General features: G+C 44.1%; 4 protein-coding genes and 1 long non-coding RNA gene across 15 annotated transcripts in view; 2 read left to right on the top strand and 3 right to left on the bottom strand.

The window, feature by feature from the left end:
• The window catches only part of LOC143523130 (uncharacterized), a 9,719-nt gene extending 6,039 nt beyond the window's left edge, over window positions 1-3,680 (bottom strand). For all 3 annotated transcript variants that reach the window (XR_013133230.1, XR_013133231.1, XR_013133232.1), the window contains exon 1: window positions 3,287-3,680. This is a non-coding gene — a long non-coding RNA (uncharacterized LOC143523130). The remainder of the gene's footprint in view (window positions 1-3,286) is intronic.
• A 46,497-nt stretch (window positions 3,681-50,177) lies between these two features.
• On the bottom strand, window positions 50,178-59,376 carry nmbr (neuromedin B receptor). The gene is made up of 4 exons (XM_077016097.1): window positions 58,920-59,376; window positions 54,521-54,866; window positions 51,906-52,302; window positions 50,178-50,188 (listed from the first exon to the last, which is right to left on the bottom strand). The coding sequence occupies exons 1-4, from the start codon at window positions 59,318-59,320 to the stop codon at window positions 50,178-50,180; spliced, it is 1,155 nt and encodes a 384-aa protein (XP_076872212.1). The 5' UTR covers window positions 59,321-59,376.
• A 2,317-nt stretch (window positions 59,377-61,693) lies between these two features.
• vta1 (vesicle (multivesicular body) trafficking 1) lies at window positions 61,694-83,916 on the top strand. Of its 2 annotated transcripts, XM_077017329.1 has the most exons (8): window positions 61,694-61,898; window positions 68,906-69,000; window positions 72,435-72,562; window positions 74,363-74,438; window positions 75,491-75,602; window positions 80,255-80,437; window positions 81,709-81,786; window positions 83,293-83,916. In XM_077017329.1, the coding sequence occupies exons 1-8, from the start codon at window positions 61,808-61,810 to the stop codon at window positions 83,436-83,438; spliced, it is 909 nt and encodes a 302-aa protein (XP_076873444.1). In that variant the 5' UTR covers window positions 61,694-61,807; the 3' UTR covers window positions 83,439-83,916. The 2 variants fall into 2 exon arrangements, with proteins under 2 accessions (XP_076873444.1, XP_076873445.1); XM_077017330.1 differs by lacking the exons at window positions 61,694-61,898; window positions 68,906-69,000 and adding an exon at window positions 70,867-71,171.
• A 1,455-nt stretch (window positions 83,917-85,371) lies between these two features.
• On the top strand, window positions 85,372-134,909 carry adgrg6 (adhesion G protein-coupled receptor G6). 8 transcript variants are annotated; one of them, XM_077017320.1, is made up of 28 exons: window positions 85,372-85,748; window positions 90,737-90,825; window positions 97,796-98,152; window positions 99,679-100,284; window positions 102,332-102,379; window positions 107,622-107,672; window positions 108,722-108,790; window positions 110,119-110,178; window positions 119,860-119,930; window positions 120,168-120,220; window positions 120,309-120,344; window positions 120,489-120,622; window positions 120,949-121,063; window positions 121,244-121,332; window positions 121,431-121,632; window positions 122,042-122,207; window positions 123,060-123,200; window positions 123,389-123,406; window positions 124,336-124,455; window positions 125,175-125,220; window positions 125,351-125,457; window positions 125,828-125,955; window positions 127,764-128,032; window positions 128,172-128,274; window positions 128,515-128,798; window positions 129,331-129,432; window positions 131,456-131,611; window positions 133,660-134,909. In XM_077017320.1, coding segments are annotated over exons 1-28 (3,816 nt in total). In that variant the 5' UTR covers window positions 85,372-85,746; the 3' UTR covers window positions 133,854-134,909. The 8 variants fall into 8 exon arrangements, with proteins under 8 accessions (XP_076873435.1, XP_076873438.1, XP_076873437.1 ...); XM_077017323.1 differs by lacking the exon at window positions 108,722-108,790 and having other exon boundaries at window positions 85,374-85,748; XM_077017322.1 differs by lacking the exon at window positions 110,119-110,178 and having other exon boundaries at window positions 85,374-85,748; window positions 108,725-108,790.
• Window positions 134,910-136,362: 1,453 nt separating this feature from the next.
• LOC143522492 (uncharacterized) lies at window positions 136,363-143,395 on the bottom strand. The gene is made up of 4 exons (XM_077016214.1): window positions 143,134-143,395; window positions 137,654-137,855; window positions 136,806-136,928; window positions 136,363-136,617 (listed from the first exon to the last, which is right to left on the bottom strand). Exons 1-4 carry the CDS (start codon window positions 143,189-143,191, stop codon window positions 136,515-136,517), a joined length of 486 nt encoding a protein of 161 aa, XP_076872329.1. The 5' UTR covers window positions 143,192-143,395; the 3' UTR covers window positions 136,363-136,514.
• Between the last annotated feature and the right edge of the window lie 784 nt (window positions 143,396-144,179).

Here is a 144,179-nt window from a genome sequence, read left to right as displayed (position 1 = left end):
ACATGTGCCCTACAGCCTTCAGTATTGTTATGTGCCCTACAGCCTTTACATTTACATTTGGCAGACACCCTTATCCAGAGCGACTTACATTTTTCTCTCATTTTTTTTTATACAAGTGAGCAATTGAGGGTTAAGGGCCTTGCTCAGGGGCACCTCAGTCATGGCCTCAGGTCTGGGAATCGAACCCAAGACCCTCTGGTCACAAGACCAGTTCAATAACCACCAGGCCATGACTGCCTTCAGTACTGATATGTGCCCTACAGCCTTCAGTACTGATATGTGCCCTACAGCCTTCAGTACTGATATGTACCCTATAGCCTTCAGAATATATATGTGCTTTATAGCCTTCAGTACTGATATGTGCCCTACAACCTTCAGTACTGATATGTGCCCTACAGCCTTCAGTACTGATATGTGCCCTACAGCCTTCAGTACTGATATGTGCCCTACAGCCTTCAGTACTGATATGTGCCCTACAGCCTTCACTGCTCCATGACCCATGTGGAGATGCAGCCATGCAGAATTGTGCAGTAGTGCCTGCTCCTCTGCCCTTCAGGCAGGTGTGATGTTTTCCGGATTGACAGGCCTCAGCCCGACACCTGAGATGGGCTGAAGAAGCTTTCCCAGGTTTGGAAAGTGGGGTTGATGGTCCTTCTCTTTCACTGCCGCGAAGTTGTGGAATTTTCTGAGCAAAGAATTTGGGACTTCAATGCTCGCGGAAGCCACTGATGTGAGTGAGTGTCACGAACACGCTATTCGATTTCAGGGTGAGTTTTCAGGTGGAGAACATTAACATTAAACAATCTGTAGGCCAGTAATAATACCTTAAAGTCAACTCTGTAGTTCACTGGTGGTCAGTGTAAGGACTTAAAAATGGGTTTGATATGTCCTGTTCAGAAGCTATTACAATAAGCAGCTCTGCTAGAGATAGAGGCTTGTCTTTTAGTTAACAAAATGATGGTTTAGTAACTGTTGTAACTTTGATAACTCATCTAATAGTAATTAGTCATTGGTTTTCCAAATTGTGCTATAAATACCACTTTTTGGGTCTTAGCTACTGCAAAAAACGGTAATACACAACCTAACACACAACCTCATACACAACATAACACTCAATCTAACAACCTCATACACAACAATATACACAACCTAACACACAACAAAATACACAACATAACACACAACCTAACACACAACATAACACACAACCTAACACACAACATAACACACAACCTCATACACAACATAATGAGCATAGAAATGAGGAATAGATGAAATGAGGAATAGAAAGATAGCAAACCAAAAAGCATGTGGGTTGCCATGGGAGACTGGGATGCCAGGGACGGATCAACTGTGACACCATGTTAAACATTCCCTGGAATTTAATCTGGAGATTAGGTTCTGTGGAGCAGCTGTGTTGACTGCAGTCTTTTCAGTTCATTACAATGTTTTAACAAATGTATTTATTATCAGTACATTAAAAGACACCTGTAACGTGTGCCATAAATGATTTTTTTTTAGCTTTCTATTTCAAATAATTCATCTTCTTTTTGATAATGATGTGGTAATAGGGATGCTTTATATTATGATGTTACAAACTATGAAACAATTGGAATTCACACATCAACTGAACCGCCAGCGGTGTCAGCATCACTGAAATGAAACTAAATACTCAGTATACAAAACTGAAGTGCAGAACATGTGGCAGAATAATGGGGGACAGTTTGTAGCCATGTAGCCTACAGCTGTGGAAATCATTCCTTGGATTTAGTTTGGGGCTAAAGTACCACAGTCATGATAGCAGACAGTGATAGTGATACCAGAGAGTGCAGAGCAAGATGTATTACATCACAGCTAATCTGGCCTAATCTACATCACAGCTAATTGGCCTAATCTACATCACAGATAGACTGGCCTAATCTAGATCACAGCTAATTAGCCTAATCTACATCACTGATGGACAGGGGTGTAGTGGGGGGGGTCCGCGGGGGGACGCTGGCCCCCCACTTATTTTAACAGAGGGGACGTGTCCCCCCCAGTGGTGTAGTGGGAGTGTGTAGCGGGGGAACACCATCCCCCCACTTATTTTAACTGGATGTTGCTCTTGCTGAGACTGTTACGTCAAACGCTAGGTTTATACATGATGCGTTAGCATCCCCCCGCTCAACAATTTAGAATCGCTACACCGCCACACCAAAAACGACCCCCCACTTATTTTTTTAGGACTACACCACTGCTGATAGACTAGCCTAATCTATATCACAGCTAATCTGGCCTAATCTACATCACCGTTAGACTGGCCTAATCTATATCACAGCTAATCTGGCCTAATCTACATCACTGTTAGACTGGCCTAATCTATATCACAGCTAATCTGGCCTAATCTACATTCATAGCTAGGCTAACCTAATCTAGTTTGACTTAATCTACATCTCAGCAAGCAAATGGTTGATATACAAGCTTCATGTATTTTGGCAGCCACTTTGTGTCCACCACTAGGTGTTCATGATACTCGGGGTTGTTATTTTCCCTCAGGAAAACCAGGACTTTGGTGAGACTGTTTCCAATTGCAAGTTTATTGCAAGTTTACATTCAGTCAGCATTTGTAAGAGCCTTGTGGCCTTTGGATATAACAGTTCTCATATATAAACCCCACACAGCTGGCAGCTGGCAGTCCGCATTTCATTTATGCTTTCAACAGATGAAATGTGTGATTTACCTCCTCATTTTACACATCAGATTGTTAAAGTATTTCAAATGCTCTTTGTGGATTTAATAATAATAATAATAATAATAATAATAATAATAATAATACACTCGTTGTAATACACTCGTCGTAATACACTCGTCGTACTATATATATATATATATATATATATATATATATATATATATATATATATATATATATATATATATATATATATATGTCAGGGCTGGCTCGGATGCCACACCTTCTACCTCCAGAAGAGGCACCCGAGTCAGTCCTAGACTAGCTGGGCGCAATCAGCGCTGATCCGTTTCAGCCGTTTCTAAGGCTTCTTAAGGAAGCTTGGTGAAGCGGATCACTGCTGATTCGTTTTGGTGTCTTGCCGTCACGGTCTCAGCCTTCTCTCTCTCTCTCTCTCTCTCTCTCTCTCTCTCTCTCTCTCTCTCTCTCTCTCTCTCTCTCTCTCTCTCTCTCTCTCTCTCTCTCTCTCTCTCTCTCTCTCTCTCTCGTCTCTTCTCTTCTCTAGTGTTGCGTGTCGTTACAAGGTGTCTCATCACCTTTATCTCTCTTACTTACCTGTCACTTATTCGAGTATCTACCTCCTGCGCCACTTCTGGCCCTTCTCAAGTTTTCCTCCAGCTTTATCTCTTCCTGTCAGTTACTCTTTTATTTTTGGGAAAGGTTTTGTTTTGTTGCGGCGTTTGCCTGTGTCCAGTCTTCCCCTGGAGTCCTTTGTTACGTTTTCACGCGTTGTAATACTTCCGCGTTATTTCGGTTGCCTTGGTTATTTATTCCTCCCGTGCCTAGACGGTTGAGTTTCGTTTACGCGTTGAGTTTTCCGCGTCTATTTTAGTTTCGTTTTGCTTCGGTGTGTGTGTGTGTTTTTATGTGCATGCAGATTGGTTTTCATACGGCATTTGGGTTCACGTTCCCCTTCGTTTCATAACGCAGTGTGTACCGATCTGTACGCCCTGCGTTACAATATATATATGTTGCTTGTATGTATATATAGGGGGAAGAGGGAAATGAAACATAAACTGAAGATAAAGCAGAAAAAATATAAGACCAGTATCACAGATATTACTCCAGGACCCAGAACCTCCTCAGCAAGTTTCGGGTTTAAAGCATGAAAGATTTCAGCAGATGAACAGTTTGAAATGCCTCTAAATGAAGGTTTGCAAATAAAGACCCTGTTCATCCCTCTAGGTCTGCAAATGGTGGGTCTGCAAATGGTCAATGGGCTGCTTTGCTCATAATCATCGACAGACTTGCTAATAAAGTGAAGGCGTCAGCAGGGGCGACATCTGTAAAGAAGTTGTAGCTATGACACAATGACTGCTGAAATGAAGTGCCCGAAGTGACCTGATTTCGTGCACCCTCCGTGGAACTGTAGATGGGCTCGCCGCGTGTTCCTTCAGCCGCAATCCACTCTCATCTCTGCCACGCTGGAGCCCTTTTCACTAGACGTGCTCCCGGAGGAGCCGGTGGAGACGGGCCAGCGGGTTTCTGATGAGTGCTCACTTCTCGGCCAGGGTGGATGATCAATACATTGTGAGGGAAGTTAACCCTGCTGACCTGATTTGGAGGCTCTTGGTGAGACTCTTTTTGTGTGCAGTGAGACTGAAGCTGTCGCAGTCGGGGCTGAAAAACCTCGACCTCGAGCACTGGTGGAGGCTAACGTGCAGAGTTTGGTTTGTTGCTGTACCTCTAGAATATCCTTGAGGATCAATAAAGTAAACAAGTATCTCTCCATCCATTGACCGATTTCTCTAAGGAGGGTATATTGTTTGAGGAAGAATCTGTTCATCACTGGTTTGTGTCTGACTATGGCATGATTACTTCCTGTTGGATGGAACACCATTCTCAGCACAGCATTAACACTGGAGTGCAATAACACTGATGTGCATTAACACTGATGTACCTTAACAATGGAGTACATTAACACTGATGTGCATTAACACTGATGTACCTTAACAATGGAGTACATTAACACTGATGTGCATTAACACTGATTTACCTTAACAATGGAGTACATTAACACTGATGTGCATTAACGCTCATGTGCATTAACACTGAAGTGCAATATCGCTGACGTGCATTAACATTGACGTGCATTAACACTGGCATGCATGAGTTCTTACCAGAGCACTAACTCAGCTGATACCACTTGCTGTTGTTCTTAAATTGTATGTCTGTCTATGGTTATTTGTGCTTCTTGGCAAAATGTCTAACTTGCAAAACACTAGGTAATGACATTGACTCCTGTAGTTTAGTAGTAGTCTGACTCAATGGTGTCTTGAATTCTGGCCTATCTGTACTATTTCCTAGGATGAATTCTGTGATCAGATGCAAAGCATTTTGTAAGCCGCTCTGGATAAGAGCGTCTGGTAAATGCCGTAAATGTAAATGCATTAAGGCTGACGTGCATTAACACTGAAGTGCATTAACATTGCCGTTCACTAGCACATGTACATTAACACTAGAATAGTCGCATATGACTGTGGGTGTTAAAGTGCTGTAGGTACTGTACTGGTATTGGGCACATTATTGCTGAGATGTTTTATGTCAGCAGCACAGCTGCATTAACATTTGGTTTGCCATTGAAATCCGTCCAGCCAGTAGACCTGTGATCAACACCTGAGAGGTTTGCATAAACAGTGCCTTCCAACAGACTGGCCATAGTCTCTGACAAGGTTAGTGCAGAGTACAGACATCATGTGAATGTGCAGTTCAGGGAGGGCCAAGCTGGAGAACAGCGGGACAGAAACTGCCTCGTATTCTGTCAGACTGAGGATAATACTCTTGATTTGATGAGGTTCTGGAAACATAAGAAAAGCCTTTTGTAACATGGTAAAGGCCCTGGTGTAGGCTGGTCACCTGTGCAGTGCTAGTCTGCTACTAAATGAACCTCAATTTTATAGAACAGCTCACTGAAGGACTGCTGCTGTTTTCGGTCAGTATCGTGGTATTTATGAGTGAGTGAAATGTCTTTCTTTGCTGCGTGCAAAATCACGTGATTCTGTTACCTGTCTGTGGAAATGTATAACATATGTATGTGGGATATTATATATATAACATGTATATATATATATGCAGTGTGGTTGTAAATGTGGTGTGGTCATATATGAAGTGTGATTATAAATGTGGTGTGGTCATATATGCAGTGTGGTTATAAATGTGTGGTCATATATGCAGTGTGGTTGTAAATGTGGTGTGGTCATATATGCAGTGTGGTTATAATTGTGTGGTCATATATGAAGTGTGGTTACAAATGTGGTGTGGTCATATGGTGTCAGAAGCCCCTCGAGATCATTACACCTGTACATCTGCATATTGTTCATTTTAATCACATTTTTCACATTTTCGTGTCACCTGTCCCTTGTTTTTCATGCGTATTTAAGTATGTATCTCATTGTCATTTGTTGTCAGTTGTTCGTTTGTTTTGACTCGTGTGTTTCGTATATGTTTAAGTTCTAATGTGTTAACAAGCTAGCTAATAAAGACATGCTGCATGCTGCTCTCACCCCAGCGTCCTGTCTTCCGCACCTCGACGTTACAAACAAAGTATTAAACAAAACATGTCACGGTGACAGCTCCGGACCCTTCCCTGTGGGCGATGTCGTCTGCGTGCTGTTATGTCCATGTTTGTACTTCCGTGGGTGTGGGTTGTTTGTGAGCGTGTTCGTTTGTTACACCTGTGCCTTGTCTCGAGGTCACGTGGGTCTGTGTAACCCACCTATTTTATGTGCGTTCGCGCAGTGTCGTGTGCTCGTCTTTGTCTAAAGTTCCTGCCCGTGTAAGCACTAGCGTCAGCGTGCTTACACCGTTTGTGCTGGGCTTTGCATTGTGTGGATGCAATAAATGTTCTGTGTGCACCGTAAGACGCTGGTAGTGTCTCCTTCTTCCTCCGTCACCACAGCGTCACAGAAAGACGAGCCTAATAAACGAAAGCATGCCTGGATATGCCACCAGGGCGCCCAAGGGACGGAGAAAGAGCCGACGGCACCACGGATCTTCCCCAGCCCGGCGTTCCGAAGCCCCCGTCTCCGAGCAGGAGCTGATGCAGAGCCCCATCTGCGCTTACATGCTCTGCGCCGCTCGGAGTACGGAAGACACTGAGATGGCCGAACACCTCCGCCAGTCCGCGGTGCGTATATGGGTGGAACAACACCCCACCGCGTCCCTAGAGCCGCCACACAGGGCTGTGGGCGGTTGTGTTTCGGGGGTGGAGAGAACCATGCCCCGACACGCGTCCTCTCCCGAGCGGGTGCCAGAGAGCGCCGAGGAGAGGAGAGAGGAGGTGTTCCTCCAGGCGGCGTGGAGAGAGGGGCTCCGCGCTATGACGTGCGAAACCAACCCCACTGCCAAAACCAGAGAGGGTACGGAAGACCCGCTGGTCATGTACGCGGGGATGGTGAGCGTCAACCCTCCAGAGGACGAGTCCAGGAGTGAGGACTCGGAGGAGGAAGAGAAGGAGGGTGGAGCCGGCTACTCACCTTCAGTCTACTCCGCGCCGACTGTGTACTACGGCGAGGAGAAGGAAGACACCAGCCCTCCGCCGTCAGAGTGGTCCGATTACACCGAGCACTCCGATGAAGAGAAGGATTACACCAGCCCTTTGCCGTCGGAGTGGTCAGAGATCACTAAACACTCTGACGAAGAGGAAACGGAGGTCATCAGCCCCCCTCCGTCGTGGTACTCAGCCCCGTCGGGAGACGACGAGCAGGGCGAGGAGAGCGACGAGGAAAGTCTCCGGTCAGTGAGTTCGCTCCTGACCGTCTATAAAGGGGGTGGGAGCGGACCGAACAGTCCGCCCGCATCGGAGAGTGGGGACTCCGGTGAAGAGGAGCCCATGGAGCACTCGCTGTGTGAGACCCCCGCTCGGTCCATGGACTGGAGCGTAGCCGAGGAGGAGGAGCCGGCGATGGACACCACCCCCGATACCGGAGCCAGGGGAGGCTGGCCTGGCCCCAGAGGGGCCTCCTACGGGGGGTTCCCAGAGAGGGGGGAATGGGCGCCGGCAGGCTTATGGGGCGGCAAGCCCTTACGGCAATCCCAGAGGAGGGAGCCGCGGACCTGAGAGGAAGGTTGCCGCGAGTCGCGCTGCCTCCAAACGGGAGAAGGGTCGAGCTGCACCTCGCGCCTCCACCGATAGTGCTGCCACCAGGCGGACCACCGGTCGCGCTGCACCTCGCGCGTCCGCCAGAGGGACTGCCCCCAAGCGGTCGACCAGTCGCGCTGCACCTCGCGCGTCCACAGGAGGGACTGCCCCCAAGCGGTCGGCCAGTTGCGCTAAACCCAGCGCGTCCGCTGTCCGTACGGCACCTGGCGGTGAGTGGGCGGAACAGGCGGGAGGAGTACCGCCTTCTGCAGCGTCTCCAGCTCCCGGAGCATTCGCGCCGCTACAGGTGTTGCCTCAGGCGGGATGCCTGGCTCTGGTTGTGAATGTCTGTGTACCCGTGTTTGTGTCAGTTCCCGTGTCTCCCTAATTTCCTTTCCCTGTTCGTGCCTCTAGTGTTTCATGTTCCAGTGTGCGTGTTTGTGACTGTGCCATTGTTTAATGTTTTCTCCCCTGTCTTCCCAGGGAGGGTGTGCTAGGGCTGTTCGCGGCGGTTCCCGCGGTCAGGGATGACGGCTCTCGGAGGCTCGTGATCCCAGCGGCTCCGGACCTGCCCCGTCGGTGTCGGTTCGGGGCTTTCCAGCTGCGCGGGACGCTCCGGGAGTAGCGAGCCCCTGGCGGAGGGTTTTGTCACGGTGACAGCTCCGGACCCTTCCCTGTGGGCGTGTCATGATGTCGTCTGCATGCTGTTATGTCCATGTTTGTACTTCCGTGGGTGTGGGTTGTTTGTGAGCGTGTTCGTGTGTTACACCTGTGCCTTGTCTCGAAGTCACGTGGGTCTGTGTAACCCACCTATTTAATGTGCGTTTGCGCAGTGTCGTGTGCTCGTCTTTATCTAAAGTTCATGCCCGTGTAAGCACTAGCGTCAGCGTGCTTACACTGTTTGTGCTGGGCTTTGCGTCACAAAACAACTCTCTTAAAAGCACATTTCCACTTATTTTTAACTAGATTGTCCTAATATCATACTTATTATCAATTGATTATTAAATAAATAATTCAGTTGATTTGACCATGAAACCATAACTAGAAATGAAATATAATTGTGTATTAGAAAAACAATATGCTGAAGTGTGAGTCACTTATCTAGACCCTGTTTGAATGTGTGAGACACTATCTAGACCCTGTTTGAATGTGTGAGACACTACACTGTCTCACCAACTAAAAAAATCTTAGTGACCCGTTGCACCTAATTTTTTTAGTTGGTCTAATTTATGCTCTGCAAATTGCAAATTTTAAGTTCTGCTGACAACTACAGAATTCAGTCTAATTAAAGAAAATAAGTTGAGCCAACAAAATGTTATATATTAACCAAATACACCTAGTGAGTCCAACAAAATGTTTTATGTTGTTCCAGCTACAATTGTTTAGTTCATGTAATTATTCATTAGTATCCAAGTTGTCTGAACTATACATTTTATGCTTTATGAAGTAAATTCAAAATATAAAGAATATAATTAAGTAATTGTGCATTTTATTTGCAAGTCAAAAAGTAAACATAAAATATTACCAAACAGGCATATGAGAGCTGCTTTATATATGTAATAAAAATTGAAACGTCGTCGAGTCAGGAGGACAAGAATGAGCCATGACACAAACGTTAGCTCAATGCACTAACACGCATACAACACACATCCAGGGAAACGGGAGAACTGACCGCGGAGCTGTATGTGGTTGGAAAAAGTATCTAAAAAAGTACTTAATTAGAAATCGATTGGGCTTCAGCAAATGCTTAATTACTACGCAGATCTAGCTAGCTAGGTAGCTAACGTTAGTCCGCATGCTAACAGTTTGCCGACGTGAGGTAAAGTTAAATTCCAAACGGACAGTTAACGCGTACCGTTAATCGGTAGCTTGTCCTTGCCAACCACAACAGTATTAACACTAACATTACTAAACTCATAGCAAAGTTAAAACACTGAAAAACAACTTGTTGGCTTAGCTCTAGTTTTGATAACTATACGTTTGAAAAATATGTTGAAATACGACCTAGTTCAAAATTCAAACTCAACAAACACCACCAAGTTAGTTGTGTTAGCTTAGTAAAGATCCACATTAACTTCACTCAGTGAACGTTTGAAGTCCTCTAGATAAATGGTGAAACGCTGGGTCTTCATTTTAGTTTTGGTGCAGAAGGCGCCAAGAAAATCGTCTCTCTTGAGCATGCGCATTAGTTTCACCACTACCACTATTGCTCGCCCAACACAGTTTTTTACTTTTTTTTTTTTTTTGGACTTGACATGTTGACTGAGAACCATAATGCTCATTCACTGAACACAAAATATTAAGTTGAATGGTAAAAATGCAGCAGCTGATGGCACAACTCGTTTTTTGTTTTTGGAGTAACTATTTTTATGTTTCATGCTTTGCCCACATAAATTTTTATATTCACAGAACATAAGCAAACAAAGATTTTTTACAGTGTATCTAGACCCTGTTTGAATGTGTGAGTGTGATGGGCAGGGTGAGCGAAATAAAATGGAAGCGATCACGCCGAGTCTCAGGGAAAAAGGATGGTTTACTGAAGAAAGTGCGCAAAACAAAAACCCGTGACTTAGATCCAAATTAAGGATATAATGACCAGCGGTCAACTGGTACAAAGACAAGACATGTATAGACGAACAAACGACCCTCAGGTGAGACGGATCACGGGCTCCGCCCACCTGAGGGACGAACACAATGCCCACAACAACAGGACAACTGCTGCTGTATACAGGGGCGACCAGTAGGGGGCCCGCCGTACCGTGATGGTGAGACACTTATGTAGACCCTGTTTGAATGTATGTCACTTATCTAGACCCTGTTTGAATGTGAGACACTTTGTCTCTTTCATTAGAGACATTTCTCCATTGTCTTTTTTGTTCAACAGTAATTTCTTGATTGTCTTTTTCATTAGAGACATTTCTCCATTGTTTTTGTTGTTTGACAGGCATTTCTCCATTGTCTCTTTCATTAGAGACATTTTTCTCCATGGCATTAGCTGCTTATGCTCTCCTTATGTTTCAGAGAGTTCATCTGGACTGCCTGAGAGACTCTCTTGGTTTTCTCCTCAATAAATGATCATAGTGTGTGTGTGTGTGTGTGTGTGTGTGTGTGTGTGTGTGTGTGTGTATGTGTGTGTGTGTGTAAGGGTGAGTCTGTAAGAGAGTGTGTGAGAGAGAGAGAGTATGCATGTGTGTGTGTGTGTGTAAGGGTGAGTCTGTAAGAGAGAGTGTGTGTGTGTGTGTGTGTGTGTGTGTGTGTGTGTGTGTGTGTGTGTGTGTGTGTAAAGGTGAGTCTGTAAGAAGAGAGAGAGAGAAAGAGAGAGAGAGAGAGAGTGTGTGTGTGTGTGTGTGTGTGTGTGTGTGTGTGTGTGTGTGTGTGTGTGTGTGTGTGTGTGTGAGGGAGTAATAATCTGATCTGTCTACAAACACATCCAGCTTTTCTCCATCTTTATCTCATCACCATGACGGGAAATGACCAGAATCTTTTGTTGATAATTTGAACAAAAGAAGAAGTGGCAAATGAGCTTTATAGATGGATGTTTGGAAACCCCAGAACTGAAGACAGTGGTAATTATCTGAGTCAGCAGGTCTGATTATAGACTGGAAGACAAATGGGTAAATGGTAATCTGAAATCCATGACACACTCCAGTAGCCTTAAAGCTCTTTACACATGCTCCTGAGACATAATAGTGGTGAGGTTTAGTGTCTCAGTCAGTCATGTACACTGTAAGGTTCTGTTCTGTTTGTAGTTCATTCAGATATATTGATTATGCCAGCCTGTTAACTCCCTCTGTCTTCAAGAAGGAGCTGAGCCTCTGTTCTGAATGCTTGTCCAGATTCAGGTCTATGCACCTCTGAAAATACAATTTCTGTTGTTTTACTATTTGAACTTTAGAATATACAGTATGAAGAACATACATAAACAGTATATATTTATATATGCATGTATATGTGTTTAACTGATATAACTATAATTATTGTTGCTGTTCACCATATTAAAACACAGAATGTGCATAAAACAAAAAGGAAAACCCTTGGAAAATTTCGGAGACAGATGAATGGACTCACTTAAACTATAACTGGACCCACAGTATGTGTACTCTGTATCTGTATCTAGATTCACTGTATCTGTACTTAAACTTTGTATCTGTATCTGGTCTCACGGTGTCTGTCCTTAAACTCTGTATATGTATCTAGATTCACTGTATCTGCACTTAATCTCAGGTCAACACCAGATGGTAAACTAATAACACAAAATCAATAAAACAACACAAAACACCTCCTCTGTCTGTCTGTTCTGGTATTCCATGTGCTCATGTTTTGGTTTTCCCATGTGTTCTCCTGCCACACTCCTGTCATTTATAAATCCTCACTCTTGTGGTTGTTTTCAGCAGTGTCTTCTTTAGTTCCCTGTTTAGTCACGTGTTTAAACCCTGTGTTTTGTCTTCCTGGTTGTGGTTCATTATTTATGGTCTCTGTTGTTCTTGCTCTGGAAATCTTCCAAGTTTGGTATTGTATGTTTAGCCAGTTTGGTCACTAGCATTGTTTTGTTTCATTATCCCTTGTCTCTGTCACATTTTAGTTTTCTCTGTAGTGTCTGGTGTTTCCTTTGTTCATGTCTCTTTGGTTTTTGTTCTTTGATCTGATTGTCATGCTGATGTGACGCCGGACTGTTTGAATCAATCTGGGCTGTGGAGATCCACTGAGGAGAACCACTATGTGGAGAACCACTAAGGACAACCACTCTGAGGACAACCACTCTGTGGAGAACCACTGAGGACAACCACTCTGAGGACAACCACTGAGGACAACCACTCTGTGGACAACCACTGAGGACAACCACTCTGTGGACAACCACTGAGGAGAACCACTTTGTGGAGAACCACTGAGGAGAACCACAGAGGAGAACCACTCTGTGGAGAACCACTCTGTGGAGAACCACTCTGAGGAGAAACACTCTGAGGAGAACCACTGAGGACAACCACTCTGTGGACAACCACTGAAGACAACCACTCTGTGGACAACCACTGAGGAGAACCACTCTGAGAACAACCACTGAGGACAACCACTCTGTGGATAACCACTGAGGAGAACCACTCTGTGGATAACCACTGAGGACAACCACTCTGTGGATAACCTTTGAGGACAACCACTGAGGAGAACCACTCTGAGAACAACCACTGAGGACAACCACTCTGTGGATAACCACTGAGGACAACCACTCTGAGGACAACCACTCTGCTTAAAGATTTATCCATAATAATCTCGCTCTTCACAGCTACTGCATCCACCTACTTATCGCTCAATGTTTCTGCCGTTACAGTTATAAGAATTGTGAGTTAGCAGAACTACTGAAACAAGCAGTAGACACAAAAGTAACATAATCATTAGGCAGTTTTCAGATTGATCACAACCAATGAACAGTTCAAGTCTCAGTGCTGAGTTTAAATCACAGGAATCATTGGAGGAGTGTACAGCAGCAGAGCAGAGGGAGGCCATAGTGCCCTGTTCAGTCATCTCCATGACACCCAGGGATGTCATCTTCATGACATACTTTTTTGCTATATGATTACATCATACTACCCTAACATGAGTTAAACAAGATCGGTCTCATTGGTGGCCCACATGAGGTGAGGTGATGTGGTGTGGTATCACCCCTCCCCTGCCAAGGCCTCCTTGTTCCTCTGGTCCGCCAGATATTCCATTCTGATGCCAGGCGCCCTTATCTACACACCCGAGACCTTCAGGACTGTCTGCCTTCAACTCACAAGGAGTGCTCTCAAATACACAATTTACTACTAGAGATAGAGAGAGAGAGAGCCTACAAGCCTACTTAAGATGTACAATGGTCAACATGTACTAGGCCTAACATATGTTCAATATACCTTAATAAAGTGATTTCTATTTTACTTATTACTAAGAGTGGTCAATACAGATATGAATACTGATGAATATGATTACAGAGAGACCAAATATGACTTTTGCCCTGACAGTATCAGCAATGTATCAAGGTACCAGCTGACGTGACATAAGTGGCCTAATAATTACTGCATGTAGCTGACTGTATTATTGTTCAGAGGATCCATTGCTCTCTTGGTAAAATCTACAGTTCTACAGCTGCACATTCTGTGCCCCCACACAAAATGCCTGCATTCATATCTACGTACCATGCCGTCCAAAAATAGATCTACTTCAGATTCTTATTACTCTGAGAAGGCACTTGTTATGTGGAAGAAAAATTTATCTGGCAGCATTAGAGAAGATCTGAGTTCCTCTCTCCTGTCTCTTTCATTGCTCCTGTCTCTCCCACCCCTTTTGTCCCTCCCATCCCTCCTGTCCCTCCTGTCTCTCCTTCTCTCCTATCCCTCCTGTCTCACATTTCTCCTGCCCATACCTCCTGTCTCTCCCATCCCACCTGTCCCTCCTGTCTGTCCTGTCTGTCCTGTCCCTCCTGTCTGTCCTGTCTCTCCTGTCCCTCCTGTCTTTCCTGAGCTGGTAGTTCCACATTTGCTCTCTGCCCCCAGCACTTTTCTCAGCACTTGCCACTCAAACCTGTTTTGTAATGTTGCACAATTCTGATGTTCATGCTGAATGTTCATTCTGAATGTTCATGCTGAATGGTAATTCTGATTCTTCAAAGCTTATAATGCAGAGGTTTCTCTTACAGGATAATGGCACTAAACATGTGATGGGGTTCCACAAGGTTCACTCATTTTACTGGTTCTGTTTACACTCTACACAGACAAAAGTTCACACCCAGAGATCATATATATTAAGTACTTAGATAACATATTGGAGAATATAAGTGCAATGTTAATGAGTTTTAACTGAGCTCGTAAGTCAGTCAACTCGTATATCAAACAAATTTCTCCCATTTAAAATTCCAGGCTTGTGAAACATCACCAAACCACCCTAAATTATTCGACTTAATACTGGAAACAAAATTAAGTATTTGAACTTGAACTACCAATAAAAGGAAAACAACATCCCCTTCAGCCAGAGACGCCTGAGGCCTCCAAAAGTGCTGACGCTGCGCGGGTTATGTCCCAACGTTCCTGCCAACTGACTCCACACATCACACACCTCAGGCCTCTAAACCGTTTTGCCCAAACAACAAATTATGGTCACCCTAAAATGGAAAGTACTCTGCATATATAAGGAGGATTGTGATTCCTCCGTGGTTCCCCTAGGCGTAAATGCCCTCATACTGAAGCTGCCATTCTGGACTGATCTCATTCTCTTTCTTTCAACTGTAGTTTGTACAGATTCAGAGCCTTTTCGGCGTTTCATCGTTGATGTGGCGATGACATGATGACATGATAACTGAAAATCTCTGCAGGCTCCGATGTTCATGAAAGCAGGTTTCCACCAGAGCTAAATACATAAGTCAAAGGTGCTTTTGTTGGGGTATCTCAGAAAGGTCTTTTTTTGAATGTATGAAAGGCCATGGAGACATTCTCATTTTTGTGAATCTATAAAGTCTTTGAAGAGTACAAATAACTTCTAATCTAATCTAATTCCGCCTCTTCTCAGCTCTCCTACTGACGCAGAGCAGAGTCAACTCAACTGAAGCTGGTCTTCACTCAAGGGCCATCTCAATAATGTCAAATATACAGTGTCTCTTTGTTAGAAGCACTGCTAATCAAGAGTTTTTTTATCACTGCAAATATTTTACATGGCAGCTAAACCCTTGTAAATAATTCAACTAAATATCTGATCAAAAGACTGTGAAGCACTAACATACAGTAACATACAGTAAGGCATTTTGGAACCCCACAGTTCCACTGTGTGTGTTTCACAGTGGAGAGACAGGAAGAGCGGAAGATGCATAGAGCCCTTGAATCTTGAGCTGTTTCTCTTGCAGTGGCGACTGCGTTTCCGGCGTAAGTGCTGACTGTTCTGCAGGATGTTGCTACCACACCCCCATCACCGTGTGCTCCTAGCACGTCAGTTTGTCGCTCTTATTTACAGAACCATGATCACTGCAGACCCATCAGACTAACAAACTGGATTCATGTCTCAGACGTTTCAGACATCCGTAAACAAGAGCTGAATGGTTCAGTGTGCTGGCAGTTGCTGCCGCAAGATGAGGTTGGGTTATTAGCCTGAACAAGAATAATGGATCACTTCAGGCAAGAACAACAGTGAGAAACGTAAATGACATATGGCATACTGAATGAGTTGTGAAAATGAGTCTCTGCAACTTGGTGCTTGGTTTGTTAAAAATTAAAACCCTAACTAAAATTGAATAAATGCTGAACGTTTATCATGTCTAGTACTGTGTCGGTATCAGAGAAACACAACTAGGAGCTGACTCAATTGCAGTCAGGACCACTTATGTATACATGTGTGTGTGATTGTGTGTGATTGTGTGTGTGTGTGTGTGTGTGTGTGTGTGTGGGGGGGGGGTTTGTGTGTGTGTACACAGCCTCCAGCTGAGATGCAGGTTTGAGCCACATGCTGCAATATTCTTGTTGTGTTTCTTGTTGTGTTTCACTGCCATGTGCAGGCTGACTTTAAACACAACAGATGTTTCTTCAGAAGTTTGTACAAGCTGATGTACCTGTCACTAAACCTCTAATGCTGCTGTTGAATGATGTGTTTGAAAATAAGGGATGTCCATGTTTTTTGCAGGCGCTAAGACCCAATTTCTGAAACGATGGCTCTTTGTAGAAACTTAACACACAGCAGCCAATCCTACACACACAACAGGCAAAACATCTCACACAGAGCACACACTTCAACCAAAACTCTTGTAACTCTTGCCAAAACCATATTTATGCATCTAAATGCTACACAGAAATATCAGATGATTAGCCTTTCATATATGTGACTACACACTGATGTGACAAATCAACAGTGGAAAACACTACAACCATGTGTTTGAGTGTTTAGTTTGCAGTCTGCTGTGAAGGTCTGTCAGAGGTCTCACATATACATAAATATTCACAAATATTGATGTTATTTCTGCATATTCAGTACATTTACACCATAAAGTAAAATGCCATTACAAGGGGAGGGTTTTTTTGTTTTGCATGAACACTACAGCAACACATGCTGTATACTGTAAACACATGAACAATGAAATAGAAAAAAAGACAAAATAACCTCAAGCTTCCTCCATCGCCTGCTGAATTTGCATGGGGGGGGGGGTTGGCGACTACCTCCATGCCAAAAATAACTCAGCAATGAAGAGTTTGGTGGAGGTGAATCACAACAAATCATGGCTGTTCAGTGAACCAGTTTGTATATGAGCAGCCCGGTGCAAACTTATGTTGTCCCAAACAACAACAAACCTGGACTGTTCTGGTTGATCCCTCTGGTGATAGAGAATGAGTATGTTGTGTTCTGTGTTCAAGAAGGTGATGATGTGTTGTAGGAACCAAGAGTGACATGATGATGAGTGGCAAATTCATAGTGCAGTTGTTTTACACTGTTACTGGCCCAGTCCAGATAGACTCACTGAATGGATGTTGCTGATGGTGACGTTGTCAGGATTGATGTGCTGTTGAAGTTGTCGGAAACGTATACGGTTGTTTGCTCTGATCATATTGATGATGGTCTCTTTCTGTTCTGAGGTGGATAGCCACCCACCAAGGGGTAGACTAGTACATGATGTAGTATGTATAGAGGATAGGTCTACTTATCTATTCTCATTTTGAATAGTCTGTTTTGAATGTTGTGTCTTATGTGAATAACTGTGTTTAAAGTTTTGCAAAAAGTGTGTTTTAGAATTTCTAAATGAGTGTAAGGCAGAGAATGTGCTTAAGGTTTAGCGCACCCGGTCTATATACAGGCTGCATGGGTTAGTTGTTTTAGAAATTGTGCTATAAGGACCACTTTTTGTGTCTTAGCAGCTGCAAAAAACTGTAACAGATGAGAGAAGACAGACTCATGATAAACAGCGCTAACCCTAACCCTATCAAAGCTAACATGACAAAAGATTAGAGATTTAGAGATCACATAATAGAAGACTCGTAATGCAGGCAGAGCTGCCACCTACAGTCTGTTCATGGAACTGCAGAACCACATGCCTGTTTGCATGTTAACTTCTGGTCTATCATATTCATCTTGCAAAATCTTATTTTTCAATAACCTGTGCTTTTTTAATTTATGAAAAATGCTTGCATATAATTGTATGTCTGTCTGTAGCAAGGATGGGTGTCTTATCTGCAAATGGCCCATGTGAGGGTGGAGTTATGGTTAGGTAATGAGGGCAGGGTTAGGGAGTGAGGGTGGGATTAGGGTTAGTTAGTGAGGGCAAGGTTAGGGAGTGAAGGTGGGGTTAGGGTAAAGGAGTGAGGGTGGGATTAGGATTAGGGAGTGAGGGTGGGGTTAGGGTTAAGGCAGACATGGGCAAACTATGGCCCACGGGCCACATTAGGCGTTTTAAACTGGCCCGCAGAACTTGTCCAAATTATAGTAAAAACCTCATACATTTCCCCTTTTCACCCTTTCCCCTGCAATACAGGGTTAGTGTAAGTTAGTGAGGGTGGGACAAGGGTTATTTAGTGTGGGCAGAGTTAGGGAGTGAGAGTGGGATTAGGGTTAGGGAGTGAGGGCAGGATTAGAGAGTGAGGGTAGGGTTAGGTAGTGAGGGCAGGGTTAGGGTTAGGTTTAGGGTTAGTCATGGCCTGGTGGTAGGGAACTGGTCTTGTGACCGGAGGGTCGTGGGTTTGATTCCCAGGCCTGAGGCCATGACTGGGGTGCTTTTGAGCAAGGCACCTAACCCCAACTGCTCCCCGGGCGCCGGGCTAGGCCTGCCCACCGCTCTGGGCACGTGTGATCCACAGCCCCCTAATTTAATCACTAGGGTGTGTGTTCTAACTTCACAGGTGGGTAAAAAGCAGAGGACAAATTTCAATTGCAGTGAAAAATCACCATTGACAAAATATGGCACATTTACATTTACATTTAGGGAGTGAGGGTAGGGTTAGGGTTACGGAGTCAGGGCAAGGTTAGCGTAAGTTAGTGAGGGTGGAATAAGGGTTATTTAGTGTGAGTGGAGTTAGGGAGTGAGAGTAGGGTTAGGGTTAGGGAGTGAGAGTGGGGTTAGGGTTAGGGAGTGAGGGCAGGATTAGGGTTAGGGCAGACATGGGCAAACTATGGCCCACGGTCTACATTAGGCGTTTTAAACCGGCCCGCAGAACTTGTCCAAATTATAGTAAAAACCTCATACATTTCCCCTTTTCACCCTTTCCTCTGCAATACTAGTCCAGACACATCGACCTCCGTTGGAGTGTAAGTTTCCCGCTGCCGCTTTTGCCCTTCGGTAAAAATGAGAGGACCAAAGAAAAGTGGACACGGAGTGCCAAGTGTTTAAAAAGGAGTGGACAACAAAATATTTTTTCACTGAAGACCGATCAACGGCTGCATGTCTGATATGGCAAGAAACGGTTGCAGTTTTCAAAGAATACAATATCAGCCGCCACTTTGCTACGAAGCAAGCAACAAAAGGATGAGCAGCTACTGTTCAGAGGTCGGCTGTGTTATGAAAAAAATTCATATGGAAAGTTTGGAGGCGCGTCTTTTAATTAAGCGTAATGTGCGCCTTTACGCACAGCAGGGGTACAGTAGCTTAATTAACATGCCACATATCGCTCTCAATTTAAAGACACCTTACTAGTTTCTGCTGCAGGCAGGATATTTAATGCAGTCTGTCTCTCAGGACAATCCTTTCATGATTTTGCGGGGTTTAAAGCAATTAGAAATTATTGAGCTTTAGTATTTCATAGGGTAATAATATGTTTTGAAAGTGTTCCATTGATCCTTTTTAAGTAAATGTTGATTTCATTAACTTAAGTTAAATTGCGTGTCCAAATGCTCCTGACCCCACCCATTGTGGCCCGCAAGTCAAAAAGTTTGCCCACCCCTGGGTTAGGGAGTGAGGGTGGTGTTAGGGAGTGAGGGCGGGGATAGGGTTAGGGAGTCAGGGAAGGGTTAGTGTAAGTTTGTGAGGGTGGGATAAGGGTTATTTAGTGTAGGCAGAGTTGGGGAGTGAGAGTGGAGTTAGGGTTAGGGAGTGAGGGCTGAGATAAGGAGTGAGGGTGGGGTTAGGGTTAGGGAGTGAGGGCTGAGATAAGGAGTGAGGGTAGGGTTAGGGTTAGGGAGTGAGGGCTGAGATAAGGAGTGAGGGTAGGGTTAGGGTTAGGGAGTGAGGGTGGGTCATTGATCCTCATACTGAAGCTGCCATTCTGGACTGATCTCATGCTCTTTCTTTTAACTGCAGTTTGTATTGATTCAGAGCCTTTTCAGCATTACATCATTGATGTGATGTGATTGATACTCAATCTTTCAGTCCCTATAAAACAAATAGGTAACCAAAAGCCAGTCCAAATAAGTGATGTTTTATCTTAGATTAAAAAAATATTCAGTGTTGGAGATTTTATAACCTCCTCTGACAGCTGCTAGCTGCTTCCATTTAGAAACAGCATAATAGCTAAATTGTTCCTTTCCATGCTTAGTTCTTACCTTGGGCAGGACTAACTGATTAGTTCCTAGTGACCTAAGATTCCTGCCCGGCTCATGGTTCTGCAGCAAATTACTGTAGATAGATACTACAGTCCTACACCATTTAAGTGATTTATAGACCAGTGATAATGCCATGAAGTCTATCCTGTATTGTACTGGTAGACAGTTTAAGAACGTAAGAATGGAGGTGATGTGATCACTTCGTTTGCTACTAGTGAGAACTCTAGCAGCTGCATTTTGGATCAGCTGTAGCTGCTTGATCGTCCTTTTTGGGAGTCCTGTTAGGAGGCCATTACGGTAATCAACCCTGTTGGAGACAAAAGTATGGCCAAGTTTCACACACACACACACACACACACACACACACACACACACACACACACACACACACACACACCAATTGATCTCTCACACACTACTGCTGAAATCTGGGAGACCTCAACGTGAGTTTTTTTTTGTGTGTATGTGTGTGTGTGTGTGTGTGTGTGTGTGTGTGTGTGTGTGTGTGTGTGTGTGTGTGTGTGTGTGTGTATGTGTGTGCTTGTGGATGTGTCTGTACATTGTTTTGTGTGTGTATGCATATGTGTAGGGGGTGTGTGCATATGTGGGTGTGTGTGCTTTTCTGTAAGCAGTTTGACAAGGTGAAAAATGCCACACTCTCAACAAACCATGAAGTGCAATCATTTTATGCTGTGATCTGCTGTGAAGATCATTTCCTGTCAGATCCCATGTTTGACTGTCACATTGAGCTCCCTGTGTTTGCATGGCTGGTACAGAGAATATCTACTTCCCAACAGTCCACAACACTTCAGCTGCATTTCATTTCTTTGTGCTTTGTTGTCATTCATTCATTTCCAAACTTGACCATAGCATTGCTAGTACACATCTCCCCTCCTGCTGGGTGGAGATAGGCTGCTGTTCATCTCCTGTGGTTGGGGTTGTGGAACACCATCCTCCCCAGCCGGGTTGGTGTAGAGTGATGGGGCAGTAGAGACCTGGTAGAGATGCATTATTATTTCTGCCCCAGATTGTTTTGGGCCAGCATAAACCAGAGGTCATGTTAAGTTAAAAGTCCTTCAGACCATTCTATTAATTATTTGTCCTAAGTTTAAATTAAAGCATGATGATGGATTCTAGCTTGTCTTTAAGATTACCTAAATGGAAATTGATATGTTAATGAAAATAATAAACCAACGATTTAATCACGCTTCAGTTCCATAATCATACATCAATTCCATAGTACAGTATGCTGATATCGCCACCTTCACGGGCCTGATTTACATTATGAGATGAGATGAGATGAGCACACAGAACAGAGCTTGTATGCTGGTGCTTGAAGAATAACCTCCTTCTCAAAGTCTGCAAGACTACAGAGCTGCTCATAGACTTCAGGAGGTGGGATGCCACACACAGTCCATCCTCACAGAGTGAGCAGGACATGGCTACAGAAGTGCTGGAGGAGGTGACTCCCACAATGCTGGACCTTAATTATCACGCCATCCCAGTAGCAGTAGCCAATCAGTGATCAGCTGGATCTACATCAAAATCACTACATGAAACATCTTCTATTGTTATGTTGTTTGTAAAGTATGAAGTTGTTCTGTTAGCTTTTATAACATTGAATGTTTTTTTTTTATTTCAGCACAACAATGCACTTCTGTTTCTTTGGGTAATAAAATTTATACTTTAAAAATAAAATTAATACATTTTACTACTGTGTTAGTAATTCAGTTTAGTAATAATCATGTTTAATAGTAACCCCATACAGTAATAACAGCTTTACAGAACAGTTACACAGTTCATTATGAGTTCAGAATATGAGTTTAGAGATACAACTCAGCTGCAGTCCAGAATAACCTCTTCAGCTCTTCAGCTCTTCAGTTAAGCAAATCAAAACTGTAGTATGCATGTCTGCAGTAGAACTTAAGAGCACAGGAATATGTGTCTTTAGACTGTGAGGTCTGGGACACGAGTGTAGGGTGTAGGGATGTTCTGCTGTTGAACTTATGTGTGTGTGCATGTGCGTGCATGTGTGTGTGTGTGTGTGTGTGTGTGCGTGTGTGTGTGTGTGTGTGTGTGTGTGTGTATGTGTGTGTGTGTGTGTGTGTGTGTGTGCGTGGGTGCATGTGCGTGTATGTGTGTGTGTGTGTGCGTGTGTGTGTGTGTGTGTGTGTGTGTGTGTGTGTGTGTGTGCGTGTGCGTGTGCGTGTGTGTGTGTGAATCTTTCACGTGGCACCATTTCGTACAGGCAGGTGGTTCTTTTTGCAGTGCACTACTGCTGACCTTGCCCACTGTGCGCTGTGATCCATGTTAATGTGCTGGGGTGAATCCACAGATCCCAGATCAGTCACGAACAGTCCAGAGAGGGCTCGCATGTCTGCAGAGCGCTTGTTAAAAAACTCTGAAGTAAAGACGAAGAAAACCAAGGTGGTGCCATGAAGGTATGAAAGTTTGAACAAGTTTCACGAAATGTTTTGTGTATACTGCAGACAGTACAGTCAGAATCTCTTTTTTCGGTGGATATATAAATGTAAAGATCAACACTGTGGCAGGGTGGCCTGGTTTATGCCCTATTAAAGAGTTCAAACAGAAGACAGTAAAGAATTATCCACATTCCTCAAAGTGATGTCCATCTAACAACATCTAACAACATCTACAACAAAGGATTCCAATATCAGCAAAGGAGTGAGGAAGACAGATAGAGAGACAGACAGAGCACCTGCAGCTCTACAGAAACATGCTTGCCAGTGAATATTCTAAACTTGTAACCCAATCCAGAAACAGCTTTGGGAAGTACATATGAGAGGAGGGAATGAACAAAGCAGATATACGGCTCATATTTGGCTCATATACGGCTCATATATGGCTCATGTCCTTGTTATACAATTTTATTAAAGCTAAAAAAGACCTTAATTAAAGTCACAAGAAAGGACTTCAGAACACTGACAATGAATGTTAAATATATTCTACATTTTGCTGTAACATTAAAAGAACAAATCCACTCAATGTTATTATATTGTATTTTTGTGGTTCACACGAATATGATTTAAATACTACATCCACGCTCAGGCTTTCTCCACTGAAGTGGAACAACACAGGATGTTAACTGAGTTATTGTTCTTTCAAAAACAGACACAGATGAAAATAATTTTAGGTGAAATTTTGTGTATCCAAATTCAGTGTTGTTAATATTAAAGTAATAAATCCTTCAGATAATAAAGTCAAATGTTCATTAAATCTACAATTTCACATTCCTAACAGGATTACACACTCTGTGATTGTTACGAATTGACCAGGCAGAGAGGGATCCAAATGCGGAAGAACACCGCTTTTATTGAAATGAGAAGCTGGTACAGAAACAGGCAGGGGAATCACGAGTACTAGGATAAGTAACAGCGTGTTCTTGGCGTGGTCAGGACGGTCCAGGGTCATACCGGGGGAGCAGAAGTCAGGAGGTACAGAGGGATCAGGCAGGAGACAAGGTCGGGGACGTAAGCGAGGGTCAGAACACAGGAAAGCAGACAGGTAATAGAACGGCTTGGTATGCGGCATGAGTCGGCAATACTTCGCGACTGAGACGTGCTGGGGAAGGTGTATAAGTGTGACTGAAAAGGGGGCGTGGTAATGAGGGGCAGGTGAGGCTGGTTAGGGAAGATCAGGTGGCATTCCTTACAGTACCCCCCCTCAAAGGAGCGGCACCTGACGCTCCACGACGTGCCGGGGGGCGACCGCGACGCCGGGGGGCAGGAAAGTTGGGGTGCGTTGCATGGAAATCAGCGATCATAGTGGGGCAGAGAACATCCCTCGCTGGAATCCAGGCCCGTTCCTCGGGCCCATATCCTTCCCAATCCACCAGATATTGGAGACCACCTCGCCGGCGTCGGGACTCCAAGAGCTCTCGGACGATGTACGCCGGACGACCGTCGATCTCCAGAGGGTCAGGAGGTTTAGCAGACACTGGGGGTACGGTGAACGGGCTGTAGTGAACCGGCTTCAGGAGAGAGACGTGGAAGACAGGGTTAATACGGTAATGTGATGGTAAAAGGAGTTTATAGGTAACTGCATTAACTCTGCTGAGGACTTTGAATGGACCAATATATCGTGGACTAAGTTTTTTGCTCCGTTGCTTTAGGTTGAGATTCTGTGCCGACAGCCATACTCTTTGTCCTGGGTGGTAAATCAACGCTGGGAGACGACGACGGTTCGCGTTGAGCCTGCGTGTATGTAGAGCGCGTCGCAAATGTACATGTGCTAGTTCCCAGGTGCGGGCACTGTGTTTAAACCACTCGTCTAGGGCTGGGACATCAGCTGGTGTTTTGTCCCACGGGAAAAACGCAGGTTGGTAACCATATACACATTGAAAGGGCGTGAGTTTGGTAGCAGTGTGTACAATAGAATTCCGAGCATACTCTGCCCACGGGAGGTATTTGTGCCAGTCGTGCTGAGAAACGCAATATTGTCGGAGAAACCTCCCTAACTCCTGATTGTAACGCTCAACCTCTCCGTTAGACTGGGGGTGGTAGCCTGACGTCAGGCTGACAGTAATACCAAGAAGTTTGCAGAATTGTTTCCAAACCCGAGATGTAAACTGCGTCCCCCTATCGGAGACGATTTCTTCGGGCAAGCCGTAAATCCGGAATACGTACTGGAAGAGGTCAAGAGCTGTCTCCATGGCAGTGGGTAGCTTGGGGCGAGGAATGAGACGGCACATTTTCGAGAACCGATCCACTATTACTGTAACAACAGTATTCCCTCCAGATGTGGGCAAATCCGTGACGAAGTCGATCGCGAGGTGCGTCCATGGCCGAAGAGGAACAGGTAAGGGAAGGAGCTCTCCTGCTGGTAGCGTCCGGGGAGTACGTGACTGGGCACAAACGGAACATGCTAGAACATAATCACGAATATCGTCCTCCCAGGATGGCCACCAGTAACGTTGCGAAACGAGATGTCGTGTGCGTGTAATACCGGGGTGGCCTGTACCCGCTGTGTCGTGTGCAAGCTGTAGGATACGCCCCCGAAGGGATACGGGTACGTATTGTTTCCCCTCCGGGCATTCTACCGGACTGGGATCGTTGAGCAAAGCCTCGTCCAATTCTTTTTGTACGTCCCATCGGATAGCCGCGAGGAAGCAGGACTCCGGCAGAATATGTCCAGGTTCGTGGGTTGCTTCGTCCTTTTCGTGGATCCGTGATAGGGCATCGGCTTTGATGTTCTTTGACCCGGGTCTGTAAGAGACAGTGAAACGAAACCGGGAGAAAAACAGTGCCCATCTGGCTTGTCGCGGGTTCAGGCGTCTGGCTGACTTCAGGTATTCGAGGTTCTTGTGATCGGTATATACAATGAATGGGTGCTCCGCTCCCTCCAACCAATGACGCCACTGCTCGAGCGCAAGTTTGATGGCCAGGAGTTCCCGATCTCCGACGTCATAGTTCATTTCAGCGGTTGTCAGTTTTTTGGAGAAGTAGGCACAGGGATACAGTTTCGGCGGGTTTCCCTGCCTCTGAGAAAGAACAGCGCCCACTCCCACCTCCGAAGCGTCGACCTCTACGATGAACTGGAGTTGGGGGTCAGGAAGGTGTAGTACGGGGGCCGACGTGAATGCTTTCTTAAGGAGTGAGAACGCTCGTTCCTCTTCAGCGGTCCAGGCGAATTTCCGAGTCCTCCCTCCCTTTAGGAGATTAGTGAGAGGGGTAGCCAACTCACCGAAGCCTCGGATGAAACGGCGACAGAAGTTGGCGAATCCCAGGAATCGCTGCAGCTCCTTTGTGGAACGAGGGGTCGGCCAGTTCGTGACTGCTTCCACCTTCTGCGTATCCATGGAGATCTGGCCAGGGGACAGCGTACATCCCAGAAATGTCACCGAGGAGCGATGAAATTCACACTTTTCCGCCTTCACATAAAGACTATGCTCCCGAAGGCGCTGTAACACAGCAGAGACGTGTTTGACGTGTTCTGAAACGGACGGGGAATAAACCAGGATATCATCAATGTAAACGAATACGAAATCATCTATCAGATCACGGAAAATGTCATCCATAAATGCTTGGAATACGGCGGGGCTATTAGTTAGTCCATATGGCATGACAAGGTACTCATAGTGCCCTCTGGCGGTAACAAAGGCAGTTTTCCACTCATCGCCCTCCCGAATACGGACCAAGTTGTAAGCGCTGCGTAAATCTAGCTTGGTGAAGATGTGCGCTCCCATCAAGCGCTCTTGCGAAGCAGTGATAAAGGGGAGAGGGTAGGCATATTTCGATGTGACTGCATTTAGGGCACGATAGTCTATACAAGGGCGTAATCCCCCATCCTTTTTCTCTACGAAGAAGAAACCAGCAGCAACCGGCGAGGTGGATGGTCGAATGAACCCCTTCTGCAGAGCCTCGGTGACGTAGGACTCCATCGCCAGATCTTCAGGGCGTGATAGAGGGTAAGGTTTCGTTTTTCGAGGTAAGGGGGCTCCAGGCAGGAGGTCGATTGCGCAATCACAGGGACGATGAGGAGGCAGACGACAGGCACTGTCCTTGTTGAAGACGTCCGCAAATGCACGATACTGAGTGGGGATGACGTCAGAGAGAGGTGTGTCTGGGCTTTCCACCGAGGATGACCGGAGTGGTAGGTGAATGCACTTGCTCAGACAACTGTCCTTCCACCGTACGAGTTCTCGTTTTTTCCAGGAGATTTCAGGGTCGTGCATGGACAGCCATGGAAACCCGAGTATGATGGGGTCTCGGGGCGTGGATATGAGGAAGAAATCTCTCATTTCACTGTGGAACAGACCTACACGTAGCTCCACGGGGCAGGTACGGAGTGTAATCACACCCTCTCCTATAGGCTGCCCATTCAGAGAATTTATTCTTAAGGGAGGATCTACAGGTACAGTGGGGAGGTGTAAGTGGTTGGCGAGGTCCTGATCTATGAAATCGCCTGCTGCTCCCGAATCCACTAAAGCAGACAGGTTTGTATCTATGCCGCCCCAAGATATTAGTACGGGTAAGCTAACTTGACTGTATCTTTTAATAGGCAGGAATGGCTGACATGTTAGTGGGGACCTGCCAAGCTGTACAAACTCGTCTGTCGTCTGAAGACTCGGATCACGTACATGGGAAGGTGGCGCACAGGACGCAATGACAGGGACGTCGGTATTACTGGAGCGGTAGGTCAATAACAATTTGTCAACGTTAATGGACGCTTGAATGAACTCAGACAAGGTGAGGGCTTCACTTCGGCAAGCGAGTTCAACCTGAATGTCATTTCGCAGACCGCGGCGGAACACTGTTTTCAAGGCCGAGTCACTCCAACCGCTTCCTGCAGCCAGCGTACGAAACTCTCTCGCATACTCGGCAGCACTACGTTGTTCCTGTTTAATCTCGTAGAGCCGGTCTCCCACATCACGTCCGTCTGCGGGATGATCGAAAACAGCCCTGAGTACTGCGGTGAACTGACTCTCCGACTGGAGGGCAGGGTCTTGGCTTTCCCACAACGCTGTACCCCAGGCACCTGCTACTCCCGTGAGGAACGAAAGGATAAAGTGGACTCTCTGTAACTCGGCCTGGAACCGGGCTGGATGATGCGTGAAGTATATGGAACATTGCATGAGGAAATTTCGACAGCGATCAGGAGATCCATCGTAGCGCTCAGGTTCTGCCGCTGGAACACTCACGGAGGTAGAAGCAGAGGTTGTGACCAGGCGGACAGCTTCCTGGAGGGCAGCGATGTTGATTCCTTGACTCCGTATGATATCCGTGAGCTGGCGGACCGTTTCGGTGAGAGTCGCGATTGTTGCTTCTGCTGGATCCATGTTGAGGCGAAGTATTTCTGTTACGAATTGACCAGGCAGAGAGGGATCCAAATGCGGAAGAACACCGCTTTTATTGAAATGAGAAGCTGGTACAGAAACAGGCAGGGGAATCACGAGTACTAGGATAAGTAACAGCGTGTTCTTGGCGTGGTCAGGACGGTCCAGGGTCATACCGGGGGAGCAGAAGTCAGGAGGTACAGAGGGATCAGGCAGGAGACAAGGTCGGGGACGTAAGCGAGGGTCAGAACACAGGAAAGCAGACAGGTAATAGAACGGCTTGGTATGCGGCATGAGTCGGCAATACTTCGCGACTGAGACGTGCTGGGGAAGGTGTATAAGTGTGACTGAAAAGGGGGCGTGGTAATGAGGGGCAGGTGAGGCTGGTTAGGGAAGATCAGGTGGCATTCCTTACAGTGATTCAAATTTGCATTTTAATGTAACAACCAACATAGCAGATGGGTTGTTTCTAAGCCTTTGACTATTTATAACAAATTTATAAATCTATAAATCCAGCGCTTTGAACAAAGTAGCATGTTGTTCTGGATGGGGACAACACTGTAGAAAGAAGACTAATAAAAGGTGGGGGGGCTACATAGGAATGTTTATTTTCCTCTTTATTTACCCCCCTGGAAGGCATGAGCTCAGCGTGGGGTTACAGCGTGGGGTGTTTGTTTCTTCTCGTCACCCTGGACGTCTCTTCATTTGTACTTCGTAGTGTCAAGGAATGTTTGTCAGCGAACAGAATTCGAATTATGTGTAGTCTCATTGAGGTAAACACCTCATTAGTGAACAGTGCCAGTCATAACATACTGGGATCATATCTCTCTTACTTGTGTATTGCTGATATAGGGACAGTGGTACCACTTAGACCATACTAATAATCACAGTACTATAAAGAGGGAGATGCTGATTCTGGATCAGCATTCTGAGACATTTGACAAACACAGACCTTTGTTTGGGAATATTTTAGTGTATGTACATCTATTCTCTTGCATTTCATATTGTTAGAAAACATTCCCCTCAGTGGACTATGACACTAGTGTAATAAAGTCAGTTGGAGAGAGAGAGGGGGGGGGATGTGTGAAAACATGGCTGACTGACATGTGCATGGACCACCTTCGACAGCCACGTTCCTCTCATAAGACCACGGCTGAAAATGCATTTATTTTGGTATGAGTTGTCAGTTTCTACCATACATCCTAAACTATACTGTGTATCCATTTAATTATATATTTTTACATTTGAGTACATGTTTGTTTTACAAAGTGGTTCTAAGTGTCTAGGTGACATACCTACAGGGTATACTGGATGAGGAGTTAGAGAGTGCACCTTATTAGTGTTAAAGGTCAGAAGGTTTTGTTCACATGCTCTGGACACCGAAGAGCAGAGACAGAAAGGTGTGTAGCTCATTTCAATATGCAGGATTATCTGAACGAATTGTACAATCGTAGCACGTTTAAGACAATTAATTCTGAGGCACTGAAATGCTTCATTTTAAATAGCAAATGGCTCCCTCATGATCAGGGTGATTTGAGAGATTAGAGAGGTACTTTTCTTGTGGATATAATCATTAGACTTTACTCCTAGCAGGACGACTAGCTCATGTTGATGTGAGCTGTTCTTTTATAGCATCCCTCCAGGAAACAGCACGTAAGAGGAAGGTAAGATCTGAGATTTGAAGAGCACTTTGTGCACTGTGGAATTACAGGCGACTAAAAACATGGGCACCCAATTAGTAACTATATTTTATTACAATTAAATTAATCAATAATTATTCAAAAATACATATTTAACACCAAATGAAAATAATCTAGGTGACTTGCAGCCCTTGTACATGCTATGTATTTAAATATATAAGGAAACCAAAATAAACCTATATGTAATTACTGTTAACGTAGCAGGGGTTTGTCCACATAGATCCCACACATGGGGAAACACAGTGGTGGGTTTTACAAAGTTAGAACATGGACAGACCCGTTTATATTCTTGTTTCCTTTGAACATTATTAGCATACATTAGTTCATTCATATTCATCACATTTATTTTTAATAAGCAAGCGTCCAAAACCAGTTCACTTCTGTCATTCACATCATTTCATAGGGAGAAAGTCACCCATGCACTGGATTTAAATTATTTGAGGTTTTATCTTTGTTTGGGGAATCACTTTGACAATTTATATCAATCACTTTGACATAAATACAGTATATTATACTGACATTCTCTCCTGAGGTTCTTTATGGAGACATAGACTTATAATATTCTCCTGAGATTATTTATGGAGACATATACATATAATACTCTCCTGAGGTTCTTCATGTATACATAGACATATGATTCTCTCCTGAGGTTAGTTATGGAGACACTTAGTGGCTGTGATATGTGGTTGGCTGTGGTATGGGGTTGGCTGTGGTATGCGGTTGGCTGATATACATGGTTGGCTGTGATATGTGGTTGGCTGTGATATGTGCCTCTGATGGATAATGAGGCTTATCAGTGTCCTGGCTCTCTGCTGTTCAGTTTGCAGGTAATTTTGGCCTTTGGCCCTTTAGATTCCTTTGCCTACACTGTATATGGAAGCTTTCAACTCAATAATTCAATATGATGTTGTAATGCTGTGATGCTTTAATGCACCTTAAACTGTCAGTATAACAAGATGTTTGAAGTGAATCTAGGGTCACTACTCTGGAGGTGAAGAACCTGGTGTTGCAGACCCTCTGAATTTAAATGAATTTCAAAACCTCGTCCACTATTTGAACTTGGTGGATATGCAAGGATTTTTCTACAGAACATCAATGTAATGTATGGCCCCTCCCCCAGCTATCAGGTCCTTGTTTTCATTCACCTTGTGCTTTGTTGTTTTGGTTTCAGTTGTCACGCCTCCTGGTTAAGTTCTCCACCCCTTGTTATTGTACTCACCTGTTTCTACTTTGTTGCCTTCATAGTCTGTGTATTTAAACCCCATGTTTCTACAGCCCATGTTATTTTCCTACTCCCATCTGATTAGCCACTGTGTTGTGTTTCTAACCCACCATTGTACATAGCCTTGATTGTTTCTAGAGCCTCGTTTGTACAGTAACTCTGTGTCTACGTAGCCTGTCGTTTGGACTTTACCTTCAGTAAGTCTGTTGTGTTTTGTAACGCTGGGTGCGGGCGGAATGACGAGGCACAAAGTCTGACGCAAACAGTTGTTACTTTATTTGGACTGATAATTGCACAGACAGCGCACATATAACAAAAAACTTACGTGCAAGACCGATGAACACACGCCCCAAGGGGAGGGGTCCGGGCTGTAGCGTGACAGAGCCCCCCACCAAAGGCACTACCCATCCCGCTGTGCCAGCATAGATTGAACGCCCCAGACCCACACCGATAGGCAGGTCCGGAGCCGCCGATCATGCGTCCGGGAAAAGTCCGCCCTCTGTGGAGAGTCCACCATGAACCACTTAGAACACCTTCCCTGGTAAGACAGAGGGAAAAGACATTAGACACACATAACAGCACATTCACAAAGACACAGACAGGAACATTAATTAACAAGGGCACATAAGGAAAAGGGGATTTGGGAAAAACACAGGGATAGACACAAACACCGGTACTGGCAGACACAGGAACATATTTATCATGGTCAGGAGGGCTGCCAAGGGGGAAAACCCTCCCTGGCCTGGAGGCACTGCAGTGGGTGGTTCTCCTGTCTTTGGAGCGAATCCTCCACCGCGTGTGGTGAATGCCCTTGCAGCCCTCTCGGTTGGCGCACAACCAGTTTCCTTGGAAGCCGTCGGTGAACACGGCACAGGGTAAGCCTGCCGCTGTTCTTTCTCCTCCCTCCAAACTTTGGCAGTTCTAGATTGCACGGAGGCACACCCTCCGCCCGACGCCTCTTCTCCCTCACGATCTCCCCAGAGTGTTCTGATGGAGGTGGGCTCTCCGCCTCCCTCACCGCACAGGACTCGCCCTCTGAGTACTCGGCTGAAGGAGGGCTTGGTTCCTCCCCGCAGTACTCAGTTGAGACTGAGCACTCAGACAGAGGGGGGCTCGCGTCATTCCCGTAGTCTTCAGCAGAGACTGAGCACTCAGACGGAGGGGGGCTCGCGTCATTCCCGTAGTCTTCAGCAGAGACTGAGCACTCAGACAGAGGGGGGCTCGCGTCATTCCCGTAGTCTTCAACAGAGACTGAGCACTCAGACGGAGGGGGGCTCGCGTTATCCCCGTAGTATTCCGTGGGGGCAGAGCACTACGACGAAGAGGGGCTCACATCATCCCCGTAGTACTCCGTGGGGGCAGAGTACACGGATGGGGAGTAGCTGGCTCCTCAGTCCGTCTCCTCCTCTTCTGACTCCCCACTCCCGAACTCGCACTCGTGAGGGGTCATGCCCACCATTCCTGCATATACTACTAACGGGTCTTCAGGGGGGGCGTGGAAACATCATCGAGGGGAACTCCCCGCCTGCCAGCTGCCAAGGCAGAGCAGTCCCTCAGAACAGTCCCTGCAGTTACTACACAGTCCCTGTAGTTACTACACAGTCCCTGCAGTTACTACACAGTCCCTGCAGTTACTACACAGCCCCTGCAGTTACTACACAGTGACTGCAGTTATTACACAGGCCCTGCAGTTACTGTGCAGCCCCTGCAGTTACTACACAGTCCCTGCAGTTAAATGAGACAGTCTAGTCTTCGCAAGACGTATGTTTGCGTGACCACGCTCTGCCCCGTTACATACTGTAATAATTAACTTTAATGCCAGAGTTGCTGCCACACTCCAGAAATGTTTAAAATTTAATCTGTCCCGCATATGACCTCATATAGAGCTAATTTCCTCTGTTTTATTTTCTCCACATGGCTGCCTGCCTACTCGAGGAACACTGAGATGAGGAGAGACAAACCTTTCCCGAGATCCATCCTGGGCCGGCCACCTCCTGCCTAACCAGATATGATGAAGGATCAACCCATTGCCCTGACTAACCAGTGTGGATGAAGGATAAACCCACTACTCTGGGCCCTCTCACTGCCCCAAATCCTCCTCTGCTATGACTAACATTACCAACCATCAAGAGGTTTAGGACTGAACAGGAATTACATAAAGAACTAATGTATATAAATACACACCAAGATGGAATTTATTTATCCCTCACATCTTTTCTTTGTTTTTCTCTCTTTAAGTTGTTGCCATGGTGACCGGCGTCAGCCAGAGGAGGATCGGTTCCCCCCCTGAGTCTTGGTTCCTCTCAAGGTTTCTTCCTCATGCCCTTAGGGAGTTTTTTCTTGCCCCTTTCTCCCTTGGCTTGCTCACTGGGGGCTTGGACTTGGACATTTGTAAAGCTGCTTTGTGACAACAATAAAATTTGATTGATTGATTGACAAGGAACAGCTGTTACGAAGAGCAATGATGAACACACACACCCCAAAACACACACATAAACACATGGTCCACACACATGGACACAGACAAACATAAATGCACACAGACATGCCGACTGAGGCTGACACTGATTACTGATGAGGTTCCTGGAACTGAGATAACTGTAAAAATTGTTTTCAGAGCGAGTGAATGTAATATTCTGCCCCAGAACCTGTATTTTTCCCTCTGTGCTTTATTTACAGTAACAAGGACTTGTTGTAACAAGTGCAGTGTAGTAAGGCAAGACCTGAACATGCATGTCTACCTGTGAACATGTATGACTACATGTATTTCTATCCGTGAAGGTAGAATGCTTCTGAGCATGTTGGACATGACCACAGGAGAGAAGGAGAGAGATGGTGAGGCCCAGAGGTTCACTGCCTGCCAACCTGTACAGACTATCAGCCATGACTTGTTGTTGTCAACAACGCTGATGATGCAAGGTATGGTGGGTGAGCCATGCTCTAAACCAGATTTGCTGCAAGAATTTCTGTCCCAACCATGTTAAAGTGAAACTCATCAGCCTTAAACTGATTTCTGCGTTCCCACAACAGGTTGAAATTGTTTATAACATTGTCTTTGTGAACAGCACAGGGGTGAAGCAGTTACTACACAGTCCCTGCAGTTACTACACAGTTCCTGCAGTTACTACACAGGCCCTGCAGTTACTACGCAGTCCCTGCAGTTACTACACAGGCCCTGTATTTACTACACAGCCCCTGCAGTTACTACACAGTCCCTGCAGTTACTGTGCAGTCCCTGCAGTTACTACGCAGTCCTGGCAGTTACTACACAGTCCCTGCAGTTACTACACAGGCCCTGCAGTTATTACACAGTCCCTGCAGTTACTGTGCAGCCCCTGCAGTTACTACACAGTCCCTGCAGTTACTACACAGTCCCTGCAGTTACTACGCAGTCCCTGCAGTTACTACACAGTCCCTGCAGTTACTACACAGGCCCTGCAGTTACTACACAGCCCCTGCAGTTATTACACAGGCCCTGCAGTTACTGTGCAGCCCCTGCAGTTACTACACAGTCCCTGCAGTTACTACACAGTTCCTGCAGTTACTACACAGGCCCTGCAGTTACTACGCAGTCCCTGCAGTTACTACACAGGCCCTGTATTTACTACACAGCCCCTGCAGTTACTACACAGTTCCTGCAGTTACTACACAGGCCCTGCAGTTACTACGCAGTCCCTGCAGTTACTACACAGGCCCTGTATTTACTACACAGCCCCTGCAGTTACTACACAGTCCCTGCAGTTACTGTGCAGTCCCTGCAGTTACTACGCAGTCCTGGCAGTTACTACACAGTCCCTGCAGTTACTACACAGGCCCTGCAGTTATTACACAGTCCCTGCAGTTACTGTGCAGCCCCTGCAGTTACTACACAGTCCCTGCAGTTACTACACAGTCCCTGCAGTTACTACGCAGTCCCTGCAGTTACTACACAGTCCCTGCAGTTACTACACAGGCCCTGCAGTTACTACACAGCCCCTGCAGTTATTACACAGGCCCTGCAGTTACTGTGCAGCCCCTGCAGTTACTACACAGTCCCTGCAGTTACTACACAGTTCCTGCAGTTACTACACAGGCCCTGCAGTTACTACGCAGTCCCTGCAGTTACTACACAGGCCCTGTATTTACTACACAGCCCCTGCAGTTACTACACAGTCCCTGCAGTTACTACACAGTCCCTGCAGTTACTACACAGTCCCTGCAGCTACTACACAGTCCCTGCAGTTACTACACAGGCCCTGCAGTTACTACACAGTCCATGCAGTTACCACACAGTCCCTGCAGTTACTACACAGTCCCTGTAGTTACTACACAGTCCCTGCAGTTACTACACAGTGACTGCAGTTACTACACAGCCCCTGCAGTTACTACACAGTCCCTGTAGTTACTACACAGCCCCTGCAGTTATTACACAGTCCCTGCAGTTACTGTGCAGCTCCTGCAGTTACTACACAGCCTCTGCAGTTACAACACAGGCCTTGCAGTTACTATGCAGCCCCTGCAGTTACTACACAGTACCTGCAGTTACTACACAGGCCCTGCAGTTACTACACAGTCCCTGCAGATACTACTCAGTGCCTGCAGTTACCACACAGTCCCTGCAGTTACTACACAGTCCCTGTAGTTACTACACAGTCCCTGCAGTTACTACACAGTCCCTGCAGTTACTACACAGCCCCTGCAGTTACTACACAGTGACTGCAGTTATTACACAGGCCCTGCAGTTACTGTGCAGCCCCTGCAGTTACTACACAGTCCCTGCAGTTACTGCACAGTCCCTGCAGTTACTACACAGTCCCTGCAGTTACTACGCAGTCTCTGCAGTTACTACACAGTCCCTGCAGTTACTGCACAGTCCCTGCAGTTACTACACAGTCCCTGCAGTTACTACGCAGTCCCTGCAGTTACTACACAGTCCCTGCAGTTACTACACAGGCCCTGCGGTTATTACACAGGCCCTGCAGTTATTACACAGTCCCTGTAGTTACTGTGCAGCTCCTGCAGTTACTACACAGCCTCTGCAATTACAACACAGGCCTTGCAGTTACTACACAGTCCCTGCAGTTACTACACAGTCCCTGCAGTTACTACACAGGCCCTGCAGTTACTACACAGTCCCTGCAGTTACCACACAGTCCCTGCAGTTACTACACAGTCCCTGTAGTTACTACACAGTCCCTGCAGTTACTACACAGCCCCTGCAGTTACTACACAGTGACTGCAGTTACTACACAGCCCCTGCAGTTTCTACACAGTCCCTGTAGTTACTACACAGGCCCTGCAGTTATTACACAGTCCCTGCAGTTACTGTGGAGCTCCTGCAGTTACTACACAGCCTCTGCAGTTACAACACAGGCCTTGCAGTTACTATGCAGCCCCTGCAGTTACTACACAGTCCCTGCAGTTACTACACAGGCCCTGCAGATACTACACAGTGCCTGCAGTTACCACACAGTCCCTGCAGTTACTACACAGTCCCTGCAGTTACTACACAGTGACTGCAGTTACTACACAGCCCCTGCAGTTACTACACAGTCCCTGTAGTTACTACACAGGCCCTGCAGTTATTACACAGTCCCTGCAGTTACTGTGCAGCTCCTGCAGTTACTACACAGCCTCTGCAGTTACAACACAGGCCTTGCAGTTACTACACAGTCCCTGCAGTTACTACACAGTCCCTGCAGTTACTACACAGTCCCTGAAGAGACTACACAGTGCCTGCAGTTACCACACAGTCCCTGCAGTTACTACACAGTCCCTGTAGTTAATACACAGTCCCTGCAGTTACTACACAGCCCCTGCAGTTACTACACAGTGACTGCAGTTACTACACAGTCCCTGCAGTTATTACACAGTCCCTGCAGTTACTGTGGAGCTCCTGCAGTTACTACACAGCCTCTGCAGTTACAACACAGGCCTTGCAGTTACTATGCAGCCCCTGCAGTTACTACACAGTCCCTGCAGTTACTACACAGGCCCTGCAGTTACTACACAGTCCCTGCAGATACTACACAGTGCCTGCAGTTACCACACAGTCCCTGCAGTTACTACACAGTCCCTGCAGTTACTACACAGTGACTGCAGTTACTACACAGCCCCTGCAGTTACTACACAGTCCCTGTAGTTACTACACAGGCCCTGCAGTTATTACACAGTCCCTGCAGTTACTGTGCAGCTCCTGCAGTTACTACACAGCTTCTGCAGTTACAACACAGGCCTTGCAGTTACTACACAGGCCCTGCAGTTACTACGCAGTCCCTGCAGTTACTACACAGGCCCTGTATTTACTACACAGCCCCTGCAGTTACTACACAGTCCCTGCAGTTACTACACAGTCCCTGCAGCTACTACACAGTCCCTGCAGTTACTACACAGGCACTGCAGTTACTACACAGTCCATGCAGTTACCACACAGTCCCTGCAGTTACTACACAGTCCCTGTAGTTACTACACAGTCCCTGCAGTTACTACACAGTGACTGCAGTTACTACACAGCCCCTGCAGTTACTACACAGTCCCTGTAGTTACTACACAGCCCCTGCAGTTATTACACAGTCCCTGCAGTTACTGTGCAGCTCCTGCAGTTACTACACAGCCTCTGCAGTTACAACACAGGCCTTGCAGTTACTATGCAGCCCCTGCAGTTACTACACAGTACCTGCAGTTACTACACAGGCCCTGCAGTTACTACACAGTCCCTGCAGATACTACTCAGTGCCTGCAGTTACCACACAGTCCCTGCAGTTACTACACAGTCCCTGTAGTTACTACACAGTCCCTGCAGTTACTACACAGTCCCTGCAGTTACTACACAGCCCCTGCAGTTACTACACAGTGACTGCAGTTATTACACAGGCCCTGCAGTTACTGTGCAGCCCCTGCAGTTACTACACAGTCCCTGCAGTTACTGCACAGTCCCTGCAGTTACTACACAGTCCCTGCAGTTACTACGCAGTCTCTGCAGTTACTACACAGTCCCTGCAGTTACTGCACAGTCCCTGCAGTTACTACACAGTCCCTGCAGTTACTACGCAGTCCCTGCAGTTACTACACAGTCCCTGCAGTTACTACACAGGCCCTGCGGTTATTACACAGGCCCTGCAGTTATTACACAGTCCCTGTAGTTACTGTGCAGCTCCTGCAGTTACTACACAGCCTCTGCAATTACAACACAGGCCTTGCAGTTACTACACAGTCCCTGCAGTTACTACACAGTCCCTGCAGTTACTACACAGGCCCTGCAGTTACTACACAGTCCCTGCAGTTACCACACAGTCCCTGCAGTTACTACACAGTCCCTGTAGTTACTACACAGTCCCTGCAGTTACTACACAGCCCCTGCAGTTACTACACAGTGACTGCAGTTACTACACAGCCCCTGCAGTTTCTACACAGTCCCTGTAGTTACTACACAGGCCCTGCAGTTATTACACAGTCCCTGCAGTTACTGTGGAGCTCCTGCAGTTACTACACAGCCTCTGCAGTTACAACACAGGCCTTGCAGTTACTATGCAGCCCCTGCAGTTACTACACAGTCCCTGCAGTTACTACACAGGCCCTGCAGTTACTACACAGTCCCTGCAGATACTACACAGTGCCTGCAGTTACCACACAGTCCCTGCAGTTACTACACAGTCCCTGCAGTTACTACACAGTGACTGCAGTTACTACACAGCCCCTGCAGTTACTACACAGTCCCTGTAGTTACTACACAGGCCCTGCAGTTATTACACAGTCCCTGCAGTTACTGTGCAGCTCCTGCAGTTACTACACAGCCTCTGCAGTTACAACACAGGCCTTGCAGTTACTACACAGTCCCTGCAGTTACTACACAGTCCCTGCAGTTACTACACAGTCCCTGAAGAGACTACACAGTGCCTGCAGTTACCACACAGTCCCTGCAGTTACTACACAGTCCCTGTAGTTAATACACAGTCCCTGCAGTTACTACACAGCCCCTGCAGTTACTACACAGTGACTGCAGTTACTACACAGTCCCTGCAGTTATTACACAGTCCCTGCAGTTACTGTGGAGCTCCTGCAGTTACTACACAGCCTCTGCAGTTACAACACAGGCCTTGCAGTTACTATGCAGCCCCTGCAGTTACTACACAGTCCCTGCAGTTACTACACAGGCCCTGCAGTTACTACACAGTCCCTGCAGATACTACACAGTGCCTGCAGTTACCACACAGTCCCTGCAGTTACTACACAGTCCCTGCAGTTACTACACAGTGACTGCAGTTACTACACAGCCCCTGCAGTTACTACACAGTCCCTGTAGTTACTACACAGGCCCTGCAGTTATTACACAGTCCCTGCAGTTACTGTGCAGCTCCTGCAGTTACTACACAGCTTCTGCAGTTACAACACAGGCCTTGCAGTTACTACACAGGCCCTGCAGTTACTACGCAGTCCCTGCAGTTACTACACAGGCCCTGCAGATACTACACAGTGCCTGCAGTTACCACACAGTCCCTGCAGTTACTACACAGTCCCTGCAGTTACTACACAGTGACTGCAGTTACTACACAGCCCCTGCAGTTACTACACAGTCCCTGTAGTTACTACACAGGCCCTGCAGTTATTACACAGTCCCTGCAGTTACTGTGCAGCTCCTGCAGTTACTACACAGCTTCTGCAGTTACAACACAGGCCTTGCAGTTACTACACAGTCCCTGCAGTTACTACACAGTCCCTGAAGAGACTACACAGTGCCTGCAGTTACCACACAGTCCCTGCAGTTACTACACAGTCCCTGTAGTTAATACACAGTCCCTGCAGTTACTACACAGCCCCTGCAGTTACTACACAGTGACTGCAGTTACTACACAGCCCCTGCAGTTACTATACAGTCCCTGTAGTTACTACACAGTCCCTGCAGTTACTACACAGTGACTGCAGTTACTACACAGTCCCTACAGTTACTACACAGTCCCTACAGTTACTACACAGTTCCTGCAGTGCCACTGACACTTCTACACTTGGGCATGTGAGGAAGGAGCTCAGAGCTGGAGGAGGAAGTTTAGTGATGACTGTAAGTGTGGCATAGACAAAGTGGGTGTAGATAAATTGCTAGTTAAATAAATAATTGTAATGTTTGAATTATAGTTACTAGGGATTAAATTTCATTTTTGTTGATTAGTCATATGAAATAATTTTATGCAATTCTATTTCCAACATACTCCACACCTGTCAATAGAGAGACTAAGACTCACAAAAGAATAACAGACTCACAGAAGAATAACAGACTCACAGACGAATCACAGACTCACAGAAGAATCACATTTACTGGACCATCTCTCTGGATCTCTCATTGGTATAGCTGCATAATGCCCAGTACACATTGAGCAATGATGCAACAGTACCACTGTTCAGGATCCAGACTGGCGTGAGATCTAAAGACAAGTGAGAGGACAGACAAGTGAGAGGACAGATCGATTAGAAGACAGACAGGTCAGAGGGCAGACAGTGTAGAGGACCAGATTGATGGAAGGGAATGAGAAGCAGCTTGGGTAAACACGTCTTGCAGGTTTATGTCAGGAAAACACCTGTGATAGGTTGGAAAGTTTGTGTCAGGAAAACACCTGTGTTAGGTTTGAAGGTTTGTGTTAGGCTGTTTTCTTCAGCTGTGTTCTAGTGAGGGCTGGCCTTATTTTTAGCCTCTGAATGACCATGAAGACCTCGTCAAAGATGACCATGAAGAACTCATCAATGTAGGTTCACAGTGTTTGAGCACTAGGGTTTTACTGCATGACTGTAGGGTCAGACTGCATTATTTTGAGTGACTTTGTTATTATGTGTGACTCCAGGACTGCATTACTGTACATCTGTAGGACTATATGACTATATTATTGTACACCTCTGTAGGACTGTATTATTGCATAACTATAGGACTATATTACTGTATAACTATAGCACTGTATAACTACATCTATAACGCCATATTACTGTACCACTATGAATATATTACTGTATGACTATAGTACCATATGACTGTACCACCATATGACTGTTACTGCATACTAACATACTGCATAACACAATGTGGCAATGTGTGGAGTGCAAAGCTGTCACTTGTTTGTGTGTAGGGTTTTGTGTACATGTGCATGTGTATGCATGTTTCCACTGCCTCAGGAGAAGTGATTTTTACTAACCCGTAAATAATTGCTTGCTGCAACACAAGTTGATATTCAGAAGTCAGACATGATCATTCATTGTAATGTTCACTGAAAAGTAATGATTGTTGATGGTTTTTTTAGATTACAGGCTGATAATAATTCTATTAAACTATCTGTTGTCACGGTGAGGCGGCCCCCTACCGGCCGCCTCCGTCCACAGCGGCTGTTGTTGTTGTTGTCTGGTGACGTCATGTGCGTCCCTCAGGTGGGCGGAGCCCGTGATCCGTCTCACCTGAGGGTCGTTTGTTTGCCTATATATGTCTTGTCTTTGTACCAGTTGACCGCTGGTCATTATATCCTTAATTTGGAGATATTGCACGGGTTTTAGGTATGCACACTTTCTATTAAACCATCCTTTTTCCCTGAGACTTGGCGTGATCGCTTCCTTTTCGTTGCTCACCCCTGCCCGTCACATCTGTTAATCTATCTATAAATCTATATATAGTTCTGTCTATTAATCTATCAATTAATTATATTAATCTATTCTATTTGATCAACCTTATCTATTAATTATATTAATCTAAGTAATGAACTTCCACTTCTTTGTCCAGGTCGCATAATTCTTGCAGTAGTATTATTTCACTTTTAGTGCCTGTTCTGTGCTGATTACTCTGAAATTATCCATAAATTTGTTTTCATATGTTGTCATGTGTACAAATATATCTTCTGATTGTAAAACCTCTACAGATTATCCTGGGTGATTCACTTCATAGATTATAGCTAGTCTGTAAAATCCTGTCATTCATTACACTATCTCACTATTCACATTATCACCACACTCAGCAGACACGGAGTGAAATTGGACCATCAGCTGGAAGATAATGTAAACAAAAAAAAAATTGGAAATTTGAGGAAAGTTTCTAGATGAGTCAGTCTTCAGGGCACTGCTCTCTCCAGACCCAAGAGAGTGCTTTAATCATTCGTTCATTAGGAGCACCAAAAGGCATTTCCTGGATTTGTTACTCAGCCGTTTGCGCGCCAGAGAGGAGCTGTGTGCACCAAAGGGCTGGTTCCAATCAAGAGTCCGAATCGACAGTAATCGAATTAAGATGCTTGTCTTTTTTAGCAAACAAAAATGTAATTACACAAAGGCTGTTCTCCACTCATATTCACAGCTCATAATAGAGTAAGGAACGCTCCTGTCCCTGCCTGGTGCTTGACACCAGCACAATAAGGAGACTGACGGAGGCTTTTCTGCTGCTCCATCATGCATGGCCCTTTCCTTCCACAAAGAAATTGTCAGCCTTTCATCTTCACCGCACAGCTCCGAAACACAACAACTCGCACGTCACTAAAGGAACGATCACTTCTCAGGACAATGGAATTGTGATATGGGCTGTTCCTGTTGATGTGAGGGCCACGGGGCTCTGTGTCCAGCTACAGACCTGTAGAACGAGTCTTCTTAAGCCGTCTCATTAAATGATGTATTATGCAAGTCTTCAAAGATTGTCCTATTCTTACCGTGAGGATATGGGTCGTTAAATTGGTGATTTTCACAATGAATGGCAATTTAGCAGAGATGGGCTACAATGTTATTACAGTTTAGCACATTCTTTATAAAAAATAAAATGAATTCTGGAGATACCTTCACATTTTACGTAGACAGACAGAAAGACAGATGGCCTTCCGTCCCTGTGACTTGCTTTACTGTGTCAATCCCAGTGAGGATTATAGCTGTCCATGTCTCCAGTCCCAGCATGGATTATAGCTGTCCGTGTGTCTTTCCTAGCATACTAAGCCTTTGTTCTATATCTTGTTTGTATTCCAATGTTGACTCTTTTTTTCCCTTTATCTTCTGTTCTTTGAGTTTACGTTGTATACTTTCTGTGGTCTTCTGTGGTCACGTCCTCATTGGTGGTCCTGTGGTCACACCCTCATTGGTGGTCCTATGGTTAAACCCTCATTAGTGGTCCTGTGTTCAAATGCTCATTGTTAGTTCTGAACCTTGGTGTACTCTAAAGCACATCACAGTCCATTGAACCTCATATCAAGTCACTGGATATAAATGCCTTCTTCCACCTCTGCGGTTCTGCTAGACTTCGGCGCTTGCTCACCAGACATGACGCTGAAACTCTGGCTCGTGCCATCATCACGTCCCATGGTAATTACTGCAACTCTCTCCTAATTGGCATCCCAAACAAAACCATCCACTCACTGCAGTATGTCCAACATTCAACTGCCAGAATTCTTACATGCTAGAAAATCTGCCCACATCGCTCCAAGTCTGCATGAGTTACTCTGGCTGCCTGTCCTGCTATGTGTTCAGTTTAAACTCCTGCTCACGCACACATCTCTGCACGGTCTCGCACCCCCTTATTTAGATGAACTTCTGCACCCTCACTGCCCTCCCCATCCACTGGGTCCTCTGAGTCTGCTCTTCTCTTCATCACTACATTCAGACTGATCTCTGCAGGGGGCAGATCTTTCAGTGTCATGGCCCTTAAGATCCACGGAGCACATCATCTCTGCTCTTCACTTTCCTCCTGTAAAGCTGAACGTAAAATAGACCTTTCCTCTCAGTATTTTCATCACTGTCCTCCTGTAAAGGTTTCTTTCTTCTTGTTGTAAAGTGACCTTGAGTATCAGAAAGGTGCTATTTAAATTAAACTTATTATTATTGTTGTTGTTGTTGTTGCTGTCCTAAAGAGGAAAGTGGCTCTGTATAGTGAATGTACTGTATAGTGAATATACTGTATAGTAAATGTGTTGTATAGTGAACATACTAAATAGAGAATATACTGTATAGTGAATTTCTTGTATAGTGAACATTAATGTACAGATAATATATTGTAAACATACCGTATAGTGAATATTTTGTATAGTAACATACTGTATAGTCAATATGTATGTTGAACAAATAGTGAACAAATAGCAGGACTGTTTGTGTCCTATTAGGTTCTGAAATGCCTCTTCAGAATTCAGCATCAGTATATAGGAACATGCCTGTAATCACAATAGAATTAATGTAAAATATATTTAATAGAATATAATATATTTAAGGCAAAAGCTTCATCTGTCATCATTAGGATTGGCTGATTTCCTATATGCTGTTTCAGCTAATTATACATTTACCCCTATTCACTGATAATAAGCAGTTTAGTGGTGAGTAATAAGATGGACCAGTTCCCCTTAAAGTCACGTGAACAGAAATTGTCACGTGAGCAGAAATTGTATAGCCATAATGCTGTGTGCGCTGTGAACCCTGCAGAGAATCATGTCAGCCACAGCATTAATGCAGATTTTACAAACTGGTTCAAGAGACACATGAAATGATTATAAAAACACCACCCACAATGCTAAAAGATCTTATTCAAATTTGAATTTTATCTTTTGGAGGATAATTGAATAGAAAATGTGTATCAGTACAGTTAAAAATAAGATAATGTCTTATCTGTGACACCCTTTTTAAGGACTGTTGTTGTAATTAGAGAAGAAATTGAATGCTGCTTCTCACTGTGTAAACCAGGATGTAAAACCATCTACTGAATGTAAAGTGCCCTTGGGTTCAGTGAAAGGTGCTATATACATATAAATACATCAATTAATTAATTCATTTATTCATTCGTATATAGCACCAAGCATCTGAGATTCTCTCTGCACTCACTAGAGTCTCTGCACTCACTACAGTCTCTGCCTTGCTGAACAACAGTTGTGAGGTTTTGTGATGCATTACAGTGTTTCAGTATCATATAATATGCAATACAGTATTACTTTCAATACATTTGATGTTACATTTTGTGTAATCCATTGTAATTGTCAAACAAGGCTGTAGAAGAAAAATTGATATTTTGCTGAAAGATATTACTATTGATCTGTCTTCAATATTACATTACCGCTCCCAGAATTGGCTGTTCATCATGACTATAGTGTTACAGTTTTAAGAATTTCAAGAGCTTGGTCTTATGTCATCTGGAGTAGCAGGGTGTGAGCAGGAGAACTTCGAAGGGGAGGTGTGAAGCAGACAGACCCTGGGGGGTTGGAGAGAGAGATCAGTCTTCCATGCACATTAACAGGTGAATGAGAGTTAAAAGTTCACAATATGTCATTTTTTGTCTTAGATATTGCACCTACATATTTAAGTTATTTATCACAAAAAGATCACAATGAAGAGGTAGATGTAGGGGTAGAGTTAGAGGTAGAGGTAGTGGTAGTGGTAGTGGTAGAGGTAGAGGTAGTGGTAGAGGTAGTGGTAGAGGTAGTGGTAGAGGTAAGCGTAGAGGTAGTGGTAGAGATAGTGGTAGAGGTAGAGGTAGTGGTAGAGATAGTGGTAGAGGTAGAGGTAGTGGTAGAGGTAGTGGTAGTGGTAGGTGTAGAGGTAGGCGTAGAGGTAGTGGTAGTGGTAGAGGTAGTGGTAGAGGTAGAGGTAGTGGTAGTAGTAGAGGTAGTGGTAGAGGTAAAGGTAGTGGTAGTGGTAGAGGTAGTGGTAGAGGTAGAGGTAGTGGTAGAGGTACTGTTAGAGGTAGAGGTAGTGGTAGAGGTAGTGGTAGTGGTAGAGGTAGGTGTAGAGGTAGAGGTAGTGGTAGAGGTAGTGGTAGAGGTAGTGGTAGAGGTACTGTTAGAGGTAGAGGTAGAGGTAGTGGTAGAGGTAGTGGTAGTGGTAGAGGTAGGTGTAGAGGTAGAGGTAGTGGTAGAGGTAGTGGTAAAGATAGGGATAGAGGTAGGTGTAGAGGTAGAGGTAGTGGTAGAGGTAGTGGTAGAGATAGGGATAGAGGTAGGGGTAGAGGTAGAGATAGTGGTAGAGGTAGTGGAAGAGGTAGGCATAGAGGTAGTGGTAGTGGTAGAGATAGTGGTAGAGGTAGATGTAGAGGTAGTGGTAGTGGTAGAGGTAGAGGTAGAGGTAGTGGTAGAGATAGTGGTAGAGATAGGGATAGAGGTAGGGGTAGAGGTAGAGGTAGTGGTAGAGGTAGTGGTAGAGGTAGTGGAAGAGGTAGGCGTAGAGGTAGTGGTAGAGGTAGGCGTAGAGGTAGTGGTAGAGATAGTGGTAGAGGTAGAGGTAGTGGTAGAGATAGTGGTAGAGGTAGAGGTAGTGGTAGAGGTAGGCGTAGAGGTTGTGGTAGTGGTAGAGGTAGAGGTAGTGGTAAGGGTAGATGTAGCTGGGTAGACGTAATAACCTGAAGGTTCTTTCTCCTATTTCATTTGGTTTAACAGACTTTTGTATGACAAACATTTCAAGCAAACAAGAATGAATGTGGCATCTCTGTGAGACAGAGATAAATGTTTAGTCATAAAGGACTTTAGTCATAAAGGCTCTCTCTGTGTGTTGTTATCTGTGCATTGTGTGTCTGACTCGTCTGAGTTGAGATAAAAACGATCAGTTTGCTATGAGAGCCCACTGTATTCTGCAGCCTTTAAAAGATGCACAAAACATTAATAGAAAGCTGGGTGAATTCCATCTTGTGTGACAGGTGAAGTGAATCAATAAAGTTGTTTTCTGTTTAAGAAGCCTGCTTTTAATTTCTGATTTTCAAAGCCTGATTTCCCATTTCTATTCTAAAAACTTGTTAAGATAGAGATTTCTTCATTTTTTAAATTATATTTATATATTTATTAAACAGGTAATATTTTATACATCTTGAAACAAAAGTCTGAAATAACAAATGTTTCACAAATAATAACAAAAAAATAACTTTTACCATAAAATAACTTTTACAATAAAATCTTCTGCACAGTTTTTTGCACACATTGCACATTTCGGATGTGAACATATGGGAAAATACATATTTCATATACTTTTGCATTTAAATAATTTTTGTGCGAAGTAATACATACATGTAATTATCATATCCATGTTTTCACAACAGAAATGTCATATTTAGTGATTTAACTATACTTTAAGTCATTTTACAGAAAATATATCAATGTCTATACATTACCACAGTAACACATACAGCAGGCGTACTCAACTAAATTTGTCGTCTGGCCAAGATCGACACACCGCAAACAGGCCCACGTAACACTCATGACGGAGTGTTTTTTCAATAGCCCTGAAATAAATGCTACGGTTTTGTTTTGGTCCGTATCCAGTTAATCAGGAATGAGATTGGGTCCGGACAGGATCGCGTTCGGGTCCGGATCCGGACCGCGGTCCGCCAGTTGAGTACCCCTGACATACAGTGTTGAATTAACAGCTACAATGTTGAGCAACATATTTGAGTGTGTCACACCTCCAGCCAGCAGGAACTACACCACCGTTTAGCTTGTCCTTTCATTACATTTCCACTGTCACAGAAGTCACATAGTGCACATTACTGACAGGCTGGCAAAAACATTTTTAGTGTTTTCACTTTCATTGCTTTGCAGAATAACAACTGCAAAAATGGCTATTCTTTCAAAATTGCCGAAGAGAGAGAGAGAGAGAGAGAGAGAGAGAGAGAGAGAGAAAGAGAGAGAGAGAGGGAGAGAGAGAGAGAGAGAGAGAGAGAGAGTATTGAGCTCACTACATCTCAAAAAGAAAAAAAAAGGAGGAGCTTGTAAACTACAACATGCACACACACCAAACAGAAATTCCATATTGTTTAGAAATAAAGCAAGAAACATGGCAGGATGTGTTCTTATCAGACCTTCCCTTATCACACCTCCCCTTATCAGACATGCTCTTATCAGACCGTTTGTGGAGCTCAGATATAACAATTTGTGGAGCACGGACTATAACAGCAGACATTTCCACAAGAGTCATTACCCACAACCCCAGTCGGTGGAACATGATCACGATGACCAATGACTCCTTCACACCGTGTAGATAAACTCCAGTCTGTATTGAGACAGAACGGGATCACAGATTTCCATCATGTTTTCAAAGATAGCACCTTTATTTCTTTTGACAATCCGTTCTGGAATTCCAGTGTAGGGAGAGACCACAACACCAAGTCTAAAATTAATATTACCATCATTGGCATCTGCACAAACTAACAACAACTAAATTAACCAACGGTAAGAAATTATCAACATTCTAAATTCCAGCAGCCACCATCGAATACTGTGGAAATAATAAAGTAACCAGCCAGCACAGGTGAGAAGTTCACTCACACTTTCACATCTTTCAGGCATGACACACATGTAACTCCCCTGCTCCACTTTCACAAACAACTCTGTTTATACGTCTGAAACGTGTCTCACATACGTCTCACATACGCCTCGCACGTCTAAAATACATACAGAACCATACAAAGAAGCAGCTCACATGGGACAAGCAAACTACTCAAACCCTTAAACAAGACCCTCACATGTCAAAGTCAAAGTCAAATTTATTTATATAGCGTTTTTTACAACACATGTTTTCACAAAGCAGCTTTACAATTGTATGGGTCCAGATTCCTAATGAGCAAGCCAAAGGTGACAGTGGCAAGGAAAAACTCCCTAAGATGGTGGGGATTAGGAAGAAACCTCAAGAGGACTCAAAAGGGAACCCATCCTCCATTGGGCGGCCCATTGGCACAAGTCCGTATTTATGGACAAAAGGTGGTTCTACAGTTATAGTCCTAAATGGCTGTGATCCCACGGCTCGATTCTGTAACACTACTTCACGTCTCACATAATAATGTGCATCTTACTGGCTCTCAGCTCTCCTGGTGACTGTTTCCACCCTCTGTGGACCTGCGTGCCCCCACCCCACACACACACAGCAATTTTACCCCTCACAGACACTTCCCACCCTGGGCTACAGCCCCCTGCTGTTCCCTCACTCGGCCTGCTGGGACACCCACATCCACTACACTGCCTCCACACTCCCTGTCTGGTCCACTGTCATGATAATCATCAGGATGTTGAGGGATTTCAGAAATATTCTACACTGGAAAACCTCCTCTTAGCACTCAGATCACTGGAAACATCAGTTGCTACAGAAAAGGATCAAATGGCAATCATTTTAGTAGTAATATATATGTATTTTATATTAAAAACATTAATCATTTTAACTTTTCCATCTTCTCAGAGCCTGTTAGTCAATATCCCTATTATAGCAAATAAAATAGCAAATAAAACTAAAACACCAAAACACTTACATTATTCATCATATACATAATGTACACAGACCAAGCTGTACCTGGTTTAGGCATTATATACAGAACATATACACATGTGTACATACACAAATGGACACACACACACACACACACACCTGCACTGGCCACGCAATGTTTTAATTCAGTAAGTTATTGTTAGTGTTGACTATACTAAATATAAGTTTGGGTTAGGGTTAGGTTAGTTCAGGGTTATAGGTTAGGGTTAGGGTTATGGGTTAGGGTTATGGGTTATGGGTTAGGGTTAGCTATCTTCAATGGTTATAAGTTGTCATCCAATGAGAAGGTGGTGGCAAGCCAAAAAAAAAAAAAAAAACGAATAGTGCTAATGTGCAGCCTGGAGGATTATGGGAATGTTAGCCACTTCTGACTCAGGGTTTAATAACCATATGTGGACACTGTGAGACCAAAGAGACATCTCAGGCTTTAATTAGAGTTAATGCCTTCTGACTATAGAGTCCCACTTTTGCTCCTAAAACATTTCTTTATGAACAGACACTGTATTCAGGTAGAGGACACTGTATTAGCTCTCTTGGCTGAATTCAGGCGAAGTAACGATTGTTCATTTCCGAGTTCATTTCCCTTCGTGCTGTGTCCAGAGGGCTTGTGCTGGTTGTGGGTGGACACCATGAGGGGAGTGCGGAGGAAGCACAGGACGCCCCTGCCTCTCCCTGCACACGTCCTCTCTAATGTCCTTACAGGCCATTAAATACACACTCGACAGCATGGTGGAACAAACCAGCTCCAACTCCAATTCTGAAACTGGCACCTCAGGGGGCAGTGAAGGGGAAGGACCCTGATGACCAGTAAAGGTGAAGGATCGCTTGCATGGCTGATAGGCAGTTTGACAGCAGGTTAACTGGTAAACCAGCAAACAGGTTAACAGGATAACTGGTTTAGTGGTTAACAGGTTAAGTGGTCAATTGGTTAAGTGGTTAACAGGTTAACTGGTTAACAGTTTCTTTTCGTACAATCTACTTTCTTATTCTGTCTCTGAAAAGAAACCACAGGCACATATGAGCCACAGCTTAGGAAACATGCCATTTAATGCCACGCCTTGTGATGCCACGCCTTGTGATGCCATGCCTTGTGATGCCATGCCTTTCAATATCACACCTTGAATTACTGGTACACAAATATACATTAATATAACAATCAGTCCTCAGATGAATAATGAAAACTAGAGACTTCCACATTTTAAAGCAAAGCAATATTTACAATTTCTACTTACAATTTATAAGTGTTAAGATTATACTTATAAAGCAGCAGATCATAAATCAAGCTAAGGTCTTGGCCTTTTCAAGGTTTTCGTGGTTCAAGGAGAAGTTAGTATTAGGTTAGGGTTAGAGTTTGGTTTAGGTTAGGGTTAGATAACATACTTCTAGGTAATTACCCAAATGCAGTCACACTGTTGTCTGATTTATTAGTTGTTTTGTTACAATTATTACTGCAAATTCTTCCCGCCAAAAGGATTGGCAGAAGCATTATGTCATTAACACATCCAGAGCTGAAGTTTCTGTTTATCAGTCTAAGGTAATTCAGCGGAAGAACAGTAGCAGGATGGAAGATGAATGTTCAGCTTCCTGTGATATCATCAGAGCGGCCGGGTGTGATTGAGCTGTTGTGCTGAGCGAATCTTTTGTGAATATGATGATTAGAGAATCTCAGGTTTGTTAATTAAATCAAATACAGTTTGGGTCTGACATTCACTGAGGTTTGTGAAATTGAAATGCCCTTTTATTCATTCCTCTCTCTCTCTCTCTCTCTCTCTCTCTCTCTCTCTCTCTCTCTCTCTCTCTCTCTCTTTCTCCCTGTGAATGTAAGTACCATCACTTGAAATTAACCAGTCAGGCGGGAGAAACTCTGACTTGAGCTTAAAGACATCTGTCTGCTTTGATTTGCACAGAATGTTTTGTAGATGCTGTCCATTATATTATCAGATATATGCTAATTTTATGTTGACAGATTTAATATTCCCAGTGGCTGTGCCTTCAATGGCTGAAATGCGTGCTGAATTTGTGAAAGCACAACAAAGCCCTGAAAACTATTCATGCCCTAAACTGAATGTTTCCTGACTCAGTAGTCAGTAGTCTCACTAGTCTGTCCTTGGCACATGATGATTCTGATTCTATATATTGTCCAAATTTCCTTAACCGTATGATATTAACAGTTACACTGTCCTTGCTTTGTCTACTCTGAGCAATTCAGTCAATGCATTCAGTGAACTTGACATGATGGGAAACCAAGAACCCCCACACACACTGAAGTGTGGATACTCTAGGTCATGAATAAAAATAATTATTAGTCAAATGACTATTTACCATTTGGACAAACTCAAAATAAAGATATGCTATTACTATGCTATTACTGAGGAAGAAACAGGGGTGTAAAATTTACAGAAATGCTTCTCCCATATTTTTCTGCCATCATCTCAACCCTCCATCCCCAACACAGCTGCATTGCTAAACCCCCAAACTATTATCCCCCACTCCTTGAACCAACTGCACCTACGTTTGCTTCTCTGCTAGATCTAAAATCAGTGCAGGTCAAGCCAATAACCTTCTCTCCAAATATCTTCCAGTCTGACACTAGATGTGCACTGCAAGCTTGTGGGTGGGAGCACTCTGGGCAGGGCCAGTGTGGGCGGGGTCTGTGTGTGTGGGGCCAGTGTGGGCGGGGCCTGTGTGTGTGGGGCCTGTGTGGGTGGGGCCTGTGTGGGTGGGGCCAGTGTGGGTGGGGCCAGTGTGGGCGGGGCCATTGGCCAGGGCGGGGTTGCTCTTCTTTATGGAGGTCATGCGCATGGCGGAGGTGCTCCTCAGGTAGCTGGAGCCTCGTTCCTGCGGCCGCTGTCGCCGGCACGCCAACTGGCTGTCGAAGTGGCGGCGGAAGCTGTCGCTCAGCAAGTAGAGGGCGAAGGGGTTCACGCAGGAGCTGGAGAAGCTCAGCACACGTGCCAGCAGCGTGAGGAGCAGGTGGAGGAGCGAGGAGTCCACCTGCCGGTAGTGGAAGGACCGGTACATGTAGAGCACGTGGTTAGGGAACCAGCACACCGCAAACAGGCCCACGAACACCAGCACGATCTTGGCCAGACGCTTCCTGGTCTCCATCTCGGGAAGAGAAGGTGAGAGAAACGCGTGAGACGGAACACTCCCGGTGCCGGTGTGCCCCTGCCGCCAGAACTCATCTGCACAAATGAGATGAGAACTGAAGGAGGGAGAAAAGCCCGTGGGTGGATGTGTGTCTGGGGCCGCTGCACAGAATGAAAATTAAAATATCTAGTGGATGAATCTGCAGCTTGATTGCTCATGTGTGCTCTGAGATGTGTTTATATTTTATTCTCTGTTAGACTGCTTACAATCCAATGGAGGGGGATTTGTTCTTTATATTGATGTGAACTGAATAGGACTTAAATCATTGCTACTGGGACAATCATTGCTGTTTGGATGAGGCACGTGGCTGAGCTGTTAAGGTACTGGATGAGGAATTGGGCCACCATTGGCCCCTGAGCAAAGCCCTTTACCCTCAATTGTTCATGATGTATTCAATCACAGTTGTAGGTTGCTTTGGATAAAAATGTGTACTAAATGCTATAAATGTAAGCTTCACTGTGCAGGTAACATAAGTCTCATCATCTGATCAATCTGAAAACATATTTAACAGGTAACAAACAGATAGATTTAAGTCATCACCACTCATCAGTTTACCGTGGTCCAGACACCTACATGCAGAGGGATTTTTGTCAAACAAAGATGATTTGGTTATTTTTGTATTTCATTATATAATACTATTTTATTTACCATTTAATAATCGTATTATAGCTAAAACTATTGTCTTTGGTGCTACCTTGTGGTTTTTGATGAATTAATACAATTAAACCAGCTGTCCTGTTTCTCTGTCCTTGTCTCTCTTTCTCTTTCACACTCTATTTCTCTATCTCTTTCTCTCTCACATACTCTTTCTCTCTCCCCCCTTGTCTCCATTGATCTCTCACTCTTTTTCTCTGTCTCACATTCTTATTATTTCTCTCTCTTGTCTCTCTCACTCTCTTTCTCTTTCCCCCTCCCCTTCTCTCTCTCTCTATCTGTGTGTCTCTGTATTTCTATTTGTTAAGCTCCTCGCCCTCCTGCCCTTTATTTCTTACAACACTTTTCTAGACACTTTTTCAGTGACTGGGTCTGTTCCGAATACGTTATTCCTGCTGTTTGCCTCGCGTGTGAATCATACGGCCCCCCCACTGCAGGCTCTTCCTGGGCGCTGACGCAGGTCTACACACTCATCACTCCCCAGTGGATTTTAACACATCCTGCTCTGCTTTATGTCTGTATTCATCTTTTTGTGTTCATGATTTATAGGGTTAAATGCTACAAGCATAAAACTTGGTTTGAGGAATACATTATATATTTATATTCCTCGCCAAGTGGTTTGTATGTTTATTTATTAAACATCAAAAACAATGTATGCATTTTTATACGTATTTATACCTTTAAATATTAAGATATTAACATGCAAATTGTATTTTAAATATTTAAAAAATGTTGTCATTTTCCAGGCAGTGTGACAGTGTTGGCTGTTTTGCTCTAGTTCAACCTCTTCAATGAAAGAAATTATTCATGTATTCATGTACAGGCCCTCTTAGCCAGAGTGACTTACATATATTTATCAGTCTCACAATGTCTGTGGTCTTTGGGAATAAAAGTCATGACCTGGGTGTTGCTAGTTCCTTGGTTTGCTGCGTAGTTAACTATACATAAAAACTCCCTATTAACTACACAGCAAGAATCCCAACATTAATACTGTTTTTGCATTGTATTTAATGAGTTTTTGCTGTGTAGTTAATGTTTTGTTTTTTGTACCCAGCACTTACTTACTATTATTCTATTATTCTATTATACTATTAAACTATTATACTATTATACTATTATACTATTATACTATTACACTATTAAACTATTATACTATTATACTATTAAACTATTATACTATTAAACTATTAAATTATTAAACTATTATACTATTATACTATTAAACTATTATACTGTTATACTATTAAACTATAAGCACATAATTTCAGGGTACTGCTTATGGAACCTCATGATTGTGAGTATTTAAATCTGGACTTATCATGGCACCTCATTAATTTAATAGAAAGTTAACAGTACATTAACAGTACTTAATAGAACATTTACAGTACTTAATAGAAAGTTAACATTTTACATTTTATTCAAAAGAAGATGTCAGATAGTCTGAACTGCATAAGTGTTCGGTTAAGGTGTTTTACCTGGTGTTCATATATTGCTTAACCTGATGTTTTACCTGGTGTCTTACCTGGCGTTTGGTGTGCTCGCTGACCTCACCAGGAATATCATGAGCACTCTGGATCAGCGTCCTGGCGATGTGATAGTAGTAGATGGAGATGATGCTCAAGGGAACGAGGAAATACACCAGAAAGATCAGAACCGAGTGGATTTTGGGATGCAGCTCGTTTGATAGGGGATAGGGCACACAGGCTGTGAAGGTTATGTTCCCATCAGACATGTGGACCACCTGGGAGAAGATGGCTTCAGGTACTGCCAGTAGCACGGAGAGCACCCAGATGGAGATTGCCTTCAGGCAGGTCCAGAAAACAGCACTGGACGCCTGGATGTCCATGGGATTCACAATGGCTTTATGCCTGTGAGGGGAGAGTGTGAGTGAGGTTAGCTTTTTAACCTAAGAGAGGTGTCTGGTTTGATTTGTCATCTCATGTCTTGAAGAGAGGCATGTTGGCTTATTATCTGCATCTATGAATTGAGTTCACCTCCAGAACACATCAGGCTTCACTAGGGAGAAATTTGGACTAGATGGAAATCAGGACCCGTGGATTTGAAATTTGTAGTCTTGATCTACAAATTGTACCCATGGATTTGTAAACCAAACCAATTTTGTAATCTGTGCCCATGGAATTGAAAGCTGTAGTTTCAGTGGGTACAGATTATCGAGAGCTGTGGGAACAGATTTTAAATTGAGAGTGTGGATTTCTAGTGTGTGGAGACCTAAATCTAAACCATGGGTACAGATTTCCCTTGTGCTCAGATATTTCTTCTCAGTGAACCGTGACTTTCCTTAGGGGTTTGGGATCTTCTAAAAGCATTGCTTCATAATAGGTTTCAGGGTATTTTACAGGATACGTCACAATTATGAATGTTTACATTCTGGAATTTGCAGTAATTTCATAAGTTTAAAGATCATGACCTAAAATGAACTTAAACAAGAGCATAATGAACATTTAATTAGCATTCATTTTATGTTGGTGTCTTTCACCCTTTCAGTTCAACTTCAGAACCATTTCAAATTAATCATATCAAGCCAGCAGCTGTCACGAAGCTCTGCTATTGGCCTACTGAATAAACCTATTATCCAATTATCTTTCAGCACTTCGCTTATTCCTGCAACAATGTTCATCTCTTCAGAAGTGTGTTGTTGGCTGTAAAACCATTCACATAGATCAAGTTTAGATTAATTGGAGATTATATTATTATATAACTATTATTATATTATGGTTCAAATTCTTGGATCAGCCACAGTTACGCATTCTGTGAATGTCTCACAGTAACATTAGAAACAATACTGTAGCTTTGGTAACAACAGGACTTTGTGTGCACTGCTAAACTCAATAGTAAATGTGAATGTAAGTGCAATGTACATCAGATGTAAATATCCGATGTAAATGACTGTCCTGTAGAAAGCACTTTGTTTATGGTCATGTTTGCTCTTCCACACCTAGTGGAGAATAGCTGAAGCTGAAAACAGTAGTACTATGCTGTATAATGTACACAGCAGGTGGTGAGCTGAGCACAAACCCCAGTGAGAGCCCAGGGTGGGGTTTAACATCAGTCTCCCCCAGGCCCAACATGGTCAATGAGTCAAACACATACTTTTCTGCTCAACTGGAAAAGAAATATATAGATTGTTCTTGTGCTGACATTTTCTCAGATATTCTCCTGATAATGCCGAACCAGTGTAAGCAACATTCATTCCTCAAAAAAGCCTTTCACTGGCTTCATTTTATGATTGTATTACATAGAAAATTAAAAAAACTTTCTTCTGATATAAATCTGTTTAGATATACTTATGATTATTATTATGATTATACAGATGACTCCAGCTGATCTGTGATGTCTTGTTTGGCCGCAGGTCTACACTGGGGTCTCACTGTCCTCTGCAGGGCCTGAACCGGCCTGCGTGGGGCGCTGTAGGGCATGGGGATGCAGCAGCGGGGCTGCACATCTCAGTGGGATAAACACCTCTGGGCTGGATGTGTGGTTTGAGTGTGACAATACAAATGGACTTGATTGTGATTCATGTGTGGATGTAAGGGCCAGAGTAAGTGGTAATAGGATTCTCTCTGTGGCTTTAAAGGCATCTGCAGGGTTGGCATACAAATAACTAATTTCCCATCTGGCTCCCACCCAGAAACACAGACCCAGGTGCTGTCCCTCCCACATAAGTGGCTGAAGCCTGTATGAATCCAGATGTTTGACAAGTGGGGAAAAGGATCTTTTTGTCATGATATTGGTTATGGAATATATATCCACAAGTATCCCCTTGCTACTGAACAACATGGACTTTGGAAAGTTGTTTTGCTACTTTCCAGTTCTGATAGGGAGAACTAATAAAACAGACCGCAGATCAATCTTTCTAACTATGAGAAATAAATTTCTAATTTATTTTAATCTAAAATCTCACCTACCTCTGCTTCTCCTTTCTGTTTTATATTGTAGTTCTGTAGAGTGTTTAAAACTCACACACACTAAAACACAGGACTGTGCTCGTCAACTTGACATTAATGAATGTTTAACTACTGGAACAGCAACAGGCGAAAAGGAAGGCGGGTGGGTAGAAGGGAGAGGAAACTAGAGAAGGTGACTAGCTTCTGCCAGTGTGCAGGTCTGGAGGCTGGAGAAGGTGACTAGCTTCAGCCAGTGAGCAGGTCTGGAGACTGGAGATGGTATAGCTTTAACCAGTGAGCAGGTCTGAAGAAGGTAGCTAGCTTCATCCAGCGAGCAGGTCTGGAGACTGGAGAAGTTAGCTAGCTTTATCCAGTGAGCAGGTCTGGAGAAGGTAGCTAGCTTCATCCAGTGAACATGTCTGGAGACTGGTTGAATGTAGCTAGCTACAGCCAGTGAGCAGGTCTGGTGAAGCCAGTGAGCAGGTCTGGAGAAGGTAGCTAGCTTCAGCCAGTGAGCAGGTATGGAGACTGGAGATGGTAGCTAGCTTTAACCAGTGAGCAGGTCTGGAGAAGGTAGCTATCTTCAGCCAGTGAGCAGGTCTGGAGACTGGAGAAGGTAGCTAGCTTCATCCAGTGAGCAGGTCTGGAGAAGGTAGCTAGCTTCATCCAGTGAGCATGTATGGAGACTGGAGAAGGTAGCAAGTTTCATCCAGTGAGCATGTCTGGAGAAGCCAGTGAACAGGTCTGGAGACTGGAGAAGGTAGCTAGTTTCATCCAGTCAGCATGTCTGGAGAAGGTGGGTAGCTTCAGCCTGTGAGCAGGTCAGGAGAAGGTGGATAGCTTCAGCCAGTGAGCAGGTCTGGAGATTGGAGAAAGTAGCTAGTTTCATCCAGTGAGCATGTCTGGAGAAGGTGGGTAGCTTCAGCCTGTGAGCAGGTCAGGAGAAGGTGGATAGCTTCAGCCAGTGTGCAGGTTCTTGATAAGGTAGCTAGTTTCTTCCAGTGAGCAGGTCTGGAGACTGGTTGAATTGAGTTAACTTCAGCCAGTGAGCAGGTCTGGGTGGTGTGAAAGCGTGCTGAGTGTGCACTTCCATGATGAATATGCTGGTTCATTCCATGGAGATGAAGTGTCTACAGACTCAGGACTTGGAAATAAATGCAGTCATTCAATACATGTGAATGAAGCTGAGTTGGGAACAGGCCAAAACCTCTTATTCACGTGTTCTAAAGATATTTTTGATATCATGAGAAAGGTTGTTATGATTGATGCAAATAATGTCCCTGATATTATTGCTCAAAGCCATTCAATAACACACAGATGAACAGATCTTCCCAATAAAACAGGCTTTTTGTTCTGTACACATTTGTGCCATTATAAACAAATTAATCTTATAATTTATTGCAGTACTCGCAAAGTCTAATAATGAGAATAAGAATGCTACCCGAATTGTGATGCATATTCACAAAACTCAAATTAGACATGAAAACGCGAACATGTTCCCTTATAGATTAATTACATCCACAGTTGAATTTCTTTGGCATTCAAATCCATGCGCATCTCATTATCTGGTCACGTGTACAATAGGGTTTTAAGTCAAAGAAGCATGCTTGCTGCTGGAAGAGTGTCTGAATACAACAGTATATTCTGAGGACTAGCACAGATGCTGAGCGCATGGTTCCAAAGCATCGGAAACAAACATTTCCGAACCAATATAGTCTGGAATAAAATAACCTGTGATACATTTTAGGTGCATGTGAATTAATAAACCGCATTCAACGAAATAAAAACAATCAACAACCTCTCGCAATTACTTTGATTTGCGTCAATGCACCATTTTAAATGTCGCGCGACAATGAGCACAAATATTTCACTTGTTTTTGAGGTTTATTTAGTTCTCGTTGCTACTATGCATGCGCGTTTTCGTGATGCATCTGTTTGGATAGTGATGTGAAGTTAGAGCAAAACTGTGGAAGACTTTCGTAGTGACTGTAATGGTGCATACAAAATCCACCTTACCTGTCGGCGCTTAGCGCCGTGAGTGTGAATACGGAGACCCCGACCGAGGTGAGCTGGATAACCGGTATTAGCTTACAAGCTACGGTACCAAAAATCCACTCCTCGAAGAAATAACGGATGGCGTCCACGGGCACACAAGTGACCAAAAGCAAAAGGTCTCCAACGGCCAAACTGGAGATGAATATGTTGGGCACACTCCGCATGGCGCTGGTAGTGATAAATATCTTTACAAGAGTGATGTTGCCTAACAAACCAATTGTAATTATAAGTATATATACTGATGGTATGACGCAGCGAATAATGAAATTAAGTGTTTCCCTTTCATCGGATATCCACTCGTCGGTTAGGTTATTATAGTCGGAAGTGTCCTTAGATAAGGATGTATTTAAGGTGTTATCCATTTTAGATTAATTGTTTCAGTTAGCGAGTTTACGTTATTGTGGTAGAAGAGCGATAAAAGCGCGAGCGCTGTTCTTTAAAGTTGGTGCTGAAATGCGCGCGCCGTTCTCCGTCAGGTGTCTCAAGTTGCCCGCGCGCATAGTGAAGCACATGGACGTGAAGGGGGAGTCACCACTCCAGCACCCACACTGTAGGGGCGGGGGGGAGGGGGGGGTGTATTCAAACACACGTAAAATTACCTGCGGTTTGATTTTTTTTTTTTTAAAAATCTATTTAAAATGTAACAATCAGAACAGGTCAATGTAAATGTATTTATTTATAGTAGTATTTAGGCTATTTATTTAATGTATCTATTCGTGAAACATTTACAGTAATTCACCACATTGTAAAAGCAGCTTTATTAAGTCACAAATGCATTTTGTGTTTTGTTTTGGGAACAAAAGCGAATGAAGATACTGAGGTGTTTGATAAACTGGCTGTGACTCCGCCTCTGCAGAGCGAACCGCGTTTTTCGTGGCTTGGCAAGTATTGCTTTGTCCGCGTTGTAATCAGAGCGGGTCTGTTCCTGTTGTCTCTTTCTCGTCGTTTTCTGGATGGCAAGGCGAAGTGAATGAAAAGAAAATCCGATAAATACGTAATCAAAGAAGCAGTCGCGTCTGAGGCGAGGAAGAACAGGTACCCAATCTGAGCAAAATAAAAGGAAAAATAACGAAACATTCATTTTATGTCTTAGCACACCAGAACGTGAGACGTAATTCAGTGAGCTTTAGAGAACCCTTGCGTGATTAAGATGGATGTACATGACATAAGAAAGTCCCATATATCTTCTCAATCAAAACTACTCCAGACTGAGCTTTATCACTAGACAGCATTACTACCAAGCTTTCCCATCACCGTGGGAATGTGTAGCGTACAAATGCGTACGGATGCTGCTGTGGTAAAATCAGTCTAACCATCACAATTAGCAGCCGAGTGGGAACATGAGGAGCACGCGGGACCCTTCAGGCCCCTGTGTAAGATTAGTGACACCTACTGGCAAGTAGTAGATATGACATAGCGTGCGATTAGCGATTACACAGGTAGATTGACATTATCGCCTCAGAAAAGCAGTGGGGATCAGGCTTCTTTATATATATATATATATATATATATATATATATATATATATATATATATATATATATATATATATATATATATATATATATATATATATATATATTATAGGCCTATAACAGACCTATAAATATATATATTTATAGGCCTGTTATAGGCCTGATATGCCTGAATCCTCTCATCCAGAACAACGGTATGAGTGGCTACAGACTCAGGAGCAGATCAAGCTGTATGCCAAGACAGGGACATTGCCTCAGCGTGGTCAGTAGATGGTAATAAGAGGACAGGTGATCAGGACAGAGGGCACTGAACTTCCACAAGGCCATTCAATAGACCGGAAGGACACCTGCAAATACCGTGACCTGGACATTCTGCAATCACAGAGGAGCCAGGAGGCAACATCAGGGTAAGACAAGGTCTTGAGAGTCAGCTGAATGGGAAAAATAAGATCAAAGCCATGAACACATGGTCCTGCCAGTCATCAGATACCCAGATGACACAATACACTTCTCTTCAAGTGAAGAGCTGTAGCTGTCAATATCAAGAAACAGAAGAAACGTATTACTCACAATCTGACAGTATTTAAATTTGAGATCAATAACCAGACAGATTCACTCAGCATGGAAGAAACATGGGTACTCTACCATAGTAATAACAGACACAAAACTGTTGCATGATTAAACTGGGTAGAATGCAGGAAGCAGCTATATTGGTGGGTGACACAGAAGTAACTGAAATCATTAATGTAATTACATAGTGTAACACGTAATCAGGAAAATTAGTGAAGTAATACCTTGGTGACTTATACCTCAACAACTACTCTGGTGCACTACAATTGGTCCATTAACATTATAGATTAACATATATATAATGTCAGTTGTCTAGTGCATTAATCACTAAGTGTGCAACTTTTCAGAAAAGCCAAACAAACAAACAAGGGAGAGGGTATTTTGTGACCCCTGTGTGTTAAAGGTTATGGTGTAAAGCTCGGTTTTCAGAGCTTCTTGTGATGGTGATTTATGGCACTCTTTCAATTTAAATAGCTCAGCCGAGAAAGATTTCTTGTACACTCGAGCTGTCTGCGAAATCACATAAAATTATGTTAATAGTAAGCGAGTGATTTGTATAAAGACCTTTCTGGTTTCACTTTTGTAAGTCGCTCTGGATAAGAGCGTCTGCTAAATGCCATAAATGTAAATGTTAATTAACGTGCCCGTTAGAATATCCAGAAATGCCGACAGTGTCACGTTGACTGGGAGGGATCGACTGCGCAGATGCGGAAGAAGCTTCGCTTGTCATCTTTGTTGTTGTTCTGTGTTTTTTGTTAGGTTTAGTTTTGTAAATAGGAACTTATAGGAGAAGAGTATACGACGATGGCTGTACCGCAGCAGCTAAAGGCTGTTCAGCACCATTTACGAACTGCGCAGGAGCATGAGAAAAGAGACCCCGTTGTAGCCTATTACTGTGAGTTTGCAATTTCTCACATTCATACAGTAGCTAGCTTGCCAGCTAACGTTAGCCTCTTGAAGGGCTATACAGGCGGGCCCAACACTAGCGCCCTGGACATGTCTTAGCTAAGTATCTAAATATTGGCAAAGTTATCCAGTTCAGTCCTCTGCTCAGTTGTCTCGTAAAAAGTTTGACGTTAAATAATTATTTTAACATTTAATGTAATCGCAGTTGTTCCTACCCTGATGATGTAGCTAACAGGCTAACTTACCCTGCCTGTATAGTAACTATAGGCAACACTAAGAGTCTGATGTGTGAGATCAGACAGTCTGAGTTAGGCTAGCTAATCTAGGTTAACTAAGTTAACCTAGCTAACTTAGACAGTTTGTGAGATAGCGTTAGATAACCGAGTAAACTTGTGTTTTAAAACTAGTGTTGTAAGGCAAAACAAATATATACCCATGATGTTCTTATATATTGCGTCTGATTCTGTCAAATTCATCCAGAACTTTAATCTATGTTACCTTTAAGCTTAGTAGCTTGTTGTATGGCTAACTAAGTTACACCCACAAGGTCTGCGCTAATGAAGTCTTACCCAGTCTTCCTGGTAGGGTGGGTTTGTGTGTGTGTGTGTGTGTGTGTGTTTCATCCAGTCTTTCAGGTAGGGTGGGTTTAGTTTACGTGTGTGTGTGTGTGTGTGTGTGTGTGTGTGTGTGTGTGTGTGTGTTTTATCCAGTCTTTCAGGTAGTTTACAGGGTGTGTGGCACAATTCATCAGATGATGATAACCTAGGCTTTTTGAGGTATAAGCAATAACTATAAAATAGCATTTAAATTTCCATTGTCTGCCTGTAGATGTAGCTATACATTTATTATAACAGGGCGCCTATATTTAATAAAGGCATACCAGCATGTAGTCATGGCCATGAGGCACTTTTGTAATGAGTCTTCCTCTTAATTTTGTATTTGAAATTATTCAGAATAAAAGGTCTTTCTAACTATGTAACACACTATGTACATTAGCATGGTTAGCTGATATATTTGTTGGATAGGTAAGTCTCTCTCGGGCAGCAAACAGTTTTACGTTTGCTTTGAAAAGAATCTGATAGAAATTGTAGCAATGTGTTACGTAAAGTGTTCGTTTAGTGCACTGCATCTGTTCTTTAGCTTTTACTCTTTCCAGGTTGGCACAAGTCCTCAGTAACCTCTTCACATTCACTGGGGTTAAGGGACACAGGACCCCTGAGATACTGGAAAAAATGATATATCTGTATCTCCTAAAATCTGAATAATTAATACTGTTGGCCATAAAAACAAACTTTGTGGCATCTCTATTGCAAGTTGTCCACAGGTCTTTAGGTCCTAAAATATTACTATGCATTATATTAATAATACTAAAATAGTAAACATACAATTTTGAATAAAATGGATTTTAATAAAATATATTTATACTTTTTTTTAGTATTCTTTAAAATCATTTATTTATGCATGGCAAATCGTATTTGCAAAAATAGGCTAGATGTTCTCTATCAAATTATTTAATAATGATTACTTTTTGTCAGTAATCATTAATTATTATTTGAAGGAATGGTGTGGTGCTTTTTACAGGTTCATGTTGACCTGGTCTGGCCTACAGAATGACCATGGTAATGTTAAGGGACTGTGGGAGATGTGAATGTAAAGTTTCTGAAGATGTCCTTCCACTCTGATCTGCTCCAGGGGTCAGTGTTGTCCTCCCAGTGTTGTCTGTTCATACTGCATTTTGCCCAATATGTCTTTTGAATCCCATCATGTTGGCTTTAGTTGGTGTGTCTGTAAGTTAAATATGTAAATGATTTCTGGTTTTTGGAGGCTGCCCAGAGTTAGATTTCCTGTACTGATTTCCTGTTCATTATGATATTGGTATTTCTTTGCTTTGTTTGAGTAGTAGGCTAGAGTCCATTTTTTGTAATGTAATATCATTCTATATAATATACAAAACGCTATTCTATATTATATGATATTAATTATTCTATAAATATAATATACTTCTATATACTATTATTCAAAATTGTATTCAAAACACTATACTATAAAATAATGTAATATACAAAACATTATTCTATATAATAGGGTATACCAATGAAAATATGTGATAATATACATAAACATACAGTCTCTAACATACAGTGAAGGGTGAGTTCAGGATAAGTTCAGGTTCAGATTCAGCATTAAAGGGACTGTTAGGTCTGCTTATTTTTAGATGGGAAGCAGCGTAATGTTTACATTTTGTTGCCTGGTGTAGTCTGTTTATCTCATTCGCCTAATGTCTGGCTAACACAGTCATAGCTCTTCAGTTTATATTACCATATTGTAATGACTAAAACATTTGATGATGGTTTTCACATAATTTAAACATTGTAACAAGTGTCTTAACAGATGATAAAGGGGTGAAGAACAGATGTGAATATCAGGCGTGCATCGTTGTTATTGGTCGGTCATCTGGTCAAAAGAATGAAAAACAATCTGGTGTGGGGAACACACCATGGGAAACACCACCATGTATCTGTCCTGCTCTGTGGAGAATGATAGCCTTCCAGTATATCACACAGTCTTTGTGGACTGTTCAGTTAGGAATCTTAAAGCATATCAGATTAAATGTTGGGCCTGGGCATTTTCATTATTAAATAGTGAAATGAATTATTGTCTGCAAATGAGGTGTTCAAAGCTAGTAATCCCTGGGAGGTTGTCTATCATGTGAACTGCTCATCTCTCACCTAGACTGAGATCTCTAACCTAGACTAATTTCAAATGGTCTTGGCTGTTCACTATGGAGGATAATTTCAAATGGTCTGGGCTGTTCACTACAGATTATCATTTCAAATGGTCTGGGCTGTTCACTATGGAGGATCATTTCAAGTGTCTTCTGCGTTAAGCGATGGCGAGTGCGGGGAGTGCCAGTGGAGGTCAGCACCCCCCTGTCTGTGTGCCGTTGGCTCTTGTTAGAATGGCCGCTGGGGTCGCAGCTGTTTGCTTTACTTCAGAACTGCAGTGGCCTGAAGGAGCTGTAGTCTCCTTCACATTCTTTTTCATTAAAATCTGTGTTATTGGGGAATCTGAAATATAAACAAGGTATGTTAGGAGTTGCCTCTCTCTTTTTTTCAGCCTCACACAGATGAAATGTTTAGGGATGAGCTGTCATATTGGACAAAAGAAACGCATTGTCTTGTGATTTCTTTCAAGGCAGCACACTAGGGAGTCACTGAAGTGCTTTTGTACATTGACAGCATCATTATCTGTTATGCTCTATACTGCATTATAATTGTGAGTACTGGACAAATGACTTATTGTTGATTGATCTGTTAATACTAGATTAGCGAACATGTCCTGTTTTCAGTGACAGATGTGAATGTTCACAGTGCAGAGGGTGAATAGCCATCGGTGGTGTGTTCAGAGCTGTTTTGTCCTGCCTCTGAGTGGCCAGACTGATACTGTGCTGCTAACCTATGGAAAGGCCAGTCGTTGACATGGTTCCCTTTCTGCTTCCCGGACTTCATCCAGTCCTGGAGCCGAGCTGCAGAGGCATAATGAGGTCGTTGTAGTAGGCTGAAGGACTGCGAGGGCTGGCATTCCTGAATATACAATTCTGTCCTTACTGCAGATGTCGGTGAAAATACTCATGCTCGTCCCCACAAGACGTCCGTCAAACGTCAAGCTTACGCTGAAGATTATTTTGCCAAGGTTCACAGGAGACCACTCGGCTTTTGCCGCCAGCTCGAATTACAGCGGTGATGGTTAGCCGCTACCTTGTAGTAAACCACTGTTATGTTATAAACACACAAGTCATAATTTAGTTAAGTTAAAATTACAGTGGAGAACATCAATTTCACTGGCTGCTGCATTCTGCCGTGGTCTGGATGCTTCAGTTTTCCCAGGACAGTGGAAAGCTATTTAATAACAACCAATATTTAAATGTGTGTGTTCATCTCCAAGCTATGGCTGTCCAACTAGGCAAAAGCCAAGACGTAGTGGCCCTTGATCAAGCACCCTTGTCAAAGATTCTCCTACTCAAATGTCCTTCATAAACAGATGACCCTAAACAGAGCTGAAGTGAATTATGTTTTTTTTTTATATGTTCATGGCCGTGCGTCCTGAAAGGCCCCAGTGTTGCTTTGTCTCAGTTCAGGAACGCTGGACGTTGAGCTGTATGGGTTTTATGACATCACAATGAAGAGCTTTGTTCCTGTACACTGTGATGCACATCAGACCTCTCCAGACTGGTCCCCATGGTGACGGAAGTGGGCTATTCTTGAAGAAATTAAATGGACAGGCGTACAGTTTGCCATCTTGTTGCATCGTTTACTGATGGAGCGTATTGACCTTCATACGCACCTCCTCCTGCAGGCCTGCAGACTCTATACCAGCACACCTGGTAGTTCACAACTCGGACGTGTTTGGATATTCAGTACAAATTTCTGTTGAAGAAACGTGTCGTAGAAAACACAGGCTGTCATACAGTTTCCAGCAGTTTGATTGCTGCTGAATCTCTCATACAGAAGGTTGGGTGAGTCAGTGTCAGAGTTTGTCCATACAGTTGAGTCTTCCAACCAAGACCGGAGAATCTCCTCTTCACTGAGAGTACCTGAATCTGCTCTTAAAAATAAGCAATTGTTTGTCTTCTCACTAGCACTGATTTTCTGCTTGACTCTACCCCAGCACCGCTCTCGTAAGGATGTGCTTTTGATGGGGACTACAAAGCACCCAAGTGGCTCCACACAACAGCTTCTGCCAAGTGCCGTAAATCTAAATGTAAACGAGTCCAACCATCCAGTCAACCAGCTGTCAGGCAGCAGCACAGACCGTATCCCCCTTTATTAACTGGAAAAGTATGGCATTGCGCTAACCAACTCATTAAGAGTTTTTTTGTTTATGTTGTTCAATGGCTTGGCCTCAGAGTGGGAACATTGAAGCGTTTACATCCTGTAACAGAGTGTAATGGGAATTCTCCCAAATCACTGCTACCCCTGAAAAGGCACACACCCTTGCTAATGCTGCAGTTCAATCCAAAAGTTGTTCCAGTGCTACTTGTAGGAAAAGATAGCATGATTTTTTCATGAATATTTAAATTTGACATGGTGTAATGAATATTTAAATTCACCCTTGCAGTTACAACAGTTTTGTTTGTATGATAAACTTATGCATTCTCTTTTTACAATATCTGTATTTTTAAAATGTTAAGGATGTTAGGATGTATATGTTCTTATGTATTTGATTATATTGTAGTTTTTTAATACTTGGAGAGGCAGATATCTTCCCAGGACGATATTGATTCAGTCTAATAATGCCTACTGAGTCAATTAAAGAGTCAAGTTTGTGAAACCAACAATAATTCATGCTGAACATATTACATCTTTAACAATGGTTCCAAGATCTGACTTGTATCAGGCTGCAGGCATTTGACGTAATCTAAGTGGTATCAGTCATGGAGTCAATCAATGACCTTAGCCTGAGTGCATCCCGCACTGTATTTTGAGTCCTCAATGTAGCTCAGGATATGGCTGCACTGATGGAACAGACGTGCAGTGCTGTCTGACTTTGTCCTGCAGTGAGTCTCAGCTGTTGTGTATGGTTAATGTAGATGGAGAGACTGAGCATTGGAAAAGCAAAGAAAGATTGTGCATCAGAAATTTAAAACAAGCATATCTGAAGCACCTCAAACATATTACTATACATGTGACTCGGACATCAGGGCACAGACACCTTCACGAGCACAGACTCCTCTGCGTGGCACAGACACCTTTATGAGCACAGACTCCCCTGTGTGGCACAGACACCTTTACGAGCACCAGCAGGCCAGTTGCTGCTGCTCCAGACACAGTCACCCTGGGTGCCAGTGGTTGTTTTTTCACTCTTCCTTCAGGAAGTTGTAATTACCAGTTCGGTGTGTTTTGCTGTGGAACGGCTGTAAAATGGGAGCTGCATTGGTGACTTTAAGTTGAACCTTTTTTTTCATGTGGCATTCAAAGCTGAAATCAGGACAAATGTTGCTGTTGCTGTGAATTGAGTGTTGGCACATCAGCAGTGCCCTTGACAGGAAACCCTGCCACATATTCACCTCTAACAGGCTGGACGAAGGAGCAGAAGGAACTATATGGGCAGCATTATTTAACAGACATTTTCCACTTTATTTTTAACAGTGTGACATGGAATATTAACATTTGACTATTGCCCGTTTCTATGAACTGTGTTATACATGCAGATACATACTGCATTAATTAATATAGTGGTATATAAGAGTTGCCTGGTCAGACATCAAGGTCAGGTTAGTTAATACCTCAATGCTTTAATTTCCTTAGGGAGAGATTGTAATTGTGTGTGGACAGGAGGGAGATGTGGGGGATGTCTCCGAGGGTGCAGACCGAGGCCTTTCCACACACTTAATGGCTTACATCGACTGCTCCAGCAATCACTGTTTGTCTTCTTTCCTTCCCGACAGCTTATAATTAAGACCTTGCCTGCCGGCCACCTGGATTTGTAATGAACAACCACTTCTCATGTTCATCGTTTAGGGCTGTGCAGCAGGAGTCTTTGAGGTTTCGCTGGTTTATTGAAGTCTGCTGAGTGAAGACCTCTCGGAGTGCTCACGAGGCTGTTCGTGCACTGTGCTTGTGAAATGCACTAACCCTTGTGTTACATACGCATACGCAGCCGTGTTGAGCAGCTGCGTGTCTGGCACTATTCAGCACGCTCTTGCTGCTTAACACTTCCTGTGCCTGTGCCCTCTGACCCCTGTGCATGTTTTCACCCATGAAAAAGTGTGAGAGAACTGGACAGTGGTCTGTAGTGTGTAGTTGTTGTCTTGAACAGTTTCAGGCTGCTGCTAATAATAATATATAATCATATACAATATTGTATTATTAGTTTTATTTTAAATGTATTAATTATTTTTTTATTCATTATGCTGCACTGTAGATGCATTACAATGCTGGATTTTATTTGTTTTGCTTCAGAAGTTTAACGGTTCCTGTCCTCGTTGTGTTTTAGGTCGTCTTTACGCCATGCAGACAGGAATGAAACTGGACAGTAAAACCCCAGAATGTCGAAAGTTTCTAATGAAACTAATGGACCAGCTGGAGACGGTAACATTTACCTTTGATCTCACCTCTGATCACCAGAAACTTGCTTATTACCAGGATGAGGTTGAATAATCAGTTCATGTATCTCATTTCAAAACATAATTTTTATATGAAATAATTAACATAAACCTAATGGTGCCTTGAAGCATGTTTATTATCAGTTATTGATGATGCTGTCCCCCCATGCTGAGTAGTGTCTCCATTCTCACAATATAGTGAAAAAGGACTGCACTGGACTAGTAGTCTCCATGCGTCAGCGCAGAATGCTATTTGGCATTTATTCTGAGAGACAGAAGCAAGTTCTCCCATCAGGCCAGAAAGGGGAGCTGTTTGGGAGGCCTGGCTCTATTGTTGTTTTGGTGCTGTTTGTTAAATGTCACAGCAAAAGAAAACAACAGCCACAAAGGCTCCATCCAACAGCCACTAAGGCTCCACCCGGCCTTGCGGGCACAGCAGACTCTCTGGGCTGGGGTTTGTTTTGTTTAACCATGGATTTTAATTAGTGACATCTCTTGGCATAACTTGGCATTAAATATCATCAGATAGTAAAACATAGGGGACACTGCTACATCTATTACTGTACTAGGTTTAGAAAAGTCTGAACAGTTTTCCTTTTGATGGAAGTCCTAGAATTTACTAATCATCTTATCTGGGCATTTGTTTGTTTATTTTGTTTTGTTGGAATGATTTGGATGAAGTCCTATATAAGATTTAATCACCTTTCAAAAGAATGCTCACTTGCTAGAATTGTCCGACAAGACGTTTAAAACACAGTAAGATGTAGGGGAAGACCTGCAGGGTTCTCTTCCTGTGGCAGCACCGCTGTAAACTGCTGTGGAAATGAGCACAAATTCCTTTTATGGGTGAACATACGTGGCCAGTAAAGCCCGACTGACTCTGACTCTCACTCTGACTCTGAGTTATCTAATCTCAAAAAGATTAGATGTGCTTATCACATGTGTAATTAAATGTGCCAAATTTAGTCAATTGTGATTTTTCACCGTAATCGAAATTTGTCCTCCGCCTTTTACCCATCTGTGCAGTCACAACACACACACACTAGTGATTACTAGGGGGCTGTGGATCACACGTCCCTAGAGCGGTGGGCAGCCCTAGCGTGGCGCCCGGGGAGCAGTTGGGGTTAGGTGCCTTGCTCAAGGGCACCTCAGTCATGGCCTCAGGTCTGGGAATCAAACCCACGACCCTCCGGTCACAAGACCAGTTCCCTACCACCAAACCATGACTGCCCTAATTGAGCTATTATCTAAAGCCTTGTTAGGGAAAATAATAATTTAAGAATACTTTAGAATAATAATAAGAATAATTTTTAATCGTTCCCCACTAATGCAGTTAAAGTGCAGTATTAACAGATGTTCTGTGGAGAAACACTGTGTAGTAGGGGAGGGGAAATCCTGCAATTCTGACCATGATCATCCGTCCAATATGGAGAAAGGCAGCTCTACACACATGTCGGTTATCTCTGGGGATGTGTTCAGTGCTGATATCTCTGGGGATGTGTTCAGTTCTAATATCTCTGGGAGTGTGTTCAGTTCTAATATCTCTGGGGATGTGTTCAGTGCTAATATCTCTGGGGATGTGTTCGGTGCTAATATCTCTGGGGATGTGTTCAGTGCTGATATCTCTGGGGATATATTCCGTGCTGATATCTCTGGGGATGTGTTCAGTGCTGATATCTCTGGGGATATATTCCGTGCTGATATCTCTGGGGATGTGTTCAGTGCTGATATCTCTGGGGATGTATTCCGTGCTGATATCTCTGGGGATGTATTCCGTGCTGATATCTCTGGGGATGTGTTCCATGCTGACATCTCTGGGGATATATTCCGTGCTGATATCTCTGGGGATGTGTTCAGTGCTGATATCTCTGGGGATGTATTCCGTGCTGATATCTCTGGGGATGTATTCCGTGCTGATATCTCTGGGGATGTGTTCCATGCTGACATCTCTGGGGATGTGTTCCATGCTGACATCTCTGGGGATGTGTTCAGTGCTGATATCTCTGGGATGTGTTCAGTGCTGATATCTCTGTATGTTCTTCCGTCCTTGAGGGACTTCGAGGATCCCATATCCATCTGTCCTGGACACCTTCAGAGACGTGTTGAGCTGTTCTTGCTCAGCGTTTGTTTCCGTGTTGCTCTGCTCTCTCAGCCCAGGTACAGCGAGATGGGGAAACCTGCACATGCCTGGACTCCACCTGCTCAAACAGAACCACTGTGACTTGCTTTACAGATTTATAGGGAAACTCGAGACTCTCTAATGGACCATAATGTCTCACAGGGGAAACTACAGGCATTGGCTGATAGCCATTACAAACTACAGCACAGACTTGAACACTCAAATTATTATTCAATTTTTTATATATATATATATATATATATATATATATATATATATATATATATATATATATATATATATATATATATATATATATAATTTGTGTGTGTGCTTAATTCAGCTTCACAAAGTAATGTCCCTCATTTATAGTTCATTAGTAATAAAACGCATAAAATCCAATCAAAACATGTACACAACATATCAAAACAATGTGTGTTTGTTGCATATAATTTTAGACATTACACAAGTTGCTGAAAGCAAGTGGAGTTAATGGTGACTGTGGAAATTGGTGTCAGGTCCAGACCTGGGGCTGCAGTGATTCTCATCAGTATCACACCATAAATCATCACTCTGGGCTGTACTCTCACTGAGCTAAAGAGCCCCTGTGTGTGTGAGTCCAGGGCAGTGTGTGAGTCCAGGGCAGTGTGTGTGTGTGTGAGTCCAGGGCAGTGTGTGTGTGTGTGTGTATGAGTCCAGGGCAGTGTGTGTGTGTGTGTGAGTCCAGGGCAGTGTGTGAGTCCAGGGCAGTGTGTGAGTGTGTGAGTCCAGGGCTGTGTGTGTGTGTGTGTGTGTGTGTGTGTGTGTGTGTGTGTGTGTGTGTGTGTGTGTGTGTGTGTGTGTGTGTGTGTGTGTGTGTGTGTGTGTGTGTGTGTGAGAGAGACAGAGAGTCCGGAGCAGTGTGTGAGTCCGGGGCAGTGTGTGTGTGTCCAGGGCAGTGTGTGAGTCCAGTGTGTGGCACCTCCCTGCCCTGCTCCTCTTCACTACACTTCACTACACTGCTGGACATCACTCAAAGTGGCCGATGCTCCCAGGAATCGATGAGTCATGGAAACGCAGGCTTCTGAGAATAGCCTTCGCTTTGAGCGTGACCCACAGTAGAGGCACACAGGCCCTCTTTATGGCATTACACATCTGAAACCTGTTAAAGGCAACCTCACTGAGAGTGGAGCTTCAAAGCTCAGAGCATGATGTATGATGTGGGCGTTCCCACTGAACACTGTTTGTGTTGTGTTTTACGTACTTGTCAGTTCTGTTTGTCAGTGTCTGGAACTTCTGGTGTTTTGTGGTGTTTGTTGCAGATGAAGAAGGAACTTGGCGACAATGAATCCATCTCTCAGGAGATCGTTGGCAACGCCCACATCGAAAACTATGCCTTAAAAATGTTCCTCTACGCTGACAACGAAGATCGTTCAGGCCGCTTCCACAAGTAGGAGCCCTGTCCTTCCCACTGAGGAATTTTTATTTATTTATTTTTTATTTATATTCCCCCTCTCCACCCCCCAATCTTTCCTCCCACTGAACCGTGACACCGAATATTCCCACCATCGACAAGGTGCATTGTGGGACTGAGCAGAAGGGCTAAAATTAGCAACAAAGGCTGGTTGTGTGCAGGGCTTTGGCGGGGGGCGAACTTGAGTGGATTAGTTAGGTATACCATTACAGCGCTTGCTGGCATAATGAGGCTGTTGTAGGCTGGACTGCAGGGGTTGAGGGGAGCAAGGAAGCTGAAGGCCTGGCAGAGGGCCAAGCCTCTAGGGTCCCACTGAAGGGGGCAGGCCCCTAGGGTCCCTCTGAAGTGGGTAGGCCTCTAGGGTCCTACTGAAGGGGGCAGGCCTCAAGGTTCCCTCCGAAGATTGCAGACCTCTAGGGTCTCACCGAAAGGGCCAGGCCTCTACGGTCCCACCGAAAGGTCCAGACCTCTAGGGTCCCACCGAAAGGTCCAGACCTCTAGGGTCCCACCAAAAGAGGCAGGCCTCTAGGTTCCCTCCAAAGAGCACAGGCCTCTAGGTTCTCACCGAAGGGACAGACCTCTAGGGTCCCACTGAATGGAGCAGACCTATAGGTTCTCACCGAGAGCAAAGACCTGCTGGTTTGCCTACACTCCAATTAGCAGGACTTTGTTCCGCCTCAGTCTATCCTCAGCCAATCAGCAGCTGAATGTTTCAGGGATCTTAAAGTTGGAGCTGAAGAAGGCGTGAGTATCGCCCCCAGATAGGCCAGGGCGGGCCAGGGAGAGAAGGCGGGCTTTGCCTCTGTTTGTGCATCGCCACTCTGGAACTGCCCAAAGGAAATTAAAAACACAAAAAAAAACATGTTGAATAATTGATGTTTAAACACAAAACAAGCTCTGGGTGAGTGGCTTAAAGGCAGACTTCATTACTGTCTCAGTCACAGTGGTGCCTTTTGTGGTGAAGCATGTAGAGCTTAAATAAATAAATAACAATTGTAATAAAACCACATAGGGAAAATTTAATGTATCAAAATAAAACTCACTTCCGTGCTACTCAGGATTATGAGGAACAGACTACATGATTATTTTATTCCTGTCTTAAGAAACAACCATGATTTAGGAGAACCTCAACCTGCATAAACAACCAGTGAAATGTTGTGTCATTTCTGGGGGGTGCAGAGGAGAATGTTTATGAACGCCGACCCTGAAGGAGAACTTTCCTCAGCTTCTCGATATACTGGCGTTGTGGAATCACCGCTGTCCCCAAACTACTAACAACTACTAACAAGGCCTCGATTGACATGGAGGGCGTATGTAAGAGAAGCCCGGAGAAGCTCTGTTTAAGGTCCTTAGTGTTCCCACAAGGTCTCCTGTCACTTACCCAAGTTTCATGACTGTGTGTGCTGTTCCACAGAGCAGCAGGCCTGTGTGCTGTCCTGCAGACCCCAGCTGCACATCAGATCCCTGCCTTCATTAAAGCTTTACTTCAGTCTGATCCATTTTAGCAGACGTTTCTCACTATAAGAGACCATACTGATCAGAGTCTGAATGTTCTGTATAAAAGAGTACAGTGCTCTGGCTTTAAATAGCTCATAGCTTTATTGATATATAGCTCATAGGTATATTGTAGTGTTCACTGTATTGTATTCCTGTACATTTATTGTAAGGATTTATTCCAATCATCATGTAAAATCTACTATACCCTTAGCAGATGCTACTTTTGCTGACATTTGTTGAACTATAGAGCTGATATTTTGCATTTCTGCCTATTTCCAGGAACATGATCAAGTCTTTTTACACTGCAAGTCTTCTGCTGGATGTGTTGACTGTGTTTGGCGAGTTGTCAGAGGAGGTAAGACGTTGTAAGACGTGTGTGGTGCTGTGGAGGGCTGAGTGGAGGGAGAATTGGGGCTGGGAGGCGTCTCCGCACTCTCGCTGCTGGCTTACGTCCATTCTGAGGAAACCCGCGCATGGAAAGTGTGGCTAAGACAGCCCACCAGCAGAGCCCCCCCCCCCCCCCCCCCCCCCCCCATCTGTGCCATCATGCTTGGTCTCCATGGCCACATTCTTTTCTTTCTTTTTTTTCTCCCTTTCTTTTTTTCTTTCTTTCAGTTTTTTTCCCTTTTTTAAATGCGGAGGGAAGTGACCTGTGCATAGGGAAGAACAATGTTTCATTGAGTCCGGTTCTCTCCCTAAGGGCCAGACATTTTCCCGTTGTGGAGTGCTGTTTGGCTGGACTGTTTTAACAGTGCGCCTTGTCTGTGTAACGCCAAGCGGCACAATGGGCTCTCAGACTCAGCTCCCTGTTACTGGGCTGATTCTCAGCCTGGCCATATTGGATTACTCGTAGAAAAGAAACTGTTTTAGCACCAGACCTAAAGACTCAGCAGATCTGATGTATGTACAGGCAGACCATATGCAGTGAGAGAGCACTCTTAGAGATAGTAGGAACTATTCTCCCGTTTTTCATCATTTTGGATAAATTACAGTAATTATGATGTCAGACCACCAGAAATCTGTCACTCTGGTTTTGTACTTTACTTGCTGTTTTTCAATAAAAATGTTTGTGCAGTGCACGCTGACTTTTTTTCTGTTCAGAGTGAACTGGGGTAACTGACTTTTGTACGTGTTCCATTTAGAGTGAACTGGGGTAACTGACTTTATGTGCGTGCTCCGTTTAGAGTGAACTGGGGTAACTCACCCTCACGTACACACTGACCTTCACTCTGAAGTTTCAGTGAAAGTCTCACCAGTCTCACCAGAATTCATCTGAAAAGCCAAACAAACCGTGTTGTCTTAATCTCCCCCTGCAGGTTGCATTGTGCTGCTCGGAGAGCGGTAATTGGTCTTATCTCAGTGCTTCTCACTATGGCCTTACCCTCCCTGTCTCCATACCCTCCCCAGAACGTCCAGCACAGGAAGTATGCGAAGTGGAAGGCGACCTACATCCACAACTGCCTGAAAAGTGGCGAGACTCCTCAGCCCGGGCCCATCGGGATGGAGGGGGAAGCATATGGTAAGCCGAGATAGGCTCCCCTCCCCTCCTCTAAGCAAACCTATGACTCCCATTAACAAAACACACATTCACAACACGCCACTTCCTCCCGGAGCATGGAGTCACACCTTCTCCTGCTCAAGGCACTAAAGGTTATCGTGCTGTGCACCTTCTCAAGTTCTGAGAGGCCTCATTTCCAGCTCCATCAGCCCAGCAGGGTCACCTTGGACGCTGTTCATGTACGGATTCTTTTTGGCTGTGGTAGAACAAGAGCGGGTCTACCTCCCTCTGTAATGGTGTGAAAATGAGTCACTAATGCCTGACCTATGCTTCCTGAAGGTTAGTATTGCCTTAATAAATGCAGGAAAGGGCCCGTGTGATGTAGTTCGTGTGTACTAGAACAGAGTGGACCACTTTCTGTTAACTTTTTTTTTATTATCATTTCAGTGTCCTAAAAATGCTTATACATTTTTTTTTTTACATACAACTGACACAGACATGCCTTATAGGCCCTGCAAAAGTGCGATGCATATCCCTTCATGGAAGGGGTCAATGAGCACTGTGAGGTGTCTGCACGTGTGCTGTGGAGAGCAGATAAATCCTCTAGGTTACCTCGCATTACTGTAACTGAGAGGCTTCCACTTCCTGTATTTAATTCAAGCCTCTACTGTGTTGTAATAACTAACTTAACTAGATATACAAGCCGTCATGCTGTTGTGACTGTTGTGGGAGTGTAGGGGTGCGGACCCACGCGTTCCTGCTGGGTGACGTGGAGACGGTGTGCGGCAGGGCGGCCTCTCTGTGGAGAGTGGGGCCATGTGTCCCTGCTCGTCTCCCAGATGAAGTCCCCTTTAACCTGGGCCTCAGGGACACACACGTTGCCTCTTGCAGGCTGTGTGCTGAAGGCAACGTGTGCTATGTAACACTGCAGTGTTCCACTCACCCGGAGTCTTGCAGTGGGATGATATTTAAAAGAGAGGAGATGGGTTAGTATCGCAGTGCTGGACGTTACTTAAGGTCTCTGTTATGAATGCAGCTGAATTATCTCACTGAGGCCTTCAACAAGGAGCTGGTCCTTTCCACTGAGGTGCTGTGCACTGTTCCAACAGCAAGGTTATGGCATCCTATGGGGTTCGCCAAGGATCCGGTCACAGGACGCCTGCGTTTCCACGTGTCTAGTGGTGACTGCGGCTTACAGGAGGCCCTTTACAGAAACACAGTCAGTGCATGGAGGGCAGCATGATGCTGGGCTCACGTCGTGACTGGACTGTCTCTCTCAGCACCATCCCACAGGGACTCCAGTTCTGGCTCAGAATAAACACCGTCATTTGCTCTGTTGCAGGAACGGGAAAAGTCTTAAGAGATGCACGGCATGATGTGAGCGAGCACTCTGTTTACTTAACAACATGTGCTTTGTTTTGTTTTTCTTCACGCCAGTGTGCTTTCAGCTGAAGGGCTAACCAGGACTGCACGGCTTCCAACCATCAGCTTGGGATGTTCCTTTATATCCCTGTGACACAGGGGCCGCACTGTAATGTTGCAGATACCATAATATGCTATTCTGTAATATGGTATAACATGATGTGGTAATCTGTCAGGTTGCTATTGCTGCATTGTGGTCTGGGCTGATTGCCGTCTTTGGCACTTAAGATGACCCTAGTTTTGCCCCTGAGCAGGTCTGGAGGAACTTTCCACTGGTGACTCAATTTAGTCATCGTGTTGTTTGTTTTTAAAACAACTTGGTGTTCAATGATTTCCAGTGACCCTAAAATTATTTCTATATATTTCTGCTTTGCCAGTTTTTTTGCCAATTTTTATCTACAATTTTTGTATTCTTCAGTTTTGCAGCTCATCCTAGCAGTTGTGAAATTAGTCTGTTTCTTTAACCAGAAAACTGGACTGCAAAGTATTACATTACCATCTGTTTATGATTTAATCTCTCCGTCACAAATTATTTCTGATTATATTTTCCGTAAACTTGGCAGGCAATGCATTGTGGATCAGCATACATCAGTCCGTGTGGTAAAGTCAACCACTGCAGGGGTTGGATGAACAACCCCGCTCCGATCCACCTCTGCACCTCCACATTAGAACTGTATAGTCACTCAATTTTATAGCTGGAGAATACTTTCATTAGAACTGTAAAAAGAGTCACTCAGTCCCATAGTTTGCACAGAATACAATTAGAACTGTATAGTCACGCCATCCCATAGAAAGTAGAGAATACTCTCGTTAGAACTATAAAGAGTCACTCAGTCCCATAGATAGTAGAGAATACTCTCATTAGAACTGTAAAGTCACTCAGTTCCATAGTTATACTCTCATTAGGACTGTGTAAAGAGTCACTCAATCCTATATTCAATAGTTAATATTCTAGCATGTCCTCACATTGGTCAGTCATACCTGAAAATAAACCTTTTATACCAAAATAAAATGTGTTTATTGCTAAATTTCCGATGTAACTGATATCGTGAGAATCTGTGATCTAACAGCTTTACAGTGAATAAAACCCTGACAAAAGCTTACAGAATATGACAGGAAAAGTACTGAGGGGAATGTCTAAAGTCGCCCGTTCCCAGCCATCACTCCCTCTACAGTGTGGAAATGTGTTGTTCATTTCCCTCTCTCTCTCCTTGCTAGTGAAGGAACGTAACACTCCAGGTTTACCTCGTCATTAAAAGCGGCTGATGTAGGCAAATGTAAACGATTGCAGCCTGCAAAAAGTATATTTTGGTGTAATGTAATATTTTGGTTAAATGCAGTCTACCCAGGAGTTTTATGAATGTGTTGTCAGCATTGGGATTGCATACTGGGATTTTAATAAGTGGTAAATGCTGTGGTCCCAGCCACAAATCATTGGAATTTCCTCAATATCTGTGTGATTAGCTTTTTTCTCTTTTCTTTTGGGTGTGTTTGATTTGCTGTTAATTTGAGATTAAGCAATGACATCTGAAATAAATTTTTAGGAAAGTGCCGTTTCTCGGTTAATTAGGGGTTAATATATAATCTAGGGGAGCACAGTGTGCCACAGCGGCTTTTATCACAATGTCTGATCAGATCATCATGTCACCACCTCAAGAATGACATGAATATTTCTCATGTACACTGAATCCCTGCTTACAGCTTGATTGATTAATGTGAATGGTTTAACGTGGACCTGCTTTGTCATTCTAGCCTTGTTGGGGCCAGAATTGCTCTTAATGGGCTGGGTGGTGTTGGGGGCTGGGGTGTTGTGGGCTGGGTGGTATTGGGGCTTGGTGGTGTTGGGCTAGGGGTATTGGGGGCTGGGTGGTGTTGAGGGTTGGGGTGTTGGGGGCTGGGTGGTGTTAAGCTAGGGGTGTTGGTGGATGGGTGGTGTTTTAGATGAAGCAGAATAGAGACTCAGTAGGAGCAGACTGTACTGTGGGGAATCTGTATAGGCTAAAGCAGATTATTGACAGTTAGCTTTAATTAGATATTAAACTGTTGAAGTTTATTAAATGATATACTGATATAGTAGCACATTACTCTGGTGATTTGTGTGTGCAAGAAGAATTGAAGTGAATTTCAGTGCTGTCTGTAGCACTCACTTACTTAAATGTTAATGGAAGAAAATCTAAATAAACAGATCAGAGGTCGATGCAGACTGGTAGGATGTTCATTGCTAATCATGTCTTCTCTCAGGCTGGTAGAGGGGGCCTAGACTTCGCCTCGCTAGCTACCCCCTCACTAGCTACCCCCTCACTAGCTACCACCTCACTAGCTACCACCTCACTAGCTGCCCCCTCACTAGCTACCACCTCACTAGCTACCACCTCACTAGCTACCACCTCACTAGCTGCCCCCTCACTAGCTACCCCCTCACTAGCTGCCCCCTCACTCTTTCTCTTCAGTAACGTTCCTAAACATTCAAAAGAAAATTCAGGTTTTAAACCCAGTCATAGAGCTTATGTTCACAACATTGATTGGAGCCAGTAAGGCTAATAGTCTGACCTGTGAGAAGTGCAGGGTGTGAAGGAGGTTGGTCTTTGGACTGCTGAGGGAAATTTGATCTATGCTGTTTTAAATTGGAGTGGAGGTCTCCTCTCCCCTCCCTTCCTCTCCTCCCCTCCCCTTGTCTCCTCTCCTCTCCTCCCCTCTCCCCTCTCCCCTCTCCTTCCCTCACTTCTCCTCTCCTCCCCTCTCTGCTCCTCTCTGCTCCCCAGCCTCCAACCCAGGAGAAAACAGCCCCTTCTTTCCACAGTTGTTTTCTCTTCTCTGTCAGGCTGCTGTTATTGCCTATTGAAGGATTAGCATATGAAACTACAGGATGATAGAACACAGCCAAGTCAACATCTGAGAGAACACAGCACAACAGCAGAAGTGCGTAAACAGGGTGTAAAACGAGTCTAATTCAGAACAAACGAGCCTAATTCGGAAAAAGACAGAAGGTGTTTTTTCCAGCAGCTGAGCACATCAGTGAATCGAGGTCAGTTGGACCTTGTTCTATGTGTAAATCCATTTTTACTTGACCTTTTTTTCATTTCTGGGATAAAAGGAGAGTTTTCCATTGAATGTGGAGAAATGCTGTCCACCATGGCGCAGAGCCCCGGCGTTTTTATTCCAACACAACTGTGTGCGTTTGTGCCAAAGGTAGAGTGGCCTTGCGACAGTCGTGCAGAGTCACTACTGACGTGTGCTTCCTCCGCATGTAGATGACGAGTTTGGTGCTGAAGGCGGTGTTCCCTACCCTGGACTGCAGCCCCAGGCGTCGTTCCGCACAGCTCCCGCTGACCACGACCCAGCTGTCATGCCTCCACCCACCTCCAACAACCCCCAGATCCCCCCCGGCTCCCACGCTCCAGCCAACACTCCTGCAGAGCTTCCACGACCCACAGGTGAGGCCCCCACCTTCCTCCCGGAGCTTCTGCTTCAACACTCATTGTCCCCCAGAACACGTCGATGCTGCATGTAACATTGTGAATACATGTAGTTCTCAGCCATCTGTGTGTGGTGCACAGGTCTCAGGAGGCGGCTTCAGCATGTAAACATTTTTAATGAGGTGTTGAGTCCACTTTTGTATCAACACTCATCCAAATGTGTTGAATGAGTCAAAGCTTTTTTGGAAGTAGTTTTTTGTGCTGTCTAATTAGCTATTCTGCTCATAGAGTTTTAATAAGTCTCTCTCAGAAACTTATTGGAGATAAAGATTTCTGTAGTTCAGGTAATTGTAGTTGTCTTTTTTTATGAATAATGTAACAATAGAAGATCATAAAAGCACCTGAACAAATTCCCGTGAGCCAGGCACCTTTGTACAGACCTGACTCCACGTTTGTACAGACCTGACTCCACGTTTGTACAGACCCGACTCCACGTTTCTACAGACCCGACTCCACGTTTCTACAGACCCGACTCCACGTTTCTACAGACCCGACTCCACGTTTCTACAGACCCGACTCCACGTTTGTACAGTCCCGTCTCCACGTTTGTACAGTCCCGACTCCACCTTTGTACAGACCCGACTCCACGTTTGTACAGTCCCGACTCCACCTTTGTACAGACCCGACTCCACGTTTTCACAGTCCCGACTCCATGTTTGTACAGTCCCGACTCCACGTTTGTACAGACCCGACTCCACGTTTGTACAGTCCCGACTCCACCTTTGTATAGACCCGACTCCACGTTTGTACAGACCCGACTCCACGTTTGTACAGTCCCGACTCCACGTTTGTACAGACCCGACTCCACGTTTGTACAGTCCCGACTCCACGTTTGTACGGTCCCGACGCCACGTTTGTACAGACCCGACTCCACGTTTGTACAGACCCGACTCCACATTTCTACAGACCCGACTCCACGTTTGTACAGACCCAACTCCACGTTTGTACAGTCCCGACTCCACATTTGTGAAGACGAGAGCAGCTGGCTTCATGTCCCAACTCGGCACCGTAAGCCATACCAACAGCATGGGCCACATGGGTGTGTCATTTTCCCATGGGGTCGGGTCCGCCTCCGGGAAGATCCAGCAACCCTGGGCGTTTTACGTCTGTGACCACGAGTTTCAGATGTCCGAGTGTAAGAGAGTCATGGAAGTGGTCCTAGCTCAGTGGCTGTGTGGTGACCCATCCTTCTCCAGACACATACTGATGAACACTGGTCTTCTGTGCAGGTGAGGGGGTGAAGCCAGTCCCTGTTCCACGGACATCACCGGCCGGCGACCCCTCTCTCACCAACACCAACCACGAAGGTACGGTAACACCCAGCAGGACATCTCCTCCTCAACTGTTCCCAGACCTGCCTCTGACGTGCCTGCACTTCCCCATGCCTTCGCTCTGGACCGTCTGGCTGTGGGTGGAGTGGCACAGAGGGCCCTGGTGTCCCAGCAGTGCCTGTTTAATGGGAGCAAAACCCACAGCTAGTGCTGTGAATCTCGCCCTTCAGCTCTGAGGCTGGGGGACAATGGTGTTGAGGGCGGAAGTCTGTGCAAGCATGAGCTTAAAAGAATAAAAACACAGAGAACAAAGAAAGCACTTGTTTATTTATTTTTAAACCTTCAGTATCTCAGTTGGCATGTGATAATGGGCTATTACATACGTTTGATATGTGATAATGGGTTATTACATATGTGTGATAATGGGCTATTACATACGTGTGATATGTGATGGGTTATTACATATGTGTGATAATGGGCTATTACATACGTGTGATATGTGATAATGGGTTATTACATATGTGTGATAATGGGTTATTACATACGTGTGATATGTGAAAATTAGTTATTACATATGTGTGATAATGGGTTATTACGTATGTGTGATAATGGGTTATTAAATATTTGTGATAATAGATTATTACATATGTGTGATAATGGATTATTACATATGTGTGATAATGGGTTATTACATATGTGTGATAATGGGTTATTACATATGTGTGATAATGGATTATTACATATGTGTGATAATGGGTTATTACATATGTGTGATAATAGGCTATTACATGTGATAATGGGCTATTACATACGTGTGATATGTCATAATGGGTTATTACATATGTGTGATAATGGGTTACTATTTACATGTGATAATGGGCTATTACATACGTGTGATAATGGGCTATTACATGCATGTGATAATGGGTTATTACATACGTGTGATATGTGATAATGGGTTATTACTTACATGTGATAATGGGCTATTACATACGTGTGATAATGGGCTATTACATGCATGTGATAATGGGTTATTACATAAATGACACTTGTATGAGGTCAGAACTAGAAGCTTTAATAGTCCTTGAGGCACAAATATATTATCGCCATATTTTAAGACTGAAAGAAGTAAAAGAGAAAGCATTAAGTCTGAGTTTAGTTTCCCAGAAAGACCTTAAAGAATGTTTGGAAAGCTCCTGACTGATGGTGGCAGTTGTGGGTTGGTCTCGATCCACATCGTTAATCCTTATGGTGGTGGTGGTGGTGGGTTGGTCTCGATCCACATCGTTAATCCTGCCCTCGGTATTTGGCTTCAGCTGGTGGTGTGTGTAGCTGGTAGTGTGTGTATCTGTGTAGTGTCCGAGCCTGCTTTCCCATACGCATGTCCTGCGTCACCCTACTAACACAGACTGAGATTCACATGCCCGTTGGCTTGAACCGCAGAGCAGCGAACCATTTCAAATACAAACAGGGAGCAGGGACCGTTTATTTGAGGGACATTTCACACAGCCTCATGTCTTTCTATCTTCATGTCCGTGGCAGGTGATGTGCGGCTCACGCCAGAGGACTTCACCCGGGCTCAGAAATATTGTAAATACGCTGGAAGTGCTCTGCAGTACGAAGACGTCGGCACTGCTGTGCAGAATCTACAAAAGGCCCTGAAGCTGCTAACCACTGGGAAAGAATGAGCTCCCTGTCACCGCTGTATCGTCGATCTCACCCTTCTGACCCAAAGGGCCCAATTATCTCCCCAGCCCTGAGCAGAAGGGCGGCTCGCCTGGGGAACCCAGAATTCTCCACTCCATCCAGCATCTGCTCCTCAACTCAGGACTGGAATATATACTCATGTGCACAGATTTCCAAATGGACAACCGGCCGTCGATTAAAAGCAATTAATGATAAATATTCATGATTAATACCTTATTGTAATTAGCACTGATTATGATCCCACATAGTCTGGGCAGAGTTGTTGTCCAGACTATTCATAATATCACCAAACAGCATGGAAGGTTTTGTGGGATTTTGTCCCTTTTAAAAATTATTCATGCTCTACTCTCTGCCTACTTTCTGGGGAACGGGATTTACAATTAGTTTACATACTAATACAAAGTTTTTTTTTTGCCATTAGTTTAGTTGCGACTCACAATAAATCTTTTAGATCAGTTACCGTTTGGCATGTGTGCATTGATGGCTGTTTGCGAGAGAAATTACATTAATGCAAGAGCAGTGGCTGGAACACGAGTCAGTATGTATCAGTATGCATTTGTCACTTCACAAAGTGTGAACACAGCATTAAAGTTACTGACAAAGCTGTGAAAGGACAGTGTGACAGTGTGATCCCACGAGCAGAGTGGACCACAGAGGGTCCATGCAGGGTTACTGATGGCTCGGCACCATTGAATGCCCATCAGGGGACCTTCCAGTACAATGGCTTCACACATGGGTTTATTTGACTAAACTAGTGACCTGCAGTGATTCCTCTGTTCCACTGGTATTGACATCCGAGGCATTACAGTCTAGACATGCATCACTACCTGCAGAAATATTAGCCATGAAAACCAAAGCATGTGATGTTCAGTGTGTGATGTTCAGATTAAGAAAGACTCGCCTGTGACTGTGGAAAGAAGCAGGTCAAGCAGCCACAGCTAACAGCATCCCCGGCTGTGACGAGATGGTGGCATAGTGGTGATATCACAGGTGCGAAAGACATGACGTTTCATACTGGTGTGTTGAATTGGTAGTATTAATATCTTTTTCCCTCCATTGCTTGTTTGTGGGCCGAATGGTAACAGAAAAGAACACTGGGCTTATCTGGGAGCCGAGCAACATATCTATGCAAGAGTCTGCATTTGCCTGAATTCTTTCCTTCCTTACTGATGATGGCTCTGGAGTGGATGCAAATCAGAATCGCATGGGATTTTCCATGTACATTCTGGCTTGCTTCCCAGCAGGCTATGTGGTTTGAGCAGTACGTCTCTCTCCAGATGGTATTGATCTGAGGTGATTAAGCCTCCTTTAAAGACGGAGCAGGAAATTACATTTTCTTTGTATGTTTGTATGTTGTTGTTGACACCAAATGATTGATTGCTACATAATCATCTTCATAATATGATGATCTATCACTACTACTACCACCATCACTACTAATACTAATATTACTACTACAACTGTTACTAATACTATTACTGCTACTGTTACCAATACTACTAAAACTACTACTGTTACTGCTAATACTACTAATATTCTACTACTATAGTACCCTAATACTGCTAATAATAATGGCAATGGTAATACTAATAATAGCATGAAGTGTGCAAAATGCACGTATTTTAATAACCATGAGAGACTGGTCGTTTTGTACGCGTATAATTACAGCAGATGTTATCTGACCACATACAGAACCCTTCGCTGCGGTATACCTGAATGTGGACACAGTAGCCTCACTGTTCTCATCCCCCTGTCCATGTGTCTTCACTAAGGGACACATGTGACACATGTAAATACTGTAATCTGCCATTTTAATTAAATTGATAATTGATGGGGGGTATGATGTCAAACGGAAAGCAAACTAGATTTCCACATTCGTTGGCAACACGGGCAACAGTCCAACTAGAGTGCTGCTTTTGGTCTCATGTTTTAAAAAACAAATGGTGGTCTTTCTGGTACACGGGGAGTTTCAGTGATGGATGGGTGGGGCGCTGTGGAGAACTCCCTCCACACACAGCGCCTCTCTCACTAACTCCCTGTCGCCGTTTGACATTACCGCAAACGGAGAACAGGGCATTTGTTGAAGTTTAGTGTGTAGCTGCCATGTAAAAAAAAACAAACAAAAATGAACGTCTTTTAGCGTGTTTAATATATGATAATGTGTTCGTTTTCCAACACCTTTTCGTTTGGCGCATAAAACATTTCTAAAGTTTTCACAAAGTTGAGAGCAGCGCGTGGACCGTGAGAGGAAGGCGATGGTCCTCCACAGAGACGAGCCTCAGTGAAATCATGTAAGTAGTGCTGTGCTGAGGGATTACTTTTATACATTCTGCTTTCTGTTTAGCTTTCTCCAAAGAAAGTTCCTGCTAAAAAGTTGAAGTATGTTATTTGAGCTGTTGGTGTGGATGGGCGCTTCTTTTGCGTTGTTTTGTTCTGTCAGACGTATGTTGGAGGCACAATGAGTAAAGCTCTCAGGATGAGTTCACTTTCGATGATGTGAATGCAGTTGCTGTTTCTAAATTAAATAAAGCATGTCTTAAGTGCACTGGATGAAAAGCGGGAAAATTGCGCAGGAATGCATCAGCTGAAAGTGTATTACAAGAGTCTTGCAATAACGCCATTATGTAATGTGACAACATAACTGAGAAACTACAATGAAAACAACGTCAAAACCGCTTTGCAGTAAGTGATTATGTAGTTGTGATGGATTTCTGATGTTTATCAGCATGGAAAAATATAATCACCATGTCAGAAAAATCTAATGTAACTGGTAGAAGTGTGTACGCAGGAGGAGGCCGATGACCCATTTACAGGTTATTATTTCTTCACCGGACTGGCACGCAGGTAGTCGCATCAGACTGCATTCTTTATGTGTATGGAAGATTTCATGCTAGGCCATAGTTTGGGCATCATACATGTGTGTGAATGTCAGGACTTAGGGGTTCAATGTCATTCTTACAGCTGATGAATCAAGTTCTTTATACAGCTCGCCTGAAGCGCAGAAATCTCGCCCCATTCATGCGCATTTGCATATTCCAAGCGGAACTCTGAACAATGTTCACACTTTTGTGTTTCGTATAATGTCACAAATCGCATGCGTCGTTAAAAAGCACCAAATAACTTCATTCTGGTGGATGTTCGGAGACACCCAACTGCTCAGGAAAATGATTCCCAATTTTCTTTTTCATTTTCTTTTATTTATTTATTTATTTATTCAGAGGGAAGGGGGTTGCTATATTCACTTTGAATCAGTTTTATGTTCCATTTTGTTGTAATTCTTCAATTGTACTGATAATAGCCCTAATACCCTCGGTGAGGAGAACAGTTCCTTTATATCAGAGAGAAGTGAGGCAATTTCTGCCCAGTGGGCAGTGTTCCTTTTGTCCTGGATTCCAGCCCTAACCCTTACTGGTGCCGCCATGTTATCCAACCCCCTGTATACAGCGCTGAGAACAGCCTGACACATCCCTTCACCTTGGCTGGGTGACTCACACATGTCGTTGAAGCAGGAGTCACTGTTAATGCGATCTTAAGATTTCTCACACTTTTTACACTTTTTGTGGGTTTACAGCTTTTCAGTGTTGCTACACTTAAACACATTTTTATTACTCAGGGGCCCTGCTGCTGCTGCTGCAAAAAAAAAAATAAAAATCTTTCCATTCGTTCATTGTGAGGACCTTAAATCAAAAGCCAGTGGAGCAGAGTTCTGGTGATGACTCTGTGGAGAACATGGAGATCTACAACAGAAGAGTTACCCCGCAGGAGAGGAGTTATTCGGTGAAGTTTCCATGCTAGGCTTCACCTTCCTGGAAACAGATTTGTCAGCTTCATATTGGGGGATTCAGTTCACTGGTGTATGTCAGGCCCAGGTCCAGGATCCAGGTTCACTACTTAAACACTTCTGTGGGAGGGGGACTGTTGTGCTGGGACATTTTTGATGCGTTTAAATTGATTAAAGAGCTTAATAGATTTCGATGGAAAGTGTTGCTGTGTTTTAGAATACTTTGATTTGCCCTGTATTCATCCCCTCAATGACGTTACTGATAGACAAATGTGTTGCTAATTATTATTGGTGATCAGTACTGGTTTCATTTATTAGTAGTTGCAAAACTAAATAATTGCATTGTTATTGTCCAAGGTACAGCCTCTCATCACATATCAACAGTTCATGCTCGTCACAGGCAGATGAGGGCTTCTCAATAAGAGGCACAAGATAACAACAGAAGCTGTCTAAGAAATGACACTGTGCTAGTGTAGCTAACAAGGCCAAGGTAGAACAGAGGCCTTCTTCGTGACAGTGAGGGACCCCAGAGCCCTCGGACTGATGCGCATCAGAACCTTTTACCCTGCAGGTCAGACCAACGAATTAACGCCTAACTACGGCAACGGTGTTTGAATGGACTGTGTGTTCATTGTCCTTAAAAACATGTGGTTTGGAAAAGACTTAGAAATATAAGGAAAGCTGTTCTCTCCATTTACAGGAAACCAGAGGTTTGCACCATTTACTGTGTGAATGGAAATACATGTGTTTGCAACATGGGAGCCATTTTTTCACCACATTCAGCTGCTGCACAGTTCTAAAAGTGAGCATGAGAGCTCTAAAAGTGAGCATGAGTGTTCTAAAAGTGAGCATGAGTGTTCTAAAAGTGAGCATGAGAGTTCTAAAAGTGAGCATGAGTGTTCTAAAAGTGAGCATGAGCGTTCTAAATGTGAGCATGACTGAGTTATGGAAGCACAGCAATTTAAATATGTTTAGGTTTTCAGTATGAGGAGCTGTATGTCTGTGGGACTGGGCGGAACATTCCCTGGATGGTGTTCATGTTTTAGGATTTTGCTGTTACCTGATCTGCCTGATGCTCTTGTAAATTTATATCTCAATTTATTTTTAAATTTTATTTGAAAATGTATTTATTTGTAAATTTATAAATCTATATGCAAAATGTTTGTTTGGAACTTTGCAAGATAATTTTTTTCAAAGCAAAAACAGAAATATAAAGAGAATAGAGAGAAATGGTGCAAGTTTAATATGCGATTGTTAGTGGGGATTCTGATGTGTATGGTGTGATCGTGATAGGTGTATGATGGAATAGTGATTGGTGTATGGTGGGATCCTGATAGGTGTATGATGGAATAGTGATTGGTGTATGGTGGGATCGTGATAGGTGTATGGTGTAATAGTGATTGGTGTATGGTGGGATCGTGATAAGTGTATGGTGTAATAGTGATTGGTGTATGGTGGGATCGTGATAGGTGTATGGTGTAATAGTGATAGGTGTATGGTGGGATCGTGATAGGTGTATGATGTAATAGTGTTTGGTGTATGGTGGGATCGTGATAGGTGTATGATGTAATAGTGTTTGGTGTATGGTGGGATCGTGATAGGTGTATGGTGTAATAGTGATAGGTGTATGGTGGGATCGTGATAGGTGTATGGTGTAATAGTGATAGGTGTATGGTGGGATCGTGATAGGTGTATGGTGTAATAGTGATAGGTGTATGGTGGGATCGTGATAGGTGTATGGTGTAATAGTGTTTGGTGTATGGTGGGATCGTGACAGGTGTATGGTGTAATAGTGATAGGTGTATGGTGGGATCGTGATAGGTGTATGGTGTAATAGTGATAGGTGTATGGTGGGATCGTGATAGGTGTATGGTGTAATAGTGATTGGTGCATGGTGGGATCGTGATAGGTGTATGGTGTAATAGTGATAGGTGTATGGTGGGATCGTGATAGGTGTATGGTGTAATAGTGATAGGTGTATGGTGGGATCATGATAGGTGGCAGTGGATTTGACGTTTCGTCTTTATGTAGTGACACTTTCAGGGTTCTATTGTGTAGGGAGAAGAAAAATCTTGATTCCATGACAGTAATACATCATTTAAACCTTAACAACACTCCCAAACTGCAGACACAAGTATGAATGAAAATTCTCATTCTCTATCACACTCTTTCGATTTTGTGTGTGTGTGTTTGTGTTGTAGTGGAAAAAAGCCCAGTAGCTTCTGACTAAGCACGACTGGTTAAGGCAGTTGTCTGCTGTGTGCCACAGCTGAAGAAAGATCACCCTGTGGTGTCTCAGATCACCCTATTGTGTCTCAGATCACCCTGGGCCGCCTCAGATCACCCTGGGCTGTCTCAGATCACCCTGGGCCGCCTCAGATCACCCTGGGCTGTCTCAGATCACCCTATTGTGTCTCAGATCACCCTGGGCCACCTCAGATCACCCTGGGCTGTCTCAGATCACCCTGGGCCGCCTCAGATCACCCTGGGCTGTCTCAGATCACCCTGGGCTGCCTCAGATCACCCTGGGGTGTCTCAGATCACCCTGGGCCGCCTCAGATTACCCTGGGCTGTCTCAGATCACCCTGGGCTGTCTCAGATCACCCTGGGCTGTCTCAGATCACCCTGGGCCGCCTCAGATCACCCTGGGCTGTCTCAGATTACCCTGGGCTGTCTCAGATCACACTGGGCTGTCTCAGATCACACTGGGCTGTCTCAGATCACACTGGGCTGTCTCAGATCACACTGGGCTGTCTCAGATTACCCTGGGCTGTCTCAGATTACCCTGGGCTGTCTCAGATCACCATGTGCTATCTCAGATCACCATGTGCTGTCTCAGATCACACTGTGCTGTCTCAGATCACACTGTGCTGTCTCAGATCACCATGTGCTGTCTCAGATCACACTGTGCTGTCTCAGATCACCATGTGCTGTCTCAGATCACACTGTGCTGTCTCAGATCACACTGTGCTGTCTCAGATCACCATGTGCTGTCTCAGATCACACTGTGCTGTCTCAGATCACCATGTGCTGTCTCAGATCACACTGTGCTGTCTCAGATCACCATGTGCTGTCTCAGATCACACTGTGCTGTCTCAGATCACCATGTGCTATCTCAGATCACCATGTGCTGTCTCAGATCACACTGTGCTGTCTCAGATCACACTGTGCTGTCTCAGATCACCATGTGCTGTCTCAGATCACACTGTGCTGTCTCAGATCACCATGTGCTGTCTCAGATCACACTGTGCTGTCTCAGAGCACCCTGGGCAGTCTCAGAGCACCCTGGGCAGTCTCATAGCTCTGGGCTGTCTGAGTGGGTTTTTTCACTTTCAGATTATTTCGCTCCACACCCCAACCATAACAAGTCTGTTTAATGGAACTGTGGATTGTTGTGAATGTCACTGTATTGTTCTGCTTTCACTAGTCTTAAGATGGGAACAGGTCCCTCCTTGTTCGTGGGTCTTCATTCGTTTTCTGTTTTGTTCTTTCTGACAGGTTTTCCTACGTCAGCCGCAGGGGCTGTAGACGGAGGCTCCACAATGTTCTCCCAGTCATCCTGCTTCTGATATGCATTGGAAAACCAGGTAAAAAGAAACAAAGAAAAGTACTGTAGGTGTAGATGATAGATATGTGTCAGTGTCCGAAAAATTTAGACCTGTTGTTTGGATTTAGAATAAGCAAATTACAGCTTTTATTGTCATTGGTCGCATTTTATTCTCATTCATTCATTTCATTCTTATCATTCCTTTCAAACATCCAGTTGTTTTCTCATGTCTCATTATTCTGTGGCTTTAGAGCTAACATTCGAGCTAACATGCATGTATGTGGGTCGTCTTACTTCCTGTTTGTCTTGGTTTGTAGTGCTAACTCCACCTTTTGAGTTGTTGGGTTCTGCCTGTCTGCATGTTGTGGAGTTCTTCCCTTGAACCTGATATCCATGGTGATCTGTAACACGGTGTTATAGAATGTATCATGGATATACCTTTAAGTACCACTCACGAGACATTACTGTCATTCCCTCAGTTAGTTACCTTAGTCCCTTAGTTCCACGGCTTCCCTGAACCACGAGCTGGAAGGAGAAAGTGGGGTCGTTCTCACCACTGTTGCCGTAGGGGCACTGACCTTTAGTCTATAAATAACAAATAAAACAAATTAAAGTGTGAAATTGAGAGGAAACATCATGTAAGTGAAACAGTCACTGACCTTTGATCTGGCCTGTCTGTCATGCTAGACAGTTCGTCACACATGGGTCCATGAGAACTTCAATGAAGGTTGATGGTGTGAGGAGATGCCGTGGGTTGAGTACGAGAGAAGCTAGTGAGAATCAGCCTAACCCTAACTCTAACCTTAACCCTAAACCCTAACCCTAGCCTTAACTCTAACTCTAGCCCTAGCCCTAACCCTAACCCTAATCCTGAAAACCACAAAACCTGGCTCTGATAGAGCGTTTGACTGGTTAAAGCTGTTGTAATGGTCTCCTCCAGGAAAGGGTGTGCGTGACACCTGGCTCAAGTGTTCTTCATGAAAGCGGCCTTGCTCCAAACCCTGCAGTAGTGCTCGATCGATTCGATGTTCCAGAGGATTCATAAAGCCAGTGTCTCTTTTGGGGCGTGTTCCATCACCAACTCTGCTGGTTTGCTTTGGCAGAAAAAGCTGTACCCTTCCCAGTGCTTGGCTTGTCATCAGAGTGGGCTTGGCACATGGGCTCGCTCTAATGCGGGGATTCAGTGATATTTCGAAGGCCTGCTAATGGCTGGGTAAACAGAAAAAAGAGAGTTTGCACATTCTTAGGAAGTTAATTCCTGCGAACGAGTGTCTGTTGTAAATATCTGTCATGTTTTATTTGAAGAACAGGTTCATATATTTGCGTTTCGACTCTTCCCAAGCAATCGTTCCTCTTCACAGCTGAAGTCCTTATTGTTTAAGCATGAAATATGAAACAATTATCTGTAAGTAAATCCAATTAGTCCCATTGTGTACAGAGTGTGTGGGGTCACCAGCTAGCAGATGGGAAAGGGTTGTGCGGAGGACCGTTGGTGTGAAAACAGCTCTTAGACGGAATTAATCCTCTGTCTCTTCTCCATAATTCGAGTGAAGCACACACTCCAACGTCTCCTAACACTCTTGGGTGTGTTTCTGGAGCTGAGCCCTGATCCTCCAGACCCTTTAAATTCAGAGTTAGGCGTTATTCCAAAACGATGATGAGAACATGCAGTGTGGCGGGCGGATGAGGGGTGGGATAGTCGTTCCAGCTGTCTGAGTGTGTCCTGAGGTATGTTCTCCAGCAGCCAGGTGCCACCCAGACCCTCGGAAGACATGCGGGTGCTTGTAGGATGACAGGTGAAATGAAGCAGTGGAATAAAGCATGGAAGATACACACAAGCCTGGAGAGATACAGGCCTGCCCGGTGCTGCTGGAGGGGGAGAGACAGAGACAGACAGACAGGGAGAGAGAGAGAGAGAGAGAGAGAGAGAGATACAGGCCTGCCGGAGCTGTTGGAGAGGGAGAGAGAAGGATAGAGAAAGGGAGAGAGAGGGAGAAATACAGGCCTGCCCGGTGCTGCTGGAGGGGGAGAGACAGGGAGAGAGAGAGAGAGAGAGAGAGAGAGGAAGAGAGGGATGGAGAGAGAGGGAGAGATACAGGCCTGCCCGGTGCTGCCGGAGGGGGAGAGACAGAGAGAGACAGATAGAGAGAGAGAGAGAGAGAGAGGGATAGAGAAAGGGAGAGAGAGGGAGAGATACAGGCCTGCCCGGTGCTGCCGGAGGGGGAGAGACAGAGAGACAGAGAGAGAGAGAGAGAGAGAGAGAGAGAGATACAGGCCTGCCGGAGCTGCTGGAGAGGGTGAGAGAGGGAGAGAGAGTGAGATAGGAGGGAAGGAGAGAAAGTGAGAAAAGGAGAGGGAGAGAGAAAGGGAGATAGGCCAGAAGGAGAGAAATGGAGAGAAGGAGAGAGAGAGAAAAGGGAGAGAGAGAAATGGAGGAGAATGGGGAGGAGGGGAGATTAGGAGAGAGAGGAAGAGAGAAAATGGAAAGAGGGATAGGGAGAGAAGTTTCTGATATTAAAACGTTCTCATACGTGACACTGCTGAAGAGAGGTCTCTGTCGCAGGAGGTAGGGTAGGTCTGATCTCCCACACTACACTACATGACTGGAATTCTATTCTTTGACTTGCATTCCACCTCTGGCTGTGAAAGGCCCTGATCAACTGTCTGCCTACAATAATCAGACATTCTCCTACAGTAATCAGACATTCTCCAATGGGCCTCGTTGCCCCGTCCAACGCCCGCCCCACTCCTGGCCCCACCCCTGGCCCCACCCCTGAACTCCACCTCAACTTTCCTACCTGCTACATACAGTTGCCATAGTAACAGCAGAGAAACAAACATCAGAACACAGGCTGACAGTGTCTGCTGGAGCGAACAGGTAGCTGCTAATGAGATTGTCGCCTCAGTTCACAAACAGCGCATTACAGTAATGAAAGGGCAGAAGGAGGGGGTGTTCCCGGGGGGGTGGGGCCGGATGAGGAGCTCGGGGCCCCGGGAACGTGTGCTGGAACTCCATCTGTGTGCCTCCTGCACCCTGATGGTGGTGGGGGTGGAGTGTTGGTGGGGGCCTGCGGTGGACTCGGTTTGTTTTCGCCAGCTTGAGGCCGTGCGCACTGCCGTAAATCAGCAGGGGTGTTCCTGTAGCGTCAGCCCCGCCTGTGACCTCAGCCCCTCACAGCCAAACACTGCAGGCGTGGAGCAGCAGGCTCCGCCCCCCGTCTGTGACACGCATACAGAGGAACTAAGTATTTCTGTTCATTGTTTATGTAATATGAGCTCATTCGGTTAACGAGGAGCTGTGTGCAGTTCTGCCGAGGTGATGGTTTGGTGACAGTGAGGTTGTAACGGTTGGCACGGTAAACTCGGTGGGTTTCCAGGAAGGACAATAATAACAGGATTTAACTGGAATTTGTGTCCTTCAGTCTTATTCTGATCTTTATGGATTACTGGAGCACAGCAGAGCATTTGGGGAGAACTGTGATGACTTCATTCACTTAATTAGTGCTTTACCTGTCTGTTTTTGTTCACTAAATCACTTAATTAGTGCTTCCCGGTCTGTTATTGTTCATTAAATCACTTCATTAGTGCTGCATACCTGTCTGTTATTGTGGCCTGAACCTGTTGAGAATTGGTCAGGAAATGCGTGGAACAGTCAAGTGGAAAGAAAATGTATCTACATACAAAAATCATTGTTGCTTTCTTATCATTGCCAGATTTATATCTGCACTTTGCATCCTGATATGCTTTGACGCCCATTTAACTTTGAACTTGACGGTCTGACAAAGTTCAGACACTGAAAGTGCTCCTTGCTCTGTTCTGGACATTGCTCCTTAGTCTGAAGCTTACGGAGTAACTGCAGGTGTCTGGAGACAAATCTCAGTAGAGTGCTGAAAAGTCAAACTCTAGAAGTCAAGAGTGTCATATGTGGAGGGTGGTTGAGGCTCACAGTAATCTTCAGTTGGAACATTTGTATGTCTCACTTCCTGGTCAGTTTGTGTCACTTCCTGGCCTTGTGTGTGGTTCAGCCCGCACAGCCCATGATGTGACACGTTTATATAGTACCCTTTCTCTCCGGCTTCACCACGCCCAGACACAGGCACACCGTGACACAGGTGATCTTCTTGAATTCAGATGTTGAGACCCTGCAAAATCCTTGTGTGTTAAGTTTGAATTTATAATGTATGTGTATATTATCCATCCATCCATCCATTATCTGAATCGCTTAATCCCACTAGTCGGGGTCACGGGGGGGCTGGAGCCAATCCCAGCATCTCCGGCCGAAGGCAGGGTACACCATGGGCAGGTCGCCAGGCCACCGCATGGCCAACACACACGCACACACTCACACCTACAGGCAATTTAGAGTGATCAATCAACCTAACACGCATGTCTTTGGACTGTGGGAGGAAACCGGAGTACCCGGAGGAAACCCACGCAGGCACAGGGAGAACATGCAAACTCCACACAGAGCAGCCCAGACCGAGAATCGAACCCAGACCGCCTTGCTGTGAGGCAACAGTGCTAACCACCACACCACCATGCCGCCCTGTGTATATTATATGTAATGTAATGTAATATGATTCTATTCATTTGTTTGAAGAAGCTAAATAACAAATTGTAATATCACAGAGTACAGGTTTACAGGTACAGGTTGTATCATTGGGGAACACTGGAAATAAACATCAGTTCCTTGCAGATGCATTGCTAGATTTGAGTTATATTCTATGTGATCTCTGTGTGATCTCTTCATGATCTTTGCATGGTCTCTTCATGATCTCTGCGTGGTCCCTTCATGATCTCCGTGTGGTCTCCTCATAATCTCAGCGTTGTCTCTACATGATCTGATATCTGTTTGATCTCTGTATGGTCTAAGCCTAGCTGGCTTAGCATGACGTCTCAGTGCACAGATAACTGCGTCCCTGTGGGTATTTATATAGCTTTTTTCTGTCAGCTTTGGTTTCTATATTTTTCCTGTGAGGGCCTCCTACACCTAAGTTTTGTTCCAAAACAGACAAACAAGATTAGTTTTCACATATTTTATCCCTTTTTACTGTGTGTGACATGTAATGTGTCTGCTGGGTGAGGTGAGAGTGATATGTGACATGTGTGCTGGGTGAGGTGAGAGTGTGATATGTGACATGTCTGCTGGGTGAGCATGAGAGTGATATGTGACATGTCTGCTGGGTGAGCATGAGAGTGATATGTGACATGTCTGCTGGGTGAGGTGAGTGTGATATGTGACATGTCTGCTGGGTGAGGTGAGAGTGTGATATATGACATGTCTGCTGGGTGAGGTTAGAGTGATATGTGACACGTTTGCTGGGTGAGGTGAGAGTGTGATATGGGACATGTCTGCTGGGTGAGGTGAGAGTGATATGTGACACATTTGCTCGGTGAGGTGAGAGTGTAATATGTGACGTCTGCTAGGTGTTGTGAGAGTGATATGTGACACGTTTGCTGGGTGAGGTGAGAGTGATATGTGACACGTTTGCTGGGTGAGGTGAGAGTGATATGTGACACGTTTGCTGGGTGAGGTGAGAGTGATATGTGACACGTTTGCTGGGTGAGGTCAGAGTGATATGTGACACGTCTGCTGGGTGAGGTCAGAGTGATATGTGACACGTTTGCTGGGTGAGGTCAGAGTGATATGTGACACGTTTGCTGGGTGAGGTCAGAGTGATATGTGACACGTTTGCTGGGTGAGGTGAGGACCAGGCAGACATCAGACAGCATGTTCACTCGTGGACTTGGATGTCTTGGAGCTCTCTGACCTCTGACCTCTCCAGGTTCTCATTGTTTTGGCTTGTTAATACCAAGGTCAATGCTGCAAGCTCTTATAGAGGCATCAATGTCCTGTTAGTGCTCCAGGTAGATTCAGCAGATTCAGCAGGTCATCTGCTCTCTGACCTCTGACCTCTCCAGGTTCTCATTGTTTTGGCTTGTTAATACCAAGATCAATGCTGCAAGCTCTTATAGAGGCATCAATGTCCTGTTAGTGCTCCAGGTAGATTCAGCAGGTCATCTGCACACAGTTGGCTCTTAAAGTCTATCAGCAGATTTGTGAGCTGTGCTGAATGTTTTGTCCAAGTAAGTTTGATGTTTTCTCCAAGATAATCTGATCATCTGGACCCTGTATTCTGCAGTGGAAAATTCGGTTAAAATATCAGCCATTGATGATGAATAATAAAATAACTGCCCAAAAGCAACACATTTCTTTCATGTCTCATTAACATTCATACATCATTAGTTCATATAGTAGAGTATTATGTTGAAACTTATGAAGTCTAATAGCACCTCTGAAGTGTAATCACACTTATGAAGTGTAGTAACACTTGTGAAGTGCAATCACACTTGTGAAGTGTAATCACACTTGTGAAGTGTAGTAACACTTATGAAGTGTAATGACACTTAAGAAGTTTAATAGTGTGGCACTGGACCCTGGTTCTGACTTTGTTTCCCTTTGCCAGGGTTTGAGTGGTTTTGCGTGTCCCCAGACCACAGGACACAGATCACTGGACTAGAGGAGGAGTTGTTCTCTGGTGACTTTTTGCCAGGCAATTTGTGCTTTTCACTCATAATGCATTTCAAGGAAATGTCATATTCCAGACAGACACTGAGCAATTCTCTGAAGCCGTGGAACGAGAGTCATTTCTGAGTGTTGTTATAAAGGGGAGTGGAGTTGTGGACATGGGCATTTTACACTCAGCTAACTGCTTTGTCTCTGGCAGATATGACTCAATTAAGCCATGTGTAGATTTGACTGATAAGGAAGAAGAGAGAAGGCTGAACTCTGCTCTTTAGCTCCTCCCCCCCAAACAAACCCCTCCCCCTAAACAAACTGGCCTGCTGATCCATCTAACTCATCCTGTCGGTACTCACCTGTCGGTACTCACCTGTCGGTGCACCACCTACCTGTCCTCCTGCACTGCTGTCCTCTCTGTCCCTTGTCTCTTTCTATCGACCAATCCTCCTCACCGTCTCTCAGTGACATGCCCCCTATTTTGGTCCAGCATTGCAGAGCTGTACTCTGCCAACTTCCTGCCACGAGGTGCTCACCACCTCTGAAGGGATCTTTACGTCCCCCTGCTACCCGTCTGACTACCAGGCCAGCCAGTCGTGTTCGTGGACCCTGCGCGCCCCGGTGGGCTTCGTCGTGCAAATCACCTTCCTGGACTTTGAGCTGGAGGAAGCACAGGGCTGCATCTACGACCGTGTGGTCGTCAACACCGGCGCCGGCAGCAGTGTTCAGTTCTGCGGCCTGACGGCCAACGGCCTCACGCTGAACTCCAGTGGAAACGTGATGGTGGTGTCCTTTATTTCAGATTTTAGTGTCCAGAAGAAAGGCTTCAGTATCAGTTACAGGCAAGGTATGTTCAAAGCATGTGTTCTACATGAATTCTGTGTGTTTTTTTTTCCGTTTTGATGTCTGTCAGACCTGCTATGAGAACACAGACACCCTGGAGTAACAGTCACCCTGCATCCTCCACGCTCTCACCGCTGTGTCAGCCGCAAGGCTGTTCGTTTTGATTTGCTGAATCAGCCGATGCGGATTGTATGATAGGTAATGGTGGGTGACACGTGGCTGAACACATCACTGCTTCATCCCAGTTTAATATATGTGTGCTTGGTCATGTATAGAAGTGGTCTGTTATTACACAAATACATTACATTGTATTTGTTTTATATTCTCAATAAAAATACATTTTTTATTACTTTTTTGGCTTGTTGAGAAGTGGATGGAGTCATAAACAGGGTTTGTACATGTCAGACTCAGTGGGTTCAATCTCTTGATTGAGTGTTCAGCTCTTGTTTGAGTGTTCTTGATTTTAAATCACACAGTGCTTTTCTCACTCCAAGATAGAAAGAACAGGTTCTCATTTGTTAGTGCTTACCACAGACAGACAGCGCTCTAATCACATCTGATCGCAGGTCATGTCTATGCATCTCTCATGTAAACGCAGTGTTAAAGTCACAAAGTTGTCCAGAGTACATGTTGTCCAGAGTACAAATGAATTTCAATTGAATTAATATCAAAATCAAATGTGATTTCTCACCTTCGTGAACATAACTGGCCAATATGAAAAGTGTATGGTATGTACTGAGATTTGGGGTAACAGTGATGCATGCTTTGCCCTTTGCCCCAGGTTTTTTTAATTATTATTATTTTTTTACATGGGAAACATTGCTAAATTTGAATGCTCATGAGTGAATACTAGAACCATTCCAACACCATTCTAGGACCTTTCCAAAATCATTCCAAAACCATTTCAGTACAATTCCAACACCATCACAAAACCATTCCAACTCAATTTCAAAGCCGTTCCAGGACCATTCTGAAAACCATTCTGAAAACCATTCCAAAACCATTCCTTTCAGTCCTTCTCTTGTATCACCAATCAAACTTCGTTAGGAGAGATGGGTGTGAGGCAGCTGTGCCTAGACAGGCTGGTTGCTGAGCGCTCGGAGCAGGGCAGGTTTTTACTTTTGCTCTCCAGATTGGCTCTGACTCTGGTACTAACACAGCCAACAGAAACAAGCACTGAAACAAAATGTCACATGTGATATTAAAGACAGGAGCTTTGAGCTTGAACATGGTAAGTTGCCATCACCTACTGGAAAATCTACCAATATCAGTAAATGTACTGACAGTTAAGGTAGAATTGCTTTACAGTTTATTTTAATCACACTTGTCAGTGGGTGTTTTAAAATGTTATAATTCTAAGCCAAAGAGTGGTGAAACTGTTTGGTCAAACCTTTACTTGCTTACAAACAGAGGTCATAGTTCAAATATCAAAGAAAACAAAGGATTGATATATTGTTTTCCTTTGTTAAAATGCCAAAGTTAAAATGTTTTGAATAATCCTGTATTGTTTTTTCTTGCTTGCGTCTGTAGTTGCCGTGGCGCTGAGGAACCTGAAGGTTACAGTGCCCCAAAGCACTAAGGATGTGGTGAAGGTGTCAAGTTCTGTCTCCATCCCAGTCCTGAGCAAGTTCACCGTGTGTTTCGAGACTGCCCGTTTGTCCCAGAAAGGCACGGAGGTGATCTTCTCCTACACAGAAACGGGGAAAGGCCTCACGCTGAGCTTCGGGAGCACAGGAAACACCATGGCGCTGACCATAGGTGGCGCTACGTGTCATATCAATGATCTGATGGCGCCTACGGACATCACCTCACAGATGCAGCTCCTGTGCCTCACCTGGTCCAAGGTCACCGGCCAGGTGGCCGTGACCTTCAGAGGGAACTATCGAGCCAAGATCTGCTCGGCATTACTGAATGTCAGCATAGGCAGCGGAGGCTCGCTCATGCTGGGTGAGACGGGAGGAATGGGCAAGAACTTTGATGGTGTCGTCTACAACTTCCGTGTGTGGGACACGGCCATGTCCGCCTCAGAGCTGTCGGCTCTCACCTGTGACGTGGTAGGGAATGTTGTCGACTGGGATAACGGCTTCTGGGACATCCCGTCCTCATCTGCGCAGACAGACTCCAACCTCAGCTGCAGTGAGTACCCTGGGCTATGTTGAGTCACATTATTCAGTGCAGTAGAGATAGCAGAACTGTTTCTTATGTCATCGTGCTGATTGTATTTTTTTATCTAACGTTTGTTGCATGTCCTTCATGCATTCAGCTTTGCGAGATGAAAATATTCTGGTCTTCAGACCTTCATGTTTGATGACTGGGCTGAATTAAATCTGTGTGGTTTCTTTTGAAAAAGAGCAGTACAAATCCTGTTCTTGAGCCCACAATCCAAAGCCCATAGTTTATGTAATCATGACACATTCACATAACCTTATAAACTCCCACAGTTTAGTATGCTGGAATTGCTTCTGTTTTCCAATATGTCAAATAGGTCTAAGGATCACAAAATGTACCAATTTACCCTTTTAAAAAGTTGACAGGTACAGAAAAATACCTTTGAGGCTGACTGACTCTCACACCAGTGCCCCAAAGGTCAGTCTGCCTCAAAGGTCATGAGAACACCCCAAAACACCAACTGCTCGTTAGGTCATTGATCATTCTGTGATAATACTATTGTAATCTGACATTGTTTTTTTTTTTTTTTTAATCATACAAATGCATGGGTTTATATTCACTTGTCCATAAAAGGTCAGATTTGGAATGTGGAAAATTGTATAAATTTGAAGGTTCATATAAATACTACTAATTTTTGCCCGAAGAGTTCTCACCTTTCATGAATGAGGCCCGTTGTTACCGACTCACCTCAACAATCTGGCTTCATTCAACAGCACCAGCTGAGCTCAGCGTTGGCTGCAGCCCTGTTCAGAACCAGTGAAAGAAAAACGGAATTTGGAACTAATATCTCAGGGGTTCGGGTTAGGATGAAGTGATCTACATCCAGAACACATTTGTAATAAATTTCATTATTAATGTGCTTGTTTTGGACTCATAATGACTTGGGTAGTTATTATTTCCAGAGAGAGTTGTGATGAATGGTAGCAGTCATCACTGTAGGATTAATATTTCACATTTCCAAATCCTTGAAATAATAATTTGAACCATCTTTCATGTCATTCACTGTCCAGTTTAACATAGTCACTACCATAAAAGAGCAGTGTGAACACTTGAGCTGTGTCTGAACAGGTCTAGCTCATCAGAGTTCTCCTCTCCTAAAAACATCAGTGAGAAGTTTGGAGTTAAAGTTTGAAGTTTGGAGTCTGTACTATTTAAAGCACACTTTCCAGATATGTCATGCTCGTATGACGCTTTTCTGATATCATATCAAATATGAACTAGCCAGCTTAAAAGTTTGAATGTGAATAGGGAAAGTGTTCAAACTGAAGCTCAATTAAATTCATTTGGTATTTTATTTATCTTTCGTTTAATACATTTTAGCCACTGACAGCCTATCCTTCCTGTCTATAGAATATGATGATCTGCAAATATCTGAAAATGGATGTATTTAAAATGGATTTAAGCTGTCTTATATTCAGTAGGTCAGTGTAAGCCTCACATCATGAGTCTGGCATTCACTTATTTTCATACTGTTATAGTACGAACATACTGCACAGCCATGCAAAGATTAAAGATTCATAGTATGGAGGTAGGCTATAGCATAGTAAAGAATTATAGAAGGGATACAGGAATTCAGATGCAGTCTAGGGCAGAATGAATGTTGAAATTAGAGAGCTGAAATTAAGTGCAGAGTGACAGTAAGACCATTTCCAATTGGAATTTGCATGAATTCTCAGACAAACCTGATGAACGTTGATGTGTTTCAGTGTCGCACTAAAAAGGTGTGACCTGCTCACTGTCCTCACCATGAGCAAAACCGATTAAACAATCTGCTTCCTCACCTGCATTCTGTTTAAATCTGTAACATATGCAGATAATTTGCAATAGTAGCATATTTACAGCAGTGTTTAAATGTACTAAAGCTTCCCGACATGCTATAGAGCTCGACTGCCTGTCATTGTAAGGAAAACTGTGACTGCTGAACATACCCATGTTATTGCTGTTGTGTAATTGTGGAGTTGCGTTTGCTGGTTGCTCTGAGTGACACTACTAATATCTCATCTTCTTTTCGCAGTCTGTTACCCACATTGCATACATTTAACACCAGCTGCTTCGTCTAGTGGTGAGTGTGATGCTAACCTGAGAAAAGGACTGCCTATGATGCTAACCTGCTAACAGGACTGCCTGTGATGCTAACCTCCTAACAGGACTGCCTGTGATGCTAAGCTTCTGCGTATGGGACAGAGCAGCTGCTGTGTCGGTCACCAGTGGAATGTTATGTGATACTCGGAATGAGTTCGTTTGTGTATGTGAAATGTACTAATATGTGTACTAAGCACCTGATGCTGATGTTGAATGACGCATGTGAAAAGTCACGGAAAATTCCCTCACATTAATGGACAGGGAACAAGACTATCAGACTGCATCATGGGAGATGAAGTCCCATGTTGATTTTAGTGTATATTTATCTAGCTGAGGTATTCACTTTCCTTAAATGGTTGATGTTAATTCCTTCTCCATGTTATTCCAAGACCCTAAGACGTTTATTTTTATCGCAAGGCAGACAGAAACATCGCCTGGCAGAGCAGAGCAGGGCACACTCTGTTCATTGTTGTGTTTTGGTTCCTGTGTCTCACGGAGACTCTGAACGTTTCAGCACAGTAGAGGTGGAACAGCTTCTGCAGCTATTTCATATGGAATTTCACACAACATCAGACCTTCATCCAAGTCAGTGGGGCTTCCTGTTGCCTGGGGCAGTCTATTAGTGGCTGGAACTGCAGCCAGAAGCCCCTGTGAACCCCCCACAACATCCCCCTGGTCAGTTATGGCCAGCTGTGCCTGGGATGTAAGTATGCCTTCATGAGACTCATGAAGAGCAAAGAACAAAGAAAAATATCCTCAAATACTGACAGCCTGCTCTCAAACCTCCTGGCCACGCCGCTCTCTTCTCATTGGATAAGCTCGTAAGTTACCTCGCCATGATCTCATAAGGCTGAAGGTCCCTCCACTTGTGAAAAATGTACATAGAATTGAACCCAGCTACCTCCTCAGTACACTCTTGTTAAAGTTCAGTGGAGGAACCCCTCTAAACTCCAACTGCCAAGATCATTTACTAGCCCAACCTGTTATAATCCTTCTCCAATGTTACATTAACACTAATGTGTTCAGGTTCTGATGGAGGGGTAAATGAAGTGCTCCTTTACGACAGGTCTTTTAAGTAAGCAGGGGCCCCGTGTCAGCCATCCGTCTCAGCGGGTCATCTCCACTCTTTGAGAGACTCTTAAAAAGTGGATCCTGCTACTTCACATTTACAGCCCATCCTCAACACGTTTTACACTAGGATCAGTAACCATGGAGATTGTAAACTGTATACCCCTGTGTTACCTTTTACATGAGCCACAGTACACCCCAGTTGTCATGGTCACCACCAAAACACCAAAATTTGGGTCCATTCTTGCCACACCAGACCAATACTTTGTACCTAGAAAAACCTCTTCTTGCTATATCATGTCATCTAGGCTAATTATTAATTCACCGACCAGCCTAGACTGGGTTCTGCGATACAAATCTGATCACAGATCCGCTCTTTTCAACTTTTACTGTCCATCAGTGTTTGAACTTTTTGAAAGAAATCTATAAAACATCTACAAAATCTGCTCAGAACAGAAACAATTTAGGTTAAAACCAGAGCCGTATAGAGAGAGAGTCGCGACAACGGAAGTTCAAAACGCTTGATGGTCACGTGATTCACGAAGGCTTCAGATAGTTCCAGGAAGTTCAATTTGAGCGCATAAACACAGAGACAGAACTGTGATTTGAGGATTATTGTGAACATATAACGACCAACCTTAGGCTAATTTTAGAGCACATTGCTGTTTAATGCTTTGATTGTTTTATAATTGTTATATATTACGTTCATTTATATATTTAGAGGGATAGGAAGGGGTGAGAAATTCAGATTAGATTAATTTTCTAACATTAACATATCTTTAAATCATGGTAATTTCTGTAATCCCATGGTATTGGTGACCTAAGTAATCTAAATGACTAATGTACATTTTCTGACAGAAGGAAAATTTTCTTTGACTTCATTGTGCAGAAATATGCTTTAAAAGGGTACATTAAAACACATTACATTTAGATCCAGACAGTATATGACATTAAAATACATTGATAAATTATATATATATCTTGTCTTTTTAATACACACTTATTTACAGCAATGAATTCATTAAATAAATCTCTAATAATCTCAAATATGAATATCATGTCAAGCAGTTTTTCTGTGTCCTTTCCTCCGTGTTGTTTGTGTAGTGTCCACCATGGTTTGCTGTGTTGCATGGGGATGCTCCAATCGAGCAAAAATGTATGGTTTCCCCACTGATACTGAGAGGAGAAAAAAATGGTTGTCTCAACTAAGCAGGAGCAATCTTACCCTCACTAAAGATTACAACAGCAAATATATATGTGAGGTAATCATCAAACACTGCATTTGCACTTTTCACAATAAACACACTATTGGAAAGCTTAATGCCTTATTTATTAAAATACAAAATAGTGAACAAAAAAAATCAAAGACTCCAGACAGACTCGGGTGCAGGGTGAGGGTGCTATCTAGTTGCAGGCTCCATTGAATCCCCTATGGTTCTTTGGCTAAAAGAGAGAGAGGAGAAAAAGACAGGAGAAAATGATTATTATGAGTATTGATGTGATATGAATTTGAACTTGTTGCACATCCCTGGTTGTTTTTTATACGTGTAATGAGTGTATACATATCCAGTAAGTGTTCTCTAATACTGTGTATTCACCCACTATGGGATATGTATATGGGTAGACAAAACTGAGTTGTCATGTGTGAGGAGTAAACTCACATCACTCTGCAGGCACATTTTGAGGCAGACCAGTTCATCAAAACCAAACAGGGCAAGAATAGGCTGAGAGCAGATGCTGTTCCCACCATTTTTGTGCATTGCCCCGCACTCAGAAAGAGGAAGCCCCCTGCACTACGATGCACCACTGGACCTGTAAAGACAGGGCCCATAGCTGCTGATCACAGCTATAGTGTTGACACAGGTATAATAAGTATGAACTCCTAATAATTATATTATTTCTTTAAGTGATAGAATATTTAAAACTTAATCACACTAAATAGTATACGTCTTATATCCAGCAGTTTCAAAAACTGAGGAAATACGTTAATAAAATAAAATAAAAATAAATAAAACGAAATAAAAAGGAAAATAAAATAAATAAAAGGATAAATAAATAAAATAAAAGGAAGTAAAACGTTAGCTGGTACTCCAAAATGGATATCTTCATTTTACCTCCTCGACCCAACACACTCTACAATCACACTCAAATGTTATATTTAACCAATACTAGCTACCCCGCAAAAACATCGCGTTTAGGTGAAATGGCATTAAGAGAGGAATTTACAATTAATAGGCTGTCGGTCGTTAATGTGAAATCTCGCTAACCGTATTCGCGTTGTCTTAGCATAGATTTAGTTCCCTAAATCTGCTTATTAAGAGGTGGATAATTCACTAAAATGCTTTAATTCACATTTTAATGCACATGCTAATTTGATTCTGATGTCCTTATAATACACAATCTGATTTTTTAAGCGTACTAACCTGCAAAAGTGTATCACAGATGGTCCACTGCTCCAGTTTGACTGCGCTGCTTGTATTTGCTGCTAACTTCCGGGAACTATTGACAGGCTCCACGATCCGCCATTGCTGTAAAAAACTGGTCCATTGGAGTGAACGGAGTTGATGCGACTCTCTCTCTATAGGGCTCTGGTTAAAACATGCAGGAAACTCTCTGATACTGAGCTGTTACCAGATGTTTGATCAGACTCACAGGAGTAGGCCTACACTGTGCTTGGTACACTGATCCTGGTGTTAAACAGGCTTCGTTCCTCAGTTCAGTGATTGCTTCAGCTCAGTCATTTCTACATTCTTAGTGGGCTGATACCAACCCTTCCTGCACCCAACATACATGTGCGTGTGTTTTCACGCATTCTGTAGTACCTCAGCTCTCCTCCATCACTACACCTCCACCTGACTACATCACACCTCCACCATCACTACACCTCCACCATCACTACACCTCCACAATCACTACACCTCCACCTGACTACATCACACCTCCACCATCACTACACCTGCACCTGACTACACCTCCACCATCACTACACCTCCACCATCAATATACCTGCACCTGACTACATCACACCTCCACCATCACTACACCTCCACCTGAATACAATACACCCTACCATCTCTGCACTTCCACCTGACCACTACACCACCATCACTACACCTTCACTGGACTACACTACACCACCATCACTACACCTCAACAATCACTACACCTCCACCATCACTACACCTGCACCTGACTACATCACATCTCCACCATCACAACACCTCCTCCTGAATACAATACACCCTACCATCTCTGCACTTCCACCTGACCACTACACCACCATCACTACACCTTCACTGGACTACACTACACCACCATCACTACACCTCCACTGGACTACACTACATGACCATCACTACACCTTCACATCAATACACTACACTTCCACCATCCTTGCACCTCACCTGGCTAAACTACATCATCTCCATGCCCCACCCTCACCTCGTCACTTCTACCTCACCACCAACCAACACCTCATCACCTCCACCCCACCTCCTTACCCCACTTCAAACCATGAAACCACCTGGATAATGTACCTAGTACAAATCAAGCCTGTTGAAAACCTTGTTGATGAAGTTATGAAGAATGGAGCAGGATTAATCCTGGTGTTAGCAGACATGTGTGCTGTCGAGTGCAGGTGTCATTCCTGGACGTGACTTCAAAGCAGTAGAGAATCTGAGCAATGAGTGATTAAACCTCTCCCTCCACCTCCCCCCCTCTCCCTATCCACCTCCTCCTCCACCTCTCCCCCTCTACCTCCCCCCTCTCTCCCCCTCCACCTCCCTCTCCGCCTGTGTGTGTAAGCTACGTATTTAGTCATTTTGCTAAATGTTTTAGCCGTTATGTTATCTGTTCATAGGTACTTAGGTCATAGGTACCATGTTTGTTTGTTGTGTGTGTGTGTGTGTGTGTGTGTGTGTGTGTGTGTGTGTGTGTGTGTGTGTGTGTGTGTGTGTGTGTGTGTGTGTGTGTGTAAGCTACGTATTTTATTTAGTCATTTTGCTAAGTGTTTTAGTTGTGGTGCTATCTGTTCATAGGTACTTGTGTGTGTGTGTGTGTGTGTGTGTGTGTGTGTGTGTGTGTGTGTGTGTGTGTGTGTGTGTGTAAGCTACGTATTTAGTAAGTGTTTTAGCTGTGGTGTTATCTGTTCACAGGTACTTCCATGCCAGCTGTGACATCCCAGACCACCAGCTCTCCAACATCAGGTACTCTGAAAGCTGCTCTATTATAACTCTCCAACATAACCAGCATGCTTGGAAATCACATAAAAGGGATTTTAGATTGGAGAAAAGAATTTCTCCGCCCACAGGTCAGGATTCCCAGCACGTCCATTGTAGCAGATGTGTTGACAAGCAGTTGTTCTTTCCTCAGAGTATTTACTTACTTATTTTCCCTAATGTGTTGCTAAGCTACAGTAATCCTATTTCTCCCAGTCCCTTATTCTCATTGGCTGTTTTGTAATATTTAACAGTGGAGCTGATGGCTGACAGCGCACTGCTAGCACCCTCTTACCACCTGGGTGTGCTGTTTCTGCATAATAAGAAAACCCCCTAACTACACCAGTAACACTTCTCGCAAATAAGCAGTCTGTTTGTTAGTAGTAGAGCTCAAATGTTACTGCTCAGTTGTAGAAGCTGTTCTCAGGTCTCAGGACTGGAGCACGGTTCAGTTCCCTCTGGAACATTTACGTGTTTTTATCTGTTGTTGTTTTACTGCTCTGAGCATTCCTAGCCTAACACAGCAGTTAGTACACGTACCATGGGGGTGTGGTGTTGTCTGCTGTTGGGGAACGCGGCCTCATGTTCAACGGTCTGTTCACCAGGACCCTGACCCCCAGGTTCGCTGTGCTGTTAAGATCGTTGTAAATGAGAGAGAGTGTTCTCCTGGGTTTAATCTAAAACGTGTTCCTTTTGCTGGGAGCACAAGAAGAATGAGAAACTACTCTAACCGGCAGATTTGATTAACCTATTGCATATTTAAACCATGCAGAGTGTTCTTCAGTCTCCTGGTGCAGTTGAAAACACAACACAACAACATCGAACTACTCTTTAATAGGCGTTCAGTTATTTTGGGAAGCCACAGAATGATTGTTTCCTGACTGCTACAGACATTCTTCGTCAATGGTCTCATTGTCAGACATTTGCAACACCTGTCAAGCACAACACCATCATTGCAGCTGTTAGTCTTGCTTTTGTGTCGCCACGCCAACCTCCGTGTAATGCCGGTGTAACCTTTTCTCCATTCCTGCCACCAGCAGCTCTAACCACTACTGCCACATCCACCATCACCACTAACATCTCTCCTACTAATGCCAGCACAAACGGTAAGCATTCCTCTCAGCCTTCCTCGGTCTTCAAGCCTGGGTCACTGTTAACCTTTAGCTGAAAAGAAGTAAGGTCATAGTTCACCATAGGTGCCAATGTATTCGAACTGATCCAGATTATCTTTGTAGGAGTGAAAGCTAATGTAATGTAAGTCAATAGATGGTCATGTTTTTAATTGAAGTTCCTAAACAAATGGGCCCACTCGCTCAAAATTAAGGTTTTATTCTTATTTTTAATTATGTTTAAATATTGGATGACTTTAGCACCAGCAGATGAGGGGGACAGTCATGCCCCCCCACTTCATTTCTCAACACCTGCTAGACCAAAATAGATGAAAGGTTATTACAAGAGTAGAGAAGCACAGAATGAATTAGTCTGGAAAACCGATGGAGTGTGGAGCAGTGTTTCTTCTCTAAGGCCCTTTTCTTGTATGTAAAAATAATACAAAGAATGTCTGTGTAAGTTCTCCATCATCCAAGCCATGGTAGTCATTCAGATCATGGTAGGCAGTCATGTCATGTTACTCAGTCAGGTCATGGTAGTCAATCACATCATGGTAGTCATTCAAGTCATGGTAGTCAGTCAGGTCATGGTAGTCAGTCAGGTCATGGTAGTCAGTCAGGTCATTGTTGTCGGTCAGGTCATTGTAGTCGGTCAGGTCATGGTAGTTAGTCAGGTCATTGTAGACAGTCAGGTCATGGTAGAGAGTCAGGTCATGGTATATTTTTAAGTGCTTGAGTTGGAAGAAAAAACATTTCACCACTCATCCCAAAGGGTTCTTCAGTTCTAAATTCTAAACTAAATTCCTAAATTGTAAACTAAACTCCCCATCAATTTTAAGAACTGAAGATGTCTTTCACATGAGAGGTTGAACATCTTCAAGAACCATAAAAAAAACAAGAATAAAATGTGCAGTTCAAGTACTCACAAACTTATAGGAACCACCAGTGTAACACACATTATTAAAAACTACCAAGAAAAGATGGCGAAGTTATGTTTCAATGATGATTCATTTTGTGGATTTTATAAAAGTGAGTATAATGAATGTTTTTTGTACATGGTACATTAAAGAATTGTACACAAAATGAACATTTAATTGACTACAAGTTGATCTTTTCCAATTTGAATAAAATAAACTACAAATTTATACATTATGTAAAGATACATTTAAAGATATATGGAGTATTAAATATACTACAATTGTCAGAGAGTTTGATGTGGGTCTTTTTAAGCTGGGCTGTGGCTTATTAAAGATACTCCAAGTGCAAATGTCACAGGGTTTGATGTGGATGCACAGCACTCATTCATTTTCTGTTCTCTTCATCAGCTCTTTCTACTACCATTTCATACACAACCACTCCTAGCGTTTCTTTAATCACAACCTCTGGTAAGGAGAAATGTTTAGAATTTCCATCATCCTATACTTGTTCTACTGAGATGTAGTGACTAACAAATGTGTACTCTAACCATTGAAACACTTTGTGTAATCACTAGTTCAGACATAGTCACACTTCATAAATACAACTAGTACAGCAAGCACCTATCAATTCTACTGGTAAGGTTTCGCTCTGACAATTTAAATGATCAGATTTGATCTGTTCCAGCCAGTTACTGGTTTCATTCAATAATCAGATGTACTAAACAGGGGTTTATGAGTTTTCACAGCATTAAATTGATTTAGTAAAGCTCTCAGCATATGCAGGTTAGCACATTAATGTATGTCTGCTTCTTTAGTTTGTACTACCAGCCAATATTCTGAACATTTCTGAAGCAGGATGATGTGACTGGATTGGGTAACTGGCTAATTGTGACTGGTTTGTGTCACTACGTAGTGTAATAGTTTTCTTGTGGTTCCTGTATAAGCAGAACTACCATGCAGCTTAACTGGTTACCTAATGTGTGCTTTAACTAGTCAACATTTTTGCTTTTATGCTGTAACTAGTTCCAACTACATCATCATCTACTACTACAAGTAGTGCCCCACCCACCAGAGTCACTTCAGATACTCCAAATCCTCAAATAGCTGAAGTGTTTCATCGTTTTTACTCCTCTCATTACTCATAAACAGCCATAACAGTTGACCATATTTGAAATTAGAAACAAATTCATGAAAACCAGCACATCAAAGGTTAAATAATGCAGCAGAACCGTTGCACTGCCTACTGGCAGTGTGTAATGCTGTGGCCCTGGGTAACACTGTGGCCCTGGGCAACGCTGTGGCCCTGTGTGAAGCTGTGGTAATGTGTAACACTGTGGCCCTGTGTAACGCTCACTAGTGGTTAGTGGGCAGCTTTGTTCGAAGTGCGTTCATCACTCCAGTCTCCTGCATGCTACTTCTGGCTTTACGAAACTCAAACACTAACACATTTGTGCCCATGCATACCGTCACCAGCACGAGCCTCGTCAGCTGTGGGCACACTTAGCACACTGGCAACGTCTAACCCATCCTTTACAAAGCCGCTTACTCGAAACGGTTACACTAAGACAGGCACACTAAGTGTCTGTATACAGCACATTCAGATAAGAGGAGTGGAGGAGCTTCACAGGAAGCACCTGTGATAGCACCTTCTACGTGACCATCGACCCATACATTACATTACATTACATATCTCACCTGTGATTACACCTTCCACCTACAGAGACCAGATGTCTTATCCAGTCCTACCTACCAACACGGACCTGCGCAGCGAGGTCTCTGAATAACAGATAGCCACACACCTTTTGGTTTTTTGGCACTGGATTTGAAGGCACATGTTCTGTACATGTTTACATTGCAGCGATAGTTTCGATGGTTTTCTGTCCAGCTGCAGGGATGCTGGTACAGATTGATTTATGCTTCACACCATTCCTGTTTAATAGTTGAAAGGGCTTGTCATGGTTGAAGGTATTTTCCATTACTGTAGTTTTCCAAGATATTTGCTATTTCTAAGCTCATCAGTTCTTGCTTCTTGACATTGTACCACACAGTGAATATTGATCCATGTAAGGTTTTGTTTTTGTGTCTGATTGATTCAGATTTTTCCTGCATAATGGTGACATGCTTTTCAGGCACTGACATGGCTTTGACACAAACACCAGATACTTTGATTATATGGCGTGATTCTCAAAATAGACAAAATAGATTAACTACCCTCAGAAAAGACAAACGATACACAGTAGCCTCTACAGCATCGGTACAATGGATGTCGGACTCAAACGTCAGACACAAACATCAGACTCAAGTGACAGACTCAAACGTCGCACACATCTTGTTATATTTCATTAGAAACACACATCTTGTTAAATTGCTTCTACATTCACTGGCCATTTTAGAATTGTAGAAACACAGGCTGTTAGATACCCATTCGTCACTGACCACAGGTCCCTTTCTGACCAAGACTGACTGGAGATAATTTCTTAGTACAGTAGTGACAGTACGACATCACTGAGTGGGTATTGAGCAGGCACAGCTGAGTCGCTGCATGTTTACAGGGACTGGTATGGCAGCCAGATTCAGAGTACTCCATTAGCCAAATATCTCCAGTCTGCAATCCAAGAATGACTGTTGATATTTGTGGCCTTACTGCAAATAAATACTGTAAGTTACACAGTAGATTAGCAAATTAGCAGTTTACAGTTTATACATACTATGCATTGCAGTCTGTTCCTGCAAGGTGTTTGTAACACCAAAACAATGGGAGCATGTGAGTAAAGCTGTTTTCACATGTGAAATGAACGTTTTCTGAAGTTGGACTGAATGTTTTCAGCGCTATGAACATAGTATGTGATATAAACAGCTCTAGGTTGGGTTCTACCTCAGGAGAGCTGCGATTGGTCTGAACGTTCTGAACTGCAGTCTGCTGATCATTCAGACCAGGGTGTGTCAGTCTCAGTGTTCTGGACCAGCTGTTGAGTACATGTGTACCCTGGCCCGACCCAGCCGGTCCCGCTTAGCTTCAGGGAGGTCATGAGCTAGGTTAGGGTGGGGTCCTGGGGCATGACGAGTCTGTAGGTGGAGGTGAGATGTGTGACTGCAGGGTGGTGGAGGTGAGAGGTGTGATTGCAGAGTGGTGGAGGTGAAAGGTGTGATTGTAGGGTGGTGGAGGTGAGAGGTGTGACTGCAGGGTGGTGGAGGTGAGAGGTGTGACTGCAGGGTGGTGGAGGTGAGAGGTGTGATTGCAGAGTGGTGGAGGTGAAAGGTGTGATTGCAGGGTGGTGGAGGTGAGAGGTGTGACTGCAGGGTGGTGGAGGTGAGAGGTGTGACTGCAGGGTGGTGGGGGTGAGAGGTGTGACTGCAGGGTGGTGGAGGTGAGAGGTGTGATTGCAGAGTGGTGGAGGTGAAAGGTGTGATTGCAGGGTGGTGGAGGTGAGAGGTGTGACTGCAGAGTGGTGGAGGTGAGAGGTGTGACTGCAGGGTGGTGGTGAGAGGTGTGACTGCAGGGTGGTGGAGGTGAGAGGTGTGACTGCAGAGTGGTGGAGGTGAGAGGTGTGACTGCAGAGTGGTGGAGGTGAGAGGTGTGACTGCAGAGTGGTGGCGGTGAGAGGTGTGACTGCAGAGTGGTGGAGGTGAGAGGTGTGACTGCAGGGTGGTGGTGAGAGGTGTGACTGCAGGGTGGTGGAGGTGAGAGGTGTGACTGCAGAGTGGTGGAGGTGAGAGGTGTGACTGCAGAGTGGTGGAGGTGAGAGGTGTGACTGCAGAGTGGTGGAGGTGAGAGGTGTGACTGCAGGGTGGTGGAGGTGAGAGGTGTGACTACAGGGTGGAAGTGAGAGGTGTGACTGCAGGGTGGTGGAGGTGAGAGGTGTGACAGCAGGGTGGAGGTGAGAGGTGTGACTGCAGGGTGGTGGAGGTGAGAGGTGTGACTACAGGGTGGTGGAGGTGAGAGGTGTGACTACATGGTGGAGGTGAGAGGTGTGACTGCAGGGTGGTGGAGGTGAGAGGTGTGACTGCAGGGTGGTGGAGGTGAGAGGTGTGACTGCAGGGTGGTGGAGGTGAGTGGTGTGACTGCAGGGTGGTGGAGGTGAGAGGTGTGACTACAGGGTGGTGGAGGTGAGTGGTGTGACTGCAGGGTGGTGGAGGTGAGAGGTGTGACTACAGGGTGGTGGAGGTGAGTGGTGTGACTGCAGGGTGGTGGAGGTGAGAGGTGTGACTGCAGGGTGGTGGAGGTGAGAGGTGTTACTGCAGGGTGGTGGTGAGAGGTGTGACTGCAGGGTGGAGGTGAGAGGTGTGACTGCAGGGCGGTGGAGGTGAGAGGTGTGACTGCAGGATGGAGGTGAGAGGTGTGACTACAGGGTGGTGGAGGTGAGAGGTGTGACTGCAGGGTGGAGGTGAGAGGTGTGACTACAGGGTGGTGGAGGTGAGAGGTGTGACTACAGGGTGGTGGAGGTGAGAGGTGTGACTGCAGGGTGGTGGAGGTGAGAGGTGTGACTACAGGGTGGTGGAGGTGAGAGGTGTGACTACATGGTGGAGGTGAGAGGTGTGACTGCAGGGTGGTGGAGGTGAGAGGTGTGACTACAGGGTGGTGGAGGTGAGAGGTGTGACTGCAGGGTGGTGGAGGTGAGAGGTGTGACTGCAGGGCAGTGGAGGTGAGAGGTGTGACTACAGGGTGGTCGAGGTGAGAGGTGTTACTGCAGGGCGGTGGAGGTGAGAGGTGTGACTGCAAGGCGGTGGCGGTGAGAGGTGTGACTGCAGGGTGGAGGTGAGAGGTGTGACTGCAGGGTGGTGGAGGTGAGAGGTGTGACTACAGGGTGGTCGAGGTGAGAGGTGTTACTGCAGGGTGGTGGAGGTGAGAGGTGTGACTGCAAGGTGGAGGTGAGAGGTGTGACTACAGGGTGGTGGAGGTGAGAGGTGTGACTGCAGGGTGGTGGTGAGAGGTGTGACTGCAGGGCGATGGAGGTGAGAGGTGTGACTGCAGGGCGGTGGCGGTGAGAAGTGTGACTGCAGGATGGAGGTGAGAGGTGTGATTGCAGGGTAGTGGAGGTGAGAGGTGTGACTGCAGGGTGGAGGTGAGAGGTGTGACTGCAGGGCGGTGGAGGTGAGAGGTGTGAATGCAGGGTGGAGGTGAGAGGTGTGACTGCTGGGTGGAGGTGAGAGGTGTGACTGCGGGGTGGAGGTGAGAGGTGTGACTGCAGGGTGGTGGAGGTGAGAGGTGTGACTGCAGGGTGGTGGTGAGAGGTGTGACTGCAGGGTGGTGGAGGGGAGAGGCAGTGATGGCTAAGTTACCTTGAGAAAGTAATCCGATTACTGATTACTGATTACTCCTTTTAAAAGTCACTTAGTTACGTTACATATTACTTGATTTTAAAAGTAACTACGTTAGATTACAAGTTACTTTAGTAGTTACATTCAGCAGCAAAATAATTTTTTCTAATACTCACTTTATTGGAAGTGCATTATTAACAGTAACAATGTATTGAAGCAGGTTCGGTAACCGAGGCAGAAACTGCTTAATCCAAAAATCCCGAGGAGGGAAACTTTTTATTGATAACGCAACCCTGGCGCGCGCAGTGCAGGGCGGTGGAGGTGAGAGGTGTGACTACAGGGTGGTCGAGGTGAGAGGTGTTACTGCAGGGCGGTGGCGGTGAGAGGTGTGGCTGCAGGGTGGAGGAGGTGAGAGGTGTGACTGCAGGGCAGTGGAGGTGAGAGGTGGGTTTGAACCCCAGTCGTACTCCACGCTCTCCACTTCCTCTCATTGGCTCGTCAGTGGGACTGATTGCTACTGTCAGGGTAATTTCATTATTACTCATTTTGATTGATACTTTTTCACTTTGTCTTTTCCTTATCTTTCCCTGTCTGTCATTACTAATTCTTCACACTTTTTTTAAGACGTTGGTTATCCCATCACCCTTGGTACATTTACTATGTGTCTTTAATGTTATAAATTAAAAACACCCCAAAGTCACATAACGTTTCATCAGGTTTTCACTATTCTTGGGTTTGTGTATTTTTGTGTTCTTTTCCATTTGTCATAAATGGAAGATCAGTAACAAACTGCTTTCTTCATTCCCAATGATCCTTGGACTGACACAGAGAAAGAGAGAACTGTGCTTTTGTGGTCACTCCTGCATCTCCCTCCACGTGCAGCAGCCCTGCCCAGTGCTCCGCCCCCTGCTCCGCCCACTGCTCTCTTCCCTGTCCCACCTCCTTCTCGACTTCCCATTGCTCCTGTTGGCCAGAGTTCCAAAACGTCTCTTGGCTTCATCTCCACTCCTCTCATTTGGCCTGTAAGAAAGAGAACAGAGACCACAATCACTCGGGTTCTGAAGCTTCCTGCTGTACATCTGACTAAACCGCCTCCCTTACCGACAAAAAGTGTGACAACCGTGTCCCGACTGCCTGAGGCACTGACTGATCCCGAGACAACAAACATGACAGGCAGGAGGCCGACGTTCTCCCAGGTGCCTCGGCAGCACCACCAAACAGACGTCCACGAAACTGTCCAGGTTGCATCACTCGGTAATCGGAAGAAGAAGCCGCTGAAGTCACCCTGGTTCCTGAGTGACATCAGGAACAGCTCTGAGCTGCTTGATTATTCATCGGGAATGAACCCTGAGGCGTTTCTCTATGATCTCGACTTAGACGAGGATGTTTTCAGCCTGTTTGACTTTGACGACTACTCTCTGGAAGAAAACCTGACCACGGGTGTCCCTCTGAACACGGCCCTGTTAGAAAACCTGACCACGGGTGTCCCTCTGAACACGTCAATGTTAGAAAACCTGACCACGGGTGTCCCTCTGAACACGGCCCTGTTAGAAAACCTGACCACGGGTGTCCCTCTGAACACGTCCCTGTTTGAAAACCTGACCACGGGTGTCCCTCTGAACACATCCCTGTTTGAAAACCTGACCACGGGTGTCCCTCTGAACACATCCCTGTTAGAAAACCTGACCACGGGTGTCCCTCTGAACACGTCCCTGTTAGAAAACCTGACCACGGGTGTCCCTCTGAACATGTCCCTGTTAGAAAACCTGACCACGGGTGTTCCTCTGAACACGTCCCTGTTAGAAAACCTGACCACGGGTGTTCCTCTGAACACGTCCCTGTTAGAAAACCTGACCACGGGTGTCCCTCTGAACACGTCCCTGTTAGAAAACCTGACCACAGCAAGCGCACCAACTCCTGATGATAACAGCAAGGCTGGCAGCCAGAGAGATCCGCACAGTCAGTCAGCTCCTGTTACTGTGTGGAGTGTTTTCGCTGAGCTTGACGGGCGGGGCGAGACTCTTGCTACAGGGCTGATCGTCTCACCAGCATCTTCAAGAGGACCTGGCATGTTCCCACAAACCACCGCCCTGCCCGCTCCCTCCGTGCCTACAGTGTCGCTGCTCTACCGCGTGCATTCAGGATTAATGAGCACTGAGAACCGGGTTCTCTCTCAGGGAACAGGAACCCAGCACAGTTCTGCAGTCATGGAGCATGACCAGGAACCTTATGGCAGGACAGCTGCAGTAAACACGGCCTATAATCGAACTGAAGCAGCTTCTGTTTCCACCATCGCTGCCTCCATGCGGAGCCTCCATTACCAAACGGCTTCACCCTCACAGGGCAGTTCTCCCTTCCCAGCAGGGGCACGCCCTACGCCCTCTCCTCCCCCGCCCATCACCACTAAAGCAGGACTACTTCCTGCAGTACATCTTCTGCAGTCAGAGCCCAGCAGTCCTGCTCTTGTCGAGGTTCTGAGTTTGTACACTAGCGTGATGCCTGACACACAGTTCCTAAGAGACTATTTCGTGACGGAGAGCAGCAGGCCTAGGCCACCGTCGCTGTCATCGGACGCTGCTAATTCATTGGCTACGACCCCTGGCTCTGCTGATTCGTTGGCTACGACCCCAGACTCTGCTGAAAGCTTCCTCACATCAGGTGCCAAAGGCAGTGGTGACCTGGTTTTACCCCCCCTCAAAGAACCAATTTATCCCCATGCAAAAGCTGCACAATAACGAGTCAAGCGAGTTGATCACTCCCGGCCTGGTCACTCCGTACCTGGGGGCGTGGCTCTTACGTCTTCAGTAGTCACTTTGTCCAAAATAGATTCACCTTGGGCACTAGAGCAGTCACATGCAAACAGATTAGAGACTCTATTCAGGGGTTTAAACAATTGTTCCAAAGCAGATCTAAAGGCCCCCGTCACGTACATCTCATATTTCTGTCAGCAGCCATTCAGAGTAACCACACACTGTGGTGACTATGACAGACAAACCAACCAGGTCTCTGTCCTCACCCCTTAATTCAAATTGTCAGACGAGAGCTAAGAGGAGAGATGGATTTCCCATGTTTAGCACATGCTCTGCTAGCATTTTTGACTCCAGCTCGACACCATCTGGCACACCTGGGCTGGAAGTCTCAGAGGCCATTGATTGGAAGGGTGATGCTAAAATGCTAGTGGAGAGGATGCGGTAGCCTTGTCTGCCTTGAGGGCTTTCATAGCCCCACTTCCTCTGCTGCCGCCCGCTCTTCTGGACTCCCAGAGTATCATATAATATCAAAAACACACCTTATGAAGTCTCAGGTACCCTACAGCTAAAACACGCACGATCCCACAATAGATCAGATCTCATCATTGGCACAGCCGTGACAACTGCAGTGCAGACTGGGGCCGGCCCACCCAGCACCTCACAGGATAACCTGTCGGGCAGAATGCCTGCCAGAGAGTCCAGTGTGATCACACAGACTGAACTCTCTGTTCCTGTTAGAGCAGCGACCCTCCAGACTCATGTGGGAAAGAGCACACCAATCACTGGCCCCATCCCCCCTACAGTATCATCAACCATGACTGTAGGTGTAAGTCATTCACCACACCAGGATATCATCACCCAGCCAGTGGATTTCATAACTTGTCCACCTTCCTTGGCCTTCAGTGTTAGAATCAAGTGCCCATACTCTCAAACCACCCAGTGATCCAATGCACACTAGTAGTACCATTCCAACTAACCACAGTGAGGACCTTCTGGAAGCTAAATATTCCTAGTCTCAACAGAGTGGCCATTTTGGTCCAAGAATGAATCAGCAAAGCCCTCCAGCCAAATTTACAATGGGCTTTTTGTCTGACCCGCCACCACAGATAGAGAAACGCATCCGTCTCCCCCAGCCAATGGCCACCAGGCCTTTGTTCCCACAAATGCCACGTTGCCTTTGGCCACCTTGCCAAACGGAACCAGACCCACTGGCGCCGCCCTTGGGGCCACTACAGACTCCCCCGAACTCACCCCAAAATCATGTAAACATCCCTTTCCAATGACATGTCTGTATGGACGTTCAGCTGCGAACAGTATGTTCTCCACATGCGATGTAGAACTTAGAAGGAGATATAGAATCTTTAGTCTTTGCTTTACACTAGTGGGTTGTAGAGTGATTTTAAATCAGAATCATAGTTTTAAAGGGGAAAAATGATCAGAATAATCATTGTGTCTTCTTCTTGTCCAAATAGTATACTAATACTAATAGGAAATGAATTAAATATGTAATAGAAGTGTACTGACTGGATTTGGTGTGATTTGGTGATATTAACATTAATTCCATACAATCACTGACTTGTAGTGCACCTTACAGAGTTTTCTTGTGATTGTTGCCTAATAATTTTAAAATTATTCCTCTTTCTTAGGAGACAACCCCAGATCATTCATGGATTCATAAATTCACACATTGAGAAATTCAGACATTCTAATGAATCTGAAGGAGGCACCATAGTGAAATTACTGTGTGAAGAATCAAAACAAGTTCTCTGAACATTCTGCTTTGTTATAAGCACAGCTTATTTTCTGTAGTCTCCTAAGAAGGTCTTGGTATTGGGGTAGAGATGCACTGTGCTGTAGTCCTAAACTAACACAAGATACAGGAGTGCCATCTTGTGATGGCTGTGGAGCATAGCAGTAGACTGCTAAAAAATCCCATAGAAATGTTCGACGGATTAAGAACAAATAACTTTGAATAAAGGATCAAAATGTTTATCTCAAAACTGTCATATTATCATAAAATGCTGGAGTTCATTTAATTATTATTGTATCAAACTGGCTACTACTGCTATGCTCACAGAAGAAAGGCCTTAAACAGCACACTATCTGTTTCAAACACTTAATATTCCAATTTAAATTACAGATGCTGCTTTCTACAGGATCTCTCTCTCAGTAATGGGTGACCAGCACACAGATGACACCATAACGCAATGGGTAGGACTGTATGCAGTGCTTTCATTCAAAACACATACACAAACACACAGTAAACTGCACACTCATACCTCTCTTATTAGTCTGTGTAGTGTGTGGTAAGCAGATGTAGACTTAGATACTTGCATGCTAATTTCTTTCATCTTCTGTTCTGATCATTACTGAAAGTGTATAGTCACCTATCAGCAGTTAATATGAGGTCAATTGGTCTGTAAACTGAAATGTTTTTTTTTTCTACAGTTCAATCAAACATTTCAGGACTGGAACTACACTGTTTACGTTTATAACATCAGGTGAGTAAAGTATGCTAGTGTGTGATTCTGCCCATGTGAGCGCTGTGGTAATCAATAACATGCCTCTGATCTATTGTTTTGTGTCCAGTGTTCACACAGACTCGTCCAGCACAACAAACACTCGGTAAGTCATCACAGTTATCCTGCTACCATCACACACAACTGTTGTTAATTACTCAGAATCAACGTTTTGGGTAGTAAATACTTTTATGATTGCGTGGTAGGGCGGTTTGAAACATAAGTATTGGTTGTGGTGGTGTTTCTACAGATACACCTGTAAGGCTCTGTTGATGTATATAAACACCACGGGAAAAGGCCTGACCAACACTGACATCGCAAACAGACTCAGGAGCACATCTGCTGGTGGTCTCCAGCTGGAGAACGTCATCGTAGATGCCATTGGTACCTAAGACAAATTTCAACCATGTTACATGGCTGTGCTGAAATGCAACTTTGTTATTGTTTACTGAAATGTTTGTTGTTGCTCTGTTGTTATTGAGGTTGTAACTAGGGTTATGCCAGAATTTGTGAGCTTGTCAAATTCAAATTACATAAATGGAATGCAATGCAACGACTGTTAGCAACAGGTGAAACTAACCACAGCAAGAGACTGATTGCACTGCTAGTGGAACAATGCAAGGACCACTTACAAACCAGATCAGACTGACACAATTTGACCAGTGTGACCGGTCCTTATAGAAAGCAACACTTTATTCTTTATTCTGCAGAAAACTGCCAGGCAGAGGAGAACCCGTTCCACTATAAATGGCCAGAGAGCAGACCCTCCGTCACCCAACACATTCCCTGTTTCCCTTACAAAGAACAGAATGCATCTAGGACATGGTGAGTAGGGAGCTGGACTGTCACTACTTACGTGGTCAGGCAATCAAAAGTCAAAACTATTTACACACCATTAAGAGGAACCTTTATTTTTAGAGTCTTCAGTTACCCCCTCTGTTCTTATAGTTATACTTTACTGCACTCAGCAAAAATTTATTCACAGTTGTTTTTTTTTTCCCAAAGCATGATTAGCACAGAAAATTATACATCATTTTGGCATGTGCCAGACCTTAATGACTGCAAAGACATTGAAGACATTGAAGTTTCACATGGTGGGTTTATTTTCCAATCTTGAAATACTGAAAATTTCTGCTCTTAAAATAATTGAATTTGATTTTCACCTTTGGTTGATTTTTCTGTCTGAAAACAGAAACTGCCGCAGAAGTGGCAGTTCAACTTGTTGACATTACGAACAATGAGCTCTCAACTGTGGAAGTGTCAAAGGTCGTTACCATGGTGAAGAAGCTAGTGAATGTGGCCAGAATTAATGCCACTCTGGCCTCCAATGTGGTGACCATCATCTCCAACGTGATGATCAGCTCGGACTCTGCTCAGCTCGCTGCTTCAGAAACGTGCGTGTTTCTTCTGGCTGTCATACGTAGCTGAGAAAACCAAACATTAACCTGCCCCCGACTCTAACCATGACCCTGATCCTGACCCCAGCCCTGTTCCAGACCCTGACCCTATCTCTGACCCCAATCCTAATCCTGACTCTGACCCTGACATTAACCCTGACCCTAACCTTAAATCTAACCCTGACCCTCGTAGTGTTTACCCATCATTTATAAAAGCTGAAATCCAATATGAAATATAAAAAACAAAAAAAAAAAATGGATCACAACGAAAGCTAAGTGAAGAGGCTCGGATTATTGTAATATAATAGAATGTATAATACATATATAATATAATGCAGCCTGAACTTTAAAATTTACTGGCATTATTTAACAAGTGTGTACTTTGAAATGATACCTGTTCTTTCAGTGCTTTGAAAACCATGGATGAACTGGTGCAGAAAATTGAGTTTGACGGTCCATCTTTGACCATTACCTCCAAAAACCTGGCAGTGGGAATCTCTACTCTCAACACAAGTGACTTTAATGGCACCTCCTTCAGCGCCTATATTCCTGCCAACGGCTCAGACCCACAGGTACCCGTCAGTGTGTCATGTGTGCCAGGCAAAAGAGCATTTGTATAGTGTGTGTCTGCCTTTATAAGGAATTCTAAGTTTATAATATAAAGTATTCATGTATTAATATGAAGTATTCATTTCTCTGGGTGTTTTGACATGTTCGTGCCTCTCCACATCATTACTGCTTCTTCACACACTTCACACATGGAGAAGTGGCACGTGGGATGCATAGTTGCCCATAGTTCATGTGTGGGGCACGTGTGATGCGCATAGAATGTGTGGCACGTGTTGCGGGCTTGAGTACGTCAGTACAGTGCCAACATTCCAGCCAGCAGCACAGACCCACAGTGCCTGCCTGCTTTATCCTGTGAATCCTTAAAACACAAAGAAAGAAATCCTCAAATCCTTCAAAACCCTTAAAACCTGCCTGCCTTAAAAGACAGGACACCGTGGCTTGTTTTCAACTTTAAACCACCATTCTCTCATTATAGATAAAGATTTATTTATTGACTCTTGTATTTACTTTAAACTCTTGTATTTGACTTGTTAGAAAAGTGAATAAGGTCAGTGTAGCTATATTACTTGACAGCATAAAAATTCACTGTGATCAGTTCTCTGTTTGGATTTTTAAAAAGATAGTTAGATTTTTTTGTCTGTTGCATAACGAGCAGAATCTCCATTTCCCCCTTTCAGTTTCTTTCTTGTCCTGTGTTGGGCTGCAGTATTTTAAGGCACCATCTGGGTGTTCAGTTCACTTACATTGGAAATAGAGGTTTGCTGGCCATTCCTGAGTGGCACGGTGTGTGGGAGGTATGGGAGGAGGAGAGGCCGATGGTGGTGGTAATACTGCCCCCGTCTCTGTCACCTCAGATTAACTTTGAGTCTGAGATGCAGAACCCTCTGGCTTCCATCAAGCTGCCTGCCACATTGCTGCATAACCTGAGCAACACTGATATGGAGACCATTTCCAGGATGAACTTCATGTTCTTCAGCAGGACGGGTCTGTTCCAGGTGAGAACTCTGCCAGGGCTTTATGTCTTAAATCTCGTCCTTGTGTAAATTTGCACCTGCTGTTTTGGTCTGGGGATCATGGCTCTTTTAGATTAATCAACACTATACGGAGTATTAACTGCATTTGTTCAGAGTTCCCTACAAGTTGTTTAATAAGTGCAAATTTGTATTGATGTTTTTGTCTTCAGCACTTTGGATCATTAATGGTAAGATAACAGAACTCTGGGTGAATTCATCCCATGTGTGAACACTAACACCCAGAGTCAGTGCTGTGAAGCGCCAAATAAAATGACTTGATGTCGAGTGAAAAAAGCTGTTTATTGATAATGAATTTGTATATAATGCTTTATAAAAAATTAAGTACTGTATTGTTTATTAATAACTATTAACAGTGTGGTGATCTCACATTTTTTTATTGTATTGCACAACTTACAAATATAGCCATTGTTTAATGTGTGAACCTTGAAATCATAATCAGGAATTTCATATTAACAATGTTGCTGCCTTGAGTTGTCAACAAATTGAAAGTTAGATGATAATTTCACTTTTTATACACCCAGAAAATTACACTGTCATGGTACAGACCTTGACTCCTCCTCTCGGGCATGTCTGTGTCTGTGTTTGTCCATGTCTGTGTGCTTCTATGTCTGTATTCATCTGTGTCTGTGTGTTCATCTATGTCTGTACTCGTCTATATCTATGTTAGTCTAGTTAGTCTTACCTGTCTTGTCTCACCTGTTATGTGTTATCGTTTGTATATTTAACTGCATTTCATCGGTCATTGTCCTGACTCGTCGGATTGCATGTTAGTTGTTTATTAGTGCTCAAGCGCTTTTGTTGTTACGTTAAATAAATAAACTTTATTCTTCATCGTCTTCATCTCGCCATCCTGCCTTCACATTCACGTTTCATACACTGATGCTCTTAGATTTAGATTTTTGTTTAACAGAAACAAAGTTTGAAAATCAGTCGGACTGCATAATCATTTTGATGTAAATAAAGCTACTTTTTTGAATCCCTGACGGTGGCTTTTAACTTTAGCATCTCTTATATTTCCTTTACATTTCTGTATGTGAAGTCACTGTTGTCCTGAAGGAAGTATGACAGTGCCCAATGCTTAATGACTCCTGTGCAGGAGCCGCAGAGCAACAGTCTGTCCTTGAACAGTTTTGTGGTGGCCAGCAGTGTGGGAAACCTCACCATCAGAGACCTGAGAGACCCTGTGAGAATAGACATCTCCCATCTGCAGTACCAGGTAATCATCTACAGCACGGTGACACAGCACGGTGACGCAGCACGGTGACGCAGCACGGTGACGCAGCACGGTGACGCAGCACGGTGACGCAGCACGCTGACACAGCACGCTGACACAGCACGCTGACACAGCACGCTGACGCAGCTCGGTGACGCAGCTCGGTGACGCAGCTCGGTGACGCAGCTCGGTGACGCAGCACGGTGACGCAGCACGCTGACGCAGCTCGGTGACACAGCATTGTGACACCGCAAGGTGACCCCACATTGTGACAGCACGGTGACGCAGCACGGTGACGCAGCACGCTGACGCAGCTCGGTGACACAGCATTGTGACACCGCAAAGTGACCCCACATGGTGACACAGCACGGTGACACAGCACGGTGACACAGAACAGTGACAGCACAGTGACACAGCTTGGTAACAGCGCAGTGACAGACTCTGGAAATAGACCCAGGACACAGAGCAGCGTTTCTCTGATAGCCAGGATAAAGGTTCCTGGAGTTTCTCACTGCTATTAAAATGGATAAATCAGTTCTTGTCATTATTGTGCCATTACTCTGATTCTCATTATCTCTATAAATAGGAATGAACTGAGTGATCCTGTTCTAGTGAATAATTTATTACTTTCCAGGATCATCCAGCCAACTTTATAATTAAAAAAATCCAATTGAATAAGTTCCACACAAGCCATTGGTAATCTGCATCTACTTGTCTTTCAGTGGGACCCAAAACCACTGTGTGTATTCTGGGATTTCACCATGATGAGTAAGTGTTCTCCATTAAGTGCGGGTTAATCTCTGATGGAATCTCTGTTCACTGTGTGTGGCCAGGACTATAGACTGGCACGCACACATCACTTATCTGGACGGGTGTAACTGTGTTGTGTGTCCAACAGATGGCACTGGTGGGTGGAACAGAGAGGGTTGTAAGGTTGATCCCGAGTCCAGCAGCAACAGAACAGTCTGTCTGTGTAACCATCTCACACACTTCGGTGTTCTCATGGTGAGATATGTAATCTTTCATCTTTTTGTCATTATCAGCTTGGGTGTCTCAGATATGTGAATACCTCACAGATCAGACATTTTTCATCTGAGAGATTTTATTTTGTAATTTATAGATACATAAATAATGCATATGCTCATTGAAGTGTAAGATTGTATGTGCATTATCAGTAAAAAACGCTATTTTATCCTTCTTGGACTTTGACCTAGCTTCATGTTCACATCTTCAGTCTCCCAGCGAAGATGTCCCTTGACCCTTCAAGGTTCATCAGACATGTCACTGAGGGTCCGTGTAGACTGGACTCATGTCTACTGCCTCAGATGACTCAGTATTGACAATTTACAGAAAGGTTTGGTTGTCTTCTCTGTAGGACATTTCTGGAGCTGCGGCGCAGATCGATGAGAGGAACACTAGGGTCTTGACCTTCATCACATACGTGGGCTGTGGCGTGTCAGCGATCTTCACGGCAGTGACTATCCTCACCTACATTGCCTTTGAGTATGATTACCATAAACAAGTCTTCGGTTATTTGTATTCTGTAGATGTGTGTGAGAGGGTTGGATACAGACCTTCATTTATTCAAGCTGGAGTTATTATAAAGATCCTCATCTGGTCTCCATCTGTCAGATTCAGAACTATGGGGGATCCCCCTGGCTTGTTGCCTCTCAAAACTTTATGATCTTAAATGTGGTTTTTCAAAACCATTTCAGTTCACACTGCCATTGTTTTGATGGAGAGTCGTCTTGTGCTACCACTCTGAATCCTAATAAGGCTTAGCTAGGTAGGTAGATACTTTATTGATCCCGAAGGAAATTTAGCAGAAATTTAGCAGCTAGTGAGACATGTTTGTAGCTGTTAGTCAAACCAAAGTGTTTCTTTTAAAGCAGAGTAAACTGTGAACACAGATATGTTAGGACTTTGGTTGTAGAAAGTCTGGATCACATTCCAGATTCAGGATCATGTTTATTGGCCAAGATTGCTGACACACACAAGAAAGTTGGTTCTGGCAGTTGGTAACGCTCAGGCAATACAGGCAGTATACACACGATACACAATATACAGATAATATACACACGATACACAATATCCAAGCAGTAGGGGAGAGTGGGGTGATTTGTGCCAGGGGGGAAGTTGTGCCACCCCCTGTTTCTAGGGAACCAGAGAAGAAATTGGTTATGTGACCATTAATTTTTGAAAAAACATTCATTTTACTCATCCTGCAAAGAAGAGAGCCTCATTGCATAAGAGGAAAGCACTTTTAAGTTCAAAAAACTGTTTTTTGCCTTTCAAAGTAAAATTCTTATGATCAAGGATTTTTGATTGTTGTGTCCAAACAGTTATAGAGAAGTATGAAAACATTTTACACATGTTTTAGTACTTTGGTAAGCTACACTATGAGTCTATGCAGCTAGCATGATGTTAGCCCAAAACTACTGGATGATGCATTTTTTCCCAAATGGTGGGGTTGGGGTGATTTGTGCCATAGGGCCTGGGGTAAGTTGTGCCAGTGGCACAACTCACACCCACTTATGAATATTTTAAACATATTGTTTTTTTTTTTGTAGTTGTACATTGTATTCTTATATTTAATCACTTAAACTATGTGACATTCTTAATTTTAGACCCAAAATAGAAATAGACCATCATGCCACGGAGTTATAAGAGGAAGACATGCAGGGCTTCCACTCCTCTAGAGCACATGGACAGAGTAGTGAAGAGGTGGAGAAGGGAAGTCTATTGGTCAGGTGGCGAGGGAGATGAGCATATGCAGGATGTCATTAAAGTAAAACATGGAGAAGAAAAAGATAGATGGAAAAGAAATAGGATATAAAAGAACTGGACTTATTTAAAGCGTATAGCTTCAACTTATGTAAATGTAAACTGCAATGGATCAATAAGGGAAAAACTAAGATATAGGCCTATACAGATTATGTACAAGACAATGAATGTACAGTACATGTTCTAGTGTGTATGGTCGTGCTAACGTGCTAGTGTGTGTGTGTGTGTGTGGGGGTGTGCTAACGTGTTAGTGTGTGTCGTAGTGCTAACATGTTCTAATGTGTGTGGTAGTGCCAACATGTGCTAGTGTGTGTGGTAGTGCTAACGTGCTAGTGTGTGTAGTAGTGCTAACATCAGTGGTCACTGTGTATGATAGTGAAGCTGTGGTGTTGTACATTGTACCAACACAATATGGATGTGAAGCACATAGAAGCATTATGTAAAAGAGAAATATTATGTACTAAATTATTTAATGGAGGTCTAGTTCCCGTACGCCAGACGTGACCAGGAGAATGCTCGTCCCGTAGGAAACTGCGGCGAGACTACCCCTCGAAGATCCTGATGAACCTGAGCACATCGCTGCTCTTCCTGAACATGGTGTTCCTGCTGGACGGGTGGCTGGCGTCGTCCGGCAGTGCGGCGGCGTGCGTGGCCGTGGCCGTCTTCCTGCACTTCTTCCTCCTCACCTCCTTCACCTGGATGGGCCTGGAGTCCGTCCACATGTACATCGCCTTGGTCAAGGTCTTCAACACGTACATCCGGAGGTACATCCTCAAGTTCTGCCTGGTCGGATGGGGTGAGTTATTTGACAAAGAGGTGAAAGTTGAGATGGAACGCAGTGCATTAAACTGTAAAAGTGTGATGGCGCTGTGTGCTCAGTACAGCGCTGTGCGGTGGCGGAGTCCATGTCAAGTGTGTGTGTTTTGATCAACTAGGCCTTCCTGCTGTGGTGGTCAGCATTGTGGTGGCTGTGGACAGAGATTTCTATGGGAAGGAGTATTATGGTAAAGGAGAAGATGGCCACGGCTCATCTGAATTGTAAGCATGACCAAGCACAACACGCCTCACTTAACTGTGGGAATTTGGTTCCATATGACACGGTCCTCATAAAGATGGTAATGCATCTTAAAATGCCAAACACAGTAACAGGAAAGAAAGCTACTACAGGCTGCTTAACATATTATGAATATTAAGAATGAATTGGCATATGAATGATGAAATGAGCTTCCTCATTGCAGTTCTTTCCTGATTATTGCTTGTGTTTCCTTTTCGCCGTAGCTGCTGGATAAAGAACAGGGTGGTGTTCTACGTGACGTGTGTGGTGTATTTCTCCATCATCTTCCTCATGAACGTGGCCATGTTCATCGTGGTGATGATGCAGATATGCGGCAGGAGCGGGAAGCGTGGTAACCGGGCCCTGCGGGACGAGGTCCTGCGTAGCCTGCGCAGCGTGGTCAGTCTCACGTTCCTGCTGGGCATGACCTGGGGCTTTGCCTTCTTCGCCTGGGGCCCTGTCAACCTGCTCTTCACCTACCTCTTCTCCATATTTAACTCCCTGCAAGGTGGGTTGGTTGGAGAACACTCGGCTGTTTTGCTTTCTTAAGGAACACAATGACTAGTATTCATCTCAGCTTGGTCCATCTACGTCCCCCACCTTCACTCCAGTATGTGCCGGTACTGCTGGAATATGAATATGTGCAACGTCAAACTTCTCCTGTCCTCTGAGGTTCTGGAGATCGTCCCTGTGATTTACGTTCGGAGAGTGCTGGACTCTCATTTCTCGTAGTTCTCCTGCTGTAACATTCATTATTCAAAGTGTTTCATATGCATGAGCAGGATGTGTTTCTGCAGGTCACGTTTAACGCTGTGTGATGTGATGGAGCTCAAAGGCTGAGCCCAGAAACCCATGCTTGCTTTGAGTGTATTAGAGGGTATTTGAGTGTATTAGAGTGTATTAGAGTGTGTTAGAATGTATTCATATATATGTATACACTGGAGGAACCTTTTTGTTCGTCGTGAGTTAATCCTGTGTGTACATTATCATAGCAGATAGCAGACTGTGTTCATAATTGATTCTCTAATCTTATCCAACAGGGTTGTTCATTTTCATATTCCACTGTGCTCTGAAAGAAAATGTACAGAAGCAGTGGCGAAGGTACTTATGCTGTGGAAGATTCCACTGGGCAGACAACTCAGGTGAACGCATGAAGCTTTTAGTCTGTGCTGCTTCAGTATATATGTTTATATATAGTGTACATACATATACACACATGGATTAATCCGTTCCCAACCATCAAGTTGAATTCCAATCCGTCACACAAATGCCTTGTTTATACTTCTCCCTGATCGCCTTTTCAACTCTATTGTTGTTCTTACTGTTTTCATCTTCTGTTTTTCTGCTTATGTCTTTCTTGGGACCTATGTTTTCTGTCTAAAATAGTACAAAAAACAACAAAAATACAGCAAAAGCTTGGAGGACAGCCTCAAACTGATTTAAAACCCATTGAACAACAACGCCAACCAACTAGCGCCATGACATACACCATATTGGCAAAAGTATTTGCTCACCTTCATTGACTCACATATGAGCTTAAGTGACATCCCATTCCAAATCCATAGGGGTCAATATGACGTTGGTCCACCCTTTGCAGCTAGAACAGCTTTAACTCTTCTGGGAAGGCTGTCCACAAGGTTTAGGAGTGTGTCTATAGGGATTTTTGAGAAGAAGCGCATTTGTGAGTTCACACACTGATGTTGGACAAGAAGGCCTGGCTCTCAGTCTCTGCTCTAATTCATCCCAAAGGTGTTCTATCGGTTTGAGGTCAGTTCATCCACACCAGACTCTGCCATCCATGTCTTTATGGACTTTGCTTTGTGCACTGGTGCACAGTCATGTTGGAAGACAAAGCGGCCACCTCCAAACTGTTCCTACAAAGTTGGTAGCATCATGGTAGCATGGAATTGTCCAAAATGTCTTGGTATGCTGAAGCCTTCAGAGCTCCTTTCACTAGAACTGAGGGGCCTGAAAAACCCCACACCATAATCCCACCTCCACCAAACTTTACACTTGGCACAATGCAGTCAGATCAAGTAACATTCACCTGGCAACTGTCAAACCCAGATTTGTCCATCAGATTGCCAGATGGAGAAGCGTGATTTGTCACTCCAGAGAACAAGCCTCCACTGCTCTAGAGTCCAGTGGCAGCGTGCTTTACACCACTGCATCCGACGCTTTGCATTGCACTTGGTGATGTATGGCTTGGATGCAGTTGCTCAACCATGGAAACATATTCCATGAAACTCTCTGCGCACTGTTCTTGTGGTATTCAGAAGGCCACATGAGGTTTGGGTGTCTGTAGTGATTGACTCTGCAAAAAGTTGGCAATCTCTTCGCACTGTGCGCTTGATGTCATTCTTAAACACTTCCATTTTCTTATTATACAGCTGACAGTTGATTGGAATGTTTAGGAGTGAGCAAATTTTCACGACTGGATTTGTTGCTCAGGTGGCATCCTATCAAAGCTCCACGCTGGAATTCATTGAGCTCCTGAGAGCAAACCATACTTTCACAAATGTTTGTAAAAACAGTCTGCATGCCTAGGTGCTTAATTTTATTCACCTGTGGCCATGAAAGTGATCATTTGATTTCAATAATTTGGATGGGTGAACGAATACTTTTGGCAATACAGTGTAGGTATATATCTGACGTAGTGACATACAGTCAATATATATATATATATGATTTTATATGAAGAAGTATTTATATCAAGTTGCAGCAGGAAATAAGTTATAGAATTTCAAACTTAACTTACTGCTGTTTGTTGAGGACATTTAGTTAATTTTATCTGCATGTGTAGACCATGCAGTGAAGACCAACTTTCAGGATATTCCAGTGACCTTGGTCACTGGACAACATGTAAATCCAATGAGATGTGAGATGTGACTGTTAGAGCTGTTGTATTGTCAGTAAGACAGTAAAACTATATTCTGAAGACTAGTTAATAATTCCGTTATTAAATGCATGATATAAAGGTTGTGTCTATTATATTGGAACAAAAACATTTTAAACAATATTCTGCTTTTAATCTTGTTTCCTGCTCCAGCTGTCAGATGATCTGGCAGATGATCTAACACATTTTTTTATTGTCATAAATGCTGTAGACTGTTTTCTCCATACTTCATAATGCTTCATAATACTCATAATGCTCAACTGTTGCAGACTGGAGTAAGACCGCCACTAACAATACCAAGAAAGTGAGCTCCGCCCACCTGGGGAAGTCCCTGTCCTCCAGCTCCTTCTGCTCCACCACTGCCAACTGGACGTCCAAGGCCAAAGCCACACTGAACCCCTTCACCAAACGCCACGGCAGCGCAGGTGAGAGGCACAACCGCACTACTGAACACACGTACAACACATGTCACTACTGAACACACGTACAGCACACATCACTACTGAACACACGTACATCAAACGTCACTCCTGAACACACATACAGAACACATCACTACTGAACACACGTACAGCACTCGTCACTACTGAACACACATACAGCACACGCCACTACTGAACACACACACAGCACACATTACTACTGAACACACATACAGCACACGTCAGTACTGAACACACGTACAGTGCGTGTACTGAGCATACATACATCACACATCACTCCTGAGGACACATACCGCACACGTCCATGGTGTTTTTCACATTCAGCACACGTCACTGCTGAACACACATACAGCACACGTCACTGCTGAACACACATACAGCACACATTACTCCTGAACACACATACAGCACATGTTACTCCTGAACACACATACAGCACACATCACTCCTGAACACAAATACAGCACATCTGTAAGCAGGGCTTTGTGAAGTTCAGTTGAGTTCAGTACATCACTCTAATATTCAGAAAATGCTCTTGATAGTTTTAACAGTTAATAATTATAGGCTGTAAGCATAATGTCATCTCCAGAAGAATTCCACAAATAATTTTCAGCTCTTGGGCTCCTTCGATTATTAAGGTTGCATAACTGTAATAAAAGTCCCACAGAGTGATAAAGTATTATATTTATTTCAGTGTTAAACCCTGGATCCATTTCATGGCTCTTCCTGTGCTCCTTGCAGGGTTGCGCAGGAGCGTCAGTTTGGTTTCCGCTTTGCTTTTCTGTCTTTCTGTGCAGCTCTACCCGGACTTAGTGGATCTGTGTGTGTTTATTTATGTTTGCGGAATAGATACTATCCACCACTAGAGCGAAGGAGACTCTCCATGAGGTGAAATTCAAGGTAGTCTGAACCTGTGCTTCCTTATTTTGTGTGAGTGCCCTTCTACATGTAGCACTGACTGGATTCACTCTGCAGCTGTAGAATCAGCCCATCCAGTCGTTCCCATATGGAAATGTAAATAAGAGTTGTGGTGTTTTGAAATTAACTTTTCACAAATGCTCACAACTGACTGTGTGCTGGATTGAATTCAGGTTGTGGAATGACATTTAGGGTGGTAATGAAAGTTGAGTGTTGTTCCCTGCCAGTGTCTGAACTTTAGCAAGGAACAAAATGGGTACAGAGTATGGGGGTACATCGTACAGGGGTACAGGGTATGGGGGTACAGGGTACAGGTACTGTACCAACAGCCCCTCCACCACCACCCCACCCCCTCCCACACACACACACACACACACACACACACACACACACACACACACACACACACACACACAGACCTGCCAACTGACTGGTGGCGGGGCTTATTTTGTTATTCATTATATATTATCACTGCTGTTATTTTACTGCTTACACTAATGGAATAAAAAATACCAGCATTACATATAGAATATGCAGTTGAACCTCCAGGACATAAAATCTAATAATACATATGCATTAATAAGGTGATGATTTCATTCCTGGTCTTAGGGAGGAGGAGACAAGGATATTTTTAATGATTCCGAGAGGTTTCCGGAAAGCATTTAGCAACCTGTCCAGAACTGCTAATCAGAGTTTATGGGACATGATTTGTGGGTTGGTTGTTATGGAAACACTCTCTGTTCAGTACAGCATCTGAATCTGCAGCACAAAACGTCCTACAACGTCCTGTGGTTCATGACTTCATGAGTGCACTGAGCTATATCATCTTTGACCAATGTGCACTGGAGTTCTGTTTTAAATAGACACTTGCACTTTAGTAGGGCTGCCATAGTAGTCATAGCGGTCCCCTAGTAATTCATCCAACAACAAGAATTCAAAAGAACTGAAGAACTGTTTGCTGGTGGTAATGGTTCATAATTTAATATACATTTCCATTATTTGTGTGTGTGTGTGTATGTGTGTATGTGTGTAGATGTGTCTGTGTGTAGATAGTTCAGTGTTGCTTCACACTTCCTCTTTCCTCCACTCACATCACATGACTTGGCTTCCAGGGAAGGGGTCCTCAAGCCAGAGCAGCCCACAGAGCATCGCGTCTGACCCTGATGCTTCCACCACCTCCACCACCTCCATCCTGCCTGTTCACCAGGTCCTGGACAAGGTGAAGGACTACTGCTCTGTTCGCTCCGACACCTTCTACAATAACATCATCATGTCTGACAGTTTTAGTCACAGCACTAAGTTTTAATGGGGCTGAGTTTGAATTTTGAACAGGCTTTTCTGTTGGCCAGATGATTACTAGCAACATAATGAGCTAATAAGCCAGAAAATGAACACTGCGATTCATAACCCTGTAAGAGATTTAAAGTATGCAAAGAAGTGGGTTTGACATACTGTGATGTTTGAGAGTTCTGTGTTCTGTAAATATGTCTGGATTTCTGAATGGACCTCTTTCTAACTACTCTGTGTTCTGTTCCTTCTGTTTTGAGTGTTCTGTGTTCTGTAAATATGTCTGGATTTCTGAATGGACCTCTTCCTAACTACTATGTGTTCTGTTCCTTCTGTTTTGCACATGGCTTTTTTATGTTCAATTACATTTTTATGTACATGGTTTTGCATTCAAAGGTCAGCTTGTTTTGTATATACATAGCTACATACATTTATGTTTATACTTTTGCCTTATAGGAAATTAAGTGAATATATTTTTAATGCCCGGGGACCTTGAACACTCAGTGTGTTGCCTTTCATCACTAACAGGAGCCTAATACACATTCTACTGTTGCTCATGACTTCCTCACATGCTCTACTACTGATGAACTCTCTTCAGACAATTATTCTGACACAGCAGTGCTCCAGTAAAGATGCTCAGAACCAAACACACTCCTCCAGAGGGTTCGGAACCGCACACACTCCTCCAGAGGGTTCTGAACTACACACACTCCTCCACAGGGTTTGGTACTACATTCACTCCTCCGCAGGGTTTGGTACTACACACACACTGCTCCACAGGGTTTGGTCAGTTCTGTATGGTGTGCTTCTTATGGACATGCTTTATAAAACATAAAAAACAATCAGATCAGCTACACACCAAATTAACTAAACATCCTGTTTTGGGGGTATTTATTCTTTAAGATCTAGAAGATGTAAACATATGAAATATTCTATTCTTTACCAAAGGCATTGATGAATGCTTTCTTATGCAAAGTCTGACCTGTATGATATGTTGTTTTTGTGCCATGGCTTATATTGATTCCTTTTGTGAACATGTGACAGTCTTACTGTACAATAAAATGATTTCAAGCCAGCTGTTGTCTGTCCTGTATAGGTGAAACTCTTGTATCCATTGGTCTTCATGCACTTGTCCTTAAGGGAGTGACTGGCGGCTCTGCCCTCCGCAGGTTCTGACCCTAAGAACGTTCGAAATGTCTTTGAGTGCACATCCAGACAGGGGAATGTTGGTATAACATGCCCTCGTGAATAAGTGCTGACCTACTGACAAAGCCAGCCATCCCAATGGAGGCCAGCTCACGCAGTTACGAGGGGAGTGAAGTGTATCCACGCGCTCCTTTATTCTTAGTAGTGTATACCGAGTGTGTACCATAGTGTAAAGATGAGCAACAGGGTTGGTGTGTTCATCTTGCACATAGTGTTATATCGGCATTGATGGCAACCATGGAAATAAATTGAGCTGACCTCCCTGTACACTTTTTAAAGGCTTGCAGGACGTTGGTGAAGTTGATGACATCATTAAACATCACAGAACGCAAGTCCAAAGTCTTTGAGGTTCAATTGGGTTGAGATCAGGACTCTGTGCAATGCCGTCAAGTTCATCCACACCAGACACTGCCATCCATGTCTTTATGGGCCTTGCTTTGTGCACTGGTGCACAGTCATGTTGGAAGAGGAAGGGGTCAGCTCCAAACTGTTCCCACAAAGTTAGGAGAATGGAAGTCTAAAATGTCTTTGTATGCTGACGCAATCAGAGTTTCTTTCACTGGGCCAAGCCTGAAAAACAACCCCACACCACAATCCCCCCTCCACCAAACTTTACACTTGGAACAATGCAGTCAGACAAGTACCGTTCTCCTGGCAACTGCCAAACCCAGACTTGTCCATCAGATTGCCAGATGAAGAAGTGTGACTTGTCACTCCAGAGAACATGCCTCCACTGCTCTAGTCCAGTGGCAGCGTGCTTTACACCACTGCATCCGACACTTTGCATTGCGCTTGGTGATGTATGGCTTGGATGCAGCTGCTGTGCACTGTTCTTGAGCTAATCTAAAGTTTGGATGTCTATAGTGATTGACTCTGCACAAAGTTGCCGACCTCTTCAGATTATGTGCTTGCTGTCATTCCCATATTGGTGGCATCGTATCACAGTTCCACACTGGAATTCACTGAGCTCCTGAGAGTGACCCATTCTTTCACAAATGTTTGTAAATGCATGCAAGCCTAGGTGCTTAATTTTATAAACTGTGGCCATGGAAGTGATTGGAACACCTGATTCCGATCATTTGGATGGGTGAGTGAATATTAAGGCAATATAGTGTATATACACAGTATATATATTTTATATGAAGATTATATTTTAGGGAAACATATGAATGTTACCACCATTTCAATAGTACATATGAAGTGATTTTTGTAGATTCATAATGCAACACAAAGTGCAACAAAATCTTCAAGTATTCTGTAATTTAAATTATATGTATATTTTACAAAAAGTAGCTTTGTTTCTTATTGTATAACATAAAACATTATAGAGCATATCATTTCAAAAGAGTGTAATTTCAAGATCAAGTTGAATTCAAAAACATGTTAATCTTGCTAGTCATACAGAAAACCTGAGTTCCTGTGGTTGTGATAGCTTTATGAAGACAGCAGACATGCCGTGTTGTCTTCACGCTCGTCAGGGTTTCTGGACGACTTTCGTCTGTCTCTGCTGTTCTCTGATCTTGTGTCTCTCTTTCCATTTCCTGGGAGAATTCCTGAGAACTGATGCATTTTCAATTCTGCCGAATATAAATTGCAAACATTGTTTATCAACAACTAAAAAAATATTTTTTTATTACACAAAACTCCATAAACATGGCTGTGGACTCTTACTGGGAATACTACCAGCTGCAAGAATTACTTACTGTGAATACCACCAGCTGCTGAATTACTTACTGTGAATACCACCAGCTGCTGAATTACTTACTGGGAATACCACCGGCTGCAGAATTCCAGGCACTGACTGTCTCTCTTGTTTGTGCAAACACACCGGTTCACATCTCTCTGTAAACGCGTATGCAGAGAGCCCACACCGTACGGAATAACCTGACTGAGAAGGAAGGTGAGAATGTTAGTATATTCACTACATACATAGTTATACACGTTACACACAAGTATTTGTTACATATGTAAGAATATACACGAGTATATACACTACACATTAATATATATTACATATGTGAGTATATACACTTCACTACACTATATACATTACACATGTGGTATATACTACAAAATTTCCCTTTCCCTCAATTTCATGAAAATGGCTCACTCTGTAAATCTGACCAATGAACTCGGACTTCCAGAGCTGTCCTGATTTAGGAAGTAGCCAAACAGGCATTCCCATCGCCTGTACTTCTTTCCTCTAAGCCACAGTGTGGTTTTGTGGTTGCTTAGTTGCCTTTCATTGAGTCCAAATGCAGTCTGGCAAGCCTTACGACTTTATGCATGGGCCACAATAATGAGCCCACACACTTAAATGAAAGCAGACATGCGTCTTTCCCAGTTCTCTCCACACACTAACAGCATCTCTCCCCCACACCTGCCTGTCTCTCTCCTCTCCCTGTCTCCCTCTCTCCAGTGTCTATTTAAATCGTTGTCACATCTATTGTCAATTTAATATGTCAAAGGCTATATTTAAAAAAAAAAGTTAATACTTAAAAGTAAAGTTCAGCTTTTAGTTTTTCTGTCAGTTTATATTTGGTGTGGTGTTGCTGATGTTGGCCTTTTTAAAAATAATTTGAATACCTGTAGGAAAACCAGACAATTTTGTACCTGGGTGTGTTGACCCAAACGATTCCAATGTGACAGAAGTACACACATTCCCTGTCCTTCAGGTTCTCGCAGGAGCACCGCTTGGTCCGGCACAGGGCCCTGGTCTGAAGCTCCAGAGGTGAGCCTTTTCCTGCATAGGACTCAGGGTAGGCAGGGGTGTGGTCTGGGTGTGGCCTAGTGTGAGGCAGTGCAGAGGTGTGTTCTGCACAGGAGGAGAAGAGTGTAGCCAATAAAGAGAGTAGAACAAACCTTACAGATTTGACTCCTTTTTCTACATCAAGAGGGAAGTCATTAGCGTTATACCATCCCCAATCTGAATATCTCCACCCACAGCTTGAGCACTATTCAAGTTTTTTGTTTTGTTGTTTTGTTGCATGTGCTGGACCCGCTAGCATTATGTGGAAGCTGAGACCTAAGCAAGGAGCTGCTCTGTGGTTGATTGACAGATCAGCTGATCTGTGGTTGGTTGACAGATCAGCTAAAAATGTTACACCGGCCCCAGCTTCAGAGAAATGAGCTGAACAGATTTTTGACAGCAAAAACCTGTAGCTACACAGGTGCTAACCCCGTTGTGTCTACTTTTACAACCTGGGTCAATAGAACAACAAAATCCCTACAAAAAAGCATCAGTATCACCTGTACAAGGTGATCTGCATACAAAGTACTAGCATGTTGTGGAAAATATACTTAACGTGCACCTGTAATTTGGCAAGCAGGTTTTGCATTGTGTATGTACATGTGTCACTGCTAGAATGAGCAGGGACCTGAAGTCAGTGCAAACTCAGGGACTCCAGTTCAAGAAATAGAATTGAATCCACCAAGATGGCCGACATGGAAGCTGCCATCTTGGGTGCAGTTGTGCAGTGGATGGGATTGGAGCCAGTGCATGCGTTTTAAAGACTGTAGGTGTAGTATCTCCACACAAACTCTGGCTATGTTTGTTAGAACATGCCCTCTCTTTGCTGAGAATGCTGAGAACAATAACATAACAAAAATTATACTTTCTCAGACATTATAGTGATATATGATTATCTATAGTATCTATAAATTAGTAAACATGTCCTGGAATGGAACTTAATTTCTTCATTATATATATATATATATATATATTGTGCATTATTTAATGTAATGTGACATTAACAATATTTTAATGCTCAAGCCAAAGTTTGATGCCAAATTTGATGTTGCTTCAGCAACACTGACAAGCTAGCAAGCACACACGCTAGCTAGCTAGCAAGTAAGCTAATTAGCTAGTTGCTTGTTTTCTAACATTAGAGAAGGTAACACTAGCAGCTAGCCACTTAGCTAGCTATGTACCTCAGTAAACTGAAAAGATCTCGACCCTAAGGATTTGATTTATGTGTCGAATAAAACCATAAACTTTATTAATACAGTGAAAGGTTAAAAAAGATCACACATAGAGGCTTTTATCAATCGTTGTTCAGTCCACTTTTAAACACAGTCTGTTGTTCAAACATAAGGTAACATCTATAAACTCTGGCAGCGATAGTCTTCCAAGACATTTGGAGAAGGTTGTAAGGGAGGACATTATCAATTGAAGGAACAGGCACACATACTGGCCGTTATGAGCAGGGCAATTTTGACAGGGTGGTTTGGTTGCCATGGTGTTTGATCCTTGTGGCATTTTGACTGTAGAATATCACATATTTCTTTAACACCCCAGGGAACTGTGGTAATTTGTGTAAAGGGGCAATAATAGGTCCCTCTAAAGCCAGTGTGTAGTAATTTTGATGTTCAACTTTTAACCCTAATCTGTCAAACAGAATGATGTTAGTCTTTTCTTTTAATTTTTTTTTACGAATTTCTGACATTATTGCTGTTGGGTACAGATATACTTTATTGACAAAAGTATTGGATTGGTTGGATTCAGGTGTATTTATCCAAGCACCTAGGCATGCAGACTGCTTCTTGGGTCATTTTCCTCACTACAAAATATTCCACAGTCAACCGTCAGTGGAAGCGATTGGGAATCACAGCAAGAAGAGGTTGGCCATACAAAATGAGTGGGCTCAGCAGAGTCGATCGCTACAGACGTCCAAACTTCATGCAGCCTTCAGATTAGCTCAAGAACAGTGTGTAGAGAGCTTTATGGAATGGGTTTCCATGCTTGAGTGGCTGCATCCAAGGCATACATCACCAAACACAATGTGGAGTGTCGGATGCAGTGGTGTAAAGCACACCGCCACTGGACTCAGTGGACACGTGCAGAGCAGTGGACACGTGTTCACTGGATTCTAGAGCAGTGGAGACATGTTCTTTGGAGTGACCAATCACACTTCTCCATCTGGCAATCCAATGGACTAGTTTGGGTTTGGCGGTTGCCAGGAGAACTGTATTTGTCTGACTGCACCAAGCATAAAGTTTGGTGGAGGGGGGATTATGGTGTGAGATTGTTTTTCAGGATTTGAACTTGGCCCATTAGTTCTAGTGAAAGGAACTCCTTAATGTTTCAGCATACCAAGAGATTTTGAACAATTTCATGCTCACAACTTTGTGGCAACAGTTTGGGGATGGTCCCTTCCTGTTCCAGTATGACTATCCAACTATCCAATGACGTTTATTCCAGAAATGGCAAGACTTTTGCTTTCATGGCACAATTTGGCACAAATAAATTTTTCTACTAACCATTTACCTCTACTAAATTTTTTATGTAATTAGTAAATTATTATCCAAAATTCTAATAATCTAGACTGTAGTGGAGAAGGCTGAGTCTCGTCTGCACCACAGAGTCCTGGTGGGAACAGTATCCCGAGGCAGGGCTGGACTAGGAACCACTCCTTCCATCCGGTTTGACAAGGCTCAGGGAGCGGAGCGGACTAGTCCAGGAGGAGGTGGGAGCAGCGGTGGAGGAGGACAGGTCCAGCAGAGCAGTGGGGATAAGGAAGCAATGCGCTTGGACTAGATGGGAGCAAGTTGCAGAGAGGAAGATCTCGTGGGCGGAGCTATGGCGCGCAGAGCCACACCACATCAAGTTCTACTGCAGTTCCACCGCACCAACCTGCACTGCTGGGGCCTGGTGGATTATCCTGTTTGCCCACTTTGCCAAAGAAGAGGGACCCTCGAGCACATACATGCTGCCTGAAAGCTCTGGGGGAAGGCAGATACCGATGGCGTCATGATCAAGTGCTCAAGACCATTGCAGAGAGCATCTGTGGTGCTATCACCATCTGCCGGAGGTCAAAGCCTGTGAAGAATACCATCAACTTCCTCAGAGCTGGAGAGAGGCCAATGACATCCAAAGAAACACCAGGACTTCTCAACACTGTACAGGACTGGCAGCTGTCAGTGGATTTGGGCAGCCAACTGAAGCTCCCCCAGCATGTTGCTCAGACCACCCTCAGACCTGATATTGTGCTGGTGGCCAGAGGCAACGAAGACTGTCATCATGCTGGAGCTAAGTGTGCCATGGGAGAACACATAGAAGAGGCCTTTGAGCGGAAGAAGGGCAAGTATAACAGCCTGGTTAGCGACTGCCACAAACAAGGCTGGAAGGCTAGGTGCTTGCCTGTGGAGGTGGGGTGCAGGGGCTTTGCCAGGAAATCTTTATACATAGCCTACACTGCACTCGGCATCACAAGAGGGAGAAGGAGGGGAGCCATTTTTAAGAGCACAGAGGCAGCAGAGAAAGCCTCTAGGTGGCTCTGGATAAGGAGAGGGGAGCCGTGGTCAAGTGCTGCTAGGGCACAAGCCGAGGCCTGATCAACCTCGGCTGGGTCGCCTGAGCGAAGGTGTATGATGTTCGAAAGACCTGAAACATCCCATGACCTCAGGTAACATCACTGATGATGTGCCCTAGCTATGCATCAGAAGATGTATCACTACAACGACAAAAATAATTTGGCTAGATGTGACGTGCTGGAGGTACTGCGTGAGACGCACGTGAATGTAACAGCAGACGGTGTGGAGGCTTGACTACAGAGGGCTGGAGATGGTGGTGTGGTTGTGAATGGAGGTGTGGTTGTGAAGTATGATTGGTAGTTATTTGGCTGATTAATGTCTGTGGTATGACAGCATACAGTTTAATTGTACAATAGAAACAATGAAGACAACATTGTTTACAGATTTATTTCCAGGAGTTTGAGCTAAATGAACAGCCATGGACACGTGTGGATGGTGTTTAGATGGCAAATACAGCCCTCTGACCAACCACACTTTATTGCCTCTGGGATTCCTGCTGTGCATGTCAACGTCTGCTATGAAGAAAGCCATAATTACAGCTTCCGATGGTTTGGATTTTATAACTTGATTGAAAACAGATTTCTCCCCCATAAATAAACAGATAAAAGGTGAACCAGACAAGAAGAATGACAGACAGTTTAGGGGATGTTCTCACCACCTACAGTAAATCCTGTCTATATACATATTGATATACATATACAGAGCCGGAGTGGCTAATCGGGAGATTCGGGAAGATTCCCGATGGGCCGGCTCATGTCAATCTCTAGTTTGGGCCGATTGGGAGGGGAAAATAATTTTGGGCCGATTTGGGCATGAAACTCCCGGGCTGAAAAAGTGTCCCACTCCGGCCCTGTACATATACCTAACCTATATTTATTTATTTTTCTTTGAATCATTTTATCTCATGGTTTGCTTTTTTCATATGTATATATAATATAATAATTAATTTTATATATAATAAATATTTTTTGTATTTTTGTTCATCTGAAAATACAACCTGTGAAATATAAAAGTCAGTGCATGTACATGTGGGTTGTGATTTCTGTGGTCCCTGGAAGTGGTTTCAACATCCCCTACACATGGTGATTAACACATGTTCAGGACACACTGAATTAAGCAACATTATTACAGCACATTTAACTTTAACTATTAATGTTACTTTACAGTTAACTGTAAGTGTTATAATGCTACTGTTCTGCTACATTGCATGACAGCTTGTTAAAGGTTTGCTTCTGCCTTTTTTCATTTTAAGTTCATTTTTAAAGATATTTCATATTATATCAACTTACAGCAGTTTTTTTTAGTTTCTTAATAATCAAAAACCGTATGCATTCAGAGAAAGAGCAATGATGCCAGAATATATTTTATGCCATAATATTATATATCATAATATATATAATATTGTTGTACCATTTAAATTACACACCAACTTCAATTATATCATTCATTTTGAGAACTGGATACATCACATCAATAAAGGTACCTTCGTTAAAAAAATCTGTGCACATGTTTACAAAGTTTAAATTTTTCACATCCCATTTTAACACTAAGAAGTGTGCCTGGAGCACACAGGTGCTAATTTAACAGCAGCGTCTTAACATGCTAACTTATTAACACGCTACCTTATAAACATGCTACTTTATTAACATGCTACCTTATTAACATACTAACTTATTAACATAACTAGACTCAACATGGGCTAAGTGTTGTGCTGAAAGAACAACGTTACTTAGGATTGTAAGCAGAACCTGAAACTATGCAAATAAATGTGAGTTGTTTACCTTCATGTTGCATTATCAGAATCATGGTGCTGAGCAAGAGGAAGGAGGAAAGCTCCATTATGGTTTCTTCCTAGGACACGAAACCAGAACTGGATGCATAATATGGTACCAGAGGTCCATCCAGAGGATGGGGGAGGATGTTGTGGTTCAGGAGTCTCCTTCTCGCAGACCTGCTGCTCTCTCCTCCCCCGGTCTGGTCTCACGATCACACGTTCCCCTACATCACCACGCTTAGCTCAAAGTGTTCTTCACGATGCATGTGTGTGTGGATGGATGTGTGTGTCTGCAAAAAGCACATTCATACCATAGGATTAGTAAGCTGTTTGAAGCAGGAGTCACCATGCGTTTGAAGAACATAGTGAAGGCTAGAGGTTGGAGAGGAAATCCATTTACACCCATGTCTTTGTCCCAAACCAAGGGAAGCCCATTGTGGTAAACCACCATCTTAATTAAAACAATAAAAAGCCAATTGAAACACTTCGATGAAAGCATCTGCATACCAGACTCTCTTAATAGCTGGGGGTTCTCAAACATACATCGCTCTTAAAAAGGAATGCTTCCAGTTTGTGATTATTTCCAGAACGGCTACTTCTTTTGGGTGGTTCCTCCGTTCCTGCAACGTCGTGTTGCTGCAACACAAGCACTCTCTGCCCATTGTAGTTGTGCTAGGCTGCGTGTGAAATAAGGTTGCAATTGTGCTTACAGTCCGCTGGAAGTTCAGGCAAAGATATGATGTGGAGCCTGAAGTTGTCCTGTGTGCTTTTCAATGGGGCTTGTCATAACCACAGTGGGAGAAAAACTGATGTATTCTGTACTGCACCACAAGGGTTATTTTTTCCTTCCCTGAGATCTATTTAGGTCACGTTTTGACTTCTCATTAGTCCAGTTTAGGCTCAGCTAGTGCTGAGGCGCTGATTAAAGACCAGGTGCAACACCAAACAGCATGTTGGGTGCCGGTGCCCTTGGTTTCAGTGTGTAGTTGTGTGAGGTGAGGTTGGAGATGGGGGGGTGGCTGTTAAGAGACTGTTGATCCAACCTCCTCTGTT

This window comes from Brachyhypopomus gauderio, chromosome 9 (genome assembly GCF_052324685.1).
Source record: "Brachyhypopomus gauderio isolate BG-103 chromosome 9, BGAUD_0.2, whole genome shotgun sequence".
Taxonomy (NCBI): Eukaryota; Metazoa; Chordata; class Actinopteri; order Gymnotiformes; family Hypopomidae; genus Brachyhypopomus; species Brachyhypopomus gauderio.
Note: the sequence above shows the minus strand (reverse complement) of the source record. Positions and strands in the feature narration are given on the sequence as shown.

Excerpts from the sequence above, each read along its gene's own strand:
- nmbr (XM_077016097.1), bottom strand. The coding sequence starts at position 59,320 with ATGGATAACACCTTAAATACATCCTTATCTAAGGACACTTCCGACTAT. Across the intron at positions 54,867-58,919 it reads ACGGCGCTAAGCGCCGACAG|GCATAAAGCCATTGTGAATC; the intron begins GTAAGGTGGATT and ends CTCCCCTCACAG. Across the intron at positions 52,303-54,520 it reads GCGAGCACACCAAACGCCAG|ATGGAGACCAGGAAGCGTCT; the intron begins GTAAGACACCAG and ends TCTCTTCCCGAG.
- vta1 (XM_077017329.1), top strand. The coding sequence starts at position 61,808 with ATGGCTGTACCGCAGCAGCTAAAGGCTGTTCAGCACCATTTACGAACT. Across the intron at positions 61,899-68,905 it reads CCCCGTTGTAGCCTATTACT|GTCGTCTTTACGCCATGCAG; the intron begins GTGAGTTTGCAA and ends GTTGTGTTTTAG. Across the intron at positions 72,563-74,362 it reads CGTTCAGGCCGCTTCCACAA|GAACATGATCAAGTCTTTTT; the intron begins GTAGGAGCCCTG and ends GCCTATTTCCAG.
- adgrg6 (XM_077017320.1), top strand. Across the intron at positions 124,456-125,174 it reads TCTCCCATCTGCAGTACCAG|TGGGACCCAAAACCACTGTG; the intron begins GTAATCATCTAC and ends CTTGTCTTTCAG. Across the intron at positions 125,221-125,350 it reads CTGGGATTTCACCATGATGA|ATGGCACTGGTGGGTGGAAC; the intron begins GTAAGTGTTCTC and ends TGTGTCCAACAG.
- LOC143522492 (XM_077016214.1), bottom strand. The coding sequence starts at position 143,191 with ATGGAGCTTTCCTCCTTCCTCTTGCTCAGCACCATGATTCTGATAATG. Across the intron at positions 136,929-137,653 it reads GTTTGGGTCAACACACCCAG|TCAGGTTATTCCGTACGGTG; the intron begins GTACAAAATTGT and ends CTTCCTTCTCAG. Across the intron at positions 136,618-136,805 it reads TGCAGCCGGTGGTATTCCCA|AATTGAAAATGCATCAGTTC; the intron begins GTAAGTAATTCA and ends TATATTCGGCAG.